Consider the following 112,412-nt stretch of genomic DNA (forward strand, 5'->3'; position numbering starts at 1 on the left):
TCCGTAAAGGCCCACGTGGTAGGAGAGAGCTACTTGTTCAAGCTGTTCTCTGCTCAAGCCTGATGGCTTGAGTTTGATCCCTTGAAACTATGTAAAGGTGGAAACCACAGAAAGAGAGACACAGAGAGAGAGAGACAGAGACAGAGACAGAGAGACAGAGAGAGATACAGAGACAGAGAGACAGAGAGACAGAGACAGAGGGGAGAGAGAGACAGAGGAGGGAGGGAGGGAGCAGAGGTGTACCAAATGTCTTTTTTAAGGAAAGCTGGGGCAGCAGAGAGAGCTTGGCAGTTAAGAACACACATTGCTCTTGACCTGTCCCTACCTCTGTCTTGCTGTAGGAGCGCTGGGATTAAATATGCACAGCGCCACCTCTGGATTATTAAGGTGGTTCTGGGGATCAAACTCAGGCTTGTGTGTTGCTGCTCTTACCCCCTCCCTGAGGCATCTCCCCAGCCTTGGGGAGTAGTCTTGAATTAATTCGTAGAGGGTTAGTAGGTAGACAGGAAGGACTGAAATATTGTCAGAGGCCGGACTAAACAGAGCCTTGTGTTCAAAGATAAGACATTCAAATTTTAGCCACAGATCCTGGACGCTCACCAGATGGTTTAGGTGATGGGTGAGGATGGGTAGGTCTGAGTTTTGAACAAAAGGTTATATGATTACATGAAATAAATTTTGTAGGGATGTTTTATCCTTCAGGAGGTGTAAGTGATAACATGGTGAGTCAGAAGGAGACCTGTTTGTCCCATCAGCTTCTGGCCACACCAGGGGAAGACACTTATCATCTGGGCACAGATGTCATTTCTCACAATGGGATTGCACATGGGTACCACTCTGTATGTGTGCCATCCCATAACTAACTTTGATGCCAGTTTTATCACATATCTCCCACATGCTGGTGGCTTTTCTGGAAACACTGGGCACTCAGGTAATGGCAAAAAAAAAGAATGGTAAAAATAATCTATCAAATATGTATCATAGCAACTTTATCTTTCTCTGGAAAAAAATTCGAATATGAATTGGGTTTCCAAACAGGCATTGAACAGAGTTGTGTGAAGCCAGACACATTCATCCCTGAGTCTTTTGTCTCATAAACAAAAGAGAGTTATTATTTGGTGCAGAGAGGGACGGGAAGATGGATGGTGCTTGTGGAGATGGCAGAATATGAAGGCGTGAGGAATGCGCTCCATTCTGCAGCCCGGGCCGTGGTCCTAGGATAAGCATGGCAGGTGTGATGCTCCTGGGGCTTGCCCTGAGCACTGGGGCTGCTGGGGCCAAGTTAGAAGGAAGCCACCTCTGCTTAAGGAGCCAAGTGTTGTTCAGAGACACTTGCTACGAGTTCGTGCCGCTGGGGCACACCTTCCACAGTGCCCAGAGCTGGTGTGAAGGGCACGGAGGCCATCTGGTCTTCATTCGAGATGAAGACACCCAGCAGCTCCTGCAGAAGCATATTACCCAGGACCGAGACTGGTGGATTGGACTCACAGGAACCTCGGCCCCCAATGAGACTGTGGGAGGTAGGTGTTGCATAGCCTTGTCTGATGCGAAGCTTGTGCTAAAAATTCTTACCGCTGCTTCTGACCCAGAACTCCCTGGGGCAAATGAACATGTCCTAATTTTCATGGTAAGGAGACCCTCCTCTTTAGCTGTTGGGTGGATCAGGTAAAATAATTCATGTACAGTCACTAGCAGAGAGACGATCTAAAAACATGCTTGTACTCTTCTTGTTCTGGGGTCCATGCTCTCTGGGGCATGGCAGAAGCCCAGGGAGCCTAAGGGGGATACAGATGTGCCTCTGTTCATTCTGAGGGGAAATCTTCCCCGGAAGGTTGCCGAGTCTCACACCCGAATAGTTCCAGCCATCTTCTCAAGGCTCTAGAAACTTCTGAAGCAATGCAAACCATTTCTGTGTGAACTCAACCCATGCCCAGACACATCTGCAGACACCCTGCTCAGGAGTCATCTACCTGTGAACATCATGGCACGCTCTGGGCTCTGCATTTTGCCACGCCTGGGTAGCAGCAACTTTTACGGGCTTTCATTATGGGTGTCTAGTTATGTCTGAATGTTTGAAACTAATGATGAGGACACACCCATTCTCTGGTGTATGAAAGAGAAGCATTGATTGAGCACCAATGGCATACTAGGCGTTGAGTTAGGGCAAGCCCTTCACATAAGGGAGGATGAGGGGGGACGCCTTCCAAGCCCTGCTGCATTTGTTTCCGATCCAGGCTCTGGGACCTGGCTCGACACTACAAATGTGAACTATAGCAACTGGCATGGAGGGCAGGTCACACCCGCCCCGGGGACCTGTGGCTACATCAGGAGTGGCCCTGCGTCTCAGTGGGCTGCCTTGGGGGACTGCACCCAGGCCTTTGCCTTCATCTGCGAGTTCGGTGAGCTGGTCCTGCGGGGCCCTCTCCCTGTCCCTCCCTTTCTCCCTGCCGGTCTGCTTTCCTCCCTTCCCGCCTGCCTTCTTCTCCCCCCTTCATCCCCAGCTCTCTACCCTTCTCTCTTTATCGACCCCCATCTCTCTAAGTTTCGTGTGGCCCTTCGTCCTCCTAACTCATTCTCTCCCTTGTGTGTCTCTGTGTGTCTGTCTTTCCCCTCTCTTCAGTGTTGCCTCTCTGAACCTCTCGGCCTCCTGTTCAGACCTCCTCTGTCACCACCTTGTTTGTTTGGGACTTTCTCCCTTTCCATCTCTGGGTCTCTCTGCCCCCTGCCCCCGCCCCCCATCTCTGCCTGGACCGTTCCCTCTATCTCTCCAGGTCTCCCCTCCTCTCCAGCCGGCCCCACTCCCACCCCGTCCTTGTATCTCACAGTCCTGGCTCAGCACTTACCCAGCTGTGTATTCCTAAGCTGTCACTTTCCCTTTGTTGCAGGGGTCGGCCGCAGCCTGGCCTGTGAGGGCCACAACGCCACCATGCACTGTGGCTCGGGAGAGGTCATCCAGGTCCAGGAGGCTTTCTATGGGCGCCAGACCCCCTATTTTTGCACCCAGGGCATCTGGCCTCCCTCAGATCTGGAGGGGGAATGTGGCTGGGTCAGCGTCAAGGATGAGGTGGCAGGTAGGACCCCAGTGCTCCACAGTTCTGCCTGAAGCAGAGGTTGCTGGTCTTCTAGACACATCGTAGGGTCCTGAAAGATTCTGATATTCTTCAGCTATGACCTGGGCCTACTTTATGTGGGGAAGCCAGGCAGTCTCTGTCCACAGTGCCAAGATCTTGAACGGGACATTGAGGCAGGCGCACCATGGTCATCAAACCCAGTTCCTGGGGCAGGAAGGCTTCTGATCCCCTACCCTTCCTGGGTGTAGAGAATATCAACTTAGTTAACCCAATTTTTGAAATTACGAAACATTTCAAACCCGCAGGCAAGAGTAAAGAGAGCTAGATTGTGTGGTTTATGCCTGTAATCCTTGCAGTTGGGATATCAAGGAAAGAGGATTGGGAATTCAAGGTCATCCCTTAGCTACCTAGCAAGTTTGGTGCCAGCCTGGGCTACGTGAGACCTTGTTTCAAGCAAGTAAACAAGCAAAGAATAAAGAATGCCGTGAGAGGCTCCCAGGGAGCCACTGCCCACCTTCGTCAGATCTTAAAACCACGTAACATCGTAGGATCAGCTGAAGATTTATCCATAAAGAATTCAGCATAGGGCTCTCGCATGGCGTCCCGGTCCTGCTGCCGCTGGGAATTCGGTGTTTACTAATCATACGCCTGGTCCTCGGTCCTGCCTCCTTCCTGCACATCCCTAAGCCTGTGTCATCTTGGTTATGTAAACAATGTTGTCTTCTGTGTGTCATTCTGCAGCATGTTTTTTTTTTTAACTGTTAGCTTTTTGCAGCGTTACGCTTAACATTGTTTTGTTTTTCGAGATGTGTGCTCTCTCTTGGTTCGTGTTGTTCTAGCTTATTTAGTTTGTCTTTTATACTGCTCTTCCTCTTCTCCTTGCCTCACCCCCACCCGTGTGTGTAGGTCAGAGGATGACCTTAGGCGTCATTTCTCTGGGTTCATCTACCTTGTTTCTCTTGAGACAGGTTATCTCACTGGACTGGAACTCACACTAGGTTAGACCAGGCTGGCTAGCCAGTGATCCCCAGGGACCTGCCTGTCTCCATGTCCCCAGTGCCAGGACTATAAATTTGTACCACTACACGCTGCTTTTGTATGTAGGTTCTGGGGGCCGAACTAGGGTCCTTGTGTTGGCACAGTGGGCACTTTGCTGACTGGGTCATCTCCCCAGTCCTTAGAGCAGACATTTCTGATGCCATCTCCTGTGTATGTGGCAGTTTCTCTAGGGCTTCCCCCTTCCCTGTCCCAAATCAGATGAAATCTCCTCTGATCCGTACTTGCTCCATCAAAGGACTCAGTTTCGGGGCTTCCCAGGGCTTCCCCAGGTTTCCTTGTGAGGTCTGCAGACCCTTCCTTTATCCAGGGAATCTGTTGGCAGTGACCACTGTCCAGACACCAGAGACCTGGGAAGGCAGGCAGTCTTAACTCCTCAGCTAATGAGGACACATCAGTGTGTGGCCAGCCTGGGAGCCCTGGAGCCATGGGCTCACCCTCTCCAGGTTTGCCTGCTAGCATTTTTCCTCTGAGGCTTCGTCTCTAACCAAAGACCTGTGATGATTGTGGGGTGCAGAGTTCTCCCTGAGCCTCCTCCTTCTGGGGAGATCGTGTCTCTTCTCCCTCGGAATTCCCCTTGGCTCCACTCTCTTTCCCCTACATATCCACCATGTTGTTGTCCACGTGATAGAAAATACTGAAATCAGTTGTCATTCTCAACAACTCTCTTGTGAGTTCCAGCGCTCCTGGGCTGTGTCCTCCAAGATGGAAGGGGCCCAGCTGGACAGGCCGAGGGAGGCTTCCTCCCCACGGTACACGAGCTGGTCAGGCTGCTTCCCCAAAGGTTCAGCTGTAAGTTGTGGAAACATGGCCACCACACCCCAGAGAGCACATTGGAAGGGAGACTTGGACCCTACTGGGGAGGGTGAGAGAACCTAGCAGGGCCCCAACATCTGATTGTATTTAAGTGCCCGATCACTTAATCATCCAGTGGCCAATAAACATTTATTGAGGACCAATAGTGCTGTGCACTACCCTGGGCTCTGTAGAGATAGGATGAATCAAACTGTCTGCTTTCAAAGAGCTCAGAGTCCAGCAGGGAGGCAGATAAATGCTTCCCTGCAAGGGAGCAAAAGGCACACTATGCATTGACTCATGTAAAATGTGCTTTATATCCGCCACGGGCCAGCCGTGTGTGGAGGACCCAGCAGTGCACAGAACATTTAAACTAGTCCCCAGGCCTTTAGAGACTACCGTCTGGGGCTATGGGTGCTCGCAGGAGTATGTAACCAGACAGAGGGACATCACCAACTAGGCCTCATTGGGAATTATGCTGAGAGCTAGGGGCAAGCTCAGTGCAGCCTGGCGTGTGGGAGACCTTAGGTTTAATGATCAGAAACATCTTCCACAGTCCCCCTCCTCCACCTCACAAGTCACAATTCAAAGAACCAAGACTTAAATTTTGAGTCGGATGCTGTGGCCTCTACCAACTGTCCCAGCAACTCAGGAAGTGGAGACAAGAGAATTGTTTGAGGTCAAAGATTAAGGTCAACCTAAACAGCAAAGTGAAACTCCACCCATGCCCCCTCAAAAAACATTAATCAGTCAGATGTGGCAGTGCACCCCTTTAACCTCAGCTCTTGGAAGGTAGAGGCAGGTGGATCTCTGTGAGTTCAAGGCCAGCCTGCTCTACACAGAGAGTTCTGGTCCAGTTAAGGTTTTCCTAGTAAGACCCTGTCTCAAAAAAAGAAAAGCATAGAAAGAAAGGAAGGAAGGATGAGAGGAGGAAGGGAGAGGAGGGGAAGGGAGTGGAGGGGGAGAAAAGGGAAGAGAAAGAAGGAAAGGGAGGGGAGGAAATCAATCAATCATCAATCAATCAATCAATCAATCATGTTAGGTCATTCAACAGAGGGTTTTAATCCAGGGAGCTGTTTTCCAAAGTCCTGGAAGTTCTGAGAAACCAGACTGCTTCTTACATCTCCCTAATCCCCAGGACAGTGGGTGTGATGTGCCAGGACTCAGAAAGCCACCCATGAGGCACAGGAACTTTGCAGATGTACTTAAGGTCACCAGTCACCTGACTTGAGGATGGAGAGGTTCTCCAGGACTGTCCAGTTGAGAACAGTGTAAACACACAAGACCCTCTATCTCTGGATGGAAACTGAAGAGAGCGGGGGGGGGGGGGGGGGGGGGGGGGGCGAGCCGGGGAGGGCAGGGAGGGGGTTGGGGGGAGAAGCCAGTGAGGTTCCAGGTAGGAGCAGGGCACATGCGCTGTGGTGGCTTGGAAAGGCCTCATTCAAGGATGAAAGAAACTGAGCATCTGAGGACTGGACTCTGCCTCAGGAATGGTATTGGCTGTAGTCTTTCCCAGGGCCCCAAGAAGGGAAAGCAGCCCAGTCCAGCCCACCCAGCTTTCTGACCTTTAGAACGGAGACACAAGAGCCTGTGTTGTTTTGAGCCACTGTTTGAGCAGCTGGAGAGGAACATATGTCCTCCACATGTGCTTGAACTCGGGAGTCTAGGAAATGAGATTGGTTGTAATGTGCAACAGAGTCGGGTGAGGAGACATGTGGGCGAGAACAAGGGCCTATTGACTGGTTGACTCCCCAGAGCAGGTGAGAGGTAAGACCCAGAAAAGCACAGGTGGGTGGCTGGGGAAGCAGGAAGGGAGTGTGTGGAGTCTGACAGGAAGAAGGAATTTGGTGGTTCAGGGAACTTCAGAATGTGTGGTATGCTTCCAGCACACAGGGAGACAGGAGATTCATCCAAAGAGCCAGGACCTCTGTCCCCCTGTCCCCCCCCACCCCCCCACCCCCCCACCCCACAGCTAGGAATGGATGGAGGCTGTTGGGCAGGGGGAGCCTGGAAGCTGGTTTTAAAGCCCCCCCAAGCCGCTGTGAGCACCTGTGTGTGCTAGAAGACAAACAGGGAGGCTGATTATCTAAAACCTAGGTGGGGCATGCAGGCAGCACAGTGGTGTTTGCGAACTGGAGAGAGTCTAGACACAGAAGCCAGCCTGGTGGTATTGCTCACTGGTGGGAGTTCAGGATGCTGTGACATTTCGGCCTCGGACCACTCTGTGTCCTGAGGTACACAAGGCTGAAGGAGAGGATAAGAGAGGAAGGGCCCCACGTGGGGAAAGAAGAGGGAGAGCAGTGTCGCAGACATGTCAAAGCTGAGACCTCAAATGGGGGGTGTCAAATAACAGACATTTATTCTCTAATAATTATGGAGGTCAGAACCCAAGATCAAGATACCATGCCCCTCTGAAAGCCGCGCGAGAGAAGCCTTCCCAGGCTCCTGTAGCTGTTTTCTGGTATTCCTTGGTGTCCTTGGCTTATGGGGCCATCACTCTCTATTTCCGTTTCTACAAGCTGTAGAGCAGAGAATCACGCCCCCTTGGCTGCTTTGAACCCCATGGTTCAAATAGTGAAGAAAGGAGGAACCCCTGCCCAGGATAGTTTCTGGAGACTGGGGGCGGGTGGGTAGTGTGTCTTGCTGGCTAAACAACCACACAGACATTTAAATATGTCACAGCTTAGAGAAAACACAGGTGGCTTTCCTGTCCTCTTAGCTCTAGCCCAGGGCCTGGAGGTGACCACGGGCATTGGGTGATCATGTGGTGAGTAACTGAGTAACACGTCTGTGATGCTTTGCTGAGTTTGTGTCCTCTTGTCTCCAACACCCTTCCCATCTCCGTGCAACGTGGATGTCTCCCAGGCCAGTGCCAGGGGCTGCAGGCATGCCAGGTAGCAGCAGATGGGACCTACTTTGGAGATCCGTGCCCGACCAGGAGCAGCTACCTGTGGGTCCAGTACCAGTGTCTGGAAGGTGAGTCTCCAGCTGGGTGGGCATGGGAACTTCCTCCTTATTTCCGCTGCATGCCAGCCTGGAACTCCCCTCCCCATGTGACAGATCGGCTGTGTGCAGAGAACGTCCCTACAATAACTTCCCTGTGTGTAACCAGATGTTCCTGCCTCCTGGCCTGCTCCCTTGGTCTTGGAAAACACACACACACACACACACACACACACACACACACACACACACACACACTTTCTTTTAAAATAGAGTTTTTGAAAAATGATTTTTATTTTATGTGTATGAATGTTTTGCCCACATGTATGTATGTGTGTCACATGCGTGTAGTGCCTGCAGAGGTCAGAAGAGGGTGATGGATCACATGGAATGGCAGTTCCAGATGCTGTGAGCCACCATTAAGAGCTGGAAAACAAACCCAGGTCCTCTATAAGAGCAACAAGAGCTCCTAACCACTGAGCCATCTCTCCAGCCCTAAAATTAAAATCTTAAAAGTCATGAAATAACCCACATTATCATAATTTGTAAAGAAAATTTATAATGAAGGGAAAAATCTTACCCTTCAACTTGAAAGCCCTATTCCTCCTAAGGAAATGCTATTAATTATTGAGAAGATTTTTTTCTCTACTTTTAAAGATGTTTGCAGACACGACCATGAGTGAATAGATATGCATTTTTGAACTAAAATGTAATCATATAGCACATTTATCTATGACTTGACTTTTTTCATTTTATTTCCTGGAACTTGCTCTGTAGACCAGGCTGGCCTTGAACTCACAGAGATCTGCCTGTCCCTGCCTCCCCAGTGCTGGGATCAAAGCTGTGCACCACCACCGCCTGGATTTGTTTTCATTTTATGATATATCCCAGACACATCTCTAAGTCACTTCCTTACACTGTGAACGGCTGCGCGCTATTCCAGCCTTTGATCGTGTCAGAGCTCCCTTACGGATGGACACGGAGGCCTCTCCCAGCTTTTCTCTGTTTCCTGTCACACTGAAAAGTCCTCCCTGGTGCACTCCTCTTTTTAAGAAATCCTTAATTTCATTCTGTTCACACTCACTCTCATTCTCTTTTATCTCCCTCCCACTCTTTCCCACCCTCTTTTTCCTCTCAACAAATCCTCCTCCATGTTCATGCCTTGACATTTTGGAGGAAGGGTTGGCTTGGTTTTGTGACCCACTGAGTTTAACCAGGGCCTTGGGTGTGAGCGTGGCTGTGCCACTGTCTGTCTATCCCACACGGGAGACAGTGATTCCCCTCACTCAGCAGCCTTCCACTGCCCACGGCTCCCTAGTAAAGGTTGGGGTCCCATGAGACTCTCCGCATCCTATGACTGAATGCTGCTCAGATGGTGTTGTGCAGGCTACTGCCACTGTGCATGTTTGTCTTGACGTAAACCTGGGATCATTTTCAGAAAAGACATTGCTTGTAATTGGAATGCTAAGTGCATTTTTAAGAGCCGGTAGACAGCACTAAATTACCCTCCCAAAGAGATGCATTAATTCACTTTCCTACAAAGAAGGATGAGTATGCCAATTTCCCTTCAGGGTGAGACACTGCATTGTGCCACCCTGTGACAAATCACTCAGAAAAGCAACTTCTGCCCGGGGCATGAGCAACAGGGACCTGAGGGAAAAGATGAGTCAGAGCAGGCAGGGTTCCAGTGACGTCTAGCACAGCAGAGTGGAGGCTGTTGGAGGGCAGGTACAGAAGGGGAGGCTGGTAGCTGACAGGCTTTACCCATGAAACAAGATGGAGAGTGATTCTGCCTCTCCTATTGTTGGGGAAGAGCAGGCCGTAGGCCTTGGCACCTCCTTCTGTTTGGTGGTTTTGATAGTGGACAAAAAGTGTCTTTTGGAGATCTGTCAGCCACAGTGTGCTACTGAAGTCTTCGGCTTAGGGCAGATGTGTAGGGTGTGGTGACCACGTTTCATCCTGTCCCTGTGAACCAGTGTGTTCTGAGCAGAGCCCTCCTCTGATTCACGAAGACAGAGTCAATGCCCCACTCCTGTACACAGGGGTCCCAGCTGTACCCTGAGCACCCCCTCACAGGTCCCACTGTACCCTGAGCACCCCCTCACAGGTCCCACTGTGCCCTGAGCACCCCCTCACAGGTCCCACTGTACTCTGAGCACCCCTCACAGGTCACAGCTGTACTCTGAGCACCCCTTACAGGCCCAACTGCACCCTGAGCACCCCTTACAGGCCCAACTGCACCCTGAGCACCCCTTACAGGCCCAACTGCACTCTGAGCACCCCCACTGCACCCTGAGCACCCCTCACAGCTGAGGGCGAGACTCCGGTGGCTTTCTGCCCCTCTCCAGAGTCTTCCCGCTCACAGTTTAGTGTCCGGGCACCGGAAGGCTGCAGTGCACAGGTTAGCATAGGGCTGTGTGGAGCCCCAGCTAATTCTCTCACCCCACCCACCCCACCCCAGCTTTTGAAGGCCAAGCCTTATAAAGTTTAATACGAAGTGGCTTACAGCGACCCATCTGCCACCTTAGCCAAGTAGATTTTCTTACAGGAGTGTTTTGCTTTACTGGTTTTCGCTATCATAAAATAGATCTGGAACATTGGTGTCCTGCTTGAATAAATTAGGGTGCATTATGCAGCTGTTAAAAAGGAAAGCCCAGGGCTGGAGAGATGGCTCAGAGGTTAAGAGCACTGGCTGTTCTTCCAGAGGTCCTGAGTTCAATTCCGAGCAGCCACATGGTGGCTCACACCCATCTATAATGAGATCTGGCGCCCTCTTCTGGCTTATAGGCATATGTGCAGACAGAACACTGTACACATAATAAATAAAATTAAAAAAAAAAGATCTCTTGTTAAAAAATAAATAAATAAATAAATAAATAAATAAATAAATAAATAAATAAATAGATAGATAAATAAAAAGGAAAGCCCAGCTCTAGGACTGTCACGCACCCCAATCTCTGATACATTCGGTTACCAAGTGCCAGGTGCTGGATAGGAAACAGCCTGTGCCTTCTGTGCAAATAAAGGAGCGTGCCTGTTTGTGTGTGCTTGTGTGCCTGCAGCTCTCTCGACAAGGCAACCCAGGACTGTGGTGACAACGGCTGCCACTGAGGGCTGTGTGTGCTTCCAGGGCCTGAGGGCTGTCACTCGGTTGGTGGAGCGTTTGCCTCGTATGTGAGAGGCCCTGGGTTTGATCCCCAACACCATGTATAACCAGGCATGGCGGTGCAGGCTTGTAATTTTGGCATCCAGGAGGATCAGAATTTCAAGGTCATCCACAACTACATACTGTTTTTGAGGGCTGGGATATGTGTGTGTGTGTGTGTGTGTGTGTGTGTGTGTGTGTGTGTGTGTGTGTGTGTGTGTGTATCTCCTGTCTCCAAAATAAAATTTAAAAAATATATATAAAGAATTTAAAAGGCCAGAGAGATGGCGCAGCAGCGGAGGCTCTTGCAGCCTGGTGACCTGAACTTGACCCTGAAGCTCACATGGTGAAAAGAGAGAACTGACTCTTGCAAGCTGTGCTATAACCTTCACATACATGAACATACAGGCTTGTGTATGCAGGCATGGGTGCATGCATATACACACACATACATACACATCAAACAAACAAGCAGATAAATAAATCTTTCAAAAGTAAAAATAATCAGGAGGCAGAGGCAGGTGGGTCTCTGTGAGTTTGAGGCCAGCCTGGTCTACAGAGTGAGTTCCAGGTCAGCTAGGGCTATGTGAAGAGACTCTGTCTCAAAGTAAAATAAAATTATAAAATAAATGCCTCATATAAATTAATGGCCACATGGGTGGAAGGAGGTGAGTCTTAAGCAGGAACCCGCACCTTTGGTTCACAAATTCACATTACGTCGTGCTTGGGTCTGCAGGCCTGCGGCTGGTGGTGCCCAATGGGAGCTTCGTCTTGGACAACGTCACCGTCTCCCTGACGTGGCTCCTTTCTCCCTACACTGGAAACTTGTCCTGCGTCCTCAGCATGGGGGATGGCCACACTTTTGACCCTTACTACCCTTCCAGGTAAGAGTGACCTCTGACCCTCGGTGAAGGTTGTATTGGTCAGCTCTTGTGGCACCCCAAGCCACCCCCAAGCCTAAGGACTGGAACCACCCTTTTCGTTTCTCATGGTCCTGGGGAAGGCGGGGTGGATTTCCCGGCTGGGCTTACCCTGCGGGTGGTGACTGACCAAGGAAGGCTGTACTCTCGAGATCACCTGCCCCATGGTCAACTGAAGGTCTGCTGAAGGCACGTGCCAGTCATCATCTCAAGGCCGGCCTGGGCTCGATCCCATGTGTGACAAGGGGGTGGCAGAACTGAGAATCAAGTGTTATGAGTGATGTCGAACCTTTTTTTTTGTCAGACCAGTGTGATAGCTTGGCTGTAGGATGCTGCCAGGTACAGTGTGCTCCGGCTCCATCCCGGCATTCTGTGCCATCCTCACCTCCCTCTGATCACTGAGCTTGGTCACACAGTCCTGGTTTGCATCACAGTTCAGCCACCCCCCAGTCCCTGTGCCTCGGGCTATGTCCTACCTCTCCAGGCCTCAATGGCTTTGTCCATGAACACAAGATGATAGGGTTGGGGAGAGCTCAGTGGTAAAGGACCTGAGTGTGGTTCTCTGGCACCCATGTAAAAACCCCAAACCCACACCCAGCCAGGCATAGTGGTCTACCCTGTCACCCTAGGGCAGGGCTGCAGAAGCAGACCCAGGAAGACCCTCTGAGCCTCCTGGGTGAGTTCTAGGTTAATGAGAGACCCTGTCTCAAAAAATAAGTGGATAAGACCTGAAGAATGGCATCTGAGGTTTTCCCCTTACCTCTACATACACATACACATGTATGTGTGTGTGCATGTGTGTGTACATCTTTGTGTGTACGTGTGCACATGCCCATAAACCAATCTGGCACATAATCAGTGCTTTCTCCCTGACACCTGTCTGGGCAGCAGCTCTGAGCAAAAGTCACTTTTAAGAGAAATAGATGGCAGCATGTCCCAACGCCATCACCCCAATTGAGTGATCCAATTTCATATGCTTTAACGATCCGTCGGAACTTGAAATTATCCAGGCTGTTCAGTCATTTTTGTTCATACGAGGACGGCCCCTTCTCACACTTTCTCGGTTTTGCCAGCAGCGCTAGCACCCGGCTCGCAGTATGGATAACGACATGAGTTTTTTTAATTACACAGAAGCTATACTGTGCAAACACCATTGTGCTTGCCTCCCCTCTTCCTCTCCTTCCCACCCCCTCTTCCTTCCTTCCTTCCTTCCTCCCTCCCTCCCTCCCTCCATTTCGCCCTTCATTTTTATTTCTTCTTTTTTCTTGTGCCACATGCATGTGTGGAGGCCAGGAGACAGGTTTGAGGACTTGGATGTCTCCCTCCACCATGTGGCTTCTGAGGCTGGCACTCAGATCACCAGTCTTGACAGCAAGAGCCCTTACCCTGAGCCATCTTGCCGTAGTTTCCCTTCAGGATAGATCCTCATTCTGTATTCACTAGGCATCCTAGGCTGGCCTTGAACTTCTGATCCTTTTGCCTCATACCAAGTGCTTGGATTACAGGTATGAGCTGCTGTACCACCCACATACACCCTCCATTTGTTTGTTTGTTTGTTTTTTTTGCAATGCTGGGGCTTGAACCCAGGGTCTCACACATGCTAAGTTAGAGCTCTACAGCTGAACTAAGACTCCTAGTTGTGCCTCGCTGCCTGTTAGTCTAAGAGGCATAAACTTTAAAACCGGACCCCATTCCCCTATCATGGATACCGACACGAGCTGAAGGGAGAATCCTGCCTCGTACAGAGCCAGACTAATAAACCAGAGGCTTCTCCGTTGGAAGCACCCTTTTTGCCTTGCATTTGATGTCCTTGTTCCTACATCTCTGTCCTAGAAAATCTCCTCATATCTGAGATTGTATTATGGTTCTTATGGGACCATTTATTTAAGACTAACTTTGTCCAAACCCAGAATTGAATAATCATGTGCCCCCTACTGGTGCAACTGGGGATTGACTGTTTTTCTGTGCCCATGGGGGGCTGCCTCTATACCTAGGGTGCCTTTGGGTAACAATCTTGTTGAGAAAATGCTAAAACACAAGGTAACCAGAGCACACAGGGCACAGGGAGGCCCAGAGGAAGTTGATAGCATGGAGAGCGCTCCAAAAGCTGCCGTCTTTTGGGTTCGGGTGTAGAAGTGGAAGATCTAGAGCGGTGGTTCTCAACCTTCCTAATGCTGCGACCCTTTAATACAGTTCCTCATGTCGTGGTGACCCCCAACCATAAAACTTTTTCATTGAGACTTCATAACTGTAATTTTGTTACCACTGTGAATTGTTATGTAAGTATCTGTGTTTTCCAATGGTCTTAGCAGATCCATCCCTATGAAAGGAGTGTTCGACTCCAAAGGGGTCTCAATCCACAGATTGAGAAACTCTGATGTAGTGAAAGGGCCCTGAAGAAACAGTTCATACCCTGCAAACCGCTCCCTGGTGCTCAGGGATATGAGGGAAGCTGAGAGATCCTGGAAAGCTCAACAGTGCCCCAGTCAGGAAGAGCCATTAAAGCTTTCCTGTCTGAGGAAACTGCTCCTAGGAGATGGAGGCTGAAAGGACTTGCAGAGTCTGGGGAGATAGCTCAGCCAGTAAAGATCTTGCAATATAAGCATGAGGACCTGAGTTTGATCCCTAGCATCCACACAAAATGACAGGCATGATGGCATGCACTTGTAATCCCACGACTGGGGCAGCTGAGACAAGAGATCCCTGGAACTCACTGGACTCCTGAAGAACATCACCCAAGGTTGACCCCTAGCCTCCACACACATGTACACACAGGTGAGCACACACACACACACACACACACACACACACACACACACACACACACACAAATACATGATAAAATAAGTAACTGTTTTCAAAGGAACGGCAGCTGACATTTTCCAAGACTGATCAATGCTATTTCTATTTCTGAGGTGCTGCTGAGTTGTCACAGTGTGATTTCTCTTGACACAGAAAGCAGGGTGTCAGTTGAGGCTGGTCTCAAAATCACTATGTAGCGGAGGATGGCCTTGAACTTCTGATCTTCTGCCTCCCCTTGCTGGGTTCTGGGACCACAAATGTGCATCATCACACCCAGTTAATGGAGTGCTGGAGATCAAACTCAGAGCTTCATGCATGCTAGGCAAGCCCTCCCCTCCACCCCCCGTCCCAGCAACACTCCCAACACCCCCCAACTTGTCCTTGCAGAGCATGGGGGTTGTGAGTCCGTGTGTGACCGCTGAAGCTTGTGTTCCCCTTGCCCCTCACAGTGTGTCCAGCAACGTGACCCACCAGTTCACCTCTCCTGGGGAGTTCACCGTGTTCGCTGAGTGTACTACCAGTGAGTGGCACGTGACCGCTCAGAAACAAGTGACGCTGCGAGACAAGATGGAGACGCCCCATATCACTGGGTGTGCTGGCCGCTCTGGATCTGGAGCCAGCCTTCTCTGTCAGGCAGTCTTTGGGGAACCTCTGTGGATTCAGGTGGATCTGGAGGGAGGTGAGTCTGCAGGATGGAGCCAGTTGAGGCAAACGGGAGGATCGGCCTCCTCCAAATCTGTCTAGCTAACTCGAGGCTTCAGTGTCTTAGCTGCCGTCTGTTCGTATATTTAACACCCATGGTGTCTTCACTGCTCTAAGTGCTTGACCTGTGGTGGCCCACTCAGGATAGACTCCGTGTTAATTTGCCCCAGGTCAGACGGTTAGTGAGCCAGTGAGAACCTCTACCTTCTCAAGGCTCTTTCTGCATGTCCACATCCCCTCTGGGGGGATTTCAAGGAAGACGTAACACTGGGAGGGCTGCCAGCTGGGCCCAAGCCCATCTCCCACAGGCAATGCTAGCAATGAGTGTGGCACCATCCTTCGGCCAGGAGGCCTGGCAATATTCAGCTGTACACACTGATATAAGCCTTTCAACAGTTCTGGCTAGGGTACGCTCTGATTGGACACAGTGTCTTCTAATTACTCCAGAGGCCATTTTGATGGGTTCCAACATCTACTTTGATTAGTCAAGGTTCCCACACTGATTGGTCCCAGCATCCATTCTAATTATTACAGAAATCGCTCTAGTTTGCCACGGTATCCACTCTTCCTCAGCACATCCATCCTAACTGGCAGGGACTTGGATGGTTTCCATCGATATTTTCAGTAGGGCCTCTTCTGTCCACAGAGACCTCCTGCCTTACCCACAGCAGCATTTTCTCACAAGCACAGTCCAGTTAGAGATCTGAACTGAGCCCTGTTGACATAAATTATGCAGTACCAAGCTAAGATGATGATGGTGATGATAATGATGATGATGGTGATGATGATGGTGGTGGTGATGGTGATGATGATAATGATGATGATGATAATAATGATGATGACGGTGATGATGATGATGGTGATAATGATGATGATGGTGATGATGATAATGATGATGATGATAATAATGATGATGACGGTGATGATGATGATGGTGGTGGTGATGGTGATGGTAGTGGTAATGATCATCAGATGAGGAAGGATCTAACTCAGTATGACCGCCTTCACTTGGACAGAGACTTAATGGGATTATGATTGGTTCTGACACAGCACTCATGAGATTCCTTTCTGCTCTTGTGTGTCTATTGCCTAATGAAGGCTGATATATGTGCCTGGGGTAAATTAAATAATCTTTCATTGATTTATTTAGTCACCCTAAAAATATAATTGTGTACAAGGTCTTTGCCCAGTGTGGGGGAGGCAGGAGTACACATGAAAGTTAAGGGTCCTGCTCCTATAGGACTTTATATTATCACCACCAACACCAAATGATCATCACCATTATTATCACCACTGCTTTAGTTAGGGTTTCTATTGCTGTGAAGAGACACCATGACCATGGCCACTCTTATAAAGTAAAACATTTAACTGGGGGATCACTTACAGTTTCAGAGGTTCAGTTCATTATGATCATCGTGGGGAGCATGGCAATGTGCAGGCAGACATGGTGTTGGGGAAGTAGCTGTGAATCTTACATCTTTCAGGCAACAGGACGTTGACTGAGACACTGGGCGTTATCTTGAGCATAGGGAACCCCAAAGCCCACCTCCACAATGATGCACTTCCTCCAACAAGGCCATACCCACTCCAACAAAGCCACAACCTCCTAATAGTGCCACTCCATATGAACTTAAGGGGTCCAATTACATTCAAACTACCATAACCACCATCAACAAATGATCATCACCACCATCATTATCACCATCATTACCACCACCAGTAAGTACTTCCTCTTCCTTCTTCTCTTCCTCTTCCTCCCCCACTTTTTTTCAATCATCATCCAAACAAGAAATGTATTTGGCATGGCATCTACTGGAAAGAATACCATTTGGTTGCATATATCACATTATCAGCCAACAATAATATTTGGCATCTTAACTAGGACAATCATCTGCAGGCTGTAAGGAAGGTCTCACTTCGTGGAGAACAGGTTGAGTTCCATAGTGATCGGTCCCAGGAGGTCATCAGTGGATATTGAAGGATACCCTTCCACATGCTTTGGCTGACAAGATTTGAGGTTCATTCTCATGCATCAAAATCCCAATGTCTGTCCAGAGATGTCTCTTTTTCAGACCCAGGAGTGCCCCTATCATCAAGATGTCCTAAGCATTTGTTATAAACTTCTAGGTTCAAGGGTATAAATAAATAATGAGGGGTCTGGGGCTGCAGCTCACTCGGTAGAATACTTGCCAGTTCAGAAACCCTGGGTTTGATGTCCAGCATCATATAAACTGGACATGGTGGTGCTTGCCTGTAATCCTAACATTAGAGAGGTTCAGACTCAGACGGGAAAATCAAGCATTCAAGGCCAGCTTCTGCTACATGGTGAGGTCAATGCCAGCCTGGACTAAATTAGACCCTGTCTCAAAAACAAACAAACAAACAAACAAACTAAAACTGAGCAGAGCTGGGTGGTGGTGGATCACGCCTTGAATCCCAGGAGGAGGAGGTACGGGGGGGGGGGGGGGGGGGGCACGGGGTTCAGGACCAGCCTGCTCTACAGAGGGAGTTCCGGGATAGCCAGGGCTATGCAGAGAAATCTTGTTTCGAAAAAAAATTAAATAAAAGTAAAATAAAACAAACAAACAAAAAATAGAGAGGACCCAGAAAGAAAATAGAAAATCGCTTATTATGTCAATATTCAGAATAATTACAGTCAGCATTTAGGGTGTGGGGGGGTCCATCCTGAGGTATTTATTTGGACCCATATCTTTATGTCTACCCCAGAATTTGACATCAGAGCTCAGTCTGAACTATCTTAGAATGCTAGGCTGCATGGTTGGTAACAGGCTTCCTAAATTTCCCTTACCCCACCTAGGAGCCGGGGTGACTTACGCTGTGCTTTCGGGTAATATAACTCTGGCTGAATTCACCACCGAGCATGGCTTGAGACCCTACAGTCTGACTCTGGACAGAGAAACCCAGGAGCTGCTGGGCCCTGGGAGGCACCACCTGAACATCCGAGCTGTTGGCAACAGTACCGCCTCCGCCCCCTCCGGAAACATCACGGTCCACTTCCTGGAGCTGCTGTCAGGGCTGCAGGCCTCCTGGGCTTCTGACCATGTGGAGCTTGGGTGCGACCTGTTGGTCAATGTCTCAGTGGCTCGTGGTACCCTGGAGGAGGTGACCTTGGAGGTGGCAGGACTCAATGCAAACTTCTCCCAGAAGGAAGAGAGTGGTGGACAGTCATCTGGGACCTACCACGTGGCGATTCCTGTTGAAGGTACTGGGGTTGGTAGCTTCCCCTTCCAGGTCCCCTTTTTATATTTCTGATTTGGTTGCATCAGTTTTTCAGAGACTCCTGGGTACAATGATGGCTTACCTTACTGAGACCCTCCTCAGTAAGGGGACACATACTGTCTGCTGCCCTTAGAGTTTCCAGCTGTCTGCAGAGGCTCTCAGCCTGGACACTTCTCATGTCATTTATGTTGTTTCCTTTCCTAATTATTCTTTGATAATATCATATATGGAGGTAATACATTTTTTCATATTTATCCATCATTATTACCCTCTCAGTCGCCTCCCAGTGCCAGTCCTTGTCATGGTGTGATGCCTCGACCTACACGTATATAAGTGTCATGTTCCTTCACCTCTGCGTCCCCAGGCCTGGTAGGACTCATAAGTGTGTAAGAGGCTGAGAGATTCCAGGGCTGCAGCCAGGTAGTCAGACAGGCACACCTAGGGAGAGCTGTCTCCTCTTGTGTCACACAGTTGTGACAATGTCAGTGACTCTTTCCCTTTGAATTGCAGGCAACTTTCTGGTCACCGTGCATGTGCGGAATGCTCTCTCAGACTTGAGCTTGGACATGGGGAGCATCACAGTCACAGGCAAGGTGTTTCCACACTCAGGAGTCCAGGGCACTGAACCTGCCTGGAGCCTAGCAAGGGGCCCTTAAGACAGGGCTCTGAACTTGGAGTTCGTTCCACGGCCTCAGAATCCTCTGGGTGCTTTATAGACACGGTCACAGAAAGTACCAGAAAAGTTCTGCACCAAATGTGCACAGATGAACTCCTTAACTGCACGGTGCAGTGCTCAGACATAATGTTCATAGTATCTCAGGCATTCAGACATGGAGAAGTACCTGAGGTGGGCTGAAGCCTTCTTCACCTCTCCTGTGATGGCCCGAGGGTGTGGCTCAGTGGTAGAATTCTTCTTTAGCTCACAGAAGCCCTGGTTCCCACCCCTAGTGCTTCGAAAACAATAACAAAAATATACCAGGTGAGGGCTGGGGAGGTGACTCAGTGGGTCGAGAGCTTGATGTGCAGGTGTGAGCACCTGAGGTCAGATCCCCAGCACTCATGCAAAAGCCAGGTGAGGAAGCCACACATCTGTCACCCACCGAGGCTTGTCACCTGTGTGTCTGTCGCCCGAATGGGTTTCTCCACGTTCCTGGGACCATTTACAAAGACATCTCAGGGCATGTTCAACACAATCTTCTCTTTGTTTATCATAGTTTTTTTTTTTATTTTTATTTTTTGAGAGAGGTCTTACTTGTATTGTCTGGACTTGCTCCCTTCACCCCCACCCTGAGCTGGGACCTTGAGTGTGTGCCACAGTCCCTGCAGGACTCTGCCTTGGACAACTTTGTACAATATTCTCCGACAACCTTTAATGCTTGTTCTCATCACGTTCACAGCCCCTTCCAGTCTCCAAGAACCACCTGGAATGAACGCTGAAGCAAAGAACGTGAGCATCTTTACAACATTTAACTTCACAAGAAAAAGACATCCAAGTGCTTTGCTTTCAGTTTGGGGTTTAGGATAGCAACAGGGTACCCCCAGGAATTCCCAAGCTGTCTTCCATTTGGAAAGAGGTCTAGAAGCGTGTTCTCTAACTACAACAGGGTTAAGTTGTAAAAAATAACACTGGGTCATGTAGGTAGTCCTTAGGAAGTAAGTAGCACACTTCTGTTTAAAAAATTAGGTGAAATAGGAAACCATAGGGGAAATTAGAAACTATTTCTTTTTTTTTTAAGATTTTATTTATTTATTATGTATACAGTGTCCTGCCTGCATGTATGCCTGCAGGTCAGAAGAGGGCACCAGATCTCATTACAGATGGTTGTGAGCCACCATGTGGTTGCTGGGAATTGAACTTAGGACCTCTGGAAGACCAATCAGTACTCTTAACTTCTGAGCCATCTCTCCAGCCCCTAGAAACTATTTCTAACTAAAATTATAATGGCGATACAGTGGATCCATGTTTGTGGCTGTGGCTAAAGCGGTACTCAGAGGGAAATTCATAGCTGTTAGTGCTTATTTTGCAACAGGCTCGTGTTTGTCAGTGTTTATGCCAGAGTCTTCAGATCCTTCCCCTTGACACTGTTCATGCATGTGTTTACTGAATAACAAAGACCTACTGCGCATTTACAGTGTTCAGGAATTGGTATTAGGGGCTGAGGGTGTGATGTGGAAAAGGCAGATTGTGGTCTCTCTGCTTTTGTGAAGCTCAGAGATAGAGGAGAAGAAGGAAGAAACTGAGAATTGTGTGTCTACCAAGAACCCCTCAGGTGTGCTGATGGCAATGGTCAGAGTGTGGTCTCACAGATGTGCTCAGAGGTGACATGAGGACTGAGGGGGATGGCTCAGTGGGTAAGGCTATTGCTACACGGTGTAAGCGGGACATGATAGCAAGCACCTGAAATCCTGGTGCTCTTACAAGATGGAAAGTGGAGACAGGAGAATTCCCAGGAGGACAAAAGCCAGTCAGCCAGGCCTGTGCAGAGGAGATTAAGAGCCTGGGTCCCAAACAAAGGCCAGGACTGACAACTGAGGTGTCCTCAGACCTCCACACACTTATGGCATGCACAACCCATCAGAGGTTGAGTTTCACTGTAGCCTTGTGTTATTCTGGGTCAAGATGTGAACAAGAGGACCCATAGCTAAGTTGTTTAACAGGTCCCATCAGCAATTACTCCCAGAATTCACCTTGGGACCCTGATTCCTCTCCTAGGACTGACACGTTCTCCACTGTTGCCTAGCCAGCTCTCTCTCCTCTTCCTTCCCGTGCTTCTGGGAGACCATTCCAAAGGAAGCTTCCCTGGCTCTGTCCAGGGAGAGTCAGATGCTAACAAGTCCTCAGTGAGACAGAGACTTAGAACATGGCTGGAGGACACAGGCTCATGACCCACTCTGTCTTGCTGGTTGTTTTTGCTCTTTTGGGGGGCCCACCACCCAGCTCCTAAATAAATCACACATGGAGGCTTATTTTTAACTATAAATGCACATCCTTAGCTTAGCTTGTTTCTTGTCAGCTTTTCTTAACTTAAATTCACCCATCTACCATTTGCCTCTGGGCTTTTACCTTTTTCTGTTTCTGTATGTTTTTCTTTCTTACTTGGTTACTGGTTGTGTAGTTGGGTGGCTGGCCCCTGGGTCCTCCTCTTTCTCTCACTCCTTCTCTCCTCCCAGATTTCTCCTTTTATTTATTCTCTCTACCTGCCAGCCCTGCCTATCCTTTCTCTTGCCTCGCTATTGGCCATTCATCTCTTTATTAGACCATCAGGTATTTTAGACAGGCAAAGTGACACAGCTTTACAGAATTAAAAAAAAATGCAACAGAAAAGAATGCAACACACCTTTGCATCATTAAACAAATATTCCACACTACTAACAAATGTAACATACCTTAAAATAATATTCTACAGCATTTCCCCCTTTTTGTCTAAATAAAAAGTTTTTCACTCTAACATAGTAAAACTATACACAACAAAAACAGTTATCAAGTAAGAATTACATTTACAATATTCTGTCCATTTGTAGTTTGTATATTGAGAGAAAATAATGCATTATCTATCCTATCGTTGTGAGTCCAAAGTTTTACACCTAATTTACTTTCTATCATAACTAAGGAAAATTACTACTATAACTATCTAGTCTTCAACTCCATCAAAGACCCAGAAGGATGTAATATTATCTAACAACAGAGACATTTGGCTGCCTGAAAAGTCACCCAAAGTTCCTCTGCAACGTTAGGGCATTCATCTTCAGCCTACAGGCCCAGAGTATCTGGCAGACTTTTCAGTGAAGAAGGAAATTTGAAGGACTGCCCTACCTTGTATTGGCAAAGTTTGTCAATTGCTTTCTTCTGTGTCCTGCAGACTGTCTGGCAGATTCTTCTGTGAAGCAGGAATTTTGAAGTACTGTCCTGCCTTGTTTTGGAAAAGTTCAACAGTCTTTTTCCTGTGTGTCCTGCATGTTCAGTTTGCACAGCACATTGTCAGCAGTCAAAGGCAAAAGCAGTTTCTTTGCCCAGTGGCTAACTTTGCCTCAATGAAAGCAAACTTCATAAGGAGTTTCTTTGATGCCAATCATCTCTGAAGTAAATTGGTGCTTCCAAGAGCAGATGTGTTTCATTGTCATGAAAAACCTTAGGTTAACAAAACATTTTAAAGGTCATATTTTATAGGTCTTTGAAGTGTTTGAAGACCATCTATCTATCTATCTAAAATATACCTATTTAACCTAGAAAATATATCTAATGTGACTACAAGTTTGATTATTATAGATCTACTACTAACCTAATTTTTTATTTATACATTGCATTTTTAAATGAACTGCATAAACACAATACCTCAAACAAGAGTAGAAACGTATATGTTGTGTAACAAAATTAAGTTTAAATTTGTATCAATATTCTAAAATCCATGCCAATGCAAATATCTGAGATTAATAGTTGTCTTTTTATCCTATATTCCTATATTCCCCTAAATTATAGCAAACATCCATAACCCACCAATTAAGCTAAAACCTTCCACACCTCTCTTGGGATGTGGGTGCCATGTTCTCCAAACTGTTTCCTGCTGTCTGTGGGTGAAGGCATCTTTAGGGTCCCTGAGAATATTTGAGATAATGGCCAAGTTCTGGGAAGACCAGCTATAATCTTTGTTGACAGATATCACCTGTCAAGATTCAGGAGGTCTCCCTTGATCAAATCTGATCCATATTAACCTGGAACAAATCCACAGCCTCTTGTTTCCTGTGGAAACAAAAGCAAAACCACTTCTCCAAAGCATTTTTGACTTCCATTTGACAAACACATTTTTTTACTTCTATTTTAAAGTCAAGCCATTCTTAGATGGGTTCAATTTAGCAGTGCAGTTCACAACCCCTTAGCAGCTACTGTCTGCTTGTCAGCATTCAAAAAATTCAAAATCAACACAATACTCTATAGGATCCAGACTCCCTGTGTATTTCCCATCTTACATGGCTTATTCTTTTTTTTATATTTACTTTCCTTCTCTCTTTAAAGACTTTATTTTTTAACTATTCATTTTTTTCTATGACTATACCCTTTTTCTTTTCTCAAGCCTATGCACATTATTAAACACACTGTAACCTATTTAGAGTTTTTTTTCCCCTCTGAACCTCTTTTACTGTGTATCTTTTAGCCTGTTTTGACCACACTAGCAAATTTTAGACTGCTAAGCTACACCTGGATCCTCCTTGTGGCTCTTGGCTGGCTTTGCCTGCTTTTCACTTCTTTTTGTTTGTTTGTTTGTTTGTTTGTTTGTTTTTTCAAGACAGAGTTTCTCTGTGTAACTTTGCGCCTATCCTGAAACTTGCTTTGTAGACCAGGCTGGCCTCGAACTCACAGAGATCCGTCCTCCTCTGCCTCCCGAGTGCTGGGATTAAAGGCATGTGTCACCACTGCCCGGCCTGCTTTTCACTTCTTGGGTCATGAAAGCCAAGCCTAAAGCTTGGGCCCAGTTGGAGGTGAGTGACCAGGAACTGCATTCAACCTTCCTAGCTGTAGGAAGCGGGTACCTGGGCTGCCACAAGTGGTTTCTACTTAGCTTGCTGTTCTTTTATTCAGTGCTGCCCTGCAGGCTGAACAGCAGTGCCTCTTAAAGGAGCCATGTCCTTTTTCTTTAAAACAATTTTTTTTTCAGCTTTATCAGGTCCAACATAGAAATATGAGCCCCATGTTGGTATGCCAAAATGTTGTTTTGGGGTTTTTTACTCTTTACTCCTTTGGGGGGTCTGGCCTCACAGCTCCAAAACAAAGCACATACAGATGCTTATCCAGTGAGCCTCAGAGATCCATTTGTCTCATCTCTCCAAGGCTGGTATTACAAGCACATGTTGCTGTCCTCAGTGGGTTTGGGAGTTGAATTCAGGTCAACACACTTGCAAAGCAAAGGCCTTACAAACCACGTCATCTCTCCCTAAACCCCTCAAGGGATTCTTAACTGACTGCCTCCATCTTCCACATCCTCCTGCTTCCTCTAAGTGAATACCCTCTAATCAAGCACAGGTAGTGCCTTGAGTTTTAAGTGTCCATTAATGTCCCTGTCTTTCCTATCTACCTTAAGAGCAAGAGTTGGGTCTCTGCTACCATGTCTCCAGTCATCAGCACAGGGCCTGGCTCAGAATGGCTTCTGTCCAGTTGACTTCACAGTGAGTCCTAAGCCTACACTGGAGGTGAAGCTACCCAGTGAGTCTTAGGGAGGCATTCTATGCTCCTGAGGGAAACCCCAGAGCAGAGGATCATCCAGAACTTTCTCTGCTCTGAGCCTCACTCTGTGGCCACTGTCAGCACACACTGCTCTGGGGTGGAGGGTAGGTTGGCAGGACTCTACAGTGAAACTGAACAGTGTTGTCTCACCGGTGGTCACTTCCTCTGCAGGGAGACACAGGGGACATGAAGGTGTTCATTGAGCCTGAACTGTACGTGGACCCTTTCACAGAAGTCACACTGGGCTGGCCAGATGACGACCCAGACTTGGGCTTCCACTGGTCCTGTGGTAGGTGGTGCACACCTGATCCTGATCCCCTCCCCCTCACTGATGAGTGAGTGTTGTCGGGTTTGCCTGTTCTCATCTTCATCTGACACGATTCATGGCTGACACTGTCGACCTGTGTGTGCCAGAGCGTAAACCACAGGAATGGGTGTGGAGGAGTAACAGCAAACCAAGGAGGGATGGTGGCCCTGAACACGGAGGACAGGGGCAGGGGGAGATTTAAAAAAGTAACAAAACATAAAAAGCCATTCTGCTTTGTTAATTGACACCATGCACTGGCAAGTCCAGAAAAGGTCCGTGACCAGATAGTCCCCCTCTGAAAGGGTCATTCCCTCCTAACACACAGCACCACAAACACACACACACATACACCACACATACAAACATTCCACACACACATACAAATACATAGACACACACATACACCACCCATACACACACAGAGCATAACTTACCACACATATACAAACATTACACACACATACAAATACATAGACAAACACGTACACCAGACACACACACACACACACACATACAAATACACAAACACATACATACTTGAGACACACATACACACACACCTCACCAAGGAGAGTCCAGGCCCCCTTTCTTCAAACAAAGATGGTAGCACATACTTCCAAAAGTAGGTGTCTCCTTTTTTATAGGGCTATACCCTAGCTACACACTCATTTTAGAAATAAAATGCTACAAGTGTTGCTGCTGTCTTGTTTTGTTTTGTTTCATTGAATAACATGTCCTGAGCACTTGGGAGGTAGAAGATGGAGGCTCAGGAGTTCAGGTTCAACTATATATGGATTCAAGGCCAGTTGGTGCTATATGAGACCCTGGCTTGAAAATCCCAAACAACAACAACAACAATCCTCTGCATGTTTAAAAAAATGTGTATTTTTATTTGTGTATGTCTTTTGCCTGTATGCATGTGCATGCACCGTGTGTGTGCCTGGTGCCCACAGAGGTCAAAAGAGGGTATTGGATCTCTTGGAACTGGAGTTACAGATAGTTATGAGTTGCCATGTGGGTGCTGGGAATTGAACCTGGGTCCTCTGCAAGAGCAGCCAGTGCTCTTAGTTGCTGAGCCATCTCATCTTAACGCCGTAGTATCTCCCTGTCCATTCTGATTTTCATAATTGTAACACAGCAGAGAGCCGGGTCACCATGTAGTCACTGTTGACACTTGGGTTTTTCCACTGCTCTGCTCTGATAAACAACCCTGCCAGTCTTCATCTTCTGTGGCTACTTTCTCAACTAAAATTTCTAAAAATGGAGTAATTGGGGCTTGTGAGATGGCTCAACAGGTAAAAGTACATGCTGCCAAGCCTAACAACCTAAGTTCAATCCCTGGAACCCACACGGTGGAGGGAAAAACGGACTCCTTCAAGTGATCCTCTGCCCTCCACATGCACACCCATGACATGTGTGCCCATGAACATGTGCAGGTGCGCACACACACACACACACACATACACACACACACACATACACACACACACACACACACACACACACACACACACACACACACACACACACACGTATGCATGCACATGTGCACACACCCCAAAACCAAAATAAAATGGGATACCTGGAGGTTGGGCATGGTGGCTCAGCCCTGTAACCCTAGCACTCAGGAGGCAGGAGCAGGAAGATGATCTGTTTGAAGCTGGCTCAGGCTGTGCAGCCAGACCCCGTCTCAACAAAACCAAACCACCACCCACAAAAGCCTCGCTCAACCAGAAAGTCCATGGTGTGTCAGGTTCAGGGATGCTGTGCCCAGGTGTCTGCCCATCTCTCTCAGGACGCTGCTGGGCTCAGTGGAGTGACTGTGTGGAGAGGCAACTGCTCCACACAGACCAAAGGATGCTGGTGCTCCACACCTCCTGTCTGCCACCGCTCAACTCTGCTGCCACCCTGCACTTGGCTATCCTGAGGGGCCAGGAACTGGAGAAAGAGACAGAACAATGCCTCTATGTGTTTTCTCCCCTGGACCTTGGGCCTCAAATCAGGTGAGGCATGTGGGCATGTTCTTCATCAGCAAGCACCACTCAGGGGTGGGACCTGCAGGGCAGGTCTCACCTATGCCCCCATTGGGGTGGCAACCTGGGGATCAACAATAAATAGCATGAAGAGACAGCAGAAGTTTGTGACGACTTCTTCATCCAGGGACAGAAAGGGCTTCCCATAGGAGGTGAAGCTCAACAGAGACCTGGAGGGGGGATATGTGGGGCGGAGGAAGAGTGAGGCAGGGTCTTGCAGGTCATGCCAGATTTAGGTCTTTCACCCCGGAGTCTCTAGGGAAAGCTACTTGTCTTAGTCAGGGTTTCTATTGCTGTGACAAAACACCACGACCAAAGAATAAGTTGCGGGGGGGGGGGGGGGGGGGGGGGGGGGGAGGGTTTATCTGGCTTACACTTCCACAGCACTGTTCATCATCAAAGGAAGTCAGGACAGGAACTCAAACAAGGCAGGATCCTGGAGGCAGCAGCTGATGCAGAGGCCATGGAGGGGTGCTGCTTACTGGTTTGCTTCCCATGGCTTGCTCAGTCTGCTTTCTTGTAGAACCCAGGACCACCAGGCCAGGGATGGCACCACCCACAACGGGTTAGGCCCTCCCCAAGTGATCACTAATTAAGAAAATGACCTACAACCCGACCTGATGGAAGCATTTTCTCAAAGCTCCCTCCATTCAGATAACTCTAACTTGTGTGTCAGGTTAACCTAAGACCAGCCAACACGCTGTCCAGCATCTCTGTGCAGGAGGGACATGGTCACAGCTTGCATCAGAACACTCTGCTATCGGCATAGAATGGGCCTCGAGGAGATGATTTAGCATTTTACAGGAGTGGAGGTAGGAGCTTGAGGTAGCTGGGCCTGTCAGCCAGGTCCCTGCTGGAAGCAGATGGCTCACTGTAGTCAGAAACTGATTACAGATGGATAAGGTGTGAATGAACAGGACTGGAGGAATAGCTTAGGAGACAATGCAGGACTGTGATAGGGCGGGGTAAGCCATCACTTGCAGAGGTGAGAGGGGTTATGTCTAGAATCCCCTCTGGACCACAGCTGCTGGAGAGGGACAGGAGCCATGGCCGTTACCTGATGGGGCACCGGCTCTGCTGCTTTAGCCCTTCGGGAAACATTGAAAAACAGCCTCATGCTCTCCTCAGACCACCTTCTCTCCTCAAAGCTCCTGGGCCCATACCAATGCTGGACCCAAGCAGAAGCTTGGAGGGTGGGAGCTGAGGCATTGGCTCTGCAGAGAGAGGGCTGTAGAAACCCACCAGCATGCTTGTACTTGACCTGATGAGAGAAGAGGGATAGTTGGAGGTGGACCTGGAGATGCATTAGACAGGCAGCAGATGTCAGTGCGACCTCTCGGGCTCCAGGGAGGGGTAGGACACCACACAGAAGGCTCAGGGGGCTGGAGAGATGACGGCTTATTTGATAAAGTGTTTGCTGTGCAAGCATGAGGACCGAAGTTCCGATCCACAGCACTCAAGCAAAAATCCAGACAGTACCATGGCTCTACCAAGTCCAGGACAGGGGAGGCAGGTCTTGCTGGCCAGGAGCTCTAGGCAAATAAGTGATCTTCAGGTTCAGAAAGGGATCTCGTCTCAAACAATACAATGAAGAGAGTAGACACCAATATCGATTTCTGACATCCATGTGCATGCGCACAAAAGTACACACACACACAGAGGCGGGGTGGTGGTGCTGGGACCAATCCCGAAAGTCCTCTGAGCTCGGCATGCTCACAAGTGCTCTAGGAGTTGTGACACGTCACTCTCAGAGTGGCTCTCGTTGTTCACTGTATGGTGCCATCTGCCACCTTTATCGACACTGAAGAGAATCTCAGAAGTTATTTGGCTTTCTCCACTTCCTTTGCAGCTAGGGAAACCAAGACTTAGAGGTTAAGTGACTCATACAAGGCGAGCCTTCCTAAGTGACAGAATTGGGATTGGAAACGAGGGGCCCTGTCCTGGCCTCCCCTCCACATCACTGCAAGTAGAGTGACATGGGAATACGGTCATGTCCTGACTCTCTTCACCTGCTTACAGACCAGGGTCTGTCCTGGTTAGGTTAGAACATCGGTAGCTTTTAGTCCATCTTTCATTTGGCCACATCCCACCCTTTTTGCAGACTTAAAGACTAGGCAAGTGGTCATGATGCCTGAGGGCGCTTTCTCTCTTTATTCTCTGTACCTTCCAGCTGTGAGAAGAACTGCCAGCCAGTGAAAGCCAACCAAGACGTTCTGCTCACAGTCACTGTGGGAGATGAAAGCCCAATGACCATGTTCAGCTGGTACTTAGATGATACCTCATCAGAGAAGGTGAGATGCCATAGCCACTCAGTAGAAACACGCTGCAGGCCAGGTCCTGAGCCAGGGTGGACCAACCATACTCGGAGCCAGTGCGGGCAGTCAGGAAGATTTGGGGACATGCTTCGGAAGGGCCTGAGGGAATTCTAACAGGTGAATGGATACAAAGGAGCCAGGTCTATGGGGGAGGCAGACACTGTTGCCCTCAGCTAAAGCCCCCTGCCAGGATGCATGCATGCTCTAGCTGCTACATAGGGGCCTGATGGCCTACAATTGATGAACAGGAAAGTCAAACAGCCTAGCATCCTTGCCCCAAAGACATTTTTGTGGCATGCCTCACATGGTTGAGGTCCCTCAGGGCCACACTGAGAAGGATGCTTCTCTCACTCCCTTCTCTGCCCTATTTACTTGCTGATTCCCCCAGAAAGTTCACCCTCCATAAGTGACCAGCACACACACTCCTCCTCAGGCTCCTCCCTCCATAAGTGACCTGCACACACACTCCTCCTCAGGTTCCTCCCTCCATAAGTGACCTGAACACACACTCTTCCTCAGGCTCCTCCCTCCATAAGTGACCTGAACACACACTCCTCCTCAGGCTCTTCCCTCCATAAGTGACCTGCACACACACTCCTCCTCAGGCTCCTTTTCTGGGAACCTAACCTCAGACAAGATACAAGGCTGGAGATTGACTGTTTACTGACCTCCTAGGAAGAAGCAGTGCCTTCACTCATCAGAGTCTGTCAGTCTCGGGGATGGAAGCCATGGGACTGAGGATGTCCCGGTCTCTACCCAACAGACTTTAAGGCCCTCAGTGCTGTTCCCTTACAGGCTGAGCCCCTCCCCGATGCCTGCAGACTCAGAGGATTTTGGTCACGCTCGCTGACTCTCCTTCACCACAATTCCTCCGTGCTGCTGCTGAACAGCAGCTTCCTGCAGACCTGGGGACCTGTTGTTCGAATCCGGGTCACAGGTGAGAAGCGGCCACCTCACCTCTTGTCACAGAGACAAGATGGTCTCGGAAAGGCTAAAATAAGGAACTTTGGCCTAGCATGGGGCCAGAGTCTGGGCTTTCTACCTAGGAGACTTTGGGCAAACGATCTGACGTCTTGTTGCCTCAGTCCCCTCCCATGTAAATCTGGGGTGATCTAAATACCTGCCCTGGAATTGTTATCACGAACGATGATTGGCGGAGTGCCATGGAGACAAGTGGGCCACCCTGAGTCAACCTGTGTGTCCTACCAGGAGAAGTCAGAGTTACCCACTGAAAATGAGCCCAGTGCTCAGAGAGACACAAAACACAGACTGCTACGCTTTCTAAGAACACTTCCTTTGACTCTGTTTCCTCAGTGCGTAGGGCTGCAGGCAGGTGCTGCCTGGGCCGGCTGTTGATTCCGTATTCCCTAACGCAGCCCACAGAGCGCCCACAGCCAGACAAACTGAGGCACTGGCTCAGTGGGCGCTCCTGCTCTACCGCAGGCCTTCCCAACTGAGTGAAGCCAAGACACTAGTTGTCACCACATAAGACTCTCCTTTGCTCGGCTCTGGCAGCCATGTGCTCTTTTTGAAGCAGGCGTGGTGGCACATTGCTGCAGGATAGACCAGGGCTCACAGCTGAGGGTGTGAGGATGGGAAGAGATGGCTTCCGGGTAAGCTGCTCATGACGTCGCTATGAGGAAGTTGTTTTTGGCTCCACCTTACAGACGACAGAGGTCAAGGCCAAGGCCACTTGGATAGTGAATAGCCGAACTAGAATTCCAGCTCCACATCTGCCTGAGTCTCTCCTCTCTTCTCTGCTCATTTTCTCAAAGCGAGCACCAGGGCCTTGCACTGGAGACAATTGTTAGATATGAGTATTTTGGGGCCTACCCCAGAATCTCCAGAGAGGTCAGAGGGTTTGGGGTTGCAGAGGCTCAGAAATCTTTGTTCAACAAGCTCCCCAGGTCATCCTGAAGAGGGGTTAAGTTTTTGGACACACAGTCCCCCTAAGCACAATGAATCTTCACTTCCCAGCACTGACCAACCATGCCTACGGGGAGGATACCTACGTGATCAGCATGCTACCTCAACCGGAGGTGCCGGCCTGTGCAATCGTTCCGGAGGAGGGTACTACACTGACAAGCTTCGCTGTCTTCTGCACCGCCTCCACAGCCCCAGGGCCCCTGGAGTACTGCTTCTGTCTGCAGTCAGGTACCAGCTAAAGACCGCTCTTCCCTCAGCCCCCAGGATCATCCTCTCCAGGAACGGGGACTGTCCCCATCAGGGAGCTGCAATAGAATATGTTCTAGAATGGACGGAGGCTGACAGGATGAGGGACTCCTAAGCCTTGGCCATCCCCAAAGTGCTGGCCTAGTCATCACACCAGAAGGACAGCATGCACTAGCAGCATCTGCCCAAGCCCAGAGGACACAATGGCTGTCCCAGTGTAAAGTATATGAAAGGGTTTAATGGATGAAGAGACCCAACAGGTAGGGACATACCAGGTCATAGTCCTAGACACACACACACACACACACACACACACACACACACACACACACACACACACGAGAGAGAGAGAGAGAGAGAGAGAGAGAGAGAGAGAGAGAGAGAGAGAGAGCGCCGGACGGTGGTAGCGCACGCCTTTAATCCCAGCACTCAGGAGGCAGAGCCAGGCGGATCTCTGTAAGTTTGAGGCCAGCCTGGTCTACAAAGCGAGTTCCAGGACAGGCTCTAAAGCTACACAGAGAAACCCTGTCTCGAAAAACCAAACCAAACCAAACCAAACAAAACAAAAAGAGAGAGAGAGAGAGAGAGAGAGAGAGAGAGAGAGAGAGAGAGAGAGAGAGAGGGAGGGAGGGAGGGAGAGGCACTGTGACTCTTTGAAAGTCCGGAGCTAGAGCTACCTTGAAAGACAGAACTCGATCTGGTTCATAGAAGCTTCAACACTTTCACTGACTCCCATTTGTAAGTGGCAGCAGAGAATGACAGTGTCCCAGGACATGCAAATCTCAAAGAATGTTTTTTGTTTTTTTGCAAAGGTTCACAGAGAGGGACCATCAAACACCCTACCTACAATGTCAGTCACGTCGGTCATGGCAACCACACCCAGAGCAGCAGTGACTATGAAGATATGGGTGGCCTGGGGCAGCTCACTCCATTTACTGTTCCATTTTGGTGGCTGTTGGTTCTCTCTGTGGCCTTGAGCATTTGGGGACTGTCACATGAGCTCTGTGTGGGCCTTAGCCCAAGTGAAACTTTCATCCAAACTGAGGCTCCATGAGTAGAGCTGGCGTACTCTGCCATATCCTGTCCCAGACACCACAAACATAAACAATGTACCTTGACTAGGGACAGGTGGCTGTAAGGCTTTCTAGGGAGTATAGTTTTCACAGGGTGCCCTGTCAAGGAATTGGCAAACATGGGGCTGTTAAGAAGGTAATGACTGGGTCTGAGTGTGGAAAGAAAAAGAAAACCCAAACAAGGAGAGTAGGCTTCATTCCCAAACGCCTCCCCTCTGCACCCAGAGGGAGGCCAGATTTCCTCCTTCATCCTCAACCCCCATCTCATACAAGTGAGCGAGAAGGCAGCGTGGTCGCACAACAGTGAGTGTTCGGTTGTGAGCCAATAGCTTCATGAATGTCTGCACACTACACCGTGTGTGACTGGAGACTCCCATGATGTGTGGGTCTCCTTTACGGAACAAAAGATATTCATCCGTTCACTTATGTTTACAACAGATACATGTCAAACTGCGGGTTGTGTTCTGAGTGCTAGGTATGTACCCGTGAACACAACAGAGAAAATCCTTAACTTCACAATCTTCAACGTCTAGTGGCAGAGACATCTGGTAAACCATGGCATGTACCACAGGGGGTGTTGCTTGAGACATAGTGACTGGGAACTTCTCTATAGGTGCTGTGGGCAGGGTGAAGGGCTGCAGGAGAGTGCTTGTCCGGAGTACTTACACATAGGAGGCCCTGGACTCCATCCCCACACTGTAAAACCAAACCCCAAACCAACACTGATGCCAAGGGTGGTGGCTCATGTCCACGGTCCCAGCACTTGAGAGTCTAGGGCAGGAGGACTGTGGTGAGTTTAAGACCAGCCGGGGCTCTATGGTGGGTTCTAGGCCAGGCTGGACTACAGAGTGAGACGTTGTCTCAGAAAAATAAACCAAGAACAATGAAAAACCCCAAGCAAATAACAACGAACAACAAACACTGGGCTGGCTCAGTGGTTCAGTGGGTACAGGGGCTTGCTGCTCTGGTTGGGACTTGACCAGAGTCCTCAGACACACCATCTTAATGGTGGTAGGAGAGAACCAACACCATGAAGTTATCCTCTGCCCTCCATATGTGTGCTGTGGCACACAAGTATAAACACATACACACACGTCACACACATTCATACATCATATGCACATTATATACACACATATGAATATTAAAACAAACAAACAAACAAAACATGCCCACCTAACTCACGTTGCTGACTCCTAAAGGGGTGTGGAGTTTTCAGGGGCTGCTCCTGCTCTTCCTTTCTCTCCTCGCACTCTCTACCTTCTGTTTCTTCATGTTGTAATTTGGTTTACCATATTCTAAAAATAAAAACACCAAAACATGTAGCTGGAGTTTTTCTCTCCAGTCCCGCCAAGCCCTGGCAGTCCTGTAGCCCACTTATAAAATAAACACATAGACGTTTATATTATTTAAACTGCTCAGCCATTAGCTCAGGCCTACCATTGTCTAGCTCTTACTCTTATACTCAGCCCATTTCTGTTAATCTATATGTCACCATGTGTTCCGTGGCTTTACCTGCTGTCTTTACATGCTGCTCCCTGGACGGCAGGCTGGCATCTTCCCCCAGCTTCCACCTCCCAACCTCTCCTCTCTATTTGTCCTGCCTATCCTATACTTCCTGCCTGGCTACTGGCCAATCAGTGATTTATTTATTCACAACATACAGGACATCCCACAGCACAAAACAAAACAAACCAGCCCGGGGCTGGAGAGATGGCTCAGCAGTTAAGAGCACTTGTTGCTCTTCCAGAGGACCCAGGTTCTACTCCCAGCACCTACATGGTAGCTCACAACCATCTGTAGCTCCAGTTCCAGGGGATTTATCATCCTCTTCTGGCCCCTTTAGGGACCAGGCATGCCTGTGGTGCACATATATACACGTGGACAAAACAACTATATACATAAAATAAAAATAAATAAATCTTGGGCTGGAGAGGTGACTCAGCGGTTAAGAGCACTGGCCGCTCTTCCAGAGGTCCCGAGTTCAATTCTCAGCAACCACATGGTGGCTCACAACCATCTATAATGGGATCCAATGCCCACCTCTGGCAAGCAGAGGGACATGCAGACAGAGCACTCATATAAATAAATCTTTAAAAATGTTTTAGTTTAACCACCACAAGAAACAAAAACGCACTTGCAAATAGGGAGAAGGTCCTTCAGTTCTTCACACACTTTAGGGAAGTGATTCAAAAGGTACAGCAACCTGTGGATTCCCAGATTGGCTGCCGCACCTTCAGTAGCTGGGGCTTCTCTGCCCCTGTGCCAAGGAGCTTGGCTCTGACCTCCCAATTGGTTTGTTTCCACTTGGCCAGGTTCCTGCCTCCACTGTGGCCTTGAACTAGCACTCCCTGCTCTGTACCTACCACTTGGGAAAGAGAAGGATGGTTTCGTCTTGACCGTGGTCATCTCTGTCACCAATCAGGCAGGAGACAGAGAGCAGACCCAAGTGGCAGTTAAGGTGGGTGATGGTGATGGCTGGTGTTTCTGTGCTGGGCAATGTCTCCACCCAGCTGAGCCTCAGGAACTACAAGGCATGTGGAGGCAGCTGAGGGCATGGGTGATGACTAGCCTATTCACTCATTCCTTCCACAAATATTTACAGAGCACCCATCCACCATGTGCCAAGTCCTGAGGAGACAGCCGTGGACACATGGATACGGCCTCTACCTTTGTGTATCTTATGATTTAGTAGCCAGAGCATAGGGAGGTCCTGGGAGCAGGGGCAAGTTGAAACAGAAGAACTCAGGCATGAGCTAGGACTGAGCTCAGCCAACAGAACTCAGCGGGGAGCCTGGAGAGATCTCAAGAGAAGTTCCTGGCTGGGAGGCAGGTGCAGGTGGGGGGTGGCTGGTTTAAGGAAGGCATCTGAAGGTGGAGGGTGGGTTTGCCCAAGATGTGCTGTTGGAAGCTATCAGCTACCTAGTGCCAATGGGTCCAGGTGCCCTCCAGCCTCAGGAAGGGCCAGCGAGCTCTTCTGCTAGGCCTGCTCTGCTCCCAGACCCATGGCTTAGGCGCCAGCTTCTTGAACAAAGATCACTGCGCCCATTTCTGGTTTCTTTGGCAGGTGGGACATGGTAACACAGGTAGTGACAATGTGACATTCCAAGCTATTGTGTCAGAGAGAATCACCGCAGCTCTGCAAGACGAGCATGGCCATGAGCAGCTTCTCCTGTTTGCCAAGGCTGTGTCCTCTGAACTTAATCAGGAGGACCGGAGCCCAGGCTCTGGGCAACTTAGAACAGATATCAAGCGGAAGGTTCGTGAAGTGGGTCCTTTAAAATCTGCATACGGCTTCTTGGGCTGGGGGCGGTGCTCATGAATCAGAGAAGCCTTGAATGTCTCCCAGTGGTCACTGTCACTTTCTGCTTTAGTTCTTTCCAATGAGTGGCATAAAATGAAGAACATACCTTCTTTATTGGTAACCCACTTTCTCTGCCCAACACCGTGGAGTCACAGCCTTCCGGAAGCTGAAGGGAATTGGAGAGCCTCACTCCAGCTCCCTCACACTGAAGACGACAAAGCCAAGGACCAGAGGAAGAAAGACATCAGGATGCCTAGGCAAGGCTGAGAACTCTCTGGAGGCTGTAGGGGAGAATCTGCTTCTTGGTTTTTCCAGCTTCTAGGTCATCACCAGTCCTGGGCTCCTAACCCCCTTCTCTCTCTCTCTCTCTCTCTCTCTCTCTCTCTCTCTCTCTCTCTCTCTCTCTCTCTCTCTCTGTGTGTGTGTGTGTGTGTGTGTGTGTGTGTGTGTGTGTGCTCTAGGAGATGGAGCTTAGATCCTCATTTCTTGCATTCTAAGTACTTAACTAACCGAGCCAGCACCCCAGCACCCCCTTCCTAGATTTTTGAAGCCCTCTCCTCTCCACATATCCTCTCCCCATCTCTGCACCCATCACCTGTCTCCTTCCTCAGTGTTCCCACCGCTCTCTTATGGAGACCCTTGCAATTACAGTGCTCCCACTCGTAACTGCCGAAGGATCTCCCCATGGGAAGGCACTGAGATGAACTGTATCTTCAGAGTGACTTTGTCAAATTACCTTTCCTTTCTTTCTGTGAGGCAATGTGGTCACAGGTTTCCAAGACCCAGATGTGGGTATCTTTTGGCCATTATCCTGTCTGCCATATATATCCAGGTCTACAGAGCCCGGATGAGCCCAGTCATTCCTAAGACCCCCAATTCTCCTGCAAGGCCTTCACAGAGGCTTTGAAATATAGGTCCTTTCTTGGCCTTTCTCCCTCTATGCCAAGGTACGAGAGCTCGTGCTGAGATCACTGTCCATGCTCGCCACTGGCCTGGAGAGCATGCAGAGGGTGCAGGGTTTGGCTGAGGCTCTGAGAGAAGTGACTCACTGCAGCGAGGAGCTCACCCCTGTGGCCCAGGTAAGAATTTCCACTGGCTGATCCAGGCCACAGCACACATTCCTCCATGCTGTGGGGGGTGGCAACCCATTAGGGTATAGATCAAAGAAGTCCCTCAGTTATGGTGCTGTCCTGGGGCTACAAGACTTCCGCCATCTTCTTTCCTAGAGTCCTTCATGGGTCCATGACAGATCCCAGTGCCTCACTCTGGGCTTATGGCCTGTATGCTTGCTGCCCACTGGTGGGCACCAGAGGGAGTTCTGGATCCTATTCATCTTGGGTCCCAAGTGTGTGTCCAGACATTGCTGCTGACCCACTGTGTGTTAGCCTAACACACAGCTGCTGGCTTCCACTTCTCTAGCCTGGGGTCTCCCTGATCCCCAAGCTTCCCCACCTGCTCACATGACAGGGGATTCACACAGTGCTCAGTGACTGGTGGGGATGGGGCACAAGTATCTCAGCTCCCAGACACTCTTGGTGAGGAAGCCCTGAGCAAGACTGAACTCCAGGTAACAGGCTTGTACCTTCTGCGTTGACCTCTGACCCTTCCCTCTCTCACTTCCCCACTCCCTTAGAATGTTCCCTGGATTCACCTTCAAACCAATGACTCACACTCATATTTTTGCTTCAGGATCATCTTCCTGAAGAATTATAGCCAAGTACCACGTTCCCAGGGTATGGCAGCCCAGGGTCAAAATGAAGTCACAAAGTCATGGAGAAGGAGAAGTGCCCTGGTCCTGCCCAGCTGCTCTGCCTGGGGTTGGGGGGGTGCTATCCTCATAGATCTCCTGACCTGAAGTCAGCAAGGATGGATGTAACTGGATGCAGAGCTTTCTGTCCCATATGCCTAATTATACCCGGCAGTTGCTTCCCAAATTACCATTTAGAGGCTTATATTAATTATAAATGCTTGGCCAATGGCTCAGGCTTATTACTAGTTCTTACATTCAAATGAACCCATATTTCTTCTCTATGCCTTGCCTCATGCTTGTTACCTCATTTTCTACATGTCTTGCTTCCTCAGTGGCTGGCTGGCATCTGCCCCAACTCCACCCTTCTTCATCTCCGTCCTCAGTTTGATTGTACCGCCTTATCTTGCCTCACCATTGGCCAAAACTGCTTTATTATCAACCAATGAGAGCAACACACATTCACAAGGGTACAGAAGGATATCCCACAGCAGTTGGAACTATTCCAGGGCCCTGTGCTGTTGATGAGACACTCCCTGTGCCTACCCCATCTGCTCATTTGTCTGTTTTATGCACACCTGCCTAAACACACCCCTCTAGACACCCCCCATTCCCCACTTCTGTGCATTTGTGCTTACACTAATTTAATAATTCTACAAATGCTTCTTGAATGCCTGTGTGCCAGTGTTGAACTCACTCACACACGGACCTGTCCTCATGGTACTTCCAGTCTACTGGGGCACCTAGACATTAAACAAATGATTTCACAAACACAAATAAAGTTACAAAGTTGGGATGAGTGTTATGTCCAGCTGTCTACCATCCATCCACCTATGCCTCCTTTCTCCATCCGTCCACCCTCCACGCAGACATTCTTTCTCTATCAGTCTCTCACCCATGCTCCATTTACCTTCCCCCCATTTTTCATCCACCCATCCTCAATCCATCTATTGTCCACCTGTCCTCCATCTGTCTATCTGTCCTCCGCCTGTCATCCACCCAACATTTTCCTCACGTCCGTATTTCATGCCTCTGGTCGATAAATGTTACCAAACGCCTGTTATGTGTAGGATATTGTGCAAAGTACTCTGGGGTTGGTCAGAGGCAGACCAGGTTACTCTCCCAGAAGAACTTCAATCCTGGTGAAGAAGAAGGAGCCAGTTTTAAGTCAGGCTGCTTATGTCAGGCTCTGCTCTACCTCTTCCCTGGTTTGGGCCTCCTGTGCACCCCGCCAGTACAATCCTTATTCTCTGAATGGTCCTTCCCAGGCAGGGGCTCACACTGTTTCTCTTTCTTTGGGTGAGCCCAGTGGGAGGCCAGCCAGGTCCTGCAGCATGCCACAGAAGCTCTGTTGACAGCCAGTGCCAAGGTTCATCCTGAGGATCAGAGACGCCAGGAAGCCACCAGGGCCATGTTTCAGGCTGTGGGGAGTGTGCTGGAAGCTTCTCTCAGCCACGGATCCGAAGAGCCTATGGAGGCCAACAGCAGCCAGGTGGGCGCCCTGACCAAAGGCAGAGCCCCACACACTGCATGCCCAGCTTATGCTAGTGTTGCAAGGGGATCCTTCTCGACAGCCTACAGATGGGGGAAGCAGGTGCAAAGGTTACAGTGCTTCTTGGGAGCCGGGAGGAAGGTTCTTGAAAGTAGAGTGTGGGTTGGCACACAGAACAGGGGTGCTGCACTCAGTGAACCCCACCTGTCATTTGGGAGCCAAGTCCCCCAAGTTCCCTAAGCCTCCTGCCCTCATCTCTGGCTGGAGGCACTTTGCCTCATCCTCAGCAACTGTCCACTGGACGGGTTATATGACCCACTCTGCAAGTTTGGGCAATGTCCTGGTTCTTGTATCCAAGAATACAGACTGTCTTTAGGAGTCAGACACCCAGAGCAAGAAAGGAGGGATAGATGTGACTTCCAGAGTCACTGGTGGGCCTGGAGAGTACTGCCTTTCGGGACAGTGTCACGGCAGAGCCACAAAGCCTAATGGCAGCTGCTCCACAGTCCTTTGTCCCATGGGCTTTCTTTCCTATTCAAAGAGAACTGAAGGACAGACACCTGCAAAGATGCGAAGTCATACCCTCACATGTGTCCACATGTTCAGATACTAAACAGACTCCTGTGCTCATCCTTATACACTCATACATACATACACACCCTTCACAATTACACATGCACACCCACACAGGCACACGGCCATACACTTGTGCACATACCTGGAAGCCCCCGAACACACATGCTTCATACCTTCAAGCACATACACACAGACATAGATTTACATTCTCACGTGGCAGTGCAGTGGTATATAAACTCTTACAGGTGGTTTCAGCAATATGTCAAGCTGCCCATGCACACTCAGACATACTTAAATACATACCCTCAGATCAACACCCAAATTCAATCCTATACACTCACATTTGCACACACTAGTGCTCACACTGACTTGCATGTACACACTCAAACATACATATACGCAATCACATCTCAAATACAGTCATGGATACACACAAACATAAATAGACAGACAGACAGACAGACAGACACATACACACACACACACACACACACACAGAGCCTATGAGGTCTTCCACTAGGTCCCTATCCGAGCTTTGTTTTTCATCATGAGGATGTGTCTAAAAATTTTTTAAACATTTATTTATTTGAAGGGCACACATGCCACAGTATGCATGTGGAGGTCAGAGGACAACCCATGAGAACTGATTCTCTCCTTCCACCATGTGGGTCCCTGGGATGGAACTCAGGTCGTCAGGTTTAGTTGCAAGCACCTTACTCTCTGAGCCAACTAACTGGTACCAAATGTGTCTTACCTGGGGGTTGTTGGATGGGGCAGGGAGCTGAGCTTGCCTTGTCTGTGGCTCTTACCTCTCCTGGAGCAAGACGTAGGCCATGTGTACACACCCGCAGCACAGCCACACAGCACAGTGGCTCTTCATATGGATCCTGGAGCCAGATTTCCTGAGAGCCTTGGTTTGTCTCACCAATCTGTGACTTTCCCAATTCACCTCTTCTCTGTGTTCTTTCCAAGGGGCTGAAAAGCATCTGAATCACGGGGCTGCTTTGAGGGTGGAAGAGTCCACGGGAGTCAGGCATGTGGATGCCTGCTTTGCCCGTGACCTGCAGGGCTGACTCTGTCTATCACTTCCCCATGCTCTCCCAGTCCCTGCCAGGAGTCCCACACTAACCTCATGACAGCAGCCAAGGGGGCCTCTGGGGACAGTCCACAGTAGGATTCTGTTTCCTTTCCAGGCTCACATTGTGGCCCAGCTACTTCAGGTTGTAGACCATTTGCAGACTGCCCTCCTGCTGGGAACGTTGCCAGGGGGCCTTCCAGCCATCCTGGTCACCCCCTCCATCTCTGTGTACACAAACAGGTACTAAGCTGCACTGTGCATGAGAAAGAAAGTTGGTGCCCTAACCCACATTCCAAGCTACCCAAGACAGGGCCAGAGGCCGGTCTTAGGACTGGAGAAGCATTGGAACCCAGGCCTGGTGTGTGGGTGTAATGTAGTCTTTCCACCATGGAGGTATTTGTTTGGGGCAGAAAGAGAATTACGGAGGGCTAAGCCCAGTGTTTGAGTCACCTGAGTGAGTCTTGAGAAAGTCCCAGCAGAACTGTGCAGGTAAGGGGGCAAATAAGTGGGACCACCTCCTCTCACATGCTATCCTCACTGTGTCCTGGGTGGTCCTGGCTATCCCACTGGTTATAGAGAGCCCATGGAGGTCCCAGACAGTCTGTGAGCATTCCCAGACATACTTGTCTCAGTGAGCACTGACCAGGGCTTTGAGATACTTCCTGTTGTGCATGTTTCCCAGGGGAGTTACTTTGATGTATTTACGTATTTATTTGTTGACATAGGGTCTCGCTGTGTAGCCTTGGCTGACCTGGCATTAGATATGTAGACCAGGCTAGCCTCAGAATTGCAGTAATCACTCTGTCCCTGCCTCAGTGCTGGGTTTATAGGCATGTGAGCTACCACGGCCAGCCTGGGGCATCTATTTTAATTCACCCAGATATAGAGACAGAAGAAAGAAATAATTCCACCCAAGTTAACTTGGTACTAATATAGGTAACTAATACAGGGTTAGTTACAGGAGTGTAGGCAACCGATGGGTGGGTATACCATTGAAGGAAAGAACCCCACTTCCCAACAATGATACCTGCTTATATATTCTTGGGGAGGGAAGGGGTCTTATGTGTCCCCTGATCCTCACAAGCCTTGTGACCTTTCTCGTCCTTTCACAGTGGAATGTTAATGGGCCCAGTCTTAGAGCCATTAACTGATCACCGTTACTCCGATACACGATATCGAAGATCAGGTCCAACTCAGAGGAAACAGACACACACACATCGATGCCACTTCCTGGCCAGCAGGCAGGAGGGAGGCTCCCTCACTATGTCCCAGTCCTTGGCTCCTCAGACCAGGGGTGCTCTCTTGGGTCCCAGTGACAGATTCCATTAGCAGAATTGATCTCTTAAAATAGTTTCTGGGTCTTATCAAAGGGGACAAGGTCAATGGTCGGAAAAGATGGGCCTGGAAGCTCATGGCTTCAAAGGTCAAGGCAGGTAGGGGGAGAGACTTGGAGAAATGATTCGCCAGCCGCTGGTTAAGTACTGAGGCTATTCTAGGGATTGAGAGTCAGTTCTAAGCAAGTCTGTGTGTTTGTGGACCTCCAGTCCACACGGGGGCACCAGCAGCTTTTGATGCTGCTTTTGTGTGAAACACAGAAGCCGCTAAACACAAGCCACAGCCATCTCTGACAGTAAAGTGGAGCCCCACCTCCTCCTCGAGTGCACAATGGGGTTCTTTCTCAAACACTGACTTTCTTTTCTTCCTATTCTCACCCTGTGGTCAGAATACAGCCACGGAGTTGGCAAGGCTCTTCAGTGCACACGGCCACCGCTGACTCTGTGACCTTCATCCTGCCTGCCGCCGCCTCCCTCTGGCCTATGGAGGACAGCCAGGAGCCTGTGGACATAAGGGTAACCCAGCAATGCCTCCTCCAAGACAACCTTTCTAGTGGGTGTTTGCTCACTGATGATACCAGCAGCCCCATCCATTACGGATGAGGTTCAGTATCTCATCAAAGCCACAGCCACACAAGTGGAACTCACACCCCACAGCTCTGGACACCCGAATCCATTTATTTCCAGTGGGTTGCAAGTTTCCTCCAGCAGCCTTGGCTTCGTGAGTTGTTGGGAACCAAGCTCTCCAGGCTCCCATCTGTGACTCAAACAAAGACCAGGGTCCCTTTCACCCCAGACTGAGGCACATCTGAGTCTCCTGAATGCTAGTGAAAATAGACCAACATCTTTCCCTTAGATACTCCTCCTCCTCCTCCTTCTTCTTTTTCTTTTGGTTGGTTTTTTTTTTTTTTTCCAGACAGAGTTTCTCTGTGTAGTTTTGGTGCCTGTCCTGGGTCTCAATCTGTAGACCAAGACTGGCCTTGAACTCAAAGAGATCCGCCTGCCTCTCCCTCCCAAGTGCTGGGATTAAAGGCATGTGCCACCACCACCCAGATCTTAGACACTTCTTACCACCCCTGGTAGCCATGGGGTTGTTTTTAGGATGCCTGTGAGCAGGAGTTTCAAATCTGTGGCTCCTCAGTCCTTCATATAACATGGTATGGTAGTTACATAAAACCAATGCACAGCTTCACATGTATATAATATATATATGTAAATATATGTATATATATATATTATATATGGAGAGGGAGAAAGGTAAGAAGGGAAAGACTCACAATGTAGTCTTGACTGGCCTGGAATTCACTGTATAGACCAAGCTGGCTTTGAACTCACAGAGATCTGCCTGTTTCTGCCTCCTGAGTGCTAGGGTTAAAAACACTGCCACCATGCTCAGCCTACACCTCTGCATATACTTTAAATAAAGTCAAGGTGGCTTGTAACAGTTGATACAATGTAAATGCTACACAAATAGTTGATGAAAAACGTGTTATTTTTGGAGAATGGCAAGAAAAATTAGTACCCATACAGATGCAATTTTTTCAAATATTTTCAGTCCACATTTAGCTGAGTCCACAGACACAAAACTAAAGAAATGGAGATCTGACTATACCGACTCTGGATGAAGAAAGACTGCCTGATTCCCAGGGCCAGCCCTCTGAGACCACATCTCTGGAAACCACCATCAGTTACAGGCTTCTGCATCCACCCCAAAGAGCAAGGGCTACTCACCCAGTCTCAGGATTCACTGTTCACACGGGGGCCTGTTCATCTCCCACCCCTCATCAGTTTCTCTTGCTCTTGGCTTTTAGATGGTGAGTTTCTCACAGAACCCCTTCCTTTCCCGAAGCCGGTTTGAAGTCAGTGGAACTGTTGGTGGACTCCATCTGACCAGCTCCAGTGGTCATCCCATCCCAGTGAAGAACCTGTCGCAGAATATCGAGGTGGGCACTGGGGTGTCATCGGAAGTCAGGTGGCACTTGGCCTTCTCTTCAGCTTGGTTTGGGACCGAATGGACCAGTTGTGAAAACAATAGAGTAATCATTCAAAGTACCCCTTACATGATTAAACATTGTATTCTACTGAAAATCATGCATATATGACCAGTCACACATCTTTGGTGTATGACAAGTTTTCCTGGGAATGTAAATCTGTTGGGTGAAATTCTAATCATTACACAAACCAAATGTTCATTTTAAAGGCCCATAGTGCAGCCTCCAAAATGCCGTTAGGTTTTCTTTAAACGTAAGCAAGAATGCTAACATGCCATGGTGCAATGGGCACTTAGACTCCTTCAAGAGTTCACTGGCTTTTCTCCTAGTCATCTACCGTTTCCTCTCAGTGGCTGATTAGCATTTTGCGGGGGTGCCTCCATCCTCATCCATGGCACCTGTGAATGTGCTACCAGGGACCTGTCAGATAAGATGCAGTTAAGGACCTGGAGATGGGCAGTTGTGTCTGGATTGCTCAGGGGCCCAGTGAAGTCACAAGGGGCCTCAGAAAAGGGAAGTAGAAGGGGCGTTGACGACTGCTCATGACACAGAGAGAGGTTGGGGTGATGGGAGGAACAGATGAGAAACCTAGGACCACAGGTGGCCTGTAGAACTGAGAAGGATGGGAAGACAACCCCCGCCCCCCAGAACCTGCCACGGAGATCTTCCTGTCCACATCGGCCCTATGACTCTGTAGGGCTTGCACATCGCTTGCTCTGCCCCTCTGCCTGGCTCTAACTCTTTGTTCCTGAAAACAGATCCTGTTGCCCCGGATTTCAGAACACAGCAGGCCAACGATGCTGAGCCTGGCCACCCCGGAAGCTCTGTGGGTGAATATGACTACAGGGGAGGCAGCTCTGGGGATACAGCTGCACTGGGGACCTGGAGTCCCACTCACACTCAGCCTGGGCTACGGCTACCATCCCAATGAGACCAGCTACGATGCCCAAACACACCTGCCTCCCGGGGCTGCCACAGGTAGTCAGCGCCCCGGGCTGTTTCTTGAACGGCTTCCTGGGTGTGGCCAGCTTCAAGCTAAGGTGTCAAAGGAAAAAAAAAAAATCAAAGAACAAGGCCGGGGAGATGGCTCAGTCATTAAAATATGAGGATCAGAGTCCAATCCTGAGAAACCACATAAAAAGTTTGATGTAGTAGCCTATGCCTGTGATCTCAGTCCTGGGAGTGGGGAGGATCAGAGATGGGAGGGTCCTGGGGTTCACTGGCTGCCAGCCTCACTGAATGTGAAGCTGTGGGTTTTAGTGAAAAAACTTGTCTCAAAAACAAAACAAACAAACAAACAAATAAAACATGGAATGGAGACATGGCTCAGCAGTCAAGGGCACACATTGCACTTGCAGAGGTCCCCATCATTCATGCTGGGAGGTTCCCAATCCCTCTGTAATTCCAGCTCCGGGAGGATCCATGCCTCTAGCTTCTGTGGGCACCTGAACTCACATTTACATACCCTGCCCCTAGTGCAATTAATTAATAATAATAAGTCTTTTTTTTTTTTAAATAAAATAGGGTAGAGAAGCATTGAGGAAGACATCCAGTGTCAGCCTCTGTTCTCAGAATGCACACATGTGTGTGCATACCCACACATAACACACTCAAAATTAGTTAATTGAAAAGCAAAGAACAAACTGCTTGCCTTCTTCAGCAGCTTTCCTGGGCTGATGTTATTGGTGTTATTTGCCCCCCCCATTAGGAAAACATTTAGTACATGCCATGGAGATGTGGATGAGCTCATAAAGAACCTTCTGAGGCCAGCTGTAGAAATCTCCACGTTCCAGATATGAGCAGAGAGGGTCAAGTCAGGTGCAGAGCAGTCCCAGAACTTGGGAGCTGAGGCAGGAGGACCAATAGGGCCAGTAGGTTCAGCCTTTACTACATAGCAAGTTTGAGGCTAGCCTGGGCTACATAAGACCCTGCCTCAAAACTACGAAACAAATAATTAAGGACATAGAAATTCAATAACCAGTCTGATATCACAGAGCCAATAAGAAGCAGTTGCGAGCCCTTCGTGTCCTGCCATGCCCATGAATACTGAGCAAGGGTACTCCTGGGATAATAGAGAAACCTTGAGGTCTATGTCCCGCCATGTCATCTTGGTGTCCTCTAATTTCAATAAGACCAGAGCCTTGTTTCTTGCAGGTGAGCTACCCACCTGGATCCTGGGCCCAGAGGACCTGCCCTTTGGAGAAGGGATCTACTATTTGAGGGTGGTCCCCAAGGATGACCTGGAGTCTGCCTCTGGCAGGAACCTCACAGTTGGCATTACCACCTTCTTGTCACATTGTGTATTCTGGGATGAAACCCAGGAGACCTGGGACAACGCTGGGTGCCAGGTAAGGAAGAGAAGTAAGCTGGGGAGGTTTGGGTAGGGTGTGTCCTTTGGAGCCTCTGGTACAATATCTCATGCTTCTCTATGGTGTTCTGCATATGTGGTTCCTGTGCTCAGAGTGTCCTTCTTGCCCATTTTCTTGAGAAAACTTCATGGCCCCGACTAGGTCAGATTCCTGCTGTAAACTTGAGTGCATTCTCTCCACCTCACCCTGCTTAGCAGTGTGCTCCCCAACCTCTCTCCCTAGGCCATCCCAGGAGCCAGGAGTGTGTGTGGGGCGTGGCGGGCCAGGGTGTCACTTCCTAGAAAATGACCTCAGCTGTGTCCTGTGTTCACCTTTCCCAGCAGTATCTCATCAGTGCTTCAGATAGCCCCAGGGGAGCAGAGCGGTGGTTCCCATTTCACAGGCAATGAGACAATGGGTCTGGAAACTTGATGGACTGCCCCCAAACCTCACACACATTAAAGCCAGGTCTGCCTGTGGCCATATCATCACCATGACAACACAACTTCCCCAAATGCTGAGATTCAGAATGGCCTTACTAATTGTAATTCTTTTTTTTTTTTTTAAGTATTGGACATCCTTTGTTGTTGATTAAGAGATTTTCTATTCGTTTTACATATCAGCCACGGAATCCCCTGTCCTCCCACCTTCCACCCCCCAGCCTCCCCCCCCCAATCTCACCCCCCATTCCCACCTCCTCCAAGGCAAGATCTCCCCTGAGGAGTCAGCAGAGCCTAGTACATTCAGTTGAGGCAGGTCCAATCCCCTCTTCCCTGCACAGAAGCTGAGCAAAGTGTCTCAGCATAGGTACTAGGTTCCAAAAAGCCAGCTCATGCACCAGAGACAGGTCCAGGTCCCACTGCCTGGGGACCTCCTAAACAGTTCAAGCTAAACAACTGTCTCCAAAGGCAACAACTTATCCAAAGGGCCTAGAATGCAAATCAAAATGACTCTGAGATACCATCTGACACCTGTCAGAATGGCTAAGATCAAAAACACCGAAGACAGCTTATGTTGGAGAGGATGTGGAGCAAAGGGAACACTCCTCCACTGTTGGTGGGAATGCAAACTTGTACAACCACTGTGGAAATCAGTATGGGGGTTTCTCAGAAAATTGGGAATCAACCTCCATCAAGACTTAGCTATACCACTCTTGGGCATATACCCAAGGAATGCTCAATCATACCACAAGGACACATGCTCAACTATGTTCATAGCAGCACTATTTGTAATAGCCAGAACCTGGAAACAACCTAGATGCCCGTCAACTGAAGAATAGATAAAGAAAATGTGGTACATATACACAATGGAGTACTACTCAGCAGAGAAAAACAATGACATCATGAGGTTTGCAGGCAAATGGATGGAACTAGAACATATCATCCTGAGTGAGGTAACCCAGACTCAGAAAGACAAACATGGTATGTACCCACTCATCTGGATGTTAGATGTAAAGCAAAGGATAACCAGACTGCAATCACAACTCCAGGGAGGCTAGCTAGGAAATAGAACCCTAGGAAATACACAGGGATCGCCCAGCGACATAGAAGTGGATGAGATCTACATGAGCAAACTGGGAGTGAGGCGGGATTGATTAATGGAGGCAAGGGTCGGGGGAAAGAGAGCTTAGGGGAGCAGGAGGTCCTTGCTGGATCAGGAACAGAATGGAAGAACAAGGAAAGAGATACCATGATAAATGAAGACTCCATGGGAATAGGAAGAAGCAGACTGCTAGAGAGGTTCCCAGAAATCCACAAAGATAACTCCACTATAGACTATTGGCAATGGTCGAGAGGGTGCCTGAGCTGACCTACTCTGGTAATCGGATAGCCAAACACCCTAACTGTCATGATAGAAATCTCATCCAGTGACTGATGGAAGCAGATGCAGAGATCCACGGCCAGGCCCCAGGTGGAGCTCCAGGTGTCCAATCGTCAAGAGAGAGGAGGGATTCTATGAGCAAGAGATATCGAGACCATGATTGGTAAAAGTACAGAAACAACTAGCCAAACTAGTGGAAACACATGAACTGTGAACCAATAGCTGAGGAGCCCCCATGGAACTGGACTAGGCCCTCTGAATAAGTGAGACAGTTGTTTAATTGTAATTCTTATCCAGTCTGCCTCGTGGAGTTGAGGCCCCTGTGACAGTGTCCTGCAGACAGACTTTGGCTTTGAGGCCATCAAAGTACTCCCTGGATAGGACCACATTGTCCCAATATGAGTTATATAGGCTGTGTTGTCCTTAAATGCTCTTCTTAGTTATTTCTGCCTAGAAAGCTCCAGTATCTCCCACCCCACGAACACCCCTTGGCCTCCTACTCCAGAGCCCTCTTCCCAGGAGCCCATGAGGCTGCCTCATACCTCCTGCTGTTGGACTTCTCTATCATTACATGCCCTACCAAGATCGGCTGTCTCGTGTAGAATCCAAATTGATCCCTCACCTCTCTGCATCCATGGACATAGAACCTTCTTTCATGTGTTGACAAATGTTTACCCTGTCCCAGTGGTGGGGTAGGTGGGTGAGAAAAACCAGTGAATAAGAAGTCTAGCTGAGGGCACAGGCCTGAAGCGAGACACACCTAAGAACCATGTCACTCTAGAGCTCTGGAAGGAGGACACTGAGGGTGAGCCCCTTCTGGGCTGTGGAGGCTGTAGTAAAAGCTCCGCTGTCACTTTCCGCCCTGGCTTCTGGCTGCCACACTCAAGGCCCAGGGAGGAGGATGGCACAAAGATACTCCTAAGGGACAGAAGGTGCCCAAGCTCCAGGCACCAGCCTTGGCATCTCAGGAACAGGCCTGGGTGGGTGGTGGCCTCCCAAAGCACTTACTCCCCAAAGCCACCTTATGTGGCTGGCATGGGTTGCCCCTGCACCCTGAGGTTCATGGTGGTGTAGGAGTTGGGGGTGTGGAGTCTGCCACAAAACAGACTTGGGTTTAGTCCCTACACTCACTGGATAAATATTAGTTGCCCCACCTCTCTGAGCTTTACCACCCTGAAATGGGGATAGAGTTGAGTGGGGCTCAGGGCTACAAGGAATGAGGCACAATGCCTAACTCACAGGGTGGCTCTGCAAAAGGGATCACTGTGTTCAACCCTCTGGTTGTAAAGGGGGCAACACTTTCTATAAGATAGAAGCCAAGGACTGAGGATCAGGATGTGGCGGGGAGAGAGCACGAGACTCACTCAGCCAAACCTAAGTTTCAGAGTACAGAAGAGGTTCCAGATGTTTATGACGCTATTTAAAACATGTTTCTGGGCTTGGAGAGGTGGTCTAGTTGAAAAGTGCTTGATTTGTAAGCACAGGTCCTGGGGTAGATCCCCAGAACCCACATGAAAGTGCCAGACATGCTATCACTTGTGGAGAGGCAGTCAAGTGGCTCCCTGGGGCTCCCTGACTGTTTAGCCTAAATGGTGAGCTCCAGACCAATGAAAGACCCTGTGTCAGAGGAGGTGGACAGATTTCCTGAGGATGACATGGGAGGCTGTACCCTGGCCTCCACATTCATGAACAAATATGCACACAAGTGTGTACTCATCTACACACACACACACACACACACACACACACACACACACACACACACACACACACATTTTTAAAACTACATGGGATGGTGAGATGGTTCAGTGGGTCAAGGAGCTTGCCATACTAGGGTGATAGCTTGAATTTGATCTCTTGAGCCCACATAAAAGTGGAACGAGAAAACCAATTCTACAAAACTGTCACATGCACATGGAACATTCAACCCCCTCCCTGGACACAAATGATAATTTTTAAAGTTTTGTTTCTTTATTTATTGTATATGTGTGCACACATGCCATGGCATTCACGTGGAGGTCAGAGGAAAGCGTGGATGTGGGAGTCGGTTCTCTCCTCCTACCACATGGGATCCAGGGATTGACACAGATGGTCAAACACGGCAGCAAGTGTCTTAAACCTGCTGAACCATCTCGCTGGCACACAAATGTATGTATTTTAAAGAACTAGAAAAAACAACAACTTCCCCTTGGCTGGGGTATACCTCAGTTGTAGAATACTTTTCTGCCATTTAGGAGTCAGTCACCAGCACCTCCATGCCCCCCAAAAAGGTTCTACCATGCTGGGAGTGGTTGGGAGAGCCACTGACCTCAAGGTCCTTGTGAAACCTGGGACAAAACCTGAGCATAAACAGTGATGGGTCCCTGCTCTGTTTTCTCCTCTGGAAGCAGCTTCACCCCCTTCTGGGTGTAGCAGGTGTTCCCATACCACCCATCTCTCTGTGCCAAATGCCCACCAGGATTAGGAAAGAGTAAAAACAGCTCAGAGGGAACAGAAGGAAGACCTACCTGAAATTTGGAATGAGCAGCTGGTGTCTGGCCTGTCCGTGGGATGAGCCTTGGCAGAACTGGGCAGCAGGAGGCTCTCTCACTAAGTGTTTGAGCAGAGAAATTTCCAGAAGCCACTCCTTTCTGTTGGGTCTGTCTTCATCATCTGGAATGAAGATGGAGCTGGACCCTGGAGCTGAGTTAAGCAGCTTCACTTACCAAATGTCCTGGGGACAGAGAACAAGAACAGCCGCATGGGTGGGGGTGCCTGCCCTAGCCTCCCTGATTCCTTGCTGAGCACCCAAAGGCTGCACAGCCAAACGATCCTCACCTTGCTGGAGCTGAGACCCAGCCTAGGGGGTTAGCATTTCCTTTCTCCCTTCCAGAGGCTTCCCAGACTGGCACTTTCTCTTCAGCATGGGTCAATCACCCATTCCAGTTCGCTGCAGGCTGAGAGGATTCCTGGGGCCCAGGACATTCAGTTGAAAACCAGGGAGTCCTGGAAAACTGAGACAAGTTGGCCACTAGATGTTTTCGGCCTGGCCAATTGTTGGGCAAGTGTCAGCACCCAGCACACGCCCCCTCCATGAATGAGGCTTAAGTAGGCAAAGGACAGGAGGGCTGTAGGTCATGTTTGTGGTGCTGGGTGCTGCTGGGACCAGTGATGATGGAGACTCTAGATTCACCTTCAGTACTTCTCTGACACAGACAAAGCAGCCTGCAAATTGTGAAGGACAGATATGAAACTGTTAAAAATAATATTCACAAGCCGGGTGTGGTAGTGCACACCTTTGATCCCAGCACCTGGCAGGCAGATGTCTGTGAATTTGAGACCATCCTGGTCTACATAGAAGTTCCAGGACAGCCAGGGCTACAGAGTGACACCCTGTCTCAAAACAAAACAAAACAAAATAGAACAAAACAAAAACAGAACAAACAAACAAAACCCTGCTGGGAAGGTCCAGGTTCAATCCCAGCACATGAAAAGGAAATAATATTCTCTGAATTTTAAAATAAATTTTCATTTTCAAGTGTGTGTGTGTGTGTGTGTGTGTGTATGCATTTTTGAATGTGGGTGAGTGCACATGCACGTATGTATAAAGGCCAGAGGTTGTTGACATTAGGAATCATCCTCCATTTTCTCACCCCATTCAATGAGGCAGGATGTCTCAGTCACACCCACAGCTCGATGATATGGCTAGTCTCAGTTATCAGCTTTCTCTGGGGATCCTGTCTCTACCTTCCGAGGCCGGAATTACTAGCGGGTTAACAGGTCCACTTTCATGCATCCACGTGGTTTCTGGACTCTGATCCTCACTGCTTTTGCAGAGAAGCCAAGTTCAGTTCCCAGCACTTACATCACCTCGTTCACAGGCACTTGTAACTCCAACTGCAGAGGGATTTGATGCCTCTGGCCTAGATAGTCAGTCAGCCAGAGTCTCATGTAGCCCAGACTAGCCTTGAATATATAGCAGGGGATGACCTTGAACTCCTGATCCTCCTATGTGCACCTTCTGATACTGGGATCACAGGTGCGTGACACCATATCCAGTTTATTCGATGTTGATTAAACCCAGGGCTTCATACATGCTGGGCAAGCTCTCTACCAAGTGAATCACATCCCAGCCCTAAAAACATGTCATTTCAACCAGAGGACTGGTTGGCTGAATCTGTGGATCTGAAAGGCTGACTGAGTGGTGTCCACACTGGGGTGTTCATCATTTCTCACTGTTGAGCTGAAGCAGGTGCATTTCAAAACATGGTCTCTTTGGGGTTTACAGGTCGGGCCTCGAACCACCACCTCCCAGACACACTGCCTTTGCAACCACCTTACCTTCTTCGGAAGCACAATCCTGGTGATGCCCAATGCCATCGACGTCCACCAGACTGCAGAGCTCTTTGCCACCTTCGAGGACAACCCTGTGGTAGTTACCACAGTGGGCTGCCTCTGCGTGGTCTACGTGCTGGTGGTGATCTGGGCCAGGAGAAAGGACATACAGGACCAGGGCAAGGTGAGGCACTAAGTTCCTGGGAATAGGAGAATAGGGACTGTAGAGGACAGAGCCCCGGGGTCTATGGAGAGACCAGTTGTTTGTCCAGGCTTTAACCCCTGGGGTCATCTCGGGCAAGCTGGCCACTCAGCCTAGCATTTACAGAACATCCCTTTTCATCAAATTATCAGGAAGAGTGTGCTATTGACCATCAACTGAGTACTCGCTAAATACCAGGCACAATCCCATTTATGTACACAGCAGCCCTTGGAGAAAGGTACCTGTGTTAGGATGGGAGGTCACAAGGCCACCCTTGTGTCAGTAATTTGCTAAAAGGACTCAGAATTCAGAATTGAAGTGATGGTGATGGTTTTATTACTTTTGTTTGTAAGTATGTGTATGTGTGAACCTGTATGTGTACGTGTCTGTGTGATGTGCAATCATATGCATGTATGTCCATCTGAAGGCCAGATGTCAACATCATGTGTCGCTTATCAGGAACTGCCCTCCTTAGTTTTTGAGACAGGATCTCAGGCCAGACTGACTGATCAGTGAACCCCAGGAATGCCCTCTCCAGTCCTGGGATTACAAGTATGTGTCACCATGCCTGGTTTTTTATGTCAGTCAAATTCAGGTCCTCATGGTCGTGTGGCACTTTGTCAACTGGGCCATCTCCTCATGGTTGATCTACTGAGAGGACTCGGGAGAGACCTGTCTTGGTTTCTGTGTTCAGCTGATGTTTACAGATGATGCTTAATTTTCCCTGAGACAACACCTAGCAAATATTGCCAACCGGAAGCTCCTGTGAGCTTTGGTATCCTGGGTTTGATTGGAAGTTGGGCACGGAGGTAGGAGGAGTCCACTTGACCAACCTTGGTTATGTAGTCTCCCGCCTCAAACACACAGTATGACCTGAAGTCCCACCATAAATCACATAGTTCTCATGTGTGGCTTGGCCTGGGCTTCCTGTATGCAAAAGCATCTTATGTAGGATGCACAGAAGTCACCTCTAAGGATATGGACAGTGGGTACACAGGCTATAAGGACAGCCCTCCCATTTGTTTGTGGGGTGTCTGTGTTTATTCTTTAAACTATGTCTCATGTAGCCCAGGCTGGCCCCAAACTCACTATATATCTGAGGGTATCCTCAAACTCCTAACAGTCCCCTGCCTCAGCCTCCTGAGTGCTGGGATTGCAGGAAGGATCCCCTTGCTCGGTTCCAGTCCTTCCTTTGGTGTGGACACCTCGAGTTCACTGAGCCTACCCTGGATTTCATTCCCCCCATCATCTTAAAGAGGAGGGGGCAACCAGGGATCAAGAGGCCAGTTAACTGGCCTGCAGCTGTTAGAGAGGAGCCAGGATTTCAGCCCCGATGGGGCTCGGGCCATACATGGACTGGACAAAAACACTGTGCAAGGAATTGTTTGCGACAGCAATTAGTAAAGTCTTACGGAACACAGACTGGCCTTCAGGAAGTGTTCATGGACGTCTGAGGAATATATAGGCGAGTGCAAGGGCGCAGTGTGGCGGAGCTCGGGGCTGTCCATCTCTCGCTCTCTCCTCCCTGGCAGCACTACGAGGGATGCCAGTACAGAGTGAAGTGTTCTCAAATGACATTCAGCATTCATACTGTGTCTTTGATTCTTCCAGGAGACCAAACGTTGACATTTAAATACAGGGTTGGGGCTGGAGAGACAGCTCAGTAGTTAAGAGCACACACTGCTGGGCCTAGTATAGTGGAGCACGCCTTTAATCCCAGCACTTGGAGGCAGAGGCAGGAGAATCTCTGAGTTCAAAGTCAGTCTGTTCTACACAGGAACTTTAGGCCAGCCAGGGCTACATAATGGGACCCTGTCTAAAAAAATAGCAACAAAAACAAAAACACAAAAATGGGGCTTGAGAGATGGTTCAGTGATTAAGAGCACTTATTGCTATTGCAGAGGACATGGGTTCAGTTCTGAGAACACGCATGGTGATTCACAACCATCTTTAACTCTAACAACTCTAGTTCCAGGGAATTCAATGCCCTTTGAGGGCACCAGGCACACATGCATGCGCATACATGCATACAAGCAGACAAAATGCACATGCACATAAAACAAGTAACTAAAAAAGCATGTACTGTTTTTGCAGCGGAACCAAGTTCAAGATCCATTCCCAAAATTCACATCAAGCAGCTCACAAGCACATGAAACCCCAGTTCCAGAGGCTCTGATGCATTATTTTGGCCTCCTTGGACACTGTGGCCATGTGTACAACCTCCATCCCCAACATATACTCATAATTAGTTTTAAAATATAAAATCTGGGTATAATGACACATACATGTAATCTCAGTACTTGAGAGGCTGAGGCATGTGAATCTCTATGAATTCAAGGCCAGCCTGGTCTACCAAGAGAACTCCAAACCAGCCAAGGCTACCTAGTGAGACCCTGTCTCAAAAAAAGAAACATTTATATACATATATAATATATAATATATACAATAAATCTTAAATGCCTCAGGTTTGCTCCCAGAAAGCATGCTTTAAGATGGAATTAAGGGGTGTTTTCTAAGAGGAACCTTTAGGGTGAGCCCCTGTGGAGCTGGCAGGATGCTTATGCAGCATTGAGAGCCCCGCCAGTCCCTGGAGAGCGGGACTGAGCTGGGCTGAGATGCCCAGGTCTTAATCACATCCAGATACCTCATAGACGGGTCATTGGCTGTCAGCTGCCACAAGAGTAACCCTTGACAGAGATGACTGACTCTACATCCTTGACAGCGGAGCCTCAGCAGCCGAGGTGAGCCTTTCACAGGAAAGAGAGCTGAGCAGCGCATCCCAGAGGTCACCCCAGACCCCAACTAACTCCGGCCACTTGATGCTTTCACTAAAAGATTCCTTCTGAATTCCCTGGGAAACAAATCTGGTCGTATAAACACACTGTATACACTCACCACACCAAACACTGAACATTCTTAGTTTAACACCAAGTTTGTGCTTCTGCGCTTTTTTTTTTTTTTTTTTTTTTTGGTTTTTCAAGACAGGGTTTCTCTGTGTAGCTTTGCATCTTTCCTGGACCTCCCTCTGTAGACCAGGCTGGCCTCGAACTCACAAAGATCTGCCTGCCTCTGCCTCCCAAGTGCTGGGATTAAAGGCATGCGCCACCACCGCCCAGCTGCTTCTGCGCTTTTGCTACTATTTTTCTTCCTCCTTTCATACATGACAGTTCTCACCGGATCAGATAATAACAAATGTATTTTTTTTGCATGTTAATTGGCATTGATGCCCAACTCATTCTTAGCTGTGGGTGGTGGGTGAGCTCACCGAGTAGGGTCCCCCTAACACTGTCCTTCTACCTAGGTAAAAGTCATAGTGCTAGAGGACAATGAGCCCTTTGCCCAGTATCACTACCTGGTGACAGTCTACACGGGACACCGACGAGGGGCAGCCACATCTTCGAAGGTACCTGTTGGCTGGTGGGTGTGTCTCTCCACCCACCAGCAGTACTGGCAGTACTGGCTCTGTCGATGTGGGGTGTCTCTGGCTCCCTGGACTTGTGTTTCTGTGTACCCTATTTGTTTTATTTCGTATTTTAGAGGAGAGAATATTCTTAGTTAAAAAAAATTACATTATTCATTGTGTGTGTGTGTGTGTGTGTATGTGTGTGTGTGTGTGTGTGTATGAGTGAGTGTGTGTGCATGTGTGAGTGTGCATGCATGTGTCTGCATGCCTAGTTTTGTGCAGTGCTGGCATCAAGCACAGAACTTCCGAATGCTGGGCAGACACTGCACTGACTGAGCTACCGTGCCAGCCTCTGGTCTCTGGGTTCCAGGTGACTCTCACCCTGTATGGCTCAGACAGAGAGAGTGAGCCCCACCACCTGTCAGACCCTGATGCTGCGGTCTTTGAGCGAGGAGGGGTGGATGTCTTTCTCCTGTCCACTCTCTTCCCCCTGGGAGAACTGCAGAGCCTCAGGCTGTGGCATGACAACTCTGGGGACCGGCCATCATGGTGAGTCGGGAGACCACAAATGACCAGGCTGGGGCCAGGCACCCGTTTCCTGGCTTGCAGGAACTGCTACAAACACACAGAATGGTTCTCCACGGCACAAGCGAGACAACCTTTCAGAGAGGCCCCTGGCTCATGGTCCACACAAACTAGACCAGAAAGGAGAAGGACTGAAGTCCAGCCCTGATGTCCAGCGCTGGGCCTACCCCTGGCCTTTCTAGAGCTCCAGCTTAAGACTTGTCCAAGGTCACACACAGCTACAAGTTCAGAGCAAGGTCCTGTCCATTCTCCCTGAGACCAAAACTAGTGACTCAGACAAACAGCGTCAGTGTGACCAGCTATCAGCAGGCAGTCCCTTCAGAAAAACAGCATCATCAGGCAGTGTACACACGTGCAATCCTAGTGTTTGGGAAGGTGAGGTGTGAAGAGTGCTACAAGTTCTGGGGTAGCCTAGGGTACATAGTGAGCTCCATGCCAGCCTGGACTAGAGTGTGAGACTTCATCACGAAAAGGCTGGGCATGCCCGGTGTGGTAGTATACACCTTTACTCTCAGCACTTGGGAGGCAGAGGCAGCTAGACCCCTGAGTTCAAGGCCAGCCTGGTCTACATAGTGAGTTCTAGGACAGCCAGGGCTACATAGAGAGACTATGTTTATATATATATACATAAACACTGGGTATTGAACACCAATAATCCCAGCACTTGAAAGGCAGGATGATAGGAGTTCAAAGTCATCCTTGGCTCCAAAGACAATTCAGGACAAGCCTGTGCTACACAAGACCCTGTCTCAAAAAACAAAAGGGGTGGGGAGCCGGGCGGTGGTGGCACACACTTTTAATCCCAGCACCCGGAGGCAGAGGCAGGCAGATCTCTGTGAGTTCGAGGCCAGCCTGGGCTACAGAGGGAGTTCCAGGACAGGCTCCAAAGCTACACAGAGAAACCCTGTCTGGAAAATAAAAAGGGAGGGGGGTGCTTACACTGTTTAGGTTTTAGCCTTTTTAACAGACGGTCTCACTCGGTAGCCTAGGCTAGCCTTGAGCTTCTGGTAGTCTCTTGTCTCAGCCTGTAAGAGCTGGCACAGGCCACCCCACCTGCTATCTAACTCACCAAATTCCCAGGAAGCAGACTCTGAGAGGCAGATGAGCATGCCAAGTATCTATTAAAGGAGTTCTAGTGTTGGCTCCTGGGGAGGGAGGCCAGGCCTGGGATAGGCAGAGGGAGCTGTCAAATGTGGTCCAAGCTGGTGACAGCCCCGCCATCTCCTGTGGCTCCCTGAAGGTGTCCCAAGTTGGATCAAAATATCCAGGTCCTGGATCACTGGATGCCAGTCACCCAGGAGGGCCGTGGCCTGGACATAGGTGGCCTTTGCATCCCTAACGGAGCTGTGCTTATGGAAACGAGGGACATGGGTAGAGCACAGTGCCCGTTACATAGTGAGCACTCAGGGAAGAACAGGCTGTTCCTGTTGGCTACACAATTACAGAAAAGCTGCTGTTAGCCTGCCCTTCTCGATTCAGGCAAGATGACACCTCCTCCTCTGAAGCTTCGAAACAGCTTACTGGAGCACACTCTCTTGGGCCTGGCTTCTCTTGCTTATGGCTGGGGGTCCTGAGTAAGGGGTTCAGAGTTTTCAAATGTGTTTTCCTGTACCCTGCTGCTTCCCTGTGAACAAACAGCTGCCTTCAAAGCTGAGGCGGCTCTCTGAGCTGGCTGAGCTCCCCACAGGAGGCCAGATGTCACCCAGACACTAAGTAAAGAGCATGCACGTGCCTTTTCCAGGTACTTGGGGCTCATTGTCTGAAGGCTTTATCCCTGTGGTATCCCAGGGAGTCCCACCCCCTACACCTAATCCTCAGAGCTGCATCTCCTTTCTCCAGGTATGTGAGCCAGGTGCTGGTCTATGACCCTGTGGTGGACCGGAAATGGTATTTCCTCTGCAACTCGTGGCTGTCCATTGATGTGGGTGACTGTGTCCTCGACAAGGTGTTTCCTGTGGCCACAGAGCAGGACAGGAAGCAGTTTAGGTACTTCCCTTCTGTCTTTTTTCAGCAGATGTACCGCTCTGGCTCTGTCTTTTTTAATCTTAGGAAAACAGCCTCACAGCCCAGGCATGCTAATGAAAGCACATTTCCACAGTGGTCTGGACATCTTTGAGTATGTGACACTGACGGCCAAATGTCCTGTTGGGATGAGGACACTGGCAGGATTGGCAAGAAGTCTGTTGCAGGTGGTGAGGACGTGGAAACAGTCACCTGTGTTACCTGATGAATGTCGCAGGACATTTTCTGTTATCAGCCATGGTGTTTTGAATGGTGTGATGGCTAGTTTTATGTCAGTGTGACAGAAGCTGGAGTCATTGGGGAAGAGGGAACCTCAGTTGAGAAAAATGCCGCCACCAGATTGGCCTGGTGGGAGAACCTATGGTGTACTTTCTTGATGATGATTGATGCCGAGGGCCCAGCTCACCGTGGGCAGCAGCATCCCCGGGAGGTGGTCCTGGGCACCGGAAGACAGAAGGCTGACCAAGCACCTCTGACATGGCCTGAGTTCCTTCTCCTAGGGGAGGTAAACAGGTGGACAGCCCTCTTCCATAGCCTCCTCCAGTTCTTCCCTCCAGGTTCCTGCCTTGAGTTCCTGCCCTGATTTCCCTGGATGATAAGCGGTCAGATGGAATAAAGCCTTTCCTCCCTCATCTGTCGTGTGATATTTTGATTTCATTCTGAAAATAAACCTTGCTTTGAGTCGGAGGGCGGAGCTAGCCACTAGCTGACCCTAACCAGGATAAACGTTGATTCAGTTGCTGGCCCTGTGCGGCCCCCTCTTCTGTGTTTACTGCCCATGGGTCCTCAGCCCATCCTTCCCTCCAGTTCCCTCTTCTGTGTTTACTGCCCATGGGTCCTCAGCCCATCCTTCCCTTCAATGTATGCATTTCTCCGTACCCTGATGTGCTTGCTTCCACACTGGTCTGCAAACACATATGAACAGACATTAATATGCACATGTACACACACACACACACACACACACACACACACACACACACACACACACACACACCATACATTGTTATTTTACGTGTGTGTGTGTGTGTGTGTGTGTGTGTGTGTGTGTGTGTGTGTGTGTGGTGTTTGTATACACATGGGGGACAGAGGTCATTCCTTAGTAGTCATCCACCTTGTTTTTGAAGATGAGTCTCTCTCTGACCTACAACTTGCCATTTTGACTAGGCTGGCCCGCCAGTGAGTCCCAGGAGGCTTTCAGTCCACCTCTGCCTCCACAGCTCTAGGTTGCAAGCATGCATCACCACACCTGACTTTTTACATAGGATGGGTGAAGCGTTTGTCTAATTAATCTTTACCAATAAAAAAGCCAGGAGTCAGATATCAGGGTAAGAACCTGAAAGATCAGAGAAGCAGGGGAGCAGGCACCGGTGACTTCCTACCTTTTCCATTCCTTCCTCCTAAAGGGCTAAGGTCCTCTCTCAGTCACTTTTTATTACTTCCTGTCTTCTATCTGTCCACAGTCCTCCAAACCTCTATGGTTAATTTTGGTCAGCTAGTGGCTAGCTCCGCCCTCCAACTCAAAGCAAGGTTTATTTTCAGAATGAAATCAAAATATCACACGACAGATGGAGATCAAACCCGGGTCCTCATACAGCAAATACTTTACCAAAGCTATCTCCTAGGTCACTTATTTTACATCTATGGTGTTACTGGAAACATGTTGCTTTTGTCTTTAGCATAATAAATGTATCATGGTCACCTTTTGGGGAGAATTTGTTTAGGTGAAATAAGTTCCCTTATTTTTGTTTGAGAAAGGGTCTCACGTAGCCCAGGTAATAAGCCAAGGATAACGTTGAACTCTTGATCCTCCTGCCTCTACCTCCCAAAGTATTGGGATTATAGGCATATTCCATCATACCCAGGGTCCCTAATGGCTTTGCAATAGCATACAAAATGGATGTCGAATCCTCTCACTCCCATCAATGGGCAGTAGGTCTGCTTCCAGGATATTTATTCTGGTGACTTACTTCCCCTCCCAGTGGGGCCTTCTAAAGGGATAAATCTGAATTAGAGACCTGGGTACCCAAGAGGCTGACATAGACAGGGGCATGGATAGTGGGTCCTAAACTAGTAATATTATAGCTTTTTTTTTTTTTTTTTAATTTTCGGGAGCTGAGGACCAAACCCAGGGCCTTGTGCTTGCTAGGCAAGCGCTCTACCACTGAGCTAAATCCCCAAACCCTATTATAGCTATTTTATCAAATTCAAATATAGCAAAAACACCCTGAACCACTCACCCATACATTAATGCTGTCTCAACAATTTACAAAGATGACAGTTTTGCTGGCATAGTGGTACAGACCAGTTATAGTGTGAGGCCAGCCTGAGTTCTTGAGACCCTGTCTCAAATCAGTAACAGCTATCACTTTAAATCCTTCCAAACACCCAACAAGCAAAGTTCTATCATTAGCTTAAAGTCAAGGAAACTGAGGTGTAAAGAATGATGTCACTTGCCTGAGGTCACAGTGCTGGGTAGGAGGGAGGCTAGGACTCCAAGGTGGCTCTCTTTGCATGCATGCTGTGGACATTGCCCGGTTGGAAGAATGCTTGCCTAGCATGCTCAAAGCCCTGGTTTCCGTCCCCAGCACCATATCAGCTGAGTGTGGTAACACATGCCTGTAATTCCAGCACTGAGAAAGTGGCAGGCTATCTCAAAAGTAAATCACAATCTGCTAATTGTGTAAATGTGCCTGTGGTGCACACATGTGTCTATCCATAGAATGGCATTTGTGTCAGAGAACAACTTTCTGAGAATTGGTTTTTTCCTTCCACTTTTTTGAGAGTTTACATGTATGAGTGCTTTGGCTGTATGTGTGTCTGTGCATCTTGTACATACAATACCTGTGGAGGACAGGAAAAGGTGTCAGATCCCTTGGAACTTGAGTCACAAACGACTGTTAGCTGCCGCCATATGTGTGCTGGGAACCGAACTTAGGTCCTCTTAAACAGAGCATGGTGCTCTTAGCTCCTGAGCCATCTCCCAGGCCAACCTTGTTTCTGTCTTTCTTTCTTTTTTTAAAGAGTTATTTCATATATATGTGTGTGTGTGTGTGTGTGTGTGTGTGTGTGTGTGCGCGCGCGCGCGCGCGCGCACGCTCTATCTGCATGTATGACTTTATGCTGGAGGAGGGCATCAGATTGCAGTAGAGATGGTTGTGAGCCTCCATGTAGTTGCTGGGAATTGAACTCAGAACCTCTGGAAGAGCAGCAGGTGCTCTTAACCACCGAGCCATCTCCCCTTGTTTCTAAGGCAGGCTCCCTGCTGCTTACTTGAGATATTCTGTCTGCATCTCCCATGTTGTCTTAGGAGTGGCAGGGGTTACGGACTATCTGTGGTCATGTCAGAGGAGCTGCAGGCAGCAATGGAATTTATGGGATACAACTCAGAGGATAGCAAAGCTACTTTGGGTGCATCTTGGAGAGCCAAGCCCTGGGAGGATTGTCTCCAGAGCTCCCCTGCCCCTTGCTTCTGCTGTCCTTCCTCCTGCTTGCTGCTGCCGAGTTCCTGCTGTATTCGGCATGGTGGGATTACCATGTGAAGGGATCCTACCGTATCTAATACAGTGTGATTGTTTCCTGGGAAAATCCCACTCCTCGCTGGGCAGTTTACTTGCAGATCATAATGAAGATGATTTTTATAAGCAATGGTGATTAGTTAGTTAGATCTGTGATTTAATTGGATTTTCTGAGTTAGCCTAAAAGATATAGGTAGTTAGGACAGTTAGTAAAGATGATCAAGGAAATGGTTTAGGTTATCCTGCCAATTGCGCCAATAAGAGATACAAAAAAGGCAAATATAGGCTAAAAGTCACCTTCTCATCTTCTCCTAGATGTGAGATTTGCAGAGGATGGAAAATAATAACAAGGAAGTTTCATGTATTTTAGACCCATAAATTCTGCCTGTGGAAAAACAGGCTGATGATCAAAAAGAGCAATTATGTCCCTACACCCAGGGTTTGGCCTGAGTTCCTTGGTCATGTAACTTACAGAATTAATCACAGGCCCCAGTATGTACCTTGAAAAAACAAAGTTATGAAAGGAAATTAAATGATTCTATTGTGTGTAAAGGAAAATAGATGGTGAACTGACCACTTGTTTTAACGTTCCTCTAGAGTAGAAAATAGAAATCTGCTACACAGAAACTGCAAACAGCCACCTGCCAGCACAAAAGGAACTGGCTGAAATGTGTTTAGCTTGCCTAAAACTTTGTTAATCAGTTATAAAGAATCACTGCTTTGTGATGAAGTTTTTTTGTTTTTTTGTTTTTGTTTGTTTGTTTTTTGAGACAGGGTGTCTCTGTGTAGTTTTGGTGCCTGTCCTGGATCTCGCTCTGCAGACCAGGCTGGCTTTGAACTCAGAGATCCACCTGGCTCTGCCTTCCGAGTGCTGGGATTAAAGGTGTGCGCCACCACTGCCTGGCAGGGTGAAGATGTTATGATGAGAAAATTAATACAAAGAAAACCATTTAACTACTTGTGGGCTCTAAGAAAAACATGTAACTTGTGCTCTTAATGTGATCTCCTCTTATGTAAAGATTTCACTTTGTTTTTGGAAAATATGTAACTTGTGGTTATGAGGTAATCTTCTCTTGCATAGAAATCTTTGGATTAGGAAGTATAAAAGGGATAAGGGGAAAATAAGAGCTGGGAGAAGGAAAGATGTAGAAGGGAAAACATCAGAAAAGAAACAGAAGGGAACCATCAGGGACGAAACAAAAAGGAGAACACCAGGAAAGATCTAGAAGAACTGGGAAGAAGAAAGAAAACATCAGGGTAGAGAACAGCACAGAAAGAGAACAGAGTAAGAACAACCAGCCGAGAGAAAAATGAAATGAATTCAGCTTTGGCCCTCAGATAAAGTTCCCATGTGTGTCTGTTGTCTGTCCAGTGTTCACCTACTCCACATTTCCTCTCCAGTTTCTCTGACCTGCTGGAGGCTGGGCCCCTCAGTAGCAACAAACCATCTACTCCAGCTTTTTTAAAACATGGTTCATAGTTGTGTTGTAGTAAGGGGTTTTGCCCACTGAACCAGCTTGCTGGCCCCCAAACATCCTAAATCTTACAGGTGAATCAGTTTGCTCTTAAGAGACCAGTCCTTCTGCATACCTGTCTCCCTAAATGCCCGTCCACCCGTCTCTCTCATCTGCCCCACCCACAGCCACCTGTTTTTCACAAAAACCTCCACGGGCTTCCAGGACGGACACATCTGGTATTCAGTCTTCTGTCACTCTCCCCGGAGCAGCTTCACACGTGTGCAGAGGGTGTCCTGTTGCTTCTCACTGCTTCTCTGCACCATGCTGACCAGCATCATGTTCTGGGGTGTCCCCAAGGACCCAGCTGAGCAGAAGATGGACTTGGGTAAATCTCAGCATTACTTCTGATGGCTGTGGCTGCTGGGTACCAGTCTCATTGGCCCAGCAAGACCACTTCAATCTAGAGGAGGTTTTTTTTTTTTAGTTTTGTTTGATTGGTTTGATATTCTGAGTCAAAGTCTTACCCTGTGGACCAAGCTGGTCTCAGACTCACTCACTAACCATCATAGGTGTGTGCCACCATGCCTGACTTGTCTTTGTCTTGTGTGCACATGTGCATGCGCACACGTTCGTTTCCAGGCACGTGGAAATCCGAGTTCAGCCTTGGGTGTTGTTTTTCAGGAGCTGGTCACCTCATTTTTTTTTTCCCGAGACAGGGTTTCTCTGTGTAGTTTAGGTGCCTGTCCTGGATCTCGCTCTGTAGACCAGGCTGGCCTTGAACTCACAGAGATCCTCCTGCCTCTGCCTCCCGAGTGCTGGGATTAAAGGTATGCACCACCACCGCCCAGCTCAGTCACCTCATTTTTGCAGACAGGGGCCTTAAGCTTGCCACCTGGGCTACACTGGCTGGCTAAAATGTCCCAGGGATCTGCATGTGCCTCCTCTCAGCACTGGGATTTCAAGCAGGTGCCACCACCCCTGGCGTTTTACAGTGGTGCTTGGGATCGCGGGGTTCGGGTCCCCATGCTTGCATGGTAAGCACCTTACAGACTGCGCTGTCTCCTCCACCCCCTTGATTTAGTCTTCATTGGGACCAAATAGATGTGGTTGGCCATGTACCTGCACAGCTGACCTTAGCCTCTGGGCCCCTCAGAGTAAGCTGAGCCACGTGGCCCAGGCTCTTGGTAAACTGCCTTGTCGGTGTGGACTATCTGGCTTGACCCACGATCCTGGGTAAGCTACGGGCCTCTTAGGGGCTGGGTAGACATCTTTCAGGTGACCTCCCAGGAGTTGTGCTTGGTTGGTCCTTCACTGTGTAGCTGCCTTCTGATGAGAGGGTGGAGGGGACTGGACTTGGGGCATGTCTCCATTTGACCTCTCCTTCCCTCCTTCTTCCCCAGGCAAAATTGAGTTCACTTGGCAGGAGGTGATGATCGGGCTGGAGAGCTCCATCCTTGTGTTCCCCATCAACCTCCTGATTGTCCAGATCTTTCGGAATACCCGGCCTCGGCTCCCCCTGGAGAAGGATGGGAAACGGGAACAGGGACCCCCCAACCTGACTCCCTTGCCGCAGCCCATGGAGGAGGGACATCTGACACCTGAAACAGTGACCGAGGCATGTCCTCAGCCTCGGCTTGTGTAGGAACGGAGGGACTCTCTAAAGCTGGTAGTAGAGGAAGTGCAGGCTGGTGCATGGCGCCTGGCAGCCTGGACTGCCTGACAGTTGCCAGGATTCACCAGCTGAAAACATGCAGCCTGACATGCATCTCACATACACACATGATATGTGCTCACACACAGGCACACTTTTTGAGCATCTGTTGTGTGTAAGATACACTACCCGACTGGAAACTCTGTTGCTAAAATTCCTTCCCTGGGGGAGACATAAGCAATATTCACCCTCCTCTGAGGCTCCAATGGCAAACCAAAGTATGAGGCCATCAAAATTCACCTGGGGAAAGCAATGAGTCCATTATAGGCACATTTATAGAGCAATGGTGAGGGGTGTGACAGACAGGAGCATGTGACCTTAAAGCAGGCGGCAGTAACTATGGCTTCTTTATGGCTGTGTAGATGGAGCCCCTCCCCTCCTTCCTTGCCAGTATCCTCTAGCCTCTCCCCCAGGACCATATGCAGTTATGCCAGAATTGCATGGGGTTGCTTGGGAATGGAGAGCCCCGTGACCCTCCCTACCCGTCCTTCAGCTAGGGAAGGTAAGAGTCAACAGGGCAGCTGTTGTGCTCTGTTGTGAGCAGGCCCAGAAGAACTGAAGACGGCTGCAGTGTGGTTCTAAGGATAGTGCTGTATTGCAGCCCCCCACCCCCACCCCCAGGCTAGAAGCTTACAAAAGAGACATGTTTTCCCTGCACTCATGCGCTTGCTAATCTTTTATAGAACACTTGCTGTGTGCAGTCATTTGAGTAATGCAGCCTGGACTGCGTCTACTCAAGTCCTGGAAGAGATATTTTAGTGGTTGCAGATCCTCATGCCTCAGAGGGTGGAGCTAACGAGGACTATCAGGGTCCAGCCCCTCAGTAGTCCCCTCCCAGGGTTCAGGAAGAATCTACAACCAGCTGATAATTTAATCTTTGATGATATGAAATGAATCTACTTACACAAAACTCCTTAGTCCGTATACTTTATTATTCTGTGTCAGTTCTCTCTCTACACAGCTTCTGCTCTGCTCTCGTGCCTAGCTCCTTTCTTGCCTGATTTCTCTCTATATTTATCTGCTGTCCCCTCTATCTTAATTCTGTCCCTTCTAGGTTCTCATCCATCTAGTTCTTTCCCATATCAGCTCCTCTCCCATCTCCTTCTTTCTCATCATCTTCTTCCTCATCTTGTTCTTCCCCATCTGGCTCTTCCTCATCTTCCATCTCATTCCTCTAGTACTGTCTTCTAGCCCTTCAACCTAGTTCTTCCCCATCTAGTCTGTTCCTCTCCAGTTCTTACCCACCTAGTTCTTCCATTCTCTTTTCTCTTCTCCATCTTGTCCTCAATTTCTATCTTCAAAATCCTCCTCTCTCTCCTTATCTCTCTCCTCCTTTCAAGTCTCTGAGGCGTACAGTTATAAACCCAAACAATAGCCATCCTCTGGCAGAGCAAGGTCACCAGACTTGAATTCTTACAGGGTCATAAAGGCAGATAAGAGTTTTCCTCAGAGGGGTTGGGGATTTATTTAGCTCAGTGGTAGAGTGCTTGCCTAGCAAGCACAAGGCCCTGGGTTCGGTCCTCAGCTCCAGAAAATTAAAAAAAAAGAGAGAGTTTTCCTCAGGCAGTGACCACCAGGCTTTCTTTTACAACCCAAAAGGGGAGTGGTAAAGAAGAAGGTCAATTTGAGAGCTAATGATCATGATCAGTCAGTATATCAGAAAAAGGGAATTTGTGTGCTCAAACTACATTCCTAGAAGTGGTTAGTAAGAAGTGAGGAGTCTATAATGTTAGTAATAGAAAAGGAGGGTCTCAGGTCGCACAAGAAAGAAGGCTATCCGCCTGACCTAGGGAGCAGGCATCGTTTCCACAAGGGTGTTACCTTAGTTCAGGAGATCGTTTGGCCTTGGATGCTTGAATAGGCATTTTAGATAGATACAGTTAGGAGTTCTTGGAAGCACACATAACATTACAAGAAAATCATTGTAGGAACCAGCTAATATACATACAAAAGCTAAAGTATCACCTAGACTTCTTAAGACTTTTCCAAGGAGTAGCTTTTGTGATAGTAGCTGAATTCCATTACATTTTCCTGTGGCTTGCAGCACAGAGCTATAGTTCAACACAGATCACACACGCAGCTCAGGGCACATGCTCTTGGCTTCTATGCCACACGCCCTTGCTCATGCCCCCTCACCTCCCTGGGCTTTTTGCAGGGTATATGGAGTCTCCTCAGCTCACTGTTCAAAGCTCTGAAGGTGCCGCCCCCAGCCTCAGGCTGGGACTCTTTGAACCAGATGGACATTAACTACCTCCTGGCCTTAATGGGAGACCTTGTCTGTCCAGAGGGCACAACAGGACAGGGGTTCTGGGAGGAAGCCAAAGAGAGAGAGGACCCTTTCACCTCCACACATGGGTCTGTACAACTGAAAGGTAAGTCCTTCCCTGCCCTGTGCCAAAGGAAGTGGTTCTGTGGAACCGGGTGGTAGCCAGGAAATCAGGACCTTGCCTCCATCTCCCAAATGCCAGGGATTGCAGGTGTGTACCAGCACACATAGCTTCACAGTCCTTTACAAAATGATTACATTTATTGTTGTCTGAGGTAAGATCATGCTTTGATGTCAGAGAACAGTTTGTGTGATTGGTCCCTCCACTTTGTGGGTCACAGGGAGCAAACTCGGGTCATCAAGCTTGGCAGCAGGGATCTGTGTCCCCTGAACCATCTCCCCGACCCTCGTTTTGTTCCTTATTATAAATATGTTACTTCTGTGATTTAAAACAAACAACAGAAAGTGATAGTTAAGCACTCTTAGGCTGGTATGGTGGTGAATGCCTTTAGTCCCAGTACTTGGGAGGCAGAGGCAGGCAGATCTCTGTGAGTTCAAGGCCAGCCTGGTCTACGAAGGGAGTTCTGGGACAGTCAGAACTGTTACACAGAGAAACCCTGTCTCAAAACCCCCCCCAAAAAAAAGATGAAAAGGAAGAGGAGGAGATCAGTTCCTAATATAATCAGGGAAAATGACCATTGGATGGGATTATTGTTAAGCATCTTAACAACTCATATTATTAGTTTTTTATTTATGTATTTTTATTTTGATGTTAATGTGCAGCGCCCCCCCCCCACTTTGAAACAGTGTTTCTCTGTGTAGCCCTGGCTAGCCTGGAACTCACTCTGCAGACCAGGCTGGCCTTGAACGTGGAGATCTGTCTGCCTCTTCCAACCACGTGCTGGGATTAAAGCATGCACCACCACTGTCCAGCATGGATCGTGCAGCCTTTTGAAGCCTTCATCTCGGGCAGAAAGGCAATCATTTATGTCATGAAATGGTCTGAGCTGCTGACTGTGCTGCCAAGTCGCCTGATGTGGGGGTACAAGCCTATAACCCCAGGACTCAGGAGACTGATGCAGGACGATGCTGAGTTCCAGGCCGGCCTGGGCATTTCAAACAGTAAACCCACGTGGAAAGACCACGTGGAAGCCTGGAGACAGGGCACGCTGCTCCAAATCTTTTTCTCTTCTGGATGTTTGAAATGGTGTTTGTTTTGTGAGACAGGTCTCACTCCATAGATCAGACTGACCTGGAATTGTTATTACAGGCGTGCAAGCACCACCACACCTGGTTCATTTGACAGGTTTCATTTTAATAATTAAAAAAAAAAGTGAAAGCAAGGCTGGCGGGATTGCTCAGTGGATAAGTGTCTGCTTCTCTTGGACCCAAATACTGTTCCCAGAACCCATGTTACAGCTGCCTGTAACTCTAGTTCCGTGGGGGCCAATACCCTCTTCTGGCCTCTATAGCACTCACACACACATACATGAGTAAAAAACAATAAAAATAAATGTTTTTAAAACATGAGAACAGAAGACCGAGACTTACCCCATCTTTGGCACTGGGCAAAACTGGACTTAAATTTAAGTCTAACCACATAGAAGGCAAAGACTCCAGATGGGGAGCCAGTAAGATGGTTCAGTGGGTAAAGAGGCTTGCCACCAAGCCTGACGACCTGAATTCAATCCTCAGGACCCACATGGTGGAGGAATGTCTTTGTTAGGGCTTTTATTACTGTGAAGAGACACCATGACCATGGCAACTCTTAAAAGGAAAATATTTAATTGAGGGGACTCACAGTCCACTCTGAGAGAGAGAGAGAGAGAGAGAGAGAGAGAGAGAGAGAGAGAGAGAGAGAGAGAGAGAGAGAGAAGGTAAACGGATGTAATTTAATGGTCACTTGCAGTCACTGCTGAAGCAGGGCGCATGGGAAAGTGCACTCTCCTCTTTGTAAGCAAGGGCTTGTTCAAACTGTCCCTGATAAAAAGCCAAAATCCCCTAGCTGGCTGTTTGAGCCCAGCCCCAGTGCACCTGGCGTGCAGCCGGTGAGCTCAAAACTGCTGCCCTTGCTGTTTTTATTGTAGCTGGTTCGTTGTCACTCACCACTATCTGGTCACCTTCCCCTTTGTCCCCCAGAGAGCACATGGCACCCCAAGCCCAAGCTGGCGGTGAGTGGGCTTTGGAAGGACAGCATCTCCAGGCAGTGTCTCTACCTTCAACTGGAGCATGTGGAGAGGGAGCTGCGGCTGGTGGGGCCCCAAGGCTTCCTGCATCACCATAGTCATGCCCAGGCCCTCAAGCAGCTGCGTGTCCTGAAGGGCCACCTCTGGGGACAGCCTGGCACCCCAGCAATAGCATATGCCAGGTAATCTACTTCCCAGGGTGCTGAATGGACGTCTGCCCTCTCCTGCCTGGGGCTACGGGCTGGGGCACCTTGACCAGCCTTGGAAAGCTGTCCACTCAGACCATGCAAGCAGGAGGGACTCAGGACTCCCTTGGGTACCCTCAAAGCCAGCAGGGGTTAATGGGACAGGGCTACTTGCTGGAAGATACTCAGCCCTTTGCACACAACTTTGCAGTTCACGACCATATTCACGTCAGTTGTTCCCCAGTCTGCAGTGTTGGAGCAGGGCCTCGGTCTCTCAGAGCCTCAGTTGCATTATCTGATTGAAATACATAGCTCCTAGTTCAAACTTAAAGGATATTTTCTTTTATTTATTTGATTTTTGTTTGTTTGTTGCGGTATTGGGGGTTGAATCTCATCCTTGTGCATGCCAGGGAATTTCTCTGCAAGTTTTCTTTTCTTTTTCTTTCTTTTTTTTTTTTTTTTTAATAATCAGTAAAGTCAGGTGGTGGTGGTACACAACTTTAATCCCAGCACTCGGGATGCAGAGGCAGGCAGATCTCTGTGAGTTTAAGGCTAGCCTGGTCTACAGAGCTAGTTCCAGGACAGCTAGGGCAACACAGTGAAACCCTGCCTCAAACACCAAACAAAAATAATCAGTAAACTTGAAGACAGGTTATTTGATGACAGCAGTCAGTGTGCCAGGCCTGATATACAATCCTATAATCCCAAATACTAGGGAGGCTGAAGCAGGAAGATGCAAAGCCAGCTTGAGCTACACAGTAAATTCAAGGCTGACACCTGAGTGTCTTAGTCAGGGCTACTAGTGCTGTGACAAAACACCGTGACCAAAAGCAAACTGGGAAAGGAAAGGGTTTATTGGCTTACACTTCCACTTTGCTGTTCATCACTGGAGGAAGTCAGGACAGGAACTCAGGCCAGGAACCTGGAGGCAGGAGCTGATGCAGAGGCCACGGAGGGGACCTGCTTACTGGCTTGCTCCTCATGGCTTGCTCAGCCTGCTTTCTTATAGAATCTGAGACCACCAGCCCAGGGATGGTACCACTCGCAATAGGCTGGGCCCTCCCCCATCATCACTAATTAAGAAAATGTCCTACAGGTTTGCTACAGCTCAGTCTTATGCAGGCATTTTCTCAGTTGAGGTTCCCTCCTCTGATGACTCTAGCTTGTGTCAAGTTGACATAAAACTAGCCAGTGGGTTTTTGTTTTGTTTTGTTTTGCCTGTATTTAGTGTCTGTGCCCCCAATATATGTGCCTGCAGCAGCCAGAAGAGGGCTTTGGGAGGCATAGTCAGTTGTGAGCCATCATTTAGGTGCTGTATAGAACCCAGGTCCTCGGGAAGAACAGCCAGTCTCCTTAACCACTGAGCCATATCTCCAGCACCTAAATTCCTGGGGTTTTTTTTTTGTTGTTGTTGTTTCCGTTGTTTTGAGACAGGGTCTCTCTCTATGGCCCTGGGTGTTCTAGAACTCACTATGTAGACAAGGCTGGCCTCAGACTTACAGAGATGCTGCACCTGCCTCTGCTTCCTGAGTCCTGGGATCTACCACATCTGGCTCTGCGTTCCTTTTCAATTTGTTCCGATATTCTTTTTTTTATAGATTTATTTTGTTTTATTTATATATGTGTTTGTGTTTTTATGAATGCCCAGAGGCTAGAGCAGAGTGTTGGATCCTTTAGAGCTGGAGTTACAAGTGTTTGTGAGGCACCTGGTGTAGCTGCTGAGAGCTGAAAACTCCAGTCTGCTGCTAGAGCCGGGAAGTGGTTTTAACCACTGAGCCATCTCTCCAGCCTGATCCTGGGCAATTTAGTGAGACCTTTTCTCAGTGTGTGTGTGTGTGTGTGTGTGTGTGTGTGTGTGTGTGTGTGTGTGTGTTGGATATAGCTCAGTGGTAACACATTCACCTAGGATGCCGGAAGCCCATGGGCTGTCTTTCCATAGCTCACACACACATAGTTTTTGGTGGTCAACAACAAAAAATCTTAGGTGGAACAATAGTATGATAATTTAGTCAGAAAATGACCCTTCTTGAGATGCATTCTGAGGTAATCTGAGGTGATTTTGGATTATGGCCAGAATGTGTTTTTAATATCCTTCCTCCAAAAGGAAAAAGGAGGGTGTGGAACTGATGGAATACGCCAGACAAGATAGGGACAGTTGTTGAAACCAGCTGATGGGTGCCTGGGGGGGTTGTTGGCTTGATGACTTTTGTATGATGAAACTTTTTTTCATAAGAAAAGATTTTTTTCATGACATAGAACCAGCCTTCTAGGCTTGCTGTTAGGGACAGCCCCCTAGCCAGCAATGGACGAAAGGGCAGCCTAGAGAACTGCTCTTCCAGGCAGGCACAAGCTACAGAGGAGAAACAGATTGTCTGAGGTTAAGCAGCTTGCCCGAGGTCATTTGGAGGATGAAGGCAGAGTGGGATTTGAACGTGGGTCTTCGGGTGCCACCCTGACTGTATGTATCACTCTCTCTTTTGCAGCACTCCTCGGGTCAGCAAGTCTGCTCGTGGCCTGCCCTGGTGGTGTGTCCTGGTGGGCTGGCTCCTGGTGGCGACCACCAGCGGGGTGGCGGCCTTCTTCACTATGCTCTACGGCCTGCACTACGGAAGGGCCAGCTCTCTCAGGTGGCTCATGTCCATGGCTGTGTCCTTTGTGGAGAGCGTGTTCATCACCCAGCCCCTGAAGGTCAGAACACCCCCCTTCAAAGTGGCTGCCCATGTGCTTTTTATCTGCCTTTACCCTCTTGTGAGCAGTTCATTTTCAAGCATGGCTATTATGTCTTTTATTCACTTAACAAACACATGAGATGCTACCTCTGTGCTGGCCCCAGAGCAGGATAATGGAGATAGTATCTAATAGCCCAAAGGACTTGTCCCTTAGTACAGGGCTGTACTGGGGAGCTAATACTTCATCATCACCATCACCCTGAGCATTGTGGGAAAATTTATAGGTGAGAAGTCATATAGCTGGGGATGCCGCTCAGAAGTAGAGAGCTTGCACAGCATGTGCAAGGTCCTGGGTCCTACCTCCAGCACTTCCACCAAAAAGATCACGGACATCTCTCCATAACCCATGTGTGTGTATCTCAATCCTCAGATACTTCTGATTCTGAGAGAGGACTGCAATGTAGAGGGTGCGCCCTTCAGACACTTGCTCCTATTCCTGAGATATAAGTTATGTGGTAGCATATTAGACTTGGATCTAGCGGGGAGCAGGGACAGATCTGCCTCTGGAAGGGTCTGGCAGTTGGCAGTCATCAGGGAACCAGGGGACTGTAAGAGGAGAGTGACCATTAAGGGACTCTATAATGTTTGGTTACTTAGTTTTGCAACAGGGTCTTCCCATGCAGCCCTAGCTAGCCTGGGACTCAGTATGTAGTCCAGGTTCACTTTGAATTGATGGCAGTCCTCCTGCCTCAGCTACCCAAGTGCTGAAACTACAGATATGCACTACTGTCATAACCAGCTACTGGAATCTTTACTCCTGTAGGACATCTCAATCCCCTCCCCCATCTACCCTTTGACTCTCGCTCTACCCTGAATTATATGTATGTATTTACTTATAGATAAGGTCCTGTAGCCCAAGGTGGTCACAAACTATTTAGCTGAGGCTGGCCTCGAACTTCTGATTTGCCCGCTCCACCTCCCTAATGCTGGGATTCTGGGTATGTGCCATCCTGCTCTGTTGATGTAGAATGCTAGAGGTCAAATCAGGGCTCTGTGCATGCTAGGCAAGCACTCTGCCTCCTGAGCTACATCCGCAGTCCTGAATGGTCTTTCTGATAAGATTCAAAAGCCTCGTGACAATTCCACTAGCCAAGGCTAGAATACTAGTAAAAGCGGGGTGTGTCCTGAGTGTTCCTAACCGAACCACAGGATCTCTTTTGCTTGGACATAGCAGACACAGATGTGGCAGGCTGTGTCAGCTGATGCAGGGGTACAGGGATGGGGTGAGGTGGAGGCAGTAATTCTTCAGAGTTAGAAGTGAGAGATGTTCAGGGCAGCTGGGCAGCAAGTGGGAAGTTCTGGGAAGTTTAGAGATGTGTCAGCCTTTCTGACAGGTGGTAGCCCTCCCTCCTCATAATGGCCTCCCTCTGTGGGGATGGCTGGTTCCCACCTGACTGCTTATCACTCAGTCCCTATCTCTCAGACCTTGAGAAATCTCTGCAGGTTGGGGCTCACACAGGGTGATTTCCAGGTCCTGGGCTTCTCTGCTTTCTTTGCGCTGGTCTTGAAGAGAGAGGATGATGAAGAGACTTTGCCCTCGTTGCCAGGACATCTGTCTGGTCCAGGTAATAGGACCCTGGTGTGTAGAGACAGGGGCCCGACCACCCAGTGGTCTGGCAAGGCTGACTAGGTCTGCAGAGAACGTCTAGGAAGTGTCCTGGGCCTTGGGCACTCCCCAGAACTTATCCCCCACCAGCCTCCACACAGGATTTATCAGCCATCCCAAACTAGCCAGACAAGAGACACCTTGCCTAGTCCCTGAGCAGTCTTATTCCTTCCCTTCCATCCTTTCTTTCTGATAACTCAGCACAATCCATTAGCCAGCGGCATGCCCTTGGGGACCAGGCAGGACTTTTTAGCCAGGGGTGTGCCCTTGGGGACCAGGCAGGACCCTTTAGTCAGGGGTGTGCCCTTGGGGATCAGGCAGGACCCTTCAGTCAGGGGTGTGCCCTTGGGGACCAGGCAGGACCCTTTAGTCAGGGGTGTGCCCTTGGGGACCAGGCAGGACCCTTTAGTCAGGGGTGTGCCCTTGGGGATCAGGCAGGACCTTTTAGTCAGGGGTGTGCCCTTGGGGACCAGGCAGGACCTTTTAGTCAGGGGTGTGCCCTTGGGGACCAGGCGGGACCCTTTAGTCAGGGGTGTGCCCTTGGGGACCAGGCGGGACCCTTTAGCCAGGGGTGTGCCCTTGGGGATCAGGCAGGACCTTTTAGTCAGGGGTGTGCCCTTGGGGTCAGGCAGGCTGTATTATTCTTTCTAGAGACAGAACCACACATAGCCTGGACTGGCCTTGGAATTGGTATGCTACTGAGAATGACTTTGTACTTTAGATCCCCTACCTCCCCGCACTGCCACCTCCAGGCATGTGCCACCAAGCTAGTATGTGGTGCTGGCACAGAACCCAGGGCAAGCACAACTTAGGCAGGCACTCAAACAAGGGAGCTACATCCTCAGCCCCCAACCACAGTCTTTACCAAGATGTGGGTCCCTGAGATTTCCAGTGAAAACAAAGCATTCCGTCAGCTCACCGGCAGGCTTCAGGAAGTGGCTGTAAATCAGACTTCTGGGACGAAATGTCTGCAGTCCATAGCCAAGGGGCCCAACGGTCCCTGTTGGTTTTGGTAAATAAAGATTTGTGGAAACAGCTATGCAGAACCCTGGTCTGAGAGGCCCCTGGTTAGTGCCCTCTTCCCAGTGAAACTCTCAAAGGACCTGGAGAAGAGCTTTTCTCAGACAGATGAGCAAACAAAACAGAATCAATAACTGACCTTGGCCTCAGGGAAGATAAATCAGGAGCTAGTGCGCACATGAGCGCGAAGAGGTTCACCCTGCCCCAGACTTGTAATCTTCCACTCTAGGCTAAAATTTTGTCTTTGCACTTCCAAAAAAAGCCCATTTCTCAACAACAAAAAAAAGTCCTTTCTCAACAAAAGAGTAATTTCTCTCTGAAGAGATACCAGCTTCCAGACCCACCAGATACTCACTCCATCATTCATTGGGCGACTCTTCAAGGAGAGCTGGCTGTGTTTCAGGCAGCAATAGCTTCAGAACATAATTGACATAAAATTCACTCACTGTTGGATGTAATTCAGTGAATCTAGTAAATTTAGAGGGTTATGTAATCATCATCGTTGTGATTGAGATTTAAAACATTTCATCTCCCTGAAGGTCTCCTTTGTTCATTTTAAGTCTGTCCACGATCCCAAGCACATCCCTGGGCAAGTGGTACTGGCTGAATGGAATAGGTCATAGTCCCGACAGGTATAGACCATGTGGGAAGCATGTTAATGCATAAGCAGCCATCTAAGGAAGCCTGATGAGGACAGGGCTGGAGAGGAATAAGACCCTCAGGCTTCCCCAGCCATCCTTTGAGGGTATGGGGAGGGAAGACTTAAGCCCTAGATGCCTGCAAAGGCTTTGAGGTGGACAGAACTGCTCATTCTGTAGCGATTACTAACGTTATGGTAGGAGCTCAGGAAGTTGTGTTGAAGGAATTAGCTCATGGAGAGGGTGGAGAGGGTTGGGGAGCAGGGCATGCAGGGACTGGGAGGGTCTGGAGCAATGCTGGGATGTCTGGAGATTTAAAACGGGAGAGTGGGCCTATCTGCCTTGTCATTTTACAGAGGTCACTGGTGTTGCTCCTGGAGAGACAGGTGTGAGGTCATAAGTGGAAATGTGGAGACCAGCGGGGAGGTAGATGACAGAAGCTGGGGAGGGTAGGCAGGAGGGCATGAACACAAAAGACGGATGGGCTGTAGTATACCTATCAGAATGGTAATACCTGGTTTCCCTGTCATGAGGGGGACTGCTCTGTGCCCTGTGTCCACAGGCCCCTCTGCTTTGTTCCGAACTCGAAGACGCAGCAGCAAGAATGCTTACCAGCCTCCTCTCGCCGCTGCCGTCGAAAAGATGAAAACCACTCGCCTCAAGGAGCAGAAAGCGTTCGCTCTCATCAGAGAAATCCTGGGTGGGCAGCTCCCCGTACCTGGGCCCTCAGCACATCCTGGAGCAGACACCGACCGTCCTTTGATGAGCCCTTTGCTGCTTCTAGGCCTCAGTTTCTCTTCTCCCTTTTGCCTGAAACCCCTCAAGCTCTTGGGATGAAGTCTGTGCTCCCTCCTGTGGGCTACCCCTTGACTCCCCTCTCCTGGCTCCCAGTGCCCTGAGTTCAGTACTGGTTTCTGTGGCTCCTGGGATCCTGTGCCTCGGTTGTGCCTGGGCCTTTTGATCTGTTCCATCATCCCAGCTGGCCTGGAATGTGCTCATCCTTCTTCTCACCTTTCCTTCTGGCTGATTCTTCCTAGTCTTTAACTCTTAGTTCAGTATTGTGTCTTCAGAGAGGACTCCATCCCCCATTGCCCAGGCCAGGGGCTCTCAAACCACAGTGTTTGTCTGCCTGATTACCCCAAAGCAGATCTGGGTGGACATATGTCACTAGCAAGGTGATCCCGGGAAGAGAGGTGGGAGGAAAGTGCAGCAAGCAGGGAGGGGGGAGAAGGCAAGAAATAGAGTCAATGGTTCAGTTCTGCCGGAAACCTTGGGGAGAATGGGAAACCCCCCACAAACCAGTTCTCCTATGCATTATCATCATTGGTGTCCATCCAGGCCCACCATGGGACTCGGTGGTGGTGGTACCTCATGGTGCAGATCCCAAGCCCATGCCTGGAAGTTCTGGTTCAGTAGGAATCTACACCCCTGGTTGGATTGTTATGTGTGACTTTTTTTTTTTTTGTCTTGTTTTGTTTTTGTTTTTTGAGACAGATTTCTCTGTAGCTTTGGAGCCTGTCCTGGATCTCACTCTGTAGGCCAGGCCGGCCTTGAACTCAGAGAGATCCACTTGTCTCTGCCTCCTGAGTGCTGGGATTAATGACGTGCACTACCACCACACAGCTATGTGTGACTTTCTGATCTAAATCTTTTTATACAAAGGGGCGCTTCTAGCCTTCTAAACACTCCCAACTGGTCTCCAGTAAGCGGGTGAATGTCATGAGCACAGGGACCATATATGTCTGCTCCAGCACTGCATTGTTTCCATCAGGACAGGTGCCCAGTTTTGACAATTCTGTCTTAAAAACATGAATAGGGGTCTGGAGAGGGCTCTACTTTGCAAGCATGAGGCCCTGAGTTTGGATTCCCAGCACCCACATAAAAATCCAGATGTGGTTGCATGTACCTGTAACCCTGGTGCGATGGGAGGCACTAGGGCTTGTTAGCTGCCAGCCTAGCTATGGGTTCAGTGCCAGGCGCTGTCTCAAGGGAATAGGTGGAGAGTGATAGAGCAGGACACGTGACATCATCCTCTCGTGCACTCATACATATGTGCATACATGGCACACACATGAAGAAAGGGAAAAGGAAGCCTAACAGTTCAGGGGAGAGTCCTCACCCAGCAAGCACACGCAGACAATCCCCAGCATGAGAGTGAGTCTAGCAATTGGCTACTCGAGTCGAGTTCACTCTCTAAAATCCATGGTAGAAGGAGGAAATGGACTCCCTCGTGCTAACTTCTGACCTACACACATGCCGTAGCCCATGCGTGTCCTCTCTCTCTCTCTCTCTCTCTCTCTCTCTCTCTCACTCACACACACACACACACACACACACACACACACACACACACACACACACACAAATAATAAAAGTTTTTAAAAAGAAAGTCAAGCACAGCAGATCAAACCTATAATCCCAACACTGGGAGGGTCAGGAATTCCTACCCAGTCTCATCTATGTAGCAGGTTCAATGCCCGCCAGCCTGGGACATGAGACCCTGTCTCAAAAGAAACACAGAGCGTGACTCCCTGGTTGGGTCTTGTTCTAAATGCTTTATAAATATTAGCTGATCTCCCCACCACAACCCCAGGTCTTAAAATTATTATCTGAATGATGAGGAATCATCCACAGAGAGGTCGAACCATTCATGAAGGGCACGTGGAGAGGAAGTGGCCAGACCTCCCTCCCAGTCTGTGCACCTCCCTCCTCTCTGCTGTTTCTGTTGCCAGAGTGGCAGCGGCTGGGCTGCAAGCCCACCACAGCTCTGAGCTATCTGTATTCCTTTTCCTCTTTGAACTTGGTGGGAGTTAAGGACCTGCCTGACCAGGTTGTGCATCCTTTCCAGCTTACCTGGGCTTCCTGTGGATGCTGCTGCTCGTGGCCTATGGGCAAAGGGACCCCAGTGCTTACCACTTCAACAGACATCTGGAGCACAGCTTCACTCAAGGCTTCTCAGCTGTGCTGGGTTTCAGAGAGTTCTTCGAATGGGCCAACACCACTCTTGTGAAGAACCTATATGGTCATCACCCAGGTAGTCCCCATGCCATGAGGCAGTGTGTCGGGCCCCTTTGTGCATGCAAGTGTGTGGGAAAGAAGTGTGGGAAGTGTGTGCATGCAAGTGTGTGGGAACAGTTACAAGTCACTGAGAGCTTAAAAACATGATAGTCGCATGACCACATGCTTTGACAAGCTATCAGAAAGGAGGCTGATGTGAACTGATGAGCATCTTGCATGGGAGGTAGGAAACATAAACTCTCTAGGAAAACACAGTGTACAGGCAGGAGAAAGGACATGAGACTAGCCAAGCCAGCACACCATGGGACTGCCAAGTCCATGCCACTGTAAAACACTCGGGGTGACCACTATGGGGTATCTGAGTGAAGGACTGCTGTGAAGTTGTGTGGAAGAAAGAGACAGGGAGACACGGCTATGACGGAGCTCTAAAGATCACATTTATCCTCCTGGACAAGAGGCACCATGGAGAAGTTTACACAAGGAAGCCTCACTCTGGAAGTGTGGGGAGGTTGGAGTGAAGGGTATTGGAGACAGGATGCTAGAGAGATCTGATGGGGACTGAGGCAGAGATACTGGGATGTGGTGGCTGTTTGAGAGTGTGGGTTGGGGAGAAGGACACAGATGGTGTTCATACTGACAGAGTGGTGGGGTACAGTCCCCAGAAAGAATTTATGTACAGCATGGAGTCTGTCCAAGATGGAGAAGTGGTGAGGTAAGGATGGATGTACTAAATACATTCATGATAGCGTGGCAGTGGTTGGTTCAGGAAAGGAAGCTGACACATACTCACCCTTCAGCAATGAGGTTCATTCAGAGAAAGGGCCTCAAGACCATAATTGGCCCCAAGATAGGGGGAGAATATTAGACGGAAAATGGTATCATATATGGGAGAGCCAAGCATGAAGAGGGCCTTCAAGGGAAGGAGGACTTCCTTTTAAAACCTGGAGAGCAGCTTCATTAGGAAGGAGAATGAAGCTGGGCGGTGGTGGCACATGCCTTTAATCCCAGCACTTATGGGCAGGGGCAGGTGGATCTCTGTGAGTTCGAGGCCAGTCCTGTCTACAGAATGAGTTTCAGTTCAGGACAGCCAGGGCTACATAGAGAGACCATGGAGAGAGGGAGAGAGAGAGAGAAGGAGAGGGAGAGAGGGAGAAGGAGAGAGGGAGAGGGAGAGAGAGAGAGGGAGAGGGAGGGGGAGAGAGAGAGAGAGAGAGAGAGAGAGAGAGAGAGAGAGAGAGAGAGAGAGAGAGGGAGAGAGGGAGAGAGGGAGAGGGAGAGAGAGAGAGGGAGAGGGAGAGAGCTGGGTGAGGGACACCATGAGAGGGATGGCGGGGGCCAAGGAGCAGACCAGAGAAGTGCCTTCAGAGAGATTCTGGAGCAGTCCCCCTGAGGAGTCTTCTCAGAAATCTGCAGGGCAAGCCCCAGAACATAGGGCATATCAGACTTTTATAAGGTGTTAGGGGGTGGGAAGTTTTGTGTAATGTGATTTAGTTCAGAATAGCATGCAGGACAAAGAGCATGGAGGAGCCAAGTACTGGTTAGGATCATAAGCCATAGCACAGAATAACTTCTCAGTTCTGTTCCAGAGAGAGCTGCATGGAGGTGTGGCCTAATCCCTTCAGGCTGTAGGCTCTGGCCTCTCTAGAGTGATCAGGGTCTTAAAGGGGCAGGCCCATGTTCTAGCAAAGCAGCCTGCTATTGGGCATGAGCTGTTCTGGCTATGTCTCTAATGGGTCTACCTATGATCATATTCACATCTGGTCGGGAAGCATGGGATGTGTTAGGATGCTTTCAGATGCCACACTTGCCCTCCTGGTTCTCATCTCTAGGCTTTGTCACTGATGGGAACTCCAAGTTGGTTGGCAGTGCCCACATTCGCCAAGTGAGGGTCCGGGAAGGCTCTTGCCCTGTTGCCCAGCAGCTACAGGCTTCTTTTGATGGATGCCATGCACCATACTCCCTGGATGTTGAAGACCTGGCAGACTATGGAGAAGGCTGGAATGCCTCTGCCCACAATAACAGCAATGGCTTCCCTTGGGTGTGGCAATACCAGAGCCAGAGCCAACGCCAGGGTTATCCCATGTGGGGCAAACTTACCATGTACGGGGGAGGAGGCTATGTGGTCACCTTGGGAGCTGATCGCCAAAGTGCCTCAAGGTAAGAATGGGCTTGATTCTTTTCTAGCTCAGTGAAGCCATTTGCCAGAGTGCAGCCTTCGAAATAAGGCAAGGGCCAAGTTTATTCATGCCACTGTGGGAGTGGACAGGCAAATACAAATCATTCAGGTAGTATTTTCAGGCCTCTAAAAACTGTGCATCTCTAGGCTTGAAGGGAAGGGCCCTCTGCAGCTATTATTACTGAGAGTACATGCATGTGCACACACATAATTTCATTTTCTCTATGTGGAGGCATTGATGTTTACCACCACTGTGAATGAGGAGACCAAGGCCTGAAGAAATTATCTTGCCCAAGAGGCAGTTGGGATTTGAACTCAGTTCCCTCTAGTTCCCAACTAGTCCCAGGACACATTGCTCTTTTTATCACACCAGGCTGAGTTCTCTGGGACCTGGTCCCTGGTCCCACATAAGGTGACATCCCAGAGGATCTCCACAGCTGCAGCTACTGCCTGAGACCCAGTGTTTCACGAGGTTCCTCTAACATGGTGCCCTTTGACTTAAAAAAGGCATTCTACCCTCCTGGAAGGGGCACATCCAAGCACACATTCCTGAGCTATGACCCAGCTTTTCTGATGCATGTGACCCAGAGCTTCACAGTCTGTATTCACAATATGCTACAATGTTGACTGGGGACCCCCTTTGACAAACTCTGTTCTAATGCTCAGGAGACCATAAGCCAACAACACCATGTGGCTGGCAAATGGTGACTATCCCCAGGAGCTGGCTGTGTGGCCTGGGAGCAGAGCAGAGTAGAAGGTGTAGACAGTAAGCCTGAGTCTCATGGGGTGGTTTACGGCCAGGGAGCCTCCTGAGAAAGAGGACACCCAAGCGCCCTTCCTCCACAGGATTCTCCAGTATCTCTTCGACAACAGCTGGCTGGACACCCTGACCAGAGCCGTGTTTGTGGAATTCACTGTCTACAATGCCAACGTCAACCTGTTCTGCATTGTCACGCTCACACTGGAGAATAGTGGCCTGGGTGAGCCATCTCTCCTGGAAATCCTCATCCTGGGTTGTCCCTCTAACCTAGCTGAGTCCTGCTGCCTCAGGGACTGGGGTCCAGGGAAGGTGGGGTGCGGGTTCAGCCTGCAATAGGTCATGAAGCCCTGGGTCCCCAAAGGCAAAGCATCAATGCTATTCTCGCCTATCTTTCTTCTTTACTGTGGGCTGGTTTCTTTCACGATCTTAAGGGAATCCAGTTGGAATGTGAAGGTAACTTGTCCACCTCTTCATCCCACAGTAGGGGGCACATTGACATCGCCATCCAACCGCACTCACACAACTGAGACCAGAGATTCACACATAATAGTCACACTCACCTCCCTGACGGGCTTTTTATACTTCCGGTTCATTCTTTCTCCCCATCTGCCATCTTTTAAAAATCTTAATTACAAGCTACCAAGACCAAAATCAACCTAAAGCCTCCTCAGCTAGTGCTCAGTTTGCCTAGAACTCAGCTTCCTCTCTGTTAAACACTGAACATTTAAAAGTATTCAACTGCTATTTTATTTGTTTGCTTGTTTTGAGACAGAGTCTCATGTAGCCCAGGCAGGCTTCCAACTGATCTTACTGTCTCTACTTTCTGACTACTGAGACCACAGGGTGAGCACACTCAGCCTAAAATTTAAAGACATATTGCTTTATTCTTTCAGAATTTCCGACATGCATGCAGTATGATGCGTACAGTGTATTTTTTATGAGATCCACACTCACTAAATTTTAAAATATATATATACAGGGTTTTGCTACAAGGCCCCTGTTGGCCTGAAACTTAATTTCAGCCTGTCTTTCTGTCACCCTGAGGGCTAGCTTTACATTCACAGACAGTAATAGCTTTACTTGTCAAACTGGCTTAAAATGTTGTCTCATAAGCCAGGTACCTAAGTAGGTAAAGGCCTGTGCTCCCAGTACTCAGGAGTCAGAGGTGGAGAATCAAGATCCCAAGGTCATCCTTGATTATATAGCAAGTTCAAGGACAGCCTGGGATACATTAGTCTGTCTCAAAAAGCAAAAATAACATTTTTCACTCAAATAATTTAAATGGAAAAGAATAAAAACAAAACTAGAAAGAATGTAAGGAAAAGACACAGTATGGTATGGTGGTGCATGCTTTTAATTCCAGCACTCGGGAGGCAGAGGCAGGTGGATCTCTGTGAGTTCGAGGCCAGCTTGGTCTCTCTAGGGAGTTCCAGGTCAGCTAGGGGTACAGTGAGATCATATCTTGAAAGAAAAAAGAAAGATTTATAAGCGGATGACAACTCAAAGGTGTAGCTGAAGTTTTCCTGTGTCCCCATCTGGCCACGTAGGAAGGTTGACTTGCTTGGCACATTGGCTATTAAATGATCTTCAGGGAAGCTCTGTGGGGGAAACAGCACTAATGAGCAATGTGGGGAGGCTGGTGGAAGATTCTGGGTGGATGGGCTCTGCAGAGGTGCTGTGCACACAAACCAACCCCATGGATTGGGGGTCTCATGGGCCTTCTGGGGCAGCTCCTTCTGTCCCTTCTGGATTGTCCACTGTCATTGGCAGCCTGCCAGTGTCTAACTTTGTCCACTCTATCTCCTTGTCCTAAGGACATTAGTCTTCTTGCTTGAGTTATGTGATGTGAGTCTGGGCAGAAGCTGGGGCTGCAACAGGTAGGTGAACAGAGGCACTTTTCTCGCCAGGTACCTTCTTCTCACACGCGACCCTGCAAAGCCTGCGGCTATACCTCTTCACAGATGGCTGGCACCCCTTCGTGGTAGCAGCTGAGCTCATTTACTTCCTCTTCCTCTTCTACTACATGGTGGTGCAGGTGAGGGGGGTGAGGGCTCAGTGGGCAGAGATGGATGGACTCATCATTTTGCCTTCCCACCTCCTATGGTGGGGCCTGAGGCAGGAGGGAAAGGCTTTTTTTGCCCCAGGTGCTTGGCAGGCAGACCTTCTGTTGGTCCTGAGAGACAATCCAGGCTGTTGCAGGAAGGACTAGAGTTGGTATTGTCCAGGAACTGAACTGACATCTCAGTGTTGGTCCTTCCAAGGGTTAGGTGGATCTGGGTCGGTATTATGGCTTCTGACTTTAACCCTTTCAAAAGGCTTAGGTTAAGGGATGTATCTTAGTTAGGGTTTCTATTGCTGTGAAGAGACACCATGACCTGGCAACCCTTATAAAGGAACCATTTAATCGGGGCTGGCTTACAGTTCAGAGGTTTAGTCCATTATCATCATGGTGGAACATAGCGGCATGCAGGCAGACATGGTGCTGGAGAAGGAGCTGAGAGTTAATACATCTTGATCTGCAGGCAACAGGAAGTGGTCTGAGACACTGGGCATGCCTTGAGCATATATGAGACCTCAAAGGCTACCCCCACAGTGACACACTTCCTCCAACAAGGCTGTACCTATTCCAACAAAGCCACATCTCCTAATAGTGACACTCCCTATGAGCTTATGGGGGCCAATTACATTCCAACTACCACAGATGTTATGTTCTTTCTAAACAAGAGAAAGGTCCTCTTGGCTCCAGCATTCAGAGGATGACACTAAGGCCCAGAGACCTTATTTACCAAGGTCAACTGGATCCAAGGCCACCTACATGCTAGACAAGTGTTTATCAGTGAGCTGCACTCTCAGCCCCCAAATCCAAAACTTGAATTGAGACCCATAGTCTGTCACCTGACCTTCACCCTAACCTCCTATGATTCAACATGACCTCTTACAGCAGGGCACCCAACTGGATGTGGCACATACCTGTAATCCCAGAACTTGGGAAGCAGAGGCAGGTAGATTGTTGGTGCAAGGGCAGCCTAGGCTACAGAGCTAAAAGACGCCCCCCCCCCTTTTTTTTTTTGTTTTTTTTTCGAGACAGGGTTTCTCTGTGTAGTTTTGGTGCCTGTCCTGGATCTCGCTCTGTAGACCAGGCTGAACTCACAGAGATCCGCCTGCCTCTGCCTCCTGAGTGCTGGGATTAAAGGCGTGCACCACCACTGCCTGGCAAGACCCTATCTTAAGAAAAAGTAAAAGATGGCTGTTGTGGAATATTACTTTAACTATGTAAAGATGTGTTACATTTGCTTATGTGGCAGAATATTACTTTAACTATGCAAAGGTGTATTGCTTTTGTTCATGCTGCACTTGTTTAATTAGATAACGATGTGTTGCTGTTTCACCTTGCCTGCCTAAAGTCTAATAAAAAGCTGAACGGCTGATAGCTCAGCAGAGGAGGGATAGGCAGGACTGGCGGGCAGAGAGAATAATGAGAGAAGGGAGAAGAGGAGGGAGAAAGAAAGGGAGACTCCTGGGCTAGGCAACCAGGTAGCTGCCAAACAGACAGACACGGAATAGACATACAGAATGAAAAAAAGGTAAAAAGCCCCAAGGCAAAACGTAGATGAAGAGAAACAGATTAAGTTATAAGAACTAGTGGGACAAGCATAAGATAAGGCTGAGCATTCATAACTAATAATAAGTCTCCGTGTCGTGATTTGGGAGCTGGATGGTGGCCTAAAAGAAAGCCTGCTATACATGGCTGATGATATAACTCAGTGGCAGACTGCTTGCCTAGAATGCTTAAAGCCTCTGGCTCAATCCCCAGTAGCACACGCATACACGTACATGCACACATTCTTAGCTACTATATTTACGCCTCAAGTCTGGCAGCTGAGCTAGTGGTGGGATCTCCAGGGACTCTGTATGTGGGGCAGGGTAACATCCTGCCAGAGGTCTTTGGTTTGAAGGTGTAGACACTGCCATAGCCTGAAGCAGAATCTCTGGACCCTTTTCCCAGGGTAAGCTCATGAGGAAGCAGAAGTGGGGTTACTTTTGCAGCAAGTGGAATCTTCTCGAACTGACCATCATCCTCACCAGCTGGAGTGCCCTGGTGGTGTTTGTGAAGAGGGCAATCCTGGCAGATCGTGACCTCCAGCACTTCCGGAAGCACAGGGGCGAGTATGTAGCTGCTTCTTGGCTTCCCTGGCCCTCCCCTACCTCTCCTTCCTATAGCTCCTTCAGGGGAAGGCTTTGGAAACCCTGCCGACCCTGAGTGGATGGAGGGCAGTCCTCGAAGATATAACCTCAGCTGCTCTTAGATTCACCCTCAAGGTCTGGAACTTATGAAATTGGAAAGGTTTCTTTTTTTTTGTATTTTAAATTAGCATGTATTAATTACTAAAATTATACATTTGTTATAAATACAAAATAATGGGTTTCATTGTGGCATTTTCATACATGCATCTAATACACTTTGATCATATTTATACACACACACACACACACACACACACACACACACACACACACACACCATTACCCTCTCTTGCTGTTCTACATCTAGAGGAATCTTTAATACAAAATACAGTAACAGGGCTGGAAGATGATTCAGTGGTTAAGAACATTAGCTGTTCATGCAGATGAGCATGAACTCTGGTCCTCCTGCTTCTGTCTCCCTAATACTGGGATTACAGACATGTGCCACCATGCCCTGCTGCAAATAAAGTTGTATTACAATATGGGTGGGCACACCTGTTTGCTCACATACTGCCTATGGCTGCTTTTCTGCTACAGTGGCAATGTTGAGTCACTGAGACAGGAACCCTCTGGCCCATGTAGCCCCAAGTGTGGACCCTCTGACCTTTCCCACAAAGAGCTGGCCGTCCAGAGAACAAAGGCTGGGTTCTCAGAGGAACACTGCGGAGTTTGTGACAGGTGGCCCATGAGATCATACATACACCACAGCGTTTTGACAAATGCGTTCCTTCCTCCTTTCACCTCATACTTCATTCTAGACATCCACACAGTTTATTATTTTCTTGGGTTTTGAACTGACTTAGACAGTTCTCTCTTTACAGTGGATGTCAGAAAAAATATAAAAAAGAAATCTTCCAGTTTTCAGAAACCTAAGTCAAGTCTGAATTAATTTTTTAAAAGACTGTTTTATTCATGCGTCTGTGTGTGTGTGAGTGCCTGCCACATGTGTGTTGATGCATGCAGAAGCCAGAAGAGGGTATTAGTTCCCCCAGAGCAAGAGTTACTGGAGGTTATGAGCTGAACAATGTGGTTGCTGGGAACCAAACTGGGTCCTTTGGAAGGGCAGTAAACACTGCTCAGCCATCTCTCTAGCCCTTGGGTTTTGTTTGTTTGTTTTTCGAGACAGGGTTTCTCTGTGTAACAGCCCTCACTTTGTAGACCAGACTGGCCTCTGCCTTCCGAGTGCTGGTATTAACGGCCTTTGTCACCACACCCAGCTTGCTCTTTTTTTTTTTTTTTTTTTTTTTTTTTTTGGTGATGTGGTGCTGAGGATCAAACCCTTAAATCCAGGGCTTCACTCTTCCTAGAAATTGCTCTACTACTGAGCCCAGCAGACCTAAGTGCAGTTAAACCTCAGTTTGAAGATTAATTTGAAACCCTTAGTTGAATTTGATAATGTTATTAATCTATTAACCAAAGATTTTTAGTTTCTGTTTTTCAATGCTAGGGCTTGAACCCAGAACCTCCCAGAACCTCACACATGCTAGGCAAGCGGTTTACCAGTGAACCACACCCCCATCCCAGTGAACCACACCCCCATCTCAGTGAACCACACTCCCCATCCCAGGGAGCCACACCCCCATCCCAGGGAACCACACCCCCATCCCAGGGAACTACACCCCCCATCCCAGTGAACCACACCCCCCCATCCTAGTCTTAGTTTTACTTAAAAAGAACTGAGTCAGGGTCTCAAAGATTCACCCAGGCTGACTTTGAACTTATTTTGCAGTCTATACAGGTCTTGAACTTCCAACCTTCCTGCCTTGGCTCCTCAAATAGCTGGGATTACAGGTCTATGCTGTCAGATCATTTTAAGTAAAGTCATGGTTTTTTTTTTTATCTTTTTTCAGAAGCCTATACAAATTTTTAAATAGATAAGCGTTTTTTTCTCCAAGAACCTACCTGATTCCTTCTCCCTCCCTCCCTCCTACCCTCCCCCCTCTTTCTCTCTTTTCCTTTCTTTTGCTGGGGATCAAACCCAGGGCCTTGCTGTATGCTAAGTACATACTCTACTACTGAGATAATCCCCTAGCCCAAGTCCTGAATTTTAATAAAATACTTTTATTTATTTTTAAAAATATTTTTGGGCTGGAGAGATGGCTCAGTGGTTAAGAGCACCGACTGCTCTTCCAAAGGTCCTGAGTTCAATTCCCAGCAACCACAGGGTGGCTCACAACCACCTGTAATGAGATCTGGTGCCCTCTTCTGGCCTGCAGGGAATATTGTTTACATAATAAATAAATCTTTAAAAAAAATTTTTTATTTGGCTGGATAATGCTTAAATGTATGTCTGTGCACTGCATGTGTGCCTGATGGTGCCCAAGGAGGCCAGACGACAGTGCTGGATTCCCTGGAACTGGAGTTATAGTGCCGTGAGCCAAAGTTGAGAGGCGTACTATAATGAAGCTAATTGCCTTCTCAGACAAGGGCCTGGGAATTGTTATTGTTTCCATTCATTGAGCAATTCAATGACATGAAAGGGATTTGGTATTTTATTTTGCTAATTATACTTATTTATTTATTTTTTGGGGGGGACATGCATATGGACATCAAAGGACAACTTGAAAGAGCCAGCTCTCTCCTTCTGTCATGTAGGTCTCCAAGATCAACCTCAGATCATCAGCCTTGCCAGTGAGTGCCTTTCCCCATTAAGCCATCTTGTCGGCTCAGGAGTAGGGGTCGGAAAATGCTCAAAGACACCAAAGAGGAAGTAGCCATCCATACCAGGACTCCAGTTTGTTCAGAGAGGAGGAGGAAGATTGTGGAAGGCTAGAGACTTTTGTAGTAGGCCTGACTAGGACCTAAAGGGGCAAAGCCAGTCCATGCCTACCTATGCTCCCTACAGAAAGCTGCCCTGGTGGGTGGCTAAAGCCAGCAGGTGTAAGGGAAAGTTTGACAGAGGCAGGCTTTGGGCCTGTTCGGCAAGACTGCTTCTGTAAAGTAGCTGTAATTTTTTCAATAAATGAGAAACGTGGTATGTCTACCTAAACTTAAAATACCGATTAGAAAAACAGATTTTAAAAGCTATAAACCGTGCTTAGTTGCTGGTGCTTATGTAAGCAACCCTAAGTAAAACCATTGGCTCACCAAAACAAAAACCAAGAGAGCATGGAAGGAGGAGAACAGGTTAGGCAGGGTCAGCAGGAGTGGGGTTAAGAGGACCAGAGAGGTTAATAGGGGGGAATCAAAACACATTGTGTAAAACACATCATATGCATGTATGGAACTATCTTGGTGAAACTCATTATTATGTAATTAATATAAGCTGATAGAAAAAGGTATATATTAGAGCTGGCTTGGGCACAGTGCTACACATTGGAAATCTTAACACCTGTGAGGCTGAGGTAAGAGGTTAGAAAGCTTAAGGTTGTCCTCAGCCACATAGTGAGTTTGAGGCCACCCTGGGCAACCAACATGAGAACATGTTTCAAAACAATAAAATGCCACACTAGTGTTTAGACTGAATTTGGAATACATTGGCTCCAAAGGAGAATGGAGGGCTTTGAAATCAGACACACCTGGATTCCAGCTCTTTCCTCCTTTCACAAGTTTGTACATCACCAGCTGAGTGATCTTGTGCCAACTCTCGGTTCTTATCTTTGAGCTGGAGATAGCAAGACCTGCTCCATCTTGAAGTTCAAATCAGATTCTCACTTAGCACAACAAACAGATGACAGCTCTATGCTTCTTTCAATATGAAGGCAGCTGGGAATGCACACTCAAATAAGTGTGCAGGAGGGAGTGGCATTTAGTGACCCCAGAGCAGGAAGGTCAAGACTCACAAAAGACTCTCCATCCTCCCAACCCCCTACCCCAATATATTCCTCTTTTGTCATCCTTCTATAGCTCTCTAGCCATTAATCAAAACTGCTGATTGAAGGCCCAGAGAATAAGCCACTGAATCTTCAAGGTCACATTATCATCCTCATCACCATCATCAGCTTCTCATCATCATTGTTATCATCATCAATACCATCATCATCATCATCATCAATACCATCATCATCAATATCATCATCAATACCATCAGCAGCAGCATTCTCATAATCATCAATATAATCATCATCATCATCAATACCATCATCATCAGCATTCTCATCATCATTGTTATCATCATCAATACCATCATCATCATTGTTATCATCATCATCATCATCAATACCATCATCATCAGCATTCTCATCATCATCATCATCATCATCAATACCATCATCATCATCACCATCAGGAGCTTCTCATCATCATCGCTATCATCATCATCAATACCATCATCATCAGCATTCTCATCACCATCATCAGCATCATCGTCACCATTTTCAGCATTCTCAGCATCATTGTTATCATCATCACTCTCACTCTTCTCATCCCCTTCATCATCATGATCACCGCCATCACCAACAGCATCACCTTCATCCTGGTCACCACTGTTGTCACCATTACTACATCTCCATCACTCCACCATCACCAATGTCATCATCACTACTGACACCATAATCATTCTTCTGTTTTAACTGAGTTGTTAACTTACTTTGCTTGTTTGTTTTTTTGAGGCAGCTCTCTACATAGCCCTGGCTGTCCTGGAACTCACTCTGAAGACCAGGCTGGATCTGAACTCACACAGAGATCTGCCTGCCTCTACCTCCCAAATACTGGATTAAAGGCATCACCACCACATCTAGCATATTTTATTTATGAGTATTGGGGGGGTAGAAGGAGAGAGACACAGAGAGAGAGATAGACACACACACACACACACACACACACACACACACACACACACACACACACACGGGGCGGGGGGGGGGGGGGGCAGACAGACAGACAGAGAGTAGGCACAAACATGTCTCCACATGTGTGGAGACCATAGGACAGTTTTAGAAGTTGGTTCTCTCCTTCCACATTCCCCACGTTTACATGGGTTCTGGGAACCCACTCAGGTGACCAGGCTTGCCTGGAAATTACTTTTACCCACTGAGCCATCTTATTGGTACATCCACTACTATCATTCTTACCACCACCATCACCAACAAGAATAACGACATGCTCCTCGATATGACCACCACCATCATCACTGGAATTAGTCCCAGACCTATTTCAGGACGTGTTGACCTCAGATATCACAGTAAATATAACCCTGTGTCTGGATGGACTCCAGCCATGCTGGTATCTGAGAGGGCTTTCCCGTTGTTCCCACAGGGGGATCAGTTTCAGTGAGACAGCAGCAACTGATGCTGTGCTTGGTTACATCATTGCCTTCCTGGTCCTGCTGTCCACAGTGAAGCTTTGGCACCTGCTCCGCTTGAATCCCAAAATGAACATGATCACATCAGCACTACGCCGGGCCTGGGGTGACATTTCAGGCTTTGTCACCGTCATCCTTATTATGCTCCTGGCTTATTCCATTGCAGTGAGTGCCTCCTTTGGGAAAACCTCAGGGCAGGTCTTGATGGAAGTAAGGCTACTTGGTACTGTGAAGGGGACAGTCAGGGTTAGTGGGGGACTGGGATTCCAAAGGAAATGACAGTGCTTGTGAATCCAGGATCTCTTAGCTGAGACCTTAGGAAATTTCCACCTCCAAGAACAAAGACAGGACCTCAGTAGAACAGGAGTGAGGCAGCACAAAGTCCAAGACCAGGAGGACGCAGTGGCCTCTCGTGATGGGCTGCTTTCTACAGCTGGCCCTGCTCAGGCGGCCAGTTCTGATACCCCAATTGCTTAGAAGCCTCATGGCTACTTTCCAGGCATGAACAGTGAGCACCTACTGTGCTCATGAATGAATTGGCCCACCCTCTCCTTGAGCTCGGGCAGAGGTGGAGAGGTCAGAGTGCAGACCTAAATACTTGGACTCAGGAGTGCCAATATTGTTTCGTTCAGTTGCTTAACACTACATGTTGACAGTTAACATGTTTGTCACTAGAAAAAAAAAAAAGCCAACAACCAACACTGACCCTTCAACTCTTTTTTTTTTTTTTTTTCTTTTTCCTTTTTCAACTCTTTCTTATTATCAAGTACTAAGAAAAAGGCTTCTGGCCTCTTCCTGCTCTCTATCCAAATGCACATTCCAACCCTGAGGCACAATAGGTCCATGATTTTCCAACACGGTCCTGGGTAGCCATTTTGTCTTTGACCTTTAGCCCTGCTTTGGTCATCTCTCACCCCAGCTTCGTCCAGTCTCATACCTCCCAGCACTCACAGACCATATGTACCAGCAGCCCATGTGTCCTTGTCTGCATCCCATGTTAGTCCTTCACCCCCTCTGTATATCCCAGTCAAGATCTCAGGCAGCAGGACTAGGGGAGGGGCTTTGCACTTTCTTTCCCTGTTCATGAAGACTCTTTCCGTGACAGTCGAACTTAATATTTGGTTGGAAACTCTGTTCCTACAAAACCCTCTTTGATGCAGCGGAGACAATGATCAGCCTGCAGCTGGGGATCTTCAACTACGAAGAGGTAATGGGAGAGGGGGATGGGAGTGGGCGTGGCCACTGCGATCTGTGCAGAATCTGCGTTAAAATCACTCCCTGACCCCCTTCCCCTGTACTACCCCGGGTGTAGTGCAGAGCCTGGGAAGCACAGAGCTTCTCTAGACCAATAAAACTGTTTTCCCTCCTTTAGACGGCCTACTCTGGGGGCTTCTGCTTACAGAAGAACACCAGATCGTGGGGAGGGCCATGTTGGGTTGCAGAAATTCCCAGCCCTAGCTAGAAATGGTGCCTGTTTTTAGAGGAAGCAGTGATGGGCAGCGGTGCAGCCGATACCCGTTCTGGGCCAGCTCTGAGGAGCTTAGTCCATGCTCCCAGACTCAGGCACAGGGCATCTTCCTGACTCTACTCAGCTCAAAGGACCTGATTGACTGCTGAGGGGTTCTCAGGGGGATGGTGGCTACAGGAGATGGGAACGATGGGCTTTCTTCCTGGCAGGTCCTGGACTACAGCCCAGTTCTTGGCTCCTTCCTCATTGGCTCCTGCATAGTTTTTATGACATTTGTGGTACTGAATCTGTTTATCTCTGTCATTCTGGTGGCCTTCAGTGAGGAACAAAAATATGACCAGGTGAACTCACTCTTTTTTCACTTATTCTTCATATAAATGGGATCATATATGAATGTGCTATTGCCTCTGGCTGCTTCCTCTTAGGACAGTTATTTTATTTACTACTTATTCCTTTATCTATTTATTTATTGTGTGTGTGTGTGTGTGCCTGTGTGTTTGTATGTGTGCTACTAACTGCTTGGAGTTCCTGTGAAGGCCAGAACTGGAATTCCCTGGAACTGGAGTTACAGATGGTTATGAGCTGCCCAGTGTGGGTGCTAGCAATGGAACCTGGGTCTTCAGCAAGAAGAGCAAGTGCTTTTAACTGCCATCTCTCCAGCCTGAGGACACTATTTTTGAGGCTTATCCATGTTGTGGTAGCTATCCGTTTTTTTGTTTTTTTTTTTTTTTTTTGGTTTTTCGAGACAAGGTTTCTCTGTGTAGCTTTGCGCCTTTCCTGGAACTCGCTTTGGAGACCAGGTTGGCCTCGAACTCACAGAGATCCGCCTGGCTCTGCCTCCCGAGTGCTGGGATTAAAGGCGTGCGCCACCACCGCCTGGCGTGGTAGCTATCAGTAACTCACTCTTTTTTTTAAAAAAAAAGTAGATCAGGCTGGCCTTGTAACACACAGACCAACCAGCCTATGCCTCCTAGGTGATGGAATCTAAGGTGTGTGTCACCACACTGGGCCTACATAATCTTTTGCAACTAAATATTGCCTATGTTTTCACTGTCTAAGAAGCTTTTTTGAGGGGGCTTAGCAGCTGTTATGAATTGAAATTTTGTCCTCTAAAAAATGGTCATTTGGTCAAAATGCCAAGTCCTACTACTTCCATATATGACCATATTGGAGAGTAGTCGGTGTTGATGTAATTGGTGTTACTCTGGATCCCTAATCCAATAGGACGGCTTTGTTGATGTATGTACAGTTTTGCTGTTTGTTTGTTTTAGGCAAGATTTCATGGATCTCAGTCTGGCCTTGAACTCCTGATCTTCCTGCCTCTGCCTCCCAAGTGCTGGGATTATAGACATGTTCCACCATGTCTATGTGGCTCTACCTACAGTCTTTAAGTATGGCCTGCCGTTCTTATGTCCTACAATTTGTTTTTGGTTGCTTTATTTGTTTATGAATGAGACAGGATTGTGATATGCAGCTCAGACTGGATTTTGTCTTAGCCTCTAAAGGATGAGGTTACAGGTGTGTGTGTCACAATGCCTTTTTCTTTAGTTTAGAGCCCTGTCTATGTATCTTTCTATCTAGCTACCTAGCTACCTATCACCTACCTACCTACCTATCATCCATCTATCGCTTATGGTAAGTATGGGAAAGGTATAGTGAGAAACACCTGTTCAGTTCTTCATGCCCCAGATATCCTAATCCCTCCCATGCTGGGCTAGACTGAGAGGTCAGCAGAGGAGGCAGAAATGAAATGGTAACACGGGAAAAGCCCCACTGCAGGGCTGAGTGAGGTGGGTGATAGTCATCTCTGAAAGGTGTCCAGTGCTTAAATTCAGGTGCAGTAACCAGCCAAGGTTTCTCTGTCCAGTTTGGGATGGAAAGCCCTGCTAGGAAAACCCAGACATGCTCAACACAGAGGAAGAGGGCCCACTGGAGACAACACGAAGAACACCCCCTGCCCCCGCCCACCCCAGTAGAGGTGGAGTCCCAGAAGTATATCATCATCCCAACCCTAGGACAACCTAGTGACTTTAGGCTTGGAAACAACAGGCTGCTTCTGTTTGTTTTTGGTGTTGAGGATAAAACCCAGAGCCTTGAGCTCATTAGCCACATACTCTACCATCAGGCCGTAGTAGCCTCAGCCCTGGGACCGACCGGGACAGTAAAATCTTGGGATGGTTCCAGATATATCACTTGGTCCTTTCTTCTTGCAGCTGTCAGAGGAAGGAGAGATTGCGGAATTGCTCCTGATGAAAATCCTCAGCTTTTTGGGTGTCAGATATAAAAGGGAAGAGCCTCAGAGCAGCAATGAGCAGCCAGAGCCATCCTCCCAGGCTCTCTCCCCTCAACCAGCACAAACTTTGCCCCGGATTTAAACTGTATAACCACATGTGGGAGAAGGCCAGAGCGTCCAGCCTGCACTTGCCAATAGTGACTCTGGAGTCTCACGGGAGGACTGCTTTGCTTTCTATAGAGGAGTTCTGGAACTCCGGTAGTAAAATAGTCACAATACATACATTTATAATGGTGTCACCGTGTGAGAGCCTGCTTGTTCAAATGTATTTCCTCCTAGAAATAAAACACACATGTGTGGAAAAGAATATTCTCTTCGGAACGATTAATTCACCAGTTTGATCATTGATAGTTGCCTTTGAATGATTCCCAAAACTTCTCCAAATGCTAATAGGTGTCCTGTTAGCTTTCTGGGACCAAGAATGACAAATTGAGCGACTTAAAAATCAGGAAGAGTGCTGGGCGGTGGTGGTACACGCCTTTAATCCCAGCATTCGGGAGGCAGAGGCAGATGGATCTCTGTAAATTCGTGGCCAGCCTGGTCTACTGAGTGAGTTTCAGAACAGCCAGGAACCTTGTCTCAGAAAACCAAAAACCAAGCCAAAACAAACAAACAAAAACCACAAACCAGGAGGAGCACTATTACTCTCTAGGGTTTTGTTTTTGTTTTGTTTCCTTGAGATAAGATTTCTCTGTATAACCCTGGATGTCCCGGAACTCTCTTTGTAGATCAGGCTGACCTTGAACTCAGAGATCAGCCTGCCTCTGCCTCCAAATGCTGGGATCAAAGTTGTGCACTACCACATCCAGCTCCTCTGGGGTCCCCCACCACACACAGGGTTTCTTTGTGTAGTTTTGGTGCCTTTCCTGGAACTCTCTCGGTAGCCCAGGCTGGCCTTGAACTCACAGAGATCCTCCTGTCTCTGCCTCCTGAGTGCTGGAATTAAAGGCGTGTGCCACCACCGCCCGGTCTTGATTGGTTTTGTTTTCACTGCTAAATAATTAAGTAGCAGGAAGCAGTCTCTACAGGTGGCATCTGAGAACTCTTGAACACAGCAAACAGGAGCAAACAGAAATCAGCAGTTGAAGAAAGGCTTTTTATTGGGGTTGGGGAGGGGGACACAGGCATGCAGCAAAAGCACAGAAAAAAAAAAGACCCTTTGTAAAGCAGAGGGGGGATTCCAGTCTCTTCTGGAGGGCTGTTTATTGTTGTTTGCTTTTGTCTCTGAAGCGGCTTCCCTGTAAGGGTTGGTCAGTTTGAAGAAAGCCAGGCTGACTGGTTGGCCCACAACTGCTGTGTCAATGAATCCTGATGTGGCCTTGAACTTACTGAGCCAGTCCTTGCGCAGGGGGCCCTGCTGGCAGGAGAGAAAGCCCACAAGGCCTTTAAGTTGCCAGCCTTTTGTCTCAGGTCAGGAGGGTGAGGAAGAGGATGGCCACCGTGGAAGCTAACCACCTTTGTTATCCCTGTCTGCCTACGAGGGAGTCTGTCTCGCTCCTACCTCCTCCTCACCAGCAGCCAGGAGTGAGCATCCAGCACAGCTTCTAGTATGTCTTGCCCCTCCCTCTTTCCCGAATCCACTGTAGAGACCCTGGGGGTTCCCTGCCCCAGACCCATCCCATGCTTTCCTCTTGACTAAGGGAAACTGACCCTTTTTCAGGGAGCCCTCTCCCCCTTCTCCCACAGGACTTCTGCAGCCACCACAAGGTAAATCCTGGTTTGTCTTGGTTATGGCAACCCATTTCCCTTGACAGTGAAGAGTTTAGAGAAGCCAGGTTGATGCTGGTAAGGAATGGAGGTCTCTGACTTGATAATCAACCCTGAGGATGGACAACTCCTACTTTCTAGCTAGATATTAAAAATCTTAGGGGGCTGAGGAGTCAGTGGTTAAGAGTGCTTGCTGCTCTTGCAGAGGACCCAGGTTCATTCAGCAGCTGTGATCACAGATAGTACTAGGCCCACATAAACTGCATGATTCTCTCTTTCCCTTGGGGCTAAGAGTCTCTGACCCAGTTGGGATCTGTAAACTGATAAAGCGGCTGGGTTATTTTCAGCATTTAAAAATGCATACAAGGCTGGGCGGTGGTAGCACACGCCTTTAATCCCAGCACTCAGGAGGCTGAGGCAGGCGGATCTCTGAGTTCAAGGCCAGCCTAGTCTACAAAGTGAGTTCCAGGACAGCAAGGACTAAACAGAGAAACCAAACAACCAAACAACCAAAAAGCCAAAAAACCGCATATGATCTGTGTCAGAGTGACTTTGTCCAATGCCTAGCACTGACTGGTCTTCAGATGAAATGAATCCCCTTGGGAGTGACCTTGTGCAGATAGGCCTAACTGTATGCTTTAAAGGGCCTAGCGGCACCTCATCTTCCCTAGGACTTTTTGGCTTAATGGCATGATACTGCGTTAGCCCAGCAAAGCCATCCTTGCTGGAGTCTTTCCCTGGCCACTGAGGTGATGCAGTTTAGGGAAATGCACAGACTGTTAACTCAGTATTTCCATTCCCAAGCTCACAGTCTTAGTGCGAGGCTAAGGCGAGGCCCCGCCTCCTCTCCGCCCAGTCATTTCCACGCCCCTCACACAGCCCCATCCGGGCTTCAGCTCTTCCACAGGGACACACCCCTCGCGCGGGTCGTCCTATCCGAAGTGGGACCTTCGAGCTGTCTAATCAGAGTGCGTCTAGCCCGAGCCCCGCCCCGGGCTCGGTGCTCCGCTTACTCCGGCCCACCCGGTTACCGCCTGCCCGGTGGCGGAGGCGCAGTGCGGTTACCCTAGGAACCCCCGATCATGTCGCTGCGAGTGGCTAGGAGCGCGCGGGCCGTGGCCTGCAGCCTGCGCACCGCCCTGGCCTCTTGCCCACCACGGCCCTGGGTGCCGAGTGCCTTCGCCGTCCGCGCGCTGAGCACTGGATCCGCTGTGCTGTCGGGTAAGTGGGGGGCACGTGGTCACGGCTCCTGTTCACGGCTCCTGTTCACGGCCGAGCAGCCGGGGGACGTCAGGCGACCCACAACCAAGCCTCCCGGTCCGAGCGAGCTGCAGCCCTATCCGCACTGCTTCTCACTCTTGGGATCCTGATTCTGAGGCCTTTCTCCCTCTTGAAGTAGGCGCGAGAGGACACGAGCAAACTTTGTACCCGGGGTAAAAAGGTGGAGCTGGGAGGGAAGGCCGGCTGGACCGGCAGGTAAGCCGGCCACTCGTGCAGGAGTGGCTTACATTTGGGTGGACAGAGACCCCGAATGTGGAGTGCTTAACTAAGTGAACCATAACGGGGAACTGCGAAGTGAAGTCAAACAGAAGCACTTGCTAAAATTTAGCACTGAGTGCACGCACAGATAAACGAAAGAAAAGTCAAAGTGCAGAAATGAAAAAGCTTCTTACTACCCGTCCGCAAAGCAAGCAAGGCATTGAAGATTCAGCAGTGAACTACAGAAAGGCAAGGAAAAGTGTTCTAGATTTCAGAGAAGTTCTGCTAACGTCTGTAATGGAGTCATTGATGTGTACTGGGGCTGAAAAGAGGCTAATTTGACGGACTGGAAATAACTGGGAGACCTGCCCATTATACGCGTTCGCACAGTTAGTTGGGAAACAGTTTTCTTTCTTTATGCGCAAATAGTGGAGCCCCTAACTGCCCTTTTTACGATCTCTATTCAGGCAGCACAAATCTGAACGGCTGCTCTCAGCAAGGCTCTTGGGTCAGAAATCTGTGCGAGCTCAAAATGTCGATCACGGTGTTCCTCAGTGTGGAGTGCAAAGTTTGCTCCTTTCTTGCTAACATTTCTCTATTTAGTCTGTGACACATCAGTGTGTTATTGACTGGAGTACAAATAAGAACTCCATTTCAAACCAGGTATGTGAGTGGCTCCCACCTGTAACAGTGTAAGCACTGCTAAGGTGGAGGATCACTGAGGCCGAGGCCAGCTTGAGCTACATACGGAGTTCCAGTATTTAGTTAAATATTGCCCAAAATATCAATTCCCATGGTCTGCTTAACTACTCAGGTTTTAATTTTTACCCTCTTTTAACTGGCAGAATTTTACACACTTATTTTGCAGGGTGCAGAGCCTGCACTTGGAAAAGCGCACAGACATTACTCAATTCTGGTTCTTCCTCTTAGAGCTGTGAGGTCTTGGGCACAGTCCCTCTACGTCTCAGAACCTGAGTGTCCTGCATTAGAGCAGTGGAGACAATAGCTTCCTCAGTTACTGGGAGGAAGAACTGAATTAAGGTCCTGTCACCTGCAACTTGACACATAAACACAGACTGATGTTATAGTAGCGTGTATTACATAACAATACATACACACAGCAAACACCAGTCCATATTAGAGAAAATAGATTGTATTTGAGAAGTGAAAGGAAGGGAATGAAAGGCTTCCCTCAGTTACAGCTGAGTTTTTCTGAGGCCTCAAACCAAGGTGGGTTTTGTTTCTGCTCTCTGAGGCATGATCTCACTTAAGCTCAGCTGGAAGATTCCTGTGTAGCTGAGGACGACCTTGAACTTCCAATCCTCCTGACATTGCTGAGATAATGGTGGCCAGCGCCACCACACCCAGCTTATGCAGTGTTAGGGACTGAACCCAGAGCTACCTCAGTAATAGGCAGCGACCTACCAACTAAGCTGCATCCCCAGGCCTCAAACCGTGTATTTCAAGTCTTAGGAAGAAAACTAATTATTTACCTAATCTGCTTTGTTTCTGAGTCCGGTCAAGGGTTAATGGAGAACCGGGACCCTGTTGTGGTCAGCCTCAGCGGCCTGCCTGGTCTAAAAGGATGATACGGACTTTGAAGTCAAGTGGACCTAGGTGTGCTGGCTCAGCTGCAAAACTGAGGCCAGAGTAGCGACACTCGATATTAGCAGGGTGACACATATTTGTAACTGTCCACTCCTTACAGTCAGACAGACACTCTGCTGGTTTTGACCTGCTCATGATTGGTGATGTAGTCAGTGAATTCTAGACTTGTTGAGAAAGAAAGTTGAGTGCAGCAGCCACATAGCTGTACATCATCTTTGACCCAAACCCCTTTTCCTTTATTTTGTAGTGTGCTGGGAACTGAAGCCAAGGCTTTGACAAGCACTCTTCCACTGAGCTCAGGCCCTAGTTTTCTTCTTTGAACAACAGTAACCATTTTCTTCTAGGACAGGCTTAAATGATTGAAGAATTCTAAGAACTTGGCTAAGTTACAGTTGTTATAGGAGTTCATTTCAGTCCTTAGAACTAAGTTGCAGTATCCTTAGCCAACTCTACCTTAAGAGTCACATTGTCTTCTTTAGGTTACTTTTCATTTTTCGAGGCAGGGTTCTCTGTAGCTTTGGAGAGAACTCACTCTGTAGACCAGACTCACAGAGATCCACCTGCCTCTGTCTCCTGAGTGCTAGGATAAAAGGCTACATGTACCACCACGTCTGGCTGGTTTTTCTGTCTTAAAGGATATATGTTATAGGTGTTTTACCTGCATGCATGTCTGTGTGCCACATGTGTGCCTGGTGCCCTTGGAGGTCAGAAGAGAGCCATCAGATTTACAGAAACTAGTTACAGGCAGTCGTGAGCCACCAAGTGAGTGCTGGAAACTGAACCCAGGTCCCCTGCCAGAGGAACACATGTGGGAGAGATGCTCTTATAGAGGACCCACACGACAGCTCACAACTGTCTGTAGCTCCAATTTAAGGGGTTCTGACATCCTCACATGGACATACATGCAGGAAAACACCAATGCACATACAATAAAAATAAATTATATTAAAAAAAGAGGAACACATGCTCTTAACTGCTGAGTCACCTCTCCAGCTTCAAATCTTTTTCTTTTTCTTTTTTTATATTAAGATTTATTTATTTATTATCTATACAGTGTTCTGCCTGCAGGCCAGAAGAGGGAACTGGATCTCATTACAGATGATTATGAGCCACCATGTGGTTGCTGGGAATTGAACTTAGGACCTCTGGAGGAGCAGCCAATGCTCTTAACCTCTGAGCTATCTCTCCAGCCCTCCTCTTTTCTTTTGAGACAGGGTCTTGTGTTGCCCAAGCTCCCTTAAACTCTCATACTCAAATGATCTCCTGCCTTGGCCTTCCCAGTATTAACAGTTGCAGGTCACTGTGCCTTGTGTAAATCAACTCCCCTCCCCCATTAGTGGAATGAACCACAGCCCTACATGATAGACAAGTGATCATCTACTGAGCTGCATTCTCATTCCTTCAAAAATTGTTTCCTGGTTTTTTTTTTTTTTTTGGTTTTTCAAGACAGGGTTTCTCTGTGTAGCTTTGCGCCTTTCCTGGAACTCACTTGGTAGTCCAGGCTGGCCTCGAACTCACAGAGATCCACCTGCCTCTGCCTCCCGAGTGCTGGGATTAAAGGCGTGAGCCACCACCGCCCGGCTGTTTCCTGTTTTTTGATATCGTCTTAATGTTATTTTACTATTTATCTTTTTATATATGGGTATTTTGCCTGTGTTTATATCTGTGCACCACGTGCATGCAGTGCCTGTAGAGGCCACAAGAGGGAGTCAGATCCCCTGGGACTGGAGTTAAGGATGGTTATGAGCCACCATGTGGATGCTGGGAATTGAACCAGGTTCCTTTGGAAGTGTAGCTCTTAACTGCTGAGCCATCTCTTCAGCCACCTTAATAGTCTTGAACTCTTGATCTTCTTGCTACAACCTCCTAAGTGCTGGGTTACAGGCGTATGCCACTGTGTCCAGCTAAACTTTACAGATTGCCCTTGAACTTGCAATCTTCCCACTTCAGCCCAGGTATTTCAGAGGAGTCAGCTGTATTCTTCCTGGCATACATCATTTTCTTTATGCTGCCTCCCCAAACCCATTACCTCAAGCCTGTTTTCCAAAGAATAGAGGTCTTTAAGACAGACCTATAGTCATAGAATGAACTCAGGAAATATACCCTGAAATTTTTTTTTGAGTGATTTAGACTGATGTTAAAACAAATAAGCACAGGGATGTACAAGGTGTTCCATTTAAGATGTGCTCTCAGGGCTGGAGAGGTGGTTCTGTGGTTAAGAGCACTAGTTGCTGTTCCAGAGGTCCTGGGTTTGGGTCCCAGCACCACCATCTTTAACTCCAGTTTCAGGGGATTCTGTCATCCTCTTCTGGCCTCCATGGACTCTGCACACATGTAGTACACATACATACATGCAGGTAAAACCCTCACATACATAAAAACCAATTTTTACAAAATTCCTTTGTTTTAAAAACGCCCTGTCTTTACACATTGTTGTTCTTTACTGGGCATCAGACTGCTGCAAGGCAATGTCAGTAGTCAGTCACCAGTCCTGGGGAGGTCTTAGCTTTTGACAGAATGGCGTTTGAAGGGCTATTGAAGAAGTGATGCTGCTTTTCTGAAATGCTGGTCTTCTGTTTTAGTGCGTAAATTCACAGAGAAACATGAATGGATAACCACAGAGAATGGTATTGGAACAGTGGGAATCAGCAATTTTGCACAGGTATTGATTGGAATGTCTTGAAGTGTTTGTACAGTCTGCTCTCGAGTAGTCTGGATTGTCTCTACCTTACGAAACAAAACATACAGTGCTTTGGGGCTCTTCTGGAGACCCTTAGGGAGAAGTTGGAAGTCAAACAAGTCAAATGTAAATTAGTTAGAGAACACACGGGGTTAAAAGAGACCTGTTACCTCATCCTCAGGCCAAGGCAGGAGGTTATGAATTTGAAACTAGCCTGGGCTAAACTGCAAACAGAAAGATTTTTTTTTTTTTTAAAGTACGGAGTCAACACTTAAAAGCAGGGAATGTTATTTGAGGACAGTTGAGAAGAGCAAGCTCAAGGGCTAGGGGGTGCCACTGTAGACACGTGAGAACCCACATGACCCAAGACAGGAAACACAGATAAACACTGCTGACACAAAGCCTTTTATTTAGCTGGCCTTTTCTCTGTTAATAATATTAACAACCCTATGTCACTACCCTCATACTGAGATCCTTTTCAGTGAAGCCAAGCAGTCGCATGGCCAGTGGTTTCAACTGCATGCATGTGTGCAGTGAGGCAGGACAGAACTGTTGGGAAGACTTCCGGGTTTCTGGTACCTTCCCTGGCATCCCTGTATATCTATTGAGGGGGCCCAGCACAGGTAGTTCATCTACACGGGAGTCACCTGTGCGACAGCAACTTACAAAATGTAGGGAGACAGCCCATGTGGGGGGCGTGAGGAAGGTGGGTCAGTCACCTGATGCGGTGGTGCCTCGGGAGGCAGGTCTGTGAGGACCACTGTGGATGAATGAGTAGACAGTGCAGTTTGGGTCATGGCCTAAAACTGCAGAGGTGGAAAGCACAGGGCGCTCAGAACACCTTGTAGTCTTGTTTGGAGCACGTGCTTTGTGCCTGGGGTTACTCCAGTCTAGAGGTCAGATCTGGCTGGGGGCTTGTTTCTTGTAGTGCAGCTCCCAAGTTACAAAGATTACTTTTAGAGCTGCTGAGATGACTCAACAAGTAAAAGTGCTTGCCAGCAAGCCTAACAACCCGAGTTCGATCCTCGGGATGCACGCAGTAGGGGAAAGAACCGACTCCTGCAAGTTATCCGCTGACTTCCGAGTGTTTTTGCTTTTAAAGTATTATTTACGCAGTACTGTGGCTGATCCCTGGGTCACACACATGCGAGGCAGGTTCTCCATCACTGAGCTACATCTCTAGCCTTTTCTTACTTTTCATTTTGAGATAGGCTCTGGCTAAGGTGCCTTAGCTGGTCTTGAACCAATTCTATAGCCAAGGTGGATCTTGAACCTGGGTCCCCCTTCCTCAGCCTCTGTGTACCAGAGGTGTGCCAAATCTTACCTGATTTTATTCTTTTTATGCGATGGACTTACCCTCCTACATCTGTCCCCCAAGTGCTAGATTTTAGGTATTTGCTACCATGCCTGGCCCATTTTACGTTTAAAGGGTTATACAGAAAAGCAAAGAATGTGTGAAATACATAGACAAAAATTTAAGCAATGAGGTGTTTGTCTCTTTCCTGTTCTTTGGTGGGGTCAACTTCTTAGACATTTTTATGTTGTTTTGTATTTCAGGAAGCTTTGGGAGATGTTGTTTACTGTAGTCTGCCTGAAGTTGGGACAAAATTGAAAAAACAAGGTGAGTGTATTTCTCATTTTGGAATGTCACAGACCAGACTGGCCTCAAACTCATCTGCCTGCCTCCTAAGCCACTACACCCAGCTCAGGCTTTATTTTGAAGTAGACAGGGTTTCACCCTATAATCCAGGCTGGCATGGTTAGATTACATGCATGTGCCACCGTACACCATAGCTGGTTATGTTTAGGCCATTAAGTTTGCTTTGGAGACTTCATTTTCTTCTTTCATATGTTTTACTCATGTATCACAGCATAATTTGCTGAAAGACATATTTTGTTTATTTATTTGAGATAAGGTCTGCCTTGGAATTCACTATGTGGACTAGGATGGCCTCAAGTTTGCTTTGCACTTCCTGTCAAGTGCTGGAATTGCAGGTGCGGCCCCTACACCTGACTCGAGAGGCCATGTTTTAGTCGTTATGCATTTTCTTTCTCTTGCCTTTTGCACTGGCTGGGACTGTCTGGGAAACGTTGTACTAGAAGTGGTGAGAGTGGGTGACATTGTCTTGTTCCTCCTCTTAGGAGGAAACAGCTGCTGTCTCATCACTAGGTGTGATGCTGGCTGTGGGGCAGTTCACAGATGCTCAGTATCACTGAGGTTCCTTCCTGTTTGCAAAGAATTTTATCATTACTGAATGTTGAATTTTGTCAAACTGATTTTCATTTATTGAAATGATTTATGTTTTATTTTGTTAATACAAGACTTAGTAATTACATTTAGTATGTGTGGGGTGTGTTCACATGTACATGCCATGACATGTATGTGGAAGTCAGAGAACACAACAACTTTGGGAATTGGTTTCTCCTTCCATTATGTGGGACCTGAGGATCAAACTCAGGTTATCAGGCTTGGCAGCAAGCACCTGCACCCACTTGTCTTGCCAGTTTTGTTTGTTTGTAGGTATTATTTTAATCTTTGATGTAAAACAATCCTGTGTAATCTATCCCAGAGCTTCCATCCACTGCTGTTTAAGCAGTAAGGTGCATGTCTACTGCTGCCACAGGAGCCCTGAACTTCATCCTAAAACACAGATCTATTTTTTATGTCTAGCCAACCTTACTTTACTAGAATAAATCCCACCAAGCCATGATATATACACTTTTAAAAGTACTCTAGCCGGGCGGTGGTGGTGCACGCCTTTAATCCCAGCACTTGGGAGGCAGAGGCCAGCCTGGACTACAGAGGGAGTTCCAGGAAAGGCACCAAACTACACAGAGAAACCTCGAAAAACCAAGAAAAAAAAAGGACTCTATTAGAAAGCTGGGTGTGTAGCTGGGAGGTGGTGGCACATGCCTGTAATCCTAGCACTAGAGAGTGGAGGCAGGTGGATTTCAGTGAGTTCTAGACCAGCCTTGTCTACATATAGTGTTTCAGGACAGCCAGGGCTACAAAAAGAGACCCTATATCAAAACAAATGAAACAAAAATATTTTGCTAGTGCCAGGCATGGTAGTGCATGCCTTTAATTCCAGTACTGAAGGCAGAGGCAGGTAGGTCTTTTGAGTTCAAGTCTAGCCTGATCTACATATCTATTTCCATGCTGGCCAGGGCCAGATAGTGAGACCAGATCTTTAAAAACAGTGTGTGTGTGTGTGTGTTGCTGGATTTTATGTTTATCTTGATAAGAGAGTGGGCATACTCTTTTTTCTTGCCTGTTTCCTTGTGTGCAGCCCAGGCTCCTTCAACTTAGGGTCTCTCTTTGATTTTTTTTTTTGAGACAGGGTTTCTCTGTGTAGCTCTGGCTGTCCTGGAACTTCCTCTGTAGACCAGCCTGACCTCAAACTCAAACAGAGACTCCTGTCTCTGCCTCCCAAGTGCAGGGATTAAAGGCGTGCACCACTACCACCCAGCAAGAATCTCTCTTTTTAAAAAAAATACATATATTATGTGTGTGTTGTGCATATGCCATGGTGCATATGTAGAAGTGAGAGGGTGATTTCGGGCAGTCAGTTCTCTCTGTCCACCCTATGGGTCTAGTGATTGAATTTAGTCCTCAGACTTGGCAGCAGGTACCTTTTTTACAGAACAAAAGAAAAATTTGGTCTCAGGGCTGGAGAGATGGGTTCAGTGGTTAAGAACTCGGACTGTTCTTCCAAAGGACCCAGATTTGATTCTCAGCTCCCACAGGGTGACTCACAACAATCTGTACCTCCAGTTCCAGGGCATCAGCACACATGCACACAGAATACATACATAAATGTAGGCAAAATAATAATAGTCAAGTGATACAAATTTAATAAAATGAATTAAAACAAAACCAGGTCTCACTGTGTTGTCCTGCCTGGCCTGGAACTAATGAGTCCAGCCTGACCTTGAACTCACAGAGATCCACCTGCCTCTGCCTCCCTTGTTTTGGGATTAGAGGTGTGTGCCACTATGCTTGGCTCTTTTCTAGGTTCTTAAGGTGTAAACTTGGTGTGGTGGTATGAATGAAAATGGCCCCCCATAAGTTCGTATGTGTGAATGCTTAGTTCCCTGTTAGTATAACTGTTTGTCTAGGATTGGGAGGTGTGGCTTTTTTGGAGGATGTGTGTCATTAGGGGTGAGCTGTGAGGTTTCAAAAGCCCATACCAGGCCCAGTCTTCTCTCTTGACCTACAATTTGTGGATCAGATATGAGGTTTCAGTTACTGGTCCAGCACCACACCAGCCTGCATGCCACCACCCTCCTCACCATGATTATAATGGACCAACCCTCTGTAAGCAAGCCCTCAGTTAAATGCTTTCATTTATAAGTTGCCTTGGCCATGGTGTCTCACAGGAATAAAACAGTAACTAAGACACTTGGCTTCCATTTTACTAGCTAATCTTTACTCTAAAATGCAGTCTCCCTTGGGGTGAACTGTAGTTAAAATCTTGGCACAGTTATTTCAGCCTTACGAAGTCCCTTGGGTGATGTCCTATGTACACAAGGTTTAAGGCTCCATCAGAGACCAGGACATGTGACACCATGTGTGGCTAGTAAACTGAAAGAATTATGCTTTCCTGAACATCCGCACACTGGTGTTCAGACACACTGTCGTTTGCCATTCACTGTGTGCAGAATGTGTGTGTTCACTTTGTCCAGCCACTTATCCCTTTCTCATACAAACCTAACAGAACCTATAGTTTAAATAAAGAAATTCAGTGCTGGGCCGTGGTGGAACACACCTTTGATCCCAGCACTCGGTGGGCAGAGGCAGGTGGATCTCTGAGTTCAGGACAGCCAGGGTTACACAGAAACCTTGTTTCAAAAAACTAGAAAGAGAGAGAGAGAGGAGAGAGAGAGAGAGAGAGAGAGAGAGAGAGAGAATTTTTTAGCATGACTGTATGGGGGGAGGGTGACAACTAACTTGCAAGAGATGGTTCTCTCCTTGTACCTTGGTCTGAGGATTGAACTCAGGTCTTCAGGCTTAGCAAGCACCTTTACCTACTGAGCCATCTCAAGGGGTCTTTTTTTCTAAAGTTTTTTTGATTTGAGATGTTTATGTTTTTGAGACAGGATCTTCTGTAGCTCGGGCTAGCCTCTAACTTCCTGTACAGCTGAGGGTGATCTTGAACTCCTGATTCTCTTGCCTCTGTCTCCCCAGTACTGTGATTGCAGGTGTCACCACCAACCCAGGTGTATGCAGTACTGGGGATTGAACTCATGGCCTTATGCATGCTAGGCAAGTGCTGTATCCATTGAGCTACATCCCTCACCATATTTTCTACTTTTGTTTTTTTGTTCATTTAGACAGCATCTCACTATGTATCCCTGGCTGGTCTGGAACTAACTCTGGTCTCACATTCACAGAGATCCTCCTGTCTCTGTCTCAAGTGCTGGATTAAAGGTGGGCCACCACTCCTGGCCACATTTTGGATTTTTAGTCACGGACCTGATGCTAACTATTTTCTTTCACTGTTTCCTTTTAGATGAGTTTGGTGCTCTGGAGAGTGTGAAGGCTGCCAGTGAACTCTACTCTCCTCTGTCAGGAGAGGTAACAGAAGTTAATGAAGCACTTGCAGAAAACCCAGGGCTCGTCAACAAATCCTGTTATGAAGACGGTATGTTGCTGCTCAGAATCGCAGCCCTACAGTAACCCAGTGAACTAGGCCAGCTGCAGTTTCCTCCATGTTATAGATGAATGGAGGATCCCAAAAGTATAACTGGAGGGTCATAGAGTCAGTAAGTGGCAACGTTAGGATTTGGTTGTGGTTCTCTTTGACCTGCTGCTTGCCCTTCATACTTTCTAGGGCTCTCTCTCTCTCTCTCTTTTTTGTTGTTGTTGTTGTTGTTGTTGGGGGGCAGATTTGGGTGGTTTGAGACAGGATCTCTCTATATGGCCCTTGCTAGTACCAAACTCACAGAGATTTGCCTACCTCTGCCTCTCAAGTGCTGGGATTCGAGGTGTGTCACCATGTCTGGCTCTGGGTCTTTCTTCTGCCCTAATGTGGTGATATTTTATTTGTATGTTAATAAATAAAGTTTGCCTGGAGATCAGAGGACATAGCCAGCCATAAACAAAAGTCAGGGAGTGGTAGCACATACCCTTAATCTGATCACATGGCAAGCAGAGTCTCTGTGTGTTCAAGGACACACTAGGGAAAAACCAAGCGTGGTGACCTTTAATCCCAGTACCAACCATAGAGACCTGGAGATCTGTACAGATAGGCGGTGACAAGGAAGTGTGGTAGCTGGACTAAGAGCCAACGAGAGGGCAGAACAGCAAGGCAATAAAGGCACAGGTTAGACAGGAAGAAGCGCTACAGTGGCGTGGTGAGCTAAGGTTAACTGGTGGCTCTCACTATTTCTCTGATCTCTACGGCTTGCACCCCTATATAATAAGACTGTTTAGAAATTCGTCTACACCGTAATAGTTATAGTGTTTGGTACACCTTTTTTAAAAATATAAATTAAATTTGTATGTGTGTATGTACAGGTACTCTTAACTACTGAGCCTTTATCTCCCCAGCCCCAAGATTTTATTAAAAAAAATATATATTATATTATATATATATGATATATATAATATTTATATATATCCTGTGTAAGGATATTTACATTTGCCTGCAGGTGCCTTCAGAGGCCAGAGGAGGGCATTGAATCCCCTGGAGCTGGAGTTTTACTTTCGAAAAAGGAAATTTGAAATGACATTTTGTTTTGGTTACAGGTTGGCTGATCAAGATGTCACTGAGTGACCCTTCAGAGCTGGATGAATTAATGAGTGAAGAAGCATATGAGAAATACGTGAAATCCATTGAGGAGTGAACACTGCACCCCACTCCCAAATAAAACTGGGAAGCAGCCTGCTCCAGCATGCTTGTCTTAAATTAGTGGAGAATAGAAGATTTGAAATAACTTTTAGCAATACTGATGGAAAGAAACTATTCTCGACAGTGCTACTTAAAAAACCCAACTTCCTGATGGGTACAGATAAACACAATGTACATGTTTTTAATAATGCCCATACTAGGTATTTAGACTAGGGGTTAAGCTCTGGTGTTTAGCATTCTTGAGATCATCTATGGTAAAAAAATGGTTATAAAGCTGGGTTTGGTGATGAACTACCCTTCAATCCTAGCACTGAACAGGCAGATCTCTTTTACTTCGAGGTCAGCCTGGTCTACTAACAAGTTCCAGGCCAGCCAGAGTTACATGGTGAGACCCGAACTAGTGATTATAAGAATTCCATAATTCAGGATAACAGTGTTGTAAGTCTCCCATAATATTGTAACTTGCCCATATCCACCACTGGATTTTGGTCAAGACTTAATGTGTCTTCTCACTGGAAATGCCTGGGAGCATAGGAACGTATTGTACAGTGTCAGATGAAGGACAGTACTGTCTTGTTTTTACCATGGGCTGCGTTGACTGCCATTCTTTTCCCACTGTGAGGCACTGGCTTTGCCACACAGTGAGAAACAAATAAACCATTCATCCTCTTTGTTCATCTCGGTTTTTATTAGGATGTTAATGTTTCATTTAGTGACTACTAGTTTTTGAGGGCTAATTTTAATTTCTAGGAAGTTTTTTTTAATGTGTGCTTGTGCACATGTGTGTACGAGCATGTGTGTCTGGTGCTAGGGATACCACTGAGCTGTACCCTGCCTAGCTATGGGAAATTATTAAAAAAAAAAAATTAAGCCAGGGGATGGACACAGGTTAAGAGCAGTTGCTGTTCTTGCAGAGAACCTGGGTTCAGTTCCCAGCATGCACATGGTAGCTCACAACTATCCCTAACTCCAGTTCCAGTGGATCTGCCACCTTCTGACACCAGGCACACATATGGTATACATGCATAATGTAGGCATAGAGTACATAAAACAATCTAAAATTAAAAAGAAATGTATGCCTTAACAAAGAAAAATGTGAGGAAGTAAGTAAAGATGTACTGGCCAGAAATCCCTTAGCACGGTCATTTTAATTATTACATTTAATTATTTTAATGATTAGAAAGGAATCACTAATGCTTACCTGGCAGGGGAGACTGATTAAGAAGGGTTTTTCCAGGTCAAGGTTCACGCATTGCTCTTAGTGTGCATTAACCCTTGTGTTTTCCCCAAAGGCAAATTAGTTTATATAACCTGCAGTAGTGGGAGACTGCATCCACTCTTTCCCTGCAATAATAAAAAACCAGAGAGTGGGCTGGAGAGATGGCTCAGAGGTTAAGAGCACTGACTGTTCTTCCAGAGGTTCTGAGTTCAATTCCCAGCAACCACATGGTGGCTCACAACCATCTGTAATGAGATCTGGCTCCCTCTTCTGGCCTGAAGGGATACATGCAGGCAGAACACTGTATACATAATAAATAAAATAAATCTTTAAAAAAAAAACCAGAGAGTGAAATTACCATCTTCACTTCTCATCATGCTAGCTTAGAAGAGGGAGAGCGGGTGATGATTGATCGGCATTGCACATGGTATGACTGAATTTAAATCATATTCCGGTTTCCATTTACTAGGGATAGCAGACACTGGAACTTTCTGACTTAATAACTGTTCTTTACAGCTCAAGTGTGCTTACTGCCAAATGGTATTTTCAGACAGCTAATATGACATAATCTCTAATTTAGTAAACTATAAAAATGCTGACGGGGGTAGGGGTTATGCACACAAATATGTATAGCTAAGCTTGGCTCTCACCTATAATCCCAGCACTGGGAGGTGGAGGCAAGAGGATCAGGGGTTCAAGTCATCTTTTGGCTACAGATCCGATAGTAAGTCTGGGCTCAGACAAGCTCAAACTTCACATACAAACTTCACCACCACCAAACAAAAGCAAAACAACTAACTATGTGTGTGACTACATACACAAAGGAAGAGTAGACAGACTGTTCTATCCTTCCCTCTGACTACAGTAAAGAAGAGATTCAGACACACCTGGTGATGAGCAGCAGCAAAGGAGCAATTTCCTCAGGAGAGGAAAGCACTTTCCCACACTGCTGGTGGAAAACAGCTGCCACCAAGTTTATCTTGGTGTCCCCACCAAAAACACCCGGGGTGTCATGGATGACTGTCTTTCGTGTACTTAGCAATTAGGCTAATTACTCTTACTGCCTGCGGACTAGGTAATGATTACATAAGTGTTCTTGATCTTTATAACCATCATCTCATCACTATACCCCAATTCACAGAAAAGGAAGATGATGTGGATACGGTATTGAACACAGATTGGTCACGGGGAGGATTCTCACCTTTCCTGGTCTAACTTTTCATTTGTCCCTTAGCAAATATAACTGCACTTGAACTGTTCCAACTGTTCTAAACACATAAATTTTTAAACGCTCCCAAGTCTTATGCTTGAAAATAGCATAAGTGGAAAATTCTTACCT

At 48.1% G+C, this 112,412-nt stretch overlaps 2 protein-coding genes across 2 annotated transcripts; both read left to right on the top strand.

Annotated features, from left to right (window-relative positions):
• Nucleotides 1-1,225: 1,225 nt before the first annotated feature.
• Nucleotides 1,226-98,056, top strand: Pkd1l2 (polycystin 1 like 2). Its single transcript, XM_052729504.1, has 43 exons — nucleotides 1,226-1,520; nucleotides 2,235-2,399; nucleotides 2,886-3,071; nucleotides 7,788-7,898; nucleotides 11,747-11,894; nucleotides 15,191-15,411; nucleotides 18,253-18,657; nucleotides 19,185-19,262; nucleotides 20,072-20,121; nucleotides 25,063-25,180; nucleotides 26,994-27,201; nucleotides 29,402-29,522; nucleotides 30,342-30,483; nucleotides 31,524-31,700; nucleotides 35,107-35,252; nucleotides 35,859-36,050; nucleotides 37,043-37,174; nucleotides 39,152-39,334; nucleotides 41,104-41,228; nucleotides 42,712-42,838; nucleotides 44,134-44,265; nucleotides 45,072-45,291; nucleotides 46,468-46,661; nucleotides 52,750-52,980; nucleotides 56,300-56,401; nucleotides 56,772-56,950; nucleotides 58,826-58,972; nucleotides 64,169-64,368; nucleotides 65,384-65,589; nucleotides 67,850-68,066; nucleotides 70,100-70,328; nucleotides 72,815-73,019; nucleotides 74,532-74,625; nucleotides 76,887-77,024; nucleotides 79,173-79,358; nucleotides 81,172-81,499; nucleotides 82,365-82,498; nucleotides 84,186-84,313; nucleotides 86,285-86,445; nucleotides 91,720-91,930; nucleotides 92,871-92,972; nucleotides 93,443-93,574; nucleotides 95,447-98,056. Exons 1-43 carry the CDS (start codon nucleotides 1,226-1,228, stop codon nucleotides 95,606-95,608), a joined length of 7,368 nt encoding a protein of 2,455 aa, XP_052585464.1. The 3' UTR covers nucleotides 95,609-98,056.
• Nucleotides 98,057-98,201: 145 nt separating this feature from the next.
• On the top strand, nucleotides 98,202-110,531 carry Gcsh (glycine cleavage system protein H). Its single transcript, XM_052727788.1, has 5 exons — nucleotides 98,202-98,454; nucleotides 102,903-102,982; nucleotides 104,558-104,621; nucleotides 108,514-108,645; nucleotides 109,752-110,531. The coding sequence occupies exons 1-5, from the start codon at nucleotides 98,316-98,318 to the stop codon at nucleotides 109,847-109,849; spliced, it is 513 nt and encodes a 170-aa protein (XP_052583748.1). The 5' UTR covers nucleotides 98,202-98,315; the 3' UTR covers nucleotides 109,850-110,531.
• Nucleotides 110,532-112,412: the final 1,881 nt, after the last annotated feature.

This window comes from Peromyscus californicus, unplaced genomic scaffold (genome assembly GCF_007827085.1).
Source record: "Peromyscus californicus insignis strain IS unplaced genomic scaffold, ASM782708v3 Scaffold_8__1_contigs__length_139910024, whole genome shotgun sequence".
NCBI lineage: Eukaryota > Metazoa > Chordata > Mammalia > Rodentia > Cricetidae > Peromyscus > Peromyscus californicus.

What these genes read in the sequence shown, in the direction of transcription:
- Gcsh (XM_052727788.1), top strand. Translation starts at nt 98,316, where the DNA reads ATGTCGCTGCGAGTGGCTAGGAGCGCGCGGGCCGTGGCCTGCAGCCTG. An exon ending in TGGATCCGCTGTGCTGTCGG is followed by an intron (nt 98,455 to 102,902) that starts GTAAGTGGGGGG and finishes CTTCTGTTTTAG; the next exon opens with TGCGTAAATTCACAGAGAAA. An exon ending in CAAATCCTGTTATGAAGACG is followed by an intron (nt 108,646 to 109,751) that starts GTATGTTGCTGC and finishes TTTTGGTTACAG; the next exon opens with GTTGGCTGATCAAGATGTCA.
- Pkd1l2 (XM_052729504.1), top strand. Translation starts at nt 1,226, where the DNA reads ATGGCAGGTGTGATGCTCCTGGGGCTTGCCCTGAGCACTGGGGCTGCT. An exon ending in CCAGCAATAGCATATGCCAG is followed by an intron (nt 70,329 to 72,814) that starts GTAATCTACTTC and finishes TCTCTTTTGCAG; the next exon opens with CACTCCTCGGGTCAGCAAGT. An exon ending in ACTGGAGAATAGTGGCCTGG is followed by an intron (nt 82,499 to 84,185) that starts GTGAGCCATCTC and finishes TTTTCTCGCCAG; the next exon opens with GTACCTTCTTCTCACACGCG.